This window comes from Rhipicephalus sanguineus, chromosome 9 (genome assembly GCF_013339695.2).
Source record: "Rhipicephalus sanguineus isolate Rsan-2018 chromosome 9, BIME_Rsan_1.4, whole genome shotgun sequence".
In the NCBI taxonomy this organism is placed as follows: Eukaryota; Metazoa; Arthropoda; class Arachnida; order Ixodida; family Ixodidae; genus Rhipicephalus; species Rhipicephalus sanguineus.
The window spans coordinates 89,157,790-89,290,874 of NC_051184.2; the positions used below are offsets into that span (position 1 = coordinate 89,157,790).

At 47.1% G+C, this 133,085-nt stretch overlaps 1 protein-coding gene across 2 annotated transcripts; it reads right to left on the minus strand.

Moving 5' to 3' along the window:
- Positions 1-2,477: 2,477 nt before the first annotated feature.
- Positions 2,478-121,456, minus strand: LOC119405991 (pancreatic lipase-related protein 2). 2 transcript variants are annotated; one of them, XM_037672812.2, is made up of 10 exons: positions 121,038-121,456; positions 61,310-61,593; positions 38,471-38,617; positions 26,321-26,429; positions 25,686-25,805; positions 10,764-10,877; positions 8,504-8,764; positions 6,778-6,910; positions 5,758-5,991; positions 2,478-2,908 (listed from the first exon to the last, which is right to left on the minus strand). In XM_037672812.2, exons 1-10 carry the CDS (start codon positions 121,132-121,134, stop codon positions 2,806-2,808), a joined length of 1,602 nt encoding a protein of 533 aa, XP_037528740.1. In that variant the 5' UTR covers positions 121,135-121,456; the 3' UTR covers positions 2,478-2,805. The 2 variants fall into 2 exon arrangements, with proteins under 2 accessions (XP_037528740.1, XP_037528741.1); XM_037672813.2 differs by having other exon boundaries at positions 10,800-10,877; positions 121,038-121,451.
- Between the last annotated feature and the right edge of the window lie 11,629 nt (positions 121,457-133,085).

Consider the following 133,085-nt stretch of genomic DNA (forward strand, 5'->3'; position numbering starts at 1 on the left):
GACGTTCTCAGTAGATTGCTTTGTTCGCAGTAGATACTTTGTTCCCAATGCTATGTTCAGTAGATTGATTTTCTCGTCATCAGGTAGTTTATGGTCACGGCCGCCATGGGCATGCACGGTATACAACCGTGCAATTATCGCGTCCGCCGCGTGTGTTCCTAAAGTTTGTTCGAATATCACTATATTAGCAAACAAATATTACCGAAAGTAACAAATATATGTTGTGCTGCTCACTAAGCCATGGTCATTACTATCATATCCAAAAGCACAATTCTATTGGTCGTGCGGCAGCGCGCTGCCAGAGTGACAGTCTGTGAGCGAAAGTGCACGCACTCAAAACGACAAGGAATTCGCCCGTGTGACAGTGGCGATGACGTTAACGCTGCGATCGTCGTCGGCAATTTCAGTGCGAATGTGTCGGGACCGAAGAGCAAATGGTTTGACGCCTTTCGTGTTGGAGACATTTCTCTTGTGATGCCACAGCGAACCGGCGCGACCGACGACCCTGTGGCGTAAGTGCATCGATTTAGCATTGTCAGAGAATTCGTCTGCAGTTGTGAGTGCGCCGATCAGTGCATATCATACCGACCATAAGACCATTGTGACCGTCGTTCCTGTGATGTGCGCGTGATGTGCCAGAAGTGAACTACTATGGCGACTGTGGTGCACGTGCAAAAATGTGTGGTGTAGAGGAATAATAGTAATAATATTTGGGGTTTAACGTCCCAAAACTACGATATGATTATGAGAGACGCCGTAGTGCAGGGCTCCGGAAATTTCGGCCACCTGGGGTTCTTTAACGTGCACCTAAATCTAAGTACACGGGCCTCAAACATTTTCGCCTCCATCGAAAATGCAGCCGCCGCGGCCGGGATTCGATCCCGCAACCTTCGGGTCAGCAGTCGAGCGCCATAACCACTAGACCACCGTGGCGGGGCGTGTTGTAGAGGAAGCAAACAGACGGCAGACGGTGTTCGGGGTTAGACATGACCGGGCCGAGCATCGAACCTCTGCGACGCGATTCACGAGTTGAAGCTAAGGGCTTCAACTAGCCGTGCGCACTCTCCGCCTCCAACGCATTGCATCAAGGCTCAGTTGTTTCCAACAGCCTTCACAAGCCAGCGCCGACCTCTTCAAAGCCGTCGCTCCATTTGTCGGCGTGCATCATCTGGCGTCGCTCAAGTAGCTTGATCAACCAGTCGGTGAGCTTGCATCGGACCATCTGACTGTCCTATTAAGCGGAGACGCTCATTAGCCCGTTCCTGTTTCCTTTGCGTTCGCGTCGTGTGCTCTTTGTGTCTGTGCCTGTTTTTCCATGTGTGTTAAAGTGCATTCAATACCTGCAAACGGCCTCGTCCATTGGTGGGACTCCCAGCGTTCCCATCCGTATCTTAAGAACCCCACCGTCCTCATTACAGTTACTAAGTGACCATGAGTGGTACAAGAAAGTCTTTACCACAAGTGTTCTCATCGCGATATTTACAGCTCCGCTGGTCATCCACCTTCAGAGAGAGGAATGGCCTTTCTTTAAGGCGAAAGCCTTAGATGCCTCATCAAACGCCAAAAGTGACCGGCGTCCCGCGTCGGTGTCCCACATCGGCGGCGTCAACACGAGTGATGCAAAATAGTCATCACGTGATGATGTCATCGTGACGTCACGTAGCCCGACGTCATCACATGACATCGTTGTTTGGTCAAAGGTGGGCCGATCCCGAAGGCAGTGCAAAACACGTTGAGGTGCAGAAAGCTTACAATGCGTCCGATCTTGGAGGCATTACAAAACCACGTTAGCTGCAGAAAGCTTTCGGAGGGGGACGCGGGAGGTTAATACATCGACTTAGAAGAAGAAAAAAAGAAGGAAATGGCTTTCGCCTGTGAGCCAACTCAGTCGGAGGCATAAGGGACCATGTGAGTTTTTCTTTTGTTTTTTTGTAACAATAACCACTCCGCCGGATTTCTATAACAGTGCTTGATGGTGATTATTTACCCATTTCATCATGTCTCCAGTAGAGGCCTTCTTTAGCTACCTACTGTATCTACTAGCTTACTACCACCAGTGCTTGATGTTCATTAATTGCATGTTGTTTTATGGTGGCGTGAAATGGATGAGGGCGGCTAGTATAGGTTATCCACTTTTGTGACAGCTACGATGTCTCCATTCAATCTACACTTTAAGAAAAAATTGTTCTTTGGCTCTTTTCGGTGAGTTATGACTTGCCACGTATATGACTCACTGTAAAGAGGCACGTGATCTCTCTTATTATATTATATTCTCGTTGGAGAGTTGAGAGACTCAAAGGAGAGAGAGTCTTGGACGTGGCCACCGAAAAGAGTCAAATAACTCTTTTTAGAGCGTAGGTCCAATAACTTGAGCTTTCTAATATTTACTTTTTATTCCCTCTGAAATGAAAACGGCTTCAAACCGTCTTTCGAATCCCGCCGGAGGAAACGGTGTCAAGACCATACGAGAGACAACGTGATTTCGTAACAGTCGTTGTTGTTTTCTTTAATTGGCGCGACGTTTCAACATATTATGAGGCGTAACAATTAATGAGAAAGGGGGGCTGGGCAGTTTTCGCGAGGCCCATTGTTGTTGTTTCCCCTTCCCTACATCGCTGATGTCACCCCCCCACAACCCACCCACCCCCTTTCCCCCTCTACCCCCCGTATAGCCAAGGGTGGGCCTCGTCCCCGAAGAATGGCGAGGTCGTGTATGGCACGGCCGACTACTACTCTGGTTGACCGTCTCCTCCTTTTTCGTGCGGATGATGGAATGGCGAGGAGACGCGCCGGCACATCCTCGCCTCAAGGGCTCGAGGAGCCGACCTCGAACTCGCAGCTGCCTCCTGTGAACAGTGTCTTGGCCACGTTGGGCTGCAGGAAGGTGCCTTCTCCGCAGAACACGAACCTGCGGCGGGAACGCGCCAAGAGAAATGTAGCTCAGGCGATATTTTATTTTTTTCTTTCATACACTCTAATAAGCTCTCACAGAGGGCATTACATCAAAACAGCGGTCATTTTCAACACGTCGTAACATATAATCAGGGCAATAAATGGTAATAATATGAATCATAGAGCAGGTAGCGCAAAAAAATACGTCGACACAAGCCAGGAACATAAACACGCGCTCGTCACGTGTTTATGTTCCTGGCTTGTGTCGACGTATTTTTTTGGCGCTACCTCCTCTATGATGCATTCTTACAAACTCGCCCACATATCCGTTCTCATCCGAGCAGGTAATAATATGGGCCACACGTGAATGGTTAAAGCGCCATATGTTCCCCAAAAACCACAGTATAGGCAAATTTTAGACTATTCTAATACTTCTATACAATTACGAGCTTCTTGCAACAATATCAGCAAGGCAATTGCGTCTGTTAACTTGTCCATATATGTTTATTTCGCCTGCCGATAATCATTATTGCTCACGCCACTCCAGTTCACAGGTTCTGCATAGTCAACCAACGCACACCTAAAAACTGCCTTTACAACGTGTAATCATTTATTTGCTGCCGCAGAAGGCTTGTTCCCTTCCATGGTGTAATCACTTGGAATCAATTCCCACTTACAACAATAAACTGCCAGAGACTACAAGTCATCTTCCGAGCTATTTATGTTTGATCGTGAAAGGAAATCTGAGTTACTTACCAGAATTCATGAATGAAACAGCATTATTTTTGTCCTCAATATCACATCACCAATTGGTAATTGACTTGTAAATGAGGGAATCTGTAAATGTATTAGGTTACCTTTGGTTTTGTTTACAGTTTCGTAAGTTCGTTCCTCTGACTTCTTGGACGATGCAATTGATCGTGAACCTGCAACAAGCCTTTTGGCCACCGGTTGAAATATTATATATGCATTTTTTATCCCAAATTAATGAAGCTCATGAATAATAAAGCTCATTCATCGATTGTGTATCTAATGATTCCTGTAAAGAAGATTGTTTTAGCAATTAACACATGTGAAAGAAAACAAACACCAAAATTGTACTCGGAAACTTCTGTGTCAGCGATGCTATTACAAATTTCTGTATTGGTATACCACACGTAAAACCTGGTTGTTCTTGAAATTTCCCATGAAAGTGAATTTATGTGCTGCCTACTGCTCATACCATATCATGGGCGACACAAATTTGATCTTCATTTTATCTATGATTGAGCTGCAAATCATTGTCCTCCAAATATCTCTCGTGTAATATGTTGCACACTGTCCTCAATTCCTATGACATCGAACTAGAAAGCGCTTTCTGAACTTAGTTGTCAAAGATGTGAAGTGAGATACACGTGAACTGCGTGGACACGGTTTAATCCTCTTGTTTACGTGGTCTTCCCAAAAAGTTTAATCACGTGTCATTCACATATTGTTTGTGTTCTTGAAGAGGGCCAACCCACACGTAATGTCGCTTTCAGGTTTTACGTGTGACCTTGTTAACTTAGAATTCGCGTCGATTTGTCTTAATGTGTATTATTGTATTGGTTTCTGTATTATTGTTGCATTTCATGCTTTTGAATTCTTTCCTGTTCTTTTTTTTTGCTTTCTTTTTTTGTTGTGTTTTTTTTTTTTTCGCTTTCGTGTTTCCAATATGCTTTTCTTTCGCTCGCCACTTGCCTGCCCTGTATTCAATCAATACAATATAGCTAGCAGGTCCCCCTGACAGTCTTTACTTCGGGACCTCCTTCTGTAATACTTATGAACTATGTCACTTGTATTTTCATGATGTTTCAATAAACTTCAAACTTTGGGAAGCCCGTCAAGAATAACAGATACGTGTCATCGACGTCACCAGCTGATCATATTCATACGACGTCCCGTTTTCATTTAAGCGTTCATGTAAATTAAAATCATCGTTACCTTAAGAGACATCAGAAGAGGTCAATTCAGTCCATGTATATATACATAGATGATGCTTCCAGTGCCGAGCCGTGCTATCTAAAAATATGCATTGCTTCCGTTTCTGTTTCCTAGAAGTTGAAACGCCAAGTTGAAATTCTGAACATGCCTCGGGATGTTACGGTCGTGAATTAAAAATCTGAACAAAAGCATGCTGGTAGCAGCACATGATTTGTTGGCAGGTGACGAGAAAGAACTTTAATTAATTGCCCAAACACCCTGGACCAAACCTTTGCTGTATTTTCCTTCTATTTGGTCGCTGAACGCTTCTTCATGCGCATGCTTTTGTGCAAAGTAGGGATCCACGGTCTTGTCTTCACCTTTCGGTACCTTTTTCCATTCTCCCCATCCCTTGCAGGGTAGCCAACCCGCCTTTTTCATTTTCTTGTGCTGCCGTCTGCCGTTTTTGTAGGCGCGGGACAACCGGTATTGCCAGAACAAAAGCCTTCCAGATCAAGAGGCCTTTCGCGACTTTTCCTTCAGGGTAAGGGTGCATGCGCCGTGTCATGATGAAAACGACGCACAATGGGCTTAGCCTGGTAGGCATCTCGGCCTTTCGCTTATGCTATTCCCGTGCTGCCTCTCTCTCGCTCTCACTAAAATGCTTCTTTGAAGCATTTTGAATTAGCAGCGGTTCCTGTGGATACGGGCGTACATCCACAAACACGCAGCTTCGAAAACCCCTCCATACCCAATCGAAAATTCTCATATGACACATATGCCTCGTATCCAATAATATCGTACGAACACATATGAATCATACGTGTTCTCGTATGATCATACGAGATTATTGAATATGTGTCATAAGTGTCATATCAGAATTTTCGATAGGGTAGCCTCAGGGTGTCCACATGGCACGCTTACTTCTCTCCGGTGGCGAGGTTGCGCACTTGGATGTAGTCGATCCACAGCCGGGGCGAGTCATATCCTGGCGTGGCAGCACCGGGTTGCTGCTGCTGCTGAGTGTACACCTGGTTCTGGTCCGGGTAGAACACCTGGTCCGGCCTCCACTCCAGGTCCAGCCGGATGATGCGGCCCAGGTCTCCGGCGGTCACCAGGAACTCGGACTTCTTTCCCGAGCTGAAGTCGTCGTACTTCCTGCAAAACCGTTTCGTCGGTGCACGGGACCAAGCTTCAGTTTGAGCGCATTTCTTGCTATCGCTGTACTCTGCCCGTGCACTCATAAATCCATGTATTTTTTACGTATTTCAAAAATAAGAACTCGCGGTGTTCTTTACACATTCGGCTAAGCCGAGTCGGAGGTGTACGCTATCATCATCATCATTTTCTTCATCGTAGCTTGAGACGTCACGCGAATATTTGTGGCGCACGCCGCATTTTCAAGGCCAGCGCGCACAGCGTCCGGCAAGACGCCGTCTCGCCGCTAATTAAGGACAGGCTCGTAAATCGACTAGACCCTTGACCAGGCACGGCGAGCCGCAATTGCCAGCGGCGCTCCGAACGAGGGGCTCCACCCACAGTAACCAGGTAGCCTTATGCTTATTAATTAAAGCTGTTTCTCTCTGTCTCTCTTTCAGAGCCAGCGTCTTTGTTGACGCTATGGCTGATGATTATTATGAATTATAGTGTGCCCTTTGTTATGGGTCGGCAGCTATGAACCACCTACTGGTTATGCAATTCACACACAAGCCAGCTGGAAGAGGCCATCCTGGCCTTCCTCCTGCGAGAGACAAATCCAGCCAATGATGATAGTAAAAAAGAAGCACAGAAGGAAAAGTAACAGGAAGAGGTGGAGTTTAAGTATATGATAATGATGATGATGTAAATGCATCGCACGTAGGTTCATGCTTGTGTGTGGTGTATAGCTTTGACAGCAGTACTATCTGCGGTGTGAGGAACAAGTGTGGGCAGCACTGCTCGCACCTGATAACAACGTTGGCGAGTGACGCCTCAGGTCTAGATCCCTGCAGGTGGACGTAGAGGTTGCCCCTGTTCCCGTGCTGCTTGCGAGTCTCCTCCGTGCTGGAGACGCCGATCTGCACGTGGTACTGGTTACCTGCGTCATGAGTCGTGGCAGAGAAAAAGCATTAAAGGGATGCTAAAGGCAAATAAGATTTTATGTCAAAGCGAACGCTGAATGCTTGAGAACGTCTAAAACGTCATATTGTACACAACAGCGACTTAGTAACCGAGAAATTAAGGCAATCGTGGGACACTGTTCGCGCCACCAGTGGAACATTCTAGAACACCGATCCTGATCACCTAGTGAGGCCTCAGTACAAATAATCACAAATACTTAAACTACCCATGACATGAAATTGCAGTGCATTTAAGACGGAACAAAATGCAACTTGAGCATTTGAGTATTTTTATGTAGAATATTAATGAGAATATTATTATAATGAGAATATTATGTAGAATATTATTAAAGAGTGTTCCACACTCGCTGCCATGGCTGCGATCGGCGCTAACTAACACTCCTAAGTTGAAATGCGCATATATACCCCATAAAGTGGACGAGAGGATGACCGCCGCCGTAGCTCAGCGGTAGAGCATCGGACGCGTTATTCGAAGGTCGCAGGTTCGGTCCCTGCAGGCGGCAAGTTATGTTTTCTTCCGCTTTGATTTACATTTATATTCTAATTGCTGGAAATAACACCCCCTATACTGTCTTTGGCATTATTGTCTGTTAGTTCTCATTAATATCGTGTCTAACAAAGAAAAACGAGCCATTAAAAGTCATCTTCTTTCCTTCATTTTTATGCAGAAAAGAACCTCTTGACGCTACCCTTCAGAACGACACAAGTTCCGTTTTTGCCGGGATGTACTCCGCTAACGCATGTCGCACCGATGCACTGAAGCGGCAACTTTCGGGCAATGAGGGCATGACGAATGCTATGTTAGAAGGCCGTTCTTGGAGGCGAGCGGTTTGAAATGCGTTAACGGTGTGCGGACAAATAAAACGTGATTTTCCTTCAAACTGAGCATTTACTTGGCATGAAACAGGCACTACAAAGTCTATCCGAATGTTATTTCAGCAATCCATGTCGACGTAACATTTGCCTTTAGTGCCCCTTTAAGACAATCTTTTGTGCAGTAGGGTTTCTAGAATTATTGTTTCACTTTTCATCGTTATATGGAGCTTTCACGTTGGAAGCATATTATGCATGTTTATATTATGTGTAAGTCTTTGTTCAAAACCGAAGCTGGAATCGCTGTCGGTAATAGTCTTACGCTGCCACGTCGACCCGTTGAGCGATATCCGATATGGGCTTGAGCGAATTCGCAGCGTGGAAAGAAATACGAAGATATTTGATTTGTGCACGAACGAAAGAAGGGTAATGACTCGAAGGCTCGTTTACTTGTTAGACACAAGGTCACGAAAACTAACAGACAATGAAATCAAGGCAAATACAGGGGACATTATTTGTAGTATTTAACTACAGTGTAGTAATTATGACATAATAATTATAACATGTGGACGCTACAGAGGCATTCCATTTCCGGGCACAGTGGCTACCTTTTCGTTTGATCTTAATATGGAAATCATTTGGTGTTGGTGACGCTTAGGTCAGCGTGGTGTAAGCATGCCCGATCGCCCCTAGTGAGGCCACATAGCACGCGCACCTCGCACGGCAAGTATACTCACGGCAGTATGGCGTGCCGGAGGACGTCGTGAGGAACATGCGCACACTTCGGCTCTCGTCGGCGAAGCGACGCCAGTCGACGGCCCGGTAGCCCATGGGCGCACACTGCATGCCGTCGGCGCCGCAGCCAGAGCCGCAAGCACCGATCGTGAAGTTCTCGTAGTTGTCGCAGGCGAAACCGTAGAAGGGACAGTCGCTGTTCACGGACTCTGTGAAGTACTGCTGCGAGCGCTGGTCGTTGCACGTCACGTAGCGCCTCACACCTGTCGGTCACACGGGGTGGGTAAGGAAGGTGTGTTGGAAGGGGCAGGTAAAGCGGTTTGTTTTTCGCCAAGGAGGGGCGGGACGGGAATTTGGTGCATTGGGGGTGGGTGTAGGTGGGACGTCACAATAGGACACGCGGTAGGACACACGGGTAGGCAAACATCGGTGCGTGGGCGGGTTGGGTTGTGTGGGCGTGGCGTGGTGCACAGTGGTGAAACAGAAGAGGTGCGGGAGGGGGGAAACGGGAGAAAGAGGGAGGTGAACAGGTGGTACAAGACAACAGGGAGTGACAACAGAGTGACACAGGGCACGTAGATAGGTGTTAAGCGATCGAAAGCGTTAATTGTGGAAAGGCCATAAGTTCGGAAGTGTTGAGAGGAACGTCCCAAGAGTCGGAGCGCGTTGGAAGGACATGGTAAAAGTGGGGAATCGGATGTCGGAAACGACATGAAAGTGTGGTTGCGACAGAACGGACGTGGTCAACAGAAGATGTGGCAGGCAAACGAAAGAAGAAATAAACAAAAGTAACGCGGTTTATGGTGAGGCAGATTGAGAAGGTCGATGGGGACAAGAGGGCCGTCAAGGACCCGTGAACATATGGTGAAGACGAAGGTGACAGAACAGGGAAAACGGGTTTTACGACAGTGTGGAAGGCGGCGCGAAGATTGCGTGGATGCATGCAGAGCGTGCGATGCAGGTAGGAGAGCAAACATGGCGCAGGACATGTGCAAGAGCGTGCGCAGTCAGGGCAGTGCAATGCATGTGGAGTGTAACAAAGGACATGGTTAGGGAGACGTAATGGAAGTGAGATGGGAGCCGTGGGAAGAGTAGGGAGGAGAGAGAAAGAGAAATACAACACCGGGTGCTCCATATTATATGGCTTCGCTGTGTGCATAGTGGCATTGTTAGGTACTCAATAAGCAAGAACGGATGAACTTCTCACGGCACAGATGCTTCCGGTTGTGGCTTCATGTGAGGCGAACCGTTCGTTGATCCTTCGGAGAACTTGCGTCATGGGCGAATGAGAGCATTGCAAGTAAACCAGTCACGTTAGTTGGTATTACAACCGAGCTCTCCCTTAGAAAGCTGACTGACAGGCCTAGCGATGTCGTGCTGGTGTCGCGACCAACGCGACAGCGTTCTACATCCGTCCTATAATGCGAGGTATACAGTACGAAGCTTCGTAGTAGCCGAAGCGAAATCATTCTTGTGTGACTTTTGTTGAAAACCCTGCTAGACACGCCCATTAGTGCCTGTCGGAATGGAGGTCTTCCTTATGACATGTACTTCCATTGGTTTCTAACTTTGACAATATTCTTTAAACTATCTCTATACAACTCCAAAATGCTGTCTATTGAATGTTTTGAAAATTTTGTCGAAGTTACAGCTCTTATAGAGCTTTTACGTCTGGGTGATGCCCTTATGTTCTTGAGCATTACTTGAGGTCAAAGCTATTCCATGCTCATCGCATCTATGACATCATTGCTTTTCCTCTGTTCACTTCACCTATGCTTAGCTCTCGACGACTCCAATTTAAACTGCTCGTCATATTTCAAAGTTAAAAGAAAGATAGACTATTTTGGCAAAGGAGGAATGCCCCATCATGTGCCGCGAACATTTCACTGGATCCTGATTCAGAAAACAGATGAGTACTTCATTTTCCTTCTTGCAGTGTTGTGGCTGTGAGGGTTAAACAAGTTCATCATTCACTCCACACAATAAAACATCAGGTTCCGCGTCACGTCTAACTCAGAGTGCACCCCGTCCGTGCCTTCTACCGAGTACGAGTTATCAGCTTTGATTGCCAGCAAACCAGTTCAAAGATTTACCGAAAAAAAGCAATGGAGGCTTCCGGGCAACCAAAAGGTAACGTCGATACGACCGTTTGGAACAGTGAACCATTGTCTCGTCCGTGCACAGACGAGAGGACCGTGCATTCTGAGCGTGAGTGCGTGCGTGAGTAGAGAGCAGGCGTAAGCAGAAGCAGTGGCAGCCTACCGTAGACCCAACCGTCGTGCCTGAGGAACTCCTGACCTGGTTCTTGGCAGTCCAGGGGAAGGCCGCCGTTCGGGTAGAAGTCCAGGTGGCCGTAGTCCTGAACCGTCGGCCGGCCTGCGAAAACGAAAAGAAATATTGACAGTGTTTGAATACGTGCGCAGTGTGATTGCTGCTCGCATTACGGTTGGAGAAAAAAAAAGTCAAAGCTTTCGCCGCAAGGGCACCGCAATGAATGTGATTGCAAAAAGTTGGAATGGTATAGACTCTTTCACGTATGGGTTTCAGTGCCACTATATTGCCGTCGTCACTGGCACATACGTACTTCGGATGAAGCCATACTTGCAGTGACTAACTGCGCAGTTTTTTTTTTTACCTTGCTTTCTGGACGTCTAACATCGGGGCGATGTTTCTTTTTAAAGGGGGAATAATACCGCGCGTATGTGCCAGTGACGACGGCAACGAAGCAGCGCGAGTGTTTTTGGCCCATCGCGGGGACGAAGAAGACGTTGCAGTTTTCTATGAATGATAAAGCGTGTTTGCCTGTCGTTCTCCGTGTCCTCGTTGATCCCACGTCGTCACAATATTGAGCTGTGAACCTTGCCATTTTGTATCTTTGCCCCGCCACGGTGGTCTAGTGGTTATGGCGCTCGACTGCTGACCCGAAGGTCGCGGGATCATATCCCGGCCACGGCGGCTGCATTTTCGATGGAGGCGAAAATGTTTGAGGCTTGTGTACTTAGATTTAGGTGCACGTTAAAGAACCCCAGGTGGTCGAAATTTCCGGAGCCCTCTACTACGGCGTCTCTCATAATCATATCGTGGTTTTGGGACGTTAAGCCCCATATATTATTATTATATTACATTTTGTATCTTTGACAACTAACTATACTGCAGCCGGTAGACGCATACGCATGAAAACGGTTCGATTCGTGCTATCGACGTTTCATGATCTTATCAATTCACATCGCGGTATACAACAATAAGAAAGCATTCTTTTAACAGCCCAAGGTGGCGGCGGCCATATGTCTCACGTAAAATGGATCTTAAGCTGGCAGCTCACTCTTTTAAGACCCACGGCGGTGGTCTAGGGGTTATACGACCAGCGGGACTGCGACCAACGTCGCGGTGGCTTCGGCACTTCTGGAACGGTAGAGCCCCTCGCCTATTCTTTACTCGAGTGCGCCGCACGTCTTTGATAGAGTCACATATGCCATGGCTCGCGCGCGGTGACGCCTGCTAAAACCGAATTGGGCAAGGTGCGCTGTGTTTTGCGATAAAATCTTTCCGTCGACGATTGGAGACTCGCATGTTAGATATACGTACTTCGCCAGCGCTTATTCCTGTGAGTAGTACATTACATTGTCTACTAGCGTGCTAGATGCCCCGCATTTTTCTACCATTCACAAGTCTTCAGGCAAGAATAGCGTGGTGACTTTTCTGTCGTATGCAAAAAAAAACGTTATAAAGAGCAAGCAGCAAGTAATCCTTATTTCTGCATCGCTTCAACTAATTACAGTAAAACCTCGGTGATACGATCACGGCTCGCACGAATTTCGTGGTGATACGAATTGTTCTGTGGTCCCGGACAGGGCCCCTTAGCCTGCAATGTAGTGGATTACGGTTGTTTCGAATCGATTTTTACCCGGTGACGTTTGATACGAATGTACGCTAGCGTCCAGGTACGAAGAGGGGCTGCCCGCGCTGTCGCGAAAGACGCGGCAGTCGCGGTCGGTGCGGGCATGTGCGCTGCGCAACCGTCAACGGTACGTCGTTGCCTCAGAGATTGTGCGCGCGAACCTTGGAGGCCTTTATGCGCCTTCGCGTTTAGATTACAGGTGGCCTTGACGTCGCGTTTGTTGCTGATGCTGATGATGTTGTCTTAGTTGCGAACAGTCAAGATGATATACAGCGACTGGCAGATATATGCGGAAGGGAATGTGAGGCTCTAGGACTAGGATTTAGTGCATCAAAATGTGGATTGATGGTATTCAATGATCACGAAGACCATGCGGTCTTCATACACGGCCAAAAAATGCCGAGGGTAAGCGAGTACAAGTACATCGGAGTATGGGTAAATGAGGGGGATAGATATATGGAGGTACAAGAGAAAGCATCGGTAGCAAAGGGAAAGAGGAATGCTGCAATTATGAAGCACGGAGCTTTATGGGGATACAATAGGTACGAGGTGCTTCGAGGGCTGTGGAAGGGTGTGATGGTCCCGGGGCTTACATTTGGGAACTCAGTGGTGTGCACGAAGTCAGAGGTGCAATCGGGAATGGATGTAAATCAAAGGACGGTGGGCCGCCTCGCGTTGGGCGCTCACGGGAAGACGACAAATGAGGCTGTAAAGGCTGATATGGGATGGACAGGTTTTGAAGAGAGGGAAGCTCAGAGCAAAATGAGATTCGAAGAGAAGCTGAGGAAAAAGAAGAAGAGTAGATGGGCAGAGAAGGTTTTCAGCTATTTGTATAGAAAAAGCGTTGACACGAAAGGGAGAAACAGAACTAGGAGGCTAACCAGTAAATATACGGCTAGCACTGTGGGCGATATGGCAACAAGGAGCATTAAGCGGAAGGTCAGAGAGGCGGAGAGGACTTATTAGAGGCGAAGCTCTTTAAGGCGGCACCCGTTCGTCCCTCGTAGTAGTGCGTAACCAGTCGTAACGCTAGTACCAGATCTTCACCTCCAAGGTGGTGCCGGTGGGAGATTTTTCCTGTGCGTTGTTGAACAATAAAAAATTCGCAGCGTGCGCGTTAACTAAAAGCCGAATTCTTCTGTCTCTCATTCCCCATTAGCAGCCATTGGCATGTTCCAGTAGGAAACGTTAATAATAATAATATATCTAGGGTTTAACGTCCCAAAACCACGATATGATTATGAGAGACGCCGTAGTGGAGGGCTCCGGAAATTTCGACCACCTGGGGTTCTTTAACGTGCACCTAAATCTAAGTACACGGGCCTCAAACATTATCGCCTCCATCGAAAATGCAGCCGCCGCGGCCGGGATTCGATCCCGCGACCTTCGGGCAGTAGGAAACGTTAGTAGAAGTAGAAGTGTAAGTGTTAGCTAAAAGCCGACTTCTTCTGTCTCTCATTCCCATTAGCAGCCATTGTTTACCTCCAAGGTAGTGTCTGGTGAGATTTCTCCTGTGCGTGATTAAACAATAAAAATTTTGTTCAAAACGCCGTTGATTGATGAAATAAACCAACGAAAGACGCCAGATGTTTTCTAAAAGCAAAACGAAAGAACGCCAGATGTTTCTAAAGCAATACGAAAAAAAAACCCCAGGCCTGCGCTGAAACAGCAGCGCAGTCACAGCGAAAGCTGGAAGAGCGGCGTTTCTAAAGCACCGTTGTAAGCTCTCCTGGGGCTACTAATACAAGTACACTAGCAAGGTACCCACTACGCCATAAATCACAATTTTTGTGAAGTTAGGAAGCACCTACTAAGCCATTATCCGTCATTCTGCGGAGAAGCGAGGCACCAGCTACACGTTTGTAAGCATTATGTGCACTTTGTTGACGCGACGACTGATGACGATGAAGAATTATGGCTCAAACCTTTGTAATGGGTAGGAAGCTTTAAACGGCCCACCAGTTATGTAGTTTGCATTAGGTGACGCCCGGTCGCTATGTCCCTCTCCCGCCATACTGTATAACATACGTTGACGTGGGAGAGAGAGAGGGGGGGGGGCGAAGAAATTTACTGAGACCCCGAGAAAATGGATCATGCGCTTATGGGCTTCACTGGCAACTAATACAAGTGCACTTGCGAGGAACCCACTATGCTATAAATCATTGCAATTTTTGAGAAGTAGGAAAGCAGGCATTATGCCATTTTTCTTCATTCTACGGAGAGCCGTGGTACCTGCTAAATTCATGTAAGGCATTATGCGCACTTTGTTAATGCTGTGCCTGATGACGATGAAGAATTATGGCGGAGCCCTTTGTAATGGGTTGGAAGCATTCAACAACCTTCTCGTTGCGCAATTCGCATTGTGTGACGCCTCATTACAGAATTCGCGTTGTGCGACGCTTGGTGCTTATTTTACTCTTCTACCACGCTATATTGCATATGCTAATGTGGTTCCTTCCCGACATGAAGCCTGTATAGGACCTTTTTGCAAAACAGTTTCAAGCACTGGCATGGCTCATAGGTTGAATACTGGGCTCCCACGCAGAGGGTCCAGGTTCGAACCTCGTTCCATCCTGGAATCTTTTCTTATTTCGTTTTTTTTTTCTTATTTCGAGTGATAGTGGTTACGGACACCAGCGGCGGCGGCGGCGGCGGCGGCGGACAACTACGGCGCCAAAAACGGCCGGTGAAATGATCTCATAACAGCTTTCGCTGTAAAACGAAATAAGGAGGGAAAGGTTTTATGATAATTCAAGGGGAAGCGCTTTACTGTTTGAAGCAAGGTCGGGCTGCCTTAGAACGCGTAGTTATAAAGCGAGATTCAGTAACGAAGAAGAACAATGTACATGCTGCGGAGGAACTAAGTAAACGATGGAACATGTACTGATTGAATGTGGCGATATTCACCCAGGTATACGTGTGGGCACGAGTCTACAGGAAGCCTTGGGTTTTAGGGAAAACAATGGAAAGCTGAACACGTCCGCGATAGAAATAAGAGACGGTTAGAGTATTGGTGGCAGAAAAGTAGAAATAAAGTAAAAAAATAAATATTGGGGAAAATAAGGTCATTCTGCCTTAAGAGGCAGAGAGATGGACCGTGATTTTATATTTTTTTTGGCATAATAACATAGATTTAATCAATGTAGATAAGGTATTAGGCCAACATGAAACAAGGAAGTTTTTCTTGTTTTTTTTTTCGTTTTCCTTCGAGCCTGGTGGCAGACATGTCACCGCACCGTTATAAAGGGGACGCACATAGCATCCATCCATCCATTTTCTTTTATTTCCATCGCGCTGACGCGTGCTGCCGTGCTCGAGGCAGCAGCGTCTTTGTACTGTGTTAACAAGTGACTGTCGCGTCGATGCAAGCCATGTCCTCGCAATCAGACGTTCTATGAAACAAGACTGAAACTTGGGCTGCGGGTTCATCGTGAAGTCCCAAGAAAGGTGGACGAAGGCCCCAAGAGACGAAGCGGACGGTCATGCCGAAGAAGCTAGGCCTCGCAGCTAGGCTAGGCCTCGCAGCTAGGCTAGGCCCTCGCAGCAAACCTCCCGATTGTGTGGGCACGGCTGTAAATCTCCCAAAAAACACCCTCAACACCATCGCGATAAGAAGGTAACAGCAACAAAGGACAGCGGTTCTAAACTTTTCTGACCTTCATCTATCGCGTGCAAAGCGCTTCTTAAGGTCAGTTTTGCCGCAATACTATAATGTTATGCAGAAAAGCGTAGTAAAATTAGGAAGGGGCTAATAGCGGTCACGGGTCACAACACATCTGGTTCATTGATTACACACGCACGCACGCACCGTACATTTACGAGAACAAGTATGATCGTTGACGTCAAGAAACTTTCCTGGCAATCATTTAGAGCTGTTCATGACATCGGTGCGGCCCTGCGAAACACTAAATCAAAACGTATGCCAACTTTCTTTTGTCGCATACTAATTTTCCACGTTTTCTGGTGATACGAATTTTGTATGATACTAATATTTGTGGTAACCCGTGATATTCGTGTCACCGCGGTTTTACTGTAGGAGACCTTATCTAGTAGGTGAAGGCTCGTCTCGTGTAACTTAGTTTTCCTCGCAATTAACCACCCATCACCCTTGTGGCGAGCTTTAGCAAGAAGTAATGACACGTTGACGCGCGAAATTTTAGAAGTCATGGCCATCGATCAGTGTGGACAATCATGCACCGGTACACCATCCATACTACTAACGGAAAAAGAAAAAAAGATTCATGCGCAGAAATAAACAGTCTTATAATCATTGAGCAACGCATTCGCTAAGAACTGGCCTATATATGAATGAAAGTTTTCGATAAACGTTCAGTTGCTAGTCCAGCGGTGTGTCGTACGTCTTTGTCCTCGTAGTTGACTGGAACCTCCTTTCTACGTGTCACCAACGAGCTCCGGCAAACACAATTCTCAGTTACCCTTGTGATCTGAGCCAAGTAGTCCGCTTTAAAACACAGTTTCGCCGCAAGGGCGAAGCAACGATGAACGCGATTGTTGCAAATTAGAATGTTATACGAAGTGAGGCAAGTAGCTAACCCCCTTTAGTATCCAACCTAGCGTAAGGAAACGCGGCCGCTGCAGCGAGCGAAGCGACCTTCGTGCCGTATATCGCTCTATCACAAACAGAGCAATCAGAAAAGCACGCACAAAGGTATGAGCCGTCTGCTGCTCTCTGTCAAGATAGGCGGATGGATAGCACGGTTTCATTTGACGCACTTTCTCATGTAGCAATCGTCTTCGAGCATCGAAATCAGATGCACTTGGAGGGACAGGAACAGAAATAACGATTCGAATGCAACATAACTGATGAAGGAAAGATAGCCAAACATGTACAGCGGATCAATACCAACTCGCCCCAAACGTAATCGCACATAAAATGGCTAAAAATGGCTTTCCAGCGTTGTTAACACGATAATAAGCATCGACTGCACGCTGTAATGCCTTACTGGAAGATGTAAATATTCAGTGTTCTGTAAATTCAACCTTCATCTCTCAGCTCCTCAGTTGCGAGCGATACTCGACGATGGAGACGCGTGATTCGCTTATAACTTCCTGTAAACACCTCGACAGTGCATGCCGCGCGATGTTTGGAGATGCTCCTGTAGTGTGGGAAAGCGAGCCATCAGGGTGACGCCTCGCTCTTGACCACTGCTAGCTCCCACCGGAATCTATTATTATAACTTTGTTAACCTTATCTTATAATCTCGTATAATATAGCATAATCTTATAATGCTTTCTATAAATGGCGCAATTCAGACGAAAGTCTTCAAGGCTCACTAAGGATTCATGCCGGGATGTGCAAGCGGAAAGCGAAAATACATGGTCATGATCATGATCATGCATTTCTACGTCACACCTTAGCAGTCTGCGCATGCGCGGAAGGGGCCTTCCATGTCCTGTCTCTGAGCCTGTCGTTAAAGAGATGGTAGTTTGGCGTTTCACTGTCTTCTCTTTTGTCTCCCCTTTTCACGATATCGGCATGTAAAGTGTACCTAAGAAACCTAAGCAGTAATATGTTCAAGAAGTTATTTTAGCATGACGATAGCGTTCGCGATGATACGTCATCGTTGTGACGTCACGTTAGCTCCTTTGAGGACGGTTACCGGACGCTACATGCAGAGCAAACACTTTTCCACACCTTCACGAGGGCCTCTAATTACTTTCGCGAAGAAAAAAAATACAAAGCAACTAAGAAGCAAGTCGAGCGTGGAGAGCGGATGCGAGAAAAATGAAACGAGGTGAGAACTGGAAGCCGAGGCGCTTGCGCAGCACGCGTCGAGCGCTTGCCGAACGACCCTGACACACCTCTGCGTTAGCGAAAAGAATACAAGGAAAGAAACAAACGGCGAACAATGAGGGATCACAAACGAGTAAATGAGCAACCGGCTGCAGAACTATATGCGACTGATGTATGCAATGCAATGGGACACGATCACGTGAGGCATAGGCATGAACGTATATGCAAGGGTTCCGTTTACAGCCCTTCCAACGCCGTGGAAGGAATGGTGTGTAACCGAAATGCACGGGAGAGTAAACGTACGCCAGTGATGTTTTGATATCGCCGTGTGCACACTCTTGCGTGTTCGTACGTGCTATGTTCCTATCACACAAACGCGCACGCAGGTTAATCAGTGACGTACATCCAGAAGCATCACAAGGAGGTCCAACACAGTTAACCTCCTTGAAGGGGGGGGGACACTTGCAAGGGGTGTCCCTCCCCCGAGTCTGAACACACGGGAGTTGAGGACCAACCTGATTAAAGAAGGGTTCCTTGAGAACTGAAAGAAGGGTTCCTTCATATCAGTCGAAAAGTTGCAGGAAGTCTCAAATACGCAACGCTTAACCTTACGTACACGGAAGTGAAGCCGAGACTTCCGCAACGAATTCCGTATACGCTTCTGAATACGCTGCTGCTTAGCATTATCAACGAAAAGCTTGGGCCGCGCAGCATGGGAGCGTTTCTGCGTTATCGTCATCGCGACCGGCATTTTTTGCTCCTCGTTCCGCGGGGCGCTTTGTTCAAGCCATTGAATAAACACGACAGGCATGCATTATACGGTAAGGCCGAAACGGAGTATATATAGCTTGTTTGGGCCGCTCTTTCTGAGTAAACATTTGAGATTCACAAAGGAGTTGCCGGTCCTGAATGGTAAGCGAGCCCTCTAGGAACTCTAGAGATACTCTTTTGACGTGCGTCACTGCGCATGAACGCCTTTCTGGAAGATGTCTTCACACCTAAAGGACTTTAGAGTGCCCGTGTGTCAGGGCTATTAGAAAGCTTCAATTTGCCGCATCCCCAAAGGCGTTCCAAGGACTAAGCACATGCGTCGATAACGCGTGCCGCCTCTATTCTTGTAGATGGTTTTTCCACTTGAATGACTCGCCTCTGTTCCGCAGTTTGTTTAGCGCACTCGTGCTCTGGCCGAACGCTGTGTGTTTGCGAGCCGATGCCAACGTCGTTCTCATGGTGAGGGATTTCTTTTGTTTCAACCGGGCCGTGAGCTACAGAGAGGACTACCTACGTTCGGGTCTAATGAAGACATTGTCTCACTCCCTTGCGGAGACTCGTGGCGGAAGTGAGCGGTGGTGGTGACGCGGTGTTTTCGCGCCCCGTTTGCCGCGACTTTTCCGTTCTCCTGCGTCTTCAAAGGAGACTGCGTATCGGCACGACTGGGACGACAAAGGAAATGGGATAGTGGTAGCCCGAGCTTTTGTTTTCCGTTTCCCGCGTCGTAGACGACTTCCGCGACCTAACTAGCTTTCGTATACGTCAGGGCCACGCCGCTAGCTCAACCGCCCGCGCCGCTCATCTTTGCGGCAAGCAGCACGCGAGGTGGAGAACACGTGGCGTTGGCCCCAGTGAATCTCGTGGAGTGCTGTCAGTTCCGTGCCGGCCGAACGGAGTGGCTGTCTGCCTACTTGTTTTTCTTTAGTTTGCTTGAACAACTAGACAGTTTTAGTATGTGAGCACCTTGCCCTTTGCGTTTCAACTGGTTACCGGGAACAATACGGCAGCAGCGACGCCGACATTTCATAATGCAGTTTCACCAGAAGAACGCAAGGCTAGTTTTACGATAGTTAGCGTGGGCTCGCTAACCTCTGTTGCGATGAACCTCAGTTAACCGGAATGAACTACAGTTACCGCCAACTGCAGTTGGCACCTGTTGCACGGGAAAAGCTGTCCTCGGTTACGGGCTGCGAAGCGGGTCACGTGATACTCAACTTCACGAATAAATATATAAATGTTCAGCTGCTTTTCTAAGTCTACAGGAAAATAAATGTATAAGACGATATCATGGTGACCCCCTGCCATTCCTCCAAAGGGGCGCCAAGTCTAGCTGTCGCATACCTTTACTCAGTCAGATAAAGCTGTGCCGCCATTGTCTAAGTGCAGGGTTATGGCCGTGCAGACTTTTGACGATAGCGGCAGAGGAGGACCTCTGATGTTGCATTCCACTTCCCCCCTTTAACCCCAAAAAGTCGCGGACCAAAGGCAGGCCGTTTTGAGTAGCACGTCATAGTTTCACTTCCACTTTTGTATCTGTTGCAAAGTTTTCTTTCGGACTCGGCCATTGAGGGTGGGGTGGGAGCGTTTCAGTAAAACTTAACCCCACCCACCCTCCCTAGTCGAGAACTACTGCGCACGCCTATGCATACACCCGAAAAAGGGACTCCCTCAAGCTCTCCAATTTCGCGATCGCTATGGCAACACTCGCAAAACGTGACTGACGTGAAAAGTCACGAAATACGAAGAAACCAGGAACAAAGCGAGGCACGCTAATTGTCAGCGCTTACTTCAGAGGGGACCTGACCGAGCCCGTACCGGCCATGACCGCCGCAGGGGCTACTTCACCGTACACGGCCGCTCCGTCTCTCAACTGGCTAAACACCCCCTCGCACGCACAAATGGACACACGAAGCCTGAAGACAATGAACGGCCGCTACGCGATGCTATCGGCACTGGGCGGCTCGCCGCGGGCGCTCATGGCGACCACGCTAGAAGCAGCGTGACGCGGTGCTATGCCCACGTGCTGCTACTGTTTTCTACACTATGTGTAGTAGCGTTTCCTGCCGCATGTAGTTTCGTACAAAAGTTACGTGAACGCATTCTGGCACTACAGGCTGTTGGCCGATAAGTGGTTCAGAAGGAAGGCAGCGGTGACGTCCATCAGCAATCTGTTTCGAAGGGGAAGCTCATAAATTCCGCACATGGCAAATTAGATCTTTTGGAACAAAACTACCTTGCTTACCAGCTGGTTCATATTGAACTAGTGACGTGCGGCGCACGCATAAATACAAACAAGGAAGGCAGTACAGAACGCTCTGCGACGTACTGCGCTTTGCAACTGTCTTCGTTTTCTGTCGTTCTGCTTGCGCAGCACTATATTAGCTCGGCAGTTCTTTGGAAGCCTTCAAGTTGGCGAAAGGTTCATAATAAGTACATAGTGCCATCCACCTGTTTCTAGCACGATTATCCAAAGGCGTTCCTTTGCAAGTTACAAGTGTATGGATGATACTTTCTGAAATGGTTTGCAGCTTCGTGCTACAGACTAGTTGATGGTATTACCCTTTCACAACATCCATCCATCCATCCATCTATTCATTGCACTGTATACTTTAGAGTGTGCTACAATTCTAGTAGAGTCTACAACACACCTACAGGGAAGTTTGTGCTCAGACATCTATGCGTGCTAGCTTTTCTGGACATTGTATAATTGTGCCATACTCTCGTATTATCTAATAACGACGTCTCGAGCCTATTGGGATTGTCGTAGTGTGCCTACTGAAACGATCCTTATGACATTCCACTAACTCCATATGTTTCCCTACGGAATCTATATGTTTTGCATGTATTTGTCATATATTTGCCACATATTTCTGTACGAATCTTACGGAAACATGAGGAATTACGGGAATGACATACGGAACGTTTCAGTAGTGCATTCTAGGCTGACAAGACGACGGATTAGGTAACACAATAGAACTTGACTATGCGCCGAACAGAAACCCATGGGAACGGTGGTAGAACGTATACTTGGAGCATAGATCTTACAAAAAAAATATTTTGTGTGTGTGATTTAGAAAGAAAAAGTCGTAGTTAACGCCCCAGACACAACGCCCGAAGGAACAAATGCAAGAGTATTAGTAATAATAATATCTGCGATTTTACGTCCCAATGCCACAATACGATTGTGAGGGGCGCCGTACTGGAGGGCTCCGGAAATTTTGGCCACCTCGATTCTTTAAAGTGCACCTATAGATCTAAGTGCACGGGCTTCAAGCATTTCACCTCCATCGAAATGCAGCCGCCGCGGCCGGTATTCGATCCCGTGACCTTCGGGTCAGCAGTCGAGCATCATAACCACTAGACCAACGTGGCGGGTGCAAGCATATTAGGCGAACGAGCGTTGTCATCGATCCACCAATACCATGGACGATCGCAAATACAGGAATCGCTTGACGCAATTATTTTATGTGATAACCTCGTGACTGATGCCGCTTAATTCCACGGCGCTTCAGACGATTCGCAGGCACTTTCAGCCGGACAGCAGTTTCCGGCACGTTTGCCACGCCTGGCCTAATCGCCCTCTGCAGGCTTCTGTTCCATCTCCGCCTAACCGCACTCGCAGGACGCGCCTATGCTCCACGGGTGTGGGAACCGAGCCAAATGTAATCGCTCGCCAAGGCGGCCCACGTCACCAACAGAGGCCCGGTTGGCAATCGTCACAAACACTCCGTCTGTTACTCACGTCGCTTCCTCGCTGATAAGAGCGTACAGCTGCAGTCTTTAACAACTAAATAAGAACAAAAGAAGCGAATATGAAGCCGGCATAGAGCAACGGCTGCCTCCAACGAAGTCCATAGAGCGCTCTTGTGTATTCGCGGTTTCTGCATGGGCAGCCCGCGCGATGAATACAAAGCAGGCGGCGTACGATACCTCTCACATTGTAAAACGTTGCCTTGAGGGCACCACGACCTGTCGACGCGCAGAAGCGGGTGCGGTGTATCGTCGCCGCCTTCGCGTCTTTATCGCCGACAAAAACGCCCGAAACGCGAGCTCTGCATGTTTAAGCTGCGTAGGCTCGACTTTGCCCGCGGAGACGGCCAGCACTGCCAAGTGTATCGCGTCACACGCGCGTTCGTTCGTGCGACGCGGTTCACGGCGAAGCTCCGCGACATTTCCTGCCGCGAGAGCGTCGAGCCGTCAGGGTGATTCGTAACCGTCGGCATTCGGTTCAAAACGAATGCCAACTCAATTCGCAGCGCAAGGGCCCACAGGGGCGTGGGCACGAAAAAAGCGCGGCCACGCGGTTTGCTGCGGCGTCGACGTTCGAGAAGCCCTGATATGCTGTAGTTAGGCCTTGAGACATTTGTATAGCTATACGGGACGTTGCACTTGCGTCATGACTCTCCCTATTTGCCTATTAATGCCGCTGCTTCCGTAATTAAAGAAAAGAAAAATAAGTGCAAGGCAGCAGCCCAGACGCGAGCCCTTTGGTCATAAGATGCGGGGACGTGGCTTCTAGGACCTTGGTCGTGGCCCTCATAAAATGCACCGCACTACATAGAGCCTTCTTCATCGAAGTAGCGTTAACTCTGACAGATTGGAGTTTCAAATTGGACAATCACAGCTCTCGCGCTACGACTTGCACAGCTCTCTTAGCAGGCAGTGAGAGACGTACCCATATAAGGTACGTACCTTGTATGGGTACCTTGTATAGGAATGCATATATGGGTACCTTACATGGGTACCCATGTGGGTACTCATATGGGCACCCATTATGCAGTAAATCTGCTCCGTACGGAGCAGAGGTACTGTAATAATGTCTCTCATATCGAACCATATACAGTAACTGAATATTTACGATAGACCCACACACTGCACGTCTGGCATGCATGTCGTCCATGTGTTGCATTGACGCCATTCGTGCAATTACATTTCATGCATTTAGCTGCCTCGATGTAGGCAGCCGCTGCGATCTTATCGCACAGTACTGGATTACAATACTGGACGGTATAAGTTTGCGCAACTCCAGCTCTCTTTGAGGGTCATATACAGGGACTGTAGTGCGCATGCCAGGCCCACACGGCAGGAACTAGCGCACGCTTTCTTGCCAGTGCCAGGCGTCTGTTGCGTCGACGCACTCGCTTAACTCTGAGCGCTCCTGTCTGATGCATGCGAAATGAGTGATACGCGTGGGTTTTTTTTCTCTTATCCGAAGCTGAGGATGCACAGAATATAGATTTGCCACAAATCTTCACAACTGGATATACCCGATGCGTGCAGTTTACGCAAGGTGAAGGTGACCCCTGTATACAGATTAGCATTCTCTCCAGCATGCTGCAAATTTTCGGATGTGATGTAGATCTGGTGTGAGATGGAGAGCGGTCTACGGGAATATTTTATCGGAACTAGCTTCGCATTACGTCAAACTCTGAATAAAATTTCGAGGCCTGTATACTAGCGCCCGAATGAATTAAGCTCCTCTTCCTTTATCTGCGAAGTTGGTTTCCCGGATGATATAGCGTTATAACTCGAAGAACGGGCAGGCAAGATTCACTGTACAAACATCCAGGCACCCAAGCAATGGAGAAAGCTCGCAGGAAGGTTTAGGCTTGAAGCGATTACCAGAGATAATATACCGGAATATCTTTGCGTAGCGAACGCTTCTCTTGTCCGGCCTACAGGAACGATTATTCATTATCGCGTCATTCCTCGTTTAACCGTTGCTGGTGACTTCAATCTACTTTCACTGTTATTCACCAACTCCGTGGTTGAGGAAACACACAGGGACGATCGATGTGAGCGAAAAGCGTGCCCGGATGTTCTGTGCAGAGCAATGCGTCTTGTGGTACTTGTTATCTGAACTCGGGACAGCCCGGTGGATCGTTCGATCCAGCGGTGGTGGATGAACCTCTAGGAGCAAGCAGGAATCACTGCGTTCATTCCATGAAGAGACAATATTTAAATGATTCCCCGCGATGAGACGCAGTCACCAATATACAGTTGCCAGTAAGCGGCACACCCTTATACATGTGTCTTGGACATATTTATTTATTTATTTATTTATTTATTTATTTATTTATTTATTTATATTAGCATTCCGGACATCGACGTTCTTAGTGACCCGTCACGATGGTCTAGTGGCCATGGTGCTCGACTGCGGACCCGAAGGTCGCGGGATCGTATCCCGGCCGCAGCGGCCGCCTTTTCGATGGAGGCGAAAATACTCGAGGCCCGTGTACTTAGATTTAGGTGCACGTTAAAGAACCCCAGGTGGTCGAAATTTCCGGAGCCCTCCACTACGGCGTCCCCTCATATTCATATCCTGGTTTTGGGACGTTAAACCCCAACAATTATTACGTTCTTAGTGTTCTAGTATCTCATGCAATGTGTCCACACGAAACACGACAGAGTGTTTTATGGAACCATAAGCGCCTGTGCAATGTCGATGAAGGACTGGCAACACGGTTGCATGCACTGTGCGAATCATCACATAGGAGGTGACTGGGCTCACAGAAACTACCCTCTCTGCAAACAACGTCCCGCTTTCGAGCTTCCGAGAGCTCCGTGCACGCTTCGCTCGCCTCAAATAGGAGACCTTGTGCAAAAGTGGTCTCCAAACCGCTGGACCCAATAAAGTTATTTCTCTCTCTCTCTCTAGGCACAGTGCAGCTGCGTGTCGCAGCTTTTCGCCTGGAGGACCCCCAACAAATGCGTTGGAAAAAAAATACGTTCTTATTCCGAGTAGATGTGTACAGCTTACTTGGACTGGCGTCGAAGCTGGATCCTCCAGTGTGGATGACGTCGACAAAGTCGGCGTCCGACGGGTCCAGTCGCACCACCTTGTCAGTGTTGGCAAAGTACGGGTCAGCCGGATCCAGGCCTGCAATAAAGGAGGCGCGCGGAGCGCTTTTTGTGTCAGCGCGGGCGTACATCACGTACACACTGGGTCTACTTGCCAAGTGCGTAGTTTACGTTTGCATGCTAGGCCTTGTGTTGTTCATAAGGTCAAGTCATTTGTACCTCGAAAATAAACTAATCAGGCAAAGTACGTACGCACCAGTGCATCACGTACGATTGTTTAAACGTACACGAGGGGCAGTATAGCGCGTTCTTCTACAACTTTCTGCCCTCGTAAAAAAGAAAAAAAGGAAGATCTGATCCATCCCGATTGAAATCATGATTTCCACTACACCACTAGTGTGTACACTATACCCACGATAATATCCAGCATCCATTCTAGTAGTTTCTATATTGGCTCGTGTCAAGCAGTCCCTATGAAGAATGGCTTTTTACCCCCAGCTCCTCCATCAATGTGACAAAAATTAAGCCTTGTTATTATTATAAACGACTCCGTCTTAAAGCGAAAAGGGAGTTCACGTCCTCTGTTCGACTCACCGGTGATGCGTCCGATTCCCTTGACCCTTTCGCCGGCGTAACCAGCGATGTGAGCGCCCACGTTGTAGCCAATCAGGTGGAAGTCACTGCCGGCCACGCTGTAACGGTCCTGCGAGAAGAGCCACACTCTCAACAAAGTGCGGAACATAGAAGCTCCACGCTGGGCTAAGCTGGCTCGTGCCGCCATCGTACTGCAGAAAACAAAGTACAAAAAGCGCACAGGGTACGAGATGAATGCAGGAAAATGCGCTAACTTCGAAAAAATGAAAGTTAGTACTAAAAACTCACAGGGTCCCTTATGCATTCACCTAAGACTACTCTAGCCGAAAGCCATGTTCTTGTTTTCTTCTCGGTCTATGTAGTGATCCTGTCCTGCCACCCTACGAAAGCTTTCTGCGCATAACGTGGTTTTGCACTGCCTCCAGGATCGGAGGCACCTCACCTGGTTTTGCATTGCCTCCGTGATCGGCCCTCTTTTGGCCAAATTACGATACCATGTGATGACGACACCATGTGACGTTACGTCACGTGGCACCAAAGTGACGTCATGATGACGACACCATGTAACGTTACGCCACGTGACGCCACAGTGACGTCATGATGACGTACGTCACACATTTTGGCGGTCTGTGCCGTCATGATGACGTCCTATGGTGACACCATCACGTGTTGATGCTTTTTTGTATCACTCGTGTTGCCCACGACTCCGACGGTCAATTTTCGCGTTTGATGAAGCATCTAGGCGTTCGCCTTAATGAGTTATCGATTGTCCTGTCTTCATCGCGTCCGCTGTTCGCTTTTCGCGCAATGGTTTCTGCAGTAGTATGAACAGGCAATACTCCCAGACCTCCTTCCTTCGGTCGTGTCATCATCGTATATTTGTGTGGTGCTGCGCATCACGGAAAATGTCTCGTGGAGCCGACTACTTCCAAGTATTCTCTACCGACCTGCTTAAACAGAAGCCATATTATAGCTGTGGACTTGCCAATCCCGTAACTGCGCCAACTCCTTGCTGCCCACAACATACCTCAGCACAATGCTGTGCCTGGTAAGACGACGAGTGAAGGCAAATCGTGGCACGGTACACTCCGTTGGAAAGTAATGCTTCAGTCTGTGACAGACAGACAGACAGACAGAGAGAGATACAGGGAGGAAATAGAAGTTTTTCTGCCCTTAAATCTTACTATTTCAGTGCTTACGATAACTTAGAGGGCTCTGTCTGAGAAAATAAAGTTAGACATAAATTTGAGCCCTACATAGCAAACGCTTCTACTTGTCTAATGAAATGTTAAAATATTTTTTTTAATTTTCATGAGTGTTCAATTAAGCATATTTGTTGTTGTGCGCATGTGATTTGCTGTCCTATAGGTAATTGTTTTTGACCGGGCACTGGTCACATATTCTATTGGTTTAAGTAGTTCGTGCGCATTTACAGAAATATAAATAACAGAGAGCTGAGCTAGTTGGTAAGTATTCATTCTAAAAGAAAAAAAAGATAGGGCGTGCAAACACGGACACAAGAGAGAAGTCAGGACACCACAAACGCCGGCGTTTGTGGTGTCCTGATTTCTCTCTTGTGTCCGTGTTTGCACGCCCTATCTTTATTTTAGAAATATAAAGGTTGCTTTGGTTTTACATTTTAGTTAAAACTAAAGTGAAACAATGAATTAATTGCGACTGATACACAACGCTCTGGAAACACTATTTTCGTTAATTTAACCACCATTAATTTATTAAGGTAAGAGAAAATCAAGGTCAAAGTTTCATTTTCATATTTCGCGCTGAAATCTTCGCGCATGACGTCAGGGATTTAAAACAGCTTTTTTTCGTACTTTTGGTATCATTTGTTCAACGAAATATTCTTGGTATGGTACATCTCTGCCTCTCGCAGAGGATAATGCGCTACATATTCACTAGTTAGGAATTACGTAGGCCCTAGTAGACGCCGTCAGAATCTATGACGTCACGGCGATTGGTGCTGGAACTTCAAGGTGGCGTCGCCACCGGCACTTTGTTTTTGCGCGTTTTCTCGCTTATCAAGCGTCTTCTCCCGGCCAGCGTGGTTATTTTGAGTGTGATAGAGTAATTTACTAATACGAGAAAAATCGTTTTTCCATTTAGGCGTACAAAAAGTATTTAGGTGACAGGCCCAGCTGACAATGTGGGGTATAACATGGCCTGGAAGATATGGTATAACTTTGACTATCTTGGCTTTCTGAACACGCACGCGAACGCAATAAAGTGGCCGTGTCGGATTTCTGCTCTCGTAGAGATGCAACGACACTGTCAGGAGTCGAGCCCGTGACATCGTGCTCAGGAACGGAGCGACACAGCCACCGATCCACCATGGTGTTTTTTTTATAAAATTTCGAGGCCTTGTGTGTAGGCAACGCTCCGATGGGCGTAGGTGTATGCAGAATGCAGTTTCAACGATTCTAGTCTAAAAAACGCTCCAAAGAAATTGTAAAAAGAAAGTCAGTCGCACTAAACTCATTCGGCCTAACCACCGCGAGTAGAGCCAGCGCTTCCGTTTTTGCTCGCAAACTGAATCGAATTCCGGTGCGATGCTTCAACCGATCCTATGCGCAGTCGCGACGCTCAGCTCTTAATTAATCATTCCCTTCACTAACCGTTTGAATCATTACACGTCCATATTAACCAGCAGGGTGATAATACATCACGAATGCATGCCGACGCTCCGACATTGACTAACGAGCTCACTGATAGCTACAGCTACGTTTTTAGCATTCATAATTAGCTGGATTTTCATCACCGTATGTGCAAAAGCTACGCGTATAACGGGTCAAACTGCCGCTAGCTTGCTCCCAGGATGAACTTCCATATCGTTATTCAGTTTCTGACTTGTTGCTTTTTTTCTCTCAATTTTCTTCCTCGTGGTTTTTCCTGCCTTATCGCCGGGAGGACAGCTATGAACGCATAAAGAAGAGCTGGCAGCTTGTCAAACACTTCAAAGAAGACCGAGTGGAGTGAATCAAATGAGAAGAGAAAATGGATAAGATGCAAAGGGCAATTCTATTATTGAGGGAGTTTAACGTAGTGCGAGGAAGCAATCCGTCCGCGGAGTTATTAACCATTTTCTGCGATTGAGCAAACCTCCAGTCGCCGTCGATGCCTGTTGGAATATTGATTTAACGTCTAGTCTTTCCTTTTCCCTCGATATTGTCGCTGTGAATGATATTACAACGGAATGGCAACGATGATGAGGTTGAGTGTGTCGTATAGGTCTCTGCGAATTCCATCTCATTTCATTTATTTACGTAATACTGCGATCATCTTCCAGGACCTTCGCGAGGTGGTTACGCAATTCAAAGTGCGAAATACAGAAAGAAACTACTGGCACATATTTGCTTAGTGTGCAAGGTTTCGAAAAAAAAGTTCAGAAGGGATTCGAATAACAATGTCCTTGGGTTTACAACATCAGTAATGTCATTTACTTCTTAACGGTTGTAGGGTGACATTATTTTCCGCAACTACCTATTTAAAAGAATTGTGTTAGAGGCTATCATTGTCGTTGCCCTGTGGTATAACCCGCAGAAAATGCTAGTACACGTGATGTGTCTTTGTAATAATGACGAGTGATTAATTGAAATATTTTAAGTAAGCAGCTCGATTTGTTTGTGCCAGAGACAGCAAACTACTCCGCCTAGAAGTTCTGAGACATGCGTACGAGTTGTAAACTTTGCTCTTGCAGGAAACTGAAGCTTCCTCATTTTTCTTCGGTATTATTCTTTGTAAACAGATCTCATATTATTACAGCATATCCAAACAAAGTTTGGACTATGATATTATATACAAGGAGTAGGACTTCAGGCATCGCTAGTTTTAACGAGCGCCTTAAGAAGGTTTGTTTCCGATGACAGTTTCACGTGGTGGTGTCCACGTGCTTATTCCAAGAAAGATGGAATGTCATTGATCCGTATATTGAGATGTCTGTACGGAGTAACTTCCGGGAGAATCATGCTGATCATGGTCACTGTAATTATGTTATCTTCATCGTCTTCCTAAAGAAAGGCCTGGGCCCGATACAGAGAGGTTTACCTTAATAAGAAAAAGGTGAAGATAGCAGTAAAACAGCGCCGGCGAAAACAACAGACCAGACGAGGAGAAGGACACGTAACACAAAGCGCCTTGTGTTACGTGTCCTTCTCGTCTGGTCTCTTGTTTTCGCCGGCGCTGTTTTACTGCGATTATGAACCAACTAGCCCTAAAGTACATCTTGGTGAAGATAGCTTCCCATTCAATTGGTATAGTGAGAAAAGCCAGCAATAATCCATGGGACACGCGCAGATACACACCGTGGTACAGGTGCACGAGCCCCACACTGATTTATTGCATGCGTGCACATACATAGACAAGTGAAATACGAACAATTTAGGGCTAAGTTACGGCCCAAATTGCTCATTGCGTTTTCAGAAACAGGCGTTATCATGATTCAAGTACCAGAATATTAACGAAATGCTACGTTAATTCCGTCCCGCAAGAGGACAGCAAGCACACCAGAGGACGTGCCGAGGCGAACAAGCCTCTCGTTGTACAGAGTAGACATTACGGGGGTAATTAGAGAGGAAAGTCCGGCTAATTGATGTGTCATTATCGTGTACATACTTGTGGGTGTCGTCAGAAACGTCAAGGTGCGTGTGGCGAGCTTCGGAAACCCGCAAATAATTAATAAAGTTGCAATTAACTTTGTGAGGAACAGCTGGCGCCGCGCCAGACGGCGATGTACCTTCACGCACTGTGTTTAGTGGTCTTCGTTACCGCCTCTGTCGGCTTCACCTATCTCTGTAAACATAGTAACACCAGTAAAACGGACAGTGAGGTTGGTTGACAAATAAGGATTTTATTCCTTATAAGACAAGTGTACCGACAACAATTAAAGGTTTACGGACAACAATTTTCGAAGATGAGTTTATGCCGCTGTACAAATCTCCCGCGTGCAAAGACGGCTCTGAGCAAGTGTGAAGCTCATTAGATGTTGATAAGGTATTCTATTTTGACATTTTTCAATTTCCGCAAGTCATTTCTCGCATGGCGCACCTACTGACATAGACATCAGCGTGACGTCAGGCTGCAGTATTAATTCGGGTGCCTTCACGTAAGACTACAGCTATAGTTGTGATCACGTCAGGTACCAAAACATTCAAAATGGCTGCTTGTGCATCCCCAATGATGCCACGGATCGGAGCGGCCGTGGAAACGTCACGATATCCGGTGCAAGCACGTGACGGGCAGCTCATACCGCGTCGTGACGTCAGTGTACGGTAGAAGCCGAAACTAGCATTGTTTTTAGAAGCATGTTGTAATTAAGTTTCTGAGGCGCAGTCACGCTTACCTGAACATTTTCTGGGATTTTGTGGGCTCGACGTTTCATTTGACGGAAAAAAATTTTTTTCTTGTCTGTACTCCTCCAAGGCTGCTGCTTACTGCTACGTAAATCTGCCTACTGTGCTCCTGACACCTGAACATGCGTCGGCATTACGGGAAAGAGAGAAGGCTAGAGGGAAGGGGGAAAAATGGCAAAGATATTCGTAAATTCTGGCGGGCAATGACGGGATGTAGACGAACGCAGCTGACGATGTTCTTTAACGTACGCCTGCGAGCCATTGGCAGAGGCCTATCCTTTCTTTTCTTTGGTTTTTGCTTTGTCGCTACAACGCAGTTCACCTTGGGACGTTCGGCCAACGGTCGTTAATTGTCCTGCGTTATGTTAATTCGAAGGCACCCCGCCGTGGCCGATGCGTTCCGAACGTCGTCTTTCGAGATAATCACTGTTGCTCGCCCGGACTCAGCTAAGTTCACGCGACACTGGAAGGCAATTGGCACCGACGCCTCGGGCACACATTGCTTCTCATTTGCTTCGAGCCGTAAAGTACGAAAACTACGGGACGGAAGACTAAACGGAACACAAACGAAAATGGAAAGTGAAAATGAACGACGGATGAGGAAACGGAGGGTATCCGCAAAGCTCAAAGACGACCGCCGGCTCGCAACAAAAAAAAAAGATCGAAAAGGAAAGTACGCGTGCCCGTTTACGTCTTCATGTCGCCGCGAAATTGGCAGTCCGCGCACGAACCCACGACCAACGTCCGGCGTGCAGGGCGTGACTGTACAGCGTGTAGCGGGACACCAGCAGCGATGATGACGCGCTTGCACCCGCCGCGAGGCAGGGCGCGGGTACGATCCCCTCATCTGTTATTTCGGACGGCTGCCTCACTCCTACACTTACCCCCTCCCCCCTCAAGGTCTCGCATTATTAGCACCCCTACTCCCCTCCCCCTTTCTCTCCCCCCCCCCCTCTTCCCATACTTTTTCACAACTGGGTGCGTCTCGCATGTCGGTGAAGAACGCGGTCTTGGTTTTCAGAGGCGTAAGGAGAGAAAAGTGAGAGTTTGTCGCAACCGCCGCGCGACTGAAACAAAGAAACGAGGACGACAGCGAACGCAGAATGGTACGTGGAAACAATATAAAGAAAATACAACTCTGCGGACTTCAGTGCCACAAGGAGACCGCGACCTGGCGAGCCTGGACGCTGCTTAAATGTTTAAATATACGGCGTTCAACAAGCAGCGTGCTTACGCGCCTCTTTGCCACCGCACTTGCGTGCCTTCAATGCACACGACCTCATTACGACTTTGCGGCGTCTGTGTGTAAACGGCGAAAACCAGACATATTGTTCCCATACGTACACGTGTTTCCTTGGTACCTTCGTCTACTCTTTTTTTAAAGTTTGATTGTGCAGCGCGTGGTGGAGTTTTTATTGCAGAGCACTGTATGACCGCTTTTAGCGCTGTTGTTACACAAATTCGCTAATGTTCTGCTATGTCCATGGGTACCTCGGGAACAGTATCAATTTCTAAATGAATCCAGCAGTACAAGTAAAAAAATAATCACCGTCCAAGCTCTCCGTACAGTTAACCAGCGAAGCTTCAACATGCGACCCCGCGGTTTATTACTGGGTTAATCCCGAAGGTTCACTAAAGTATTTCTCAGTTATTGGTTACGTCTGTCCAGAAATCTTAGGTGTTTGCCGCCCGTGTGTTCGCTTCTTCTTTTTCGGTGGACCAGTGATGAGTCGTCGGTCTTGTTTTTAGGACACATATACGAGCTAGGCAGAAGCGTAGCCAGAAATTATTTTCGGGGGGTGGGGTGGGGGGGGAGGCTTCAGCCATCCTTTCAGTATGTTCGTGCGTGCGTTTGTATGTTTATGTGTATATATACGCATGCAACATCCAAAATTTTCGGGAGGGTGGGGAGAGTTTAACCCCCTCCCCTCCTCACCCCCCCCCCCTCTCGCTACGCCCCTGGCGCTAGGAGTTGTTGCGTATATAGGACGGACTAACTTAGGTTTCGCCGACCACAATTATCTTCGCTGTAAAAGAGGACAAGATCTTGCGTGTCCTCGCATAGCATCCACTACCACATTTCCAGAGAAACTAGGAGAGCGAACACATAGTTTGTTTTCTGTGTCATCGGTGTTTCTAGACAGGTTATTCTAAGACAAAAGCATTTAGCAACCTGGTATGGGCACTCACCTTTGTCAGTGCCTACGTCATATGCTTACGGCGCAAAAGACTATGGAAAGTGGTGGTCTGACTCACGGTCTTGTTTGTTATTCACTTCACTCAGCTAAAGCATACCGAGGTCTCTCGCTTTTGTCCTCGAAGAAACCTCATTAAACGTGACTCACAATTAGCGGCTCACTCGTCCTTATTTGAATAGCGTGCGTGCCTCTTCGCGTGTTCTGCCTATATAGATATACAAGTAGAGAAGGAGGTGAGCGAAAGGACCGCGTGCCATACCTTCTTGTCTAGTCACCTCGTTCGTCCATCTTGTGCCGAATCAACGAATGAAGCGGATTTTTTTTTTTTTTCGAGGGGCTCGTTTTTTTGTTAGATACAACAAAATGAATCTAACAGACCAAGGAAATCATAGGGGACATTAATAGTTGTCTTTTAACTGTGGTATAGTAATCATGACGTAAATTGAAATGAATTAAAGTGGATGAAAAAGAACCCTTTCTGTCGGTGGGATCCCAGCCCACAACCTTCGAATTAGGCGTCCGATGCTCTACCATTTGAGCTACAACGGAAGGGGCTTCCCCATCCATTTCGTTTCCTGTGCGTTTAATTCCTGGGAGCCGGCGCCACTTGTAGCCAAGGTGGCGAGTGTGGAACACAATTTTTTTAAAGAGCGAAGCTGTTTAGCAAATCGTTCCTTGTCCGACGAACCAAAAAACCATCATCATCATAAACGGGTATGTGCCACAGAAATTGTGCAAATCCCAGTGCTCACCAGTGGTCCACTAAAAATGAAGAAAGCAACGGTTAGCCCAACAACAAATGGCTGCGAAGCGACGGCGGCGGGCCGAAGACCCCGAATACGTACAACGAGGGAATACTGGGGGACGGGAAATGCGATGGTGGCTGCGAGAAGACCCCGAAGCGATGGAATGCCTACGCCAACGACGACGGGCCCGTAGATCTATGAGGGATGTGAACGCTTGGTTTCAGCGCGAGTTTCTCCCCTGGAGTTTGGACTTCTGTGTCGTGTATGTGACTGTCTGCTGTTTAACTCGAAACTCTCTGCGCTGAGAATCAACGTACAGACAACCTAGCATCACCTAGCTAAAGCCTAGCAACGACCTAGAAGCGACCTAGAAACAAACTGAATCACCTAGCTAAGGCCTAGCAACAACCACGAAGCAACCATGATTGGTCTTCAGAATCGTCCAGTTTCGCTGTTTCGAGCCGTGCGCTGCTTGGTGCAAGCTTCGTCAATCTTTTTTTCCAGAGGCTGCCTTCTGGAAAAAAGAGTGTTTCCCCACTCGCCACCTCACGCAACATTCGACTCTCACTACATCTTTACTCCCTACGCATGATAAAAGGAGCATCTCGGGCGGAGTAACTGTCCGCATATCTTCGCAAGGCCAGATTGTATGCTAAACACTCTCGTGTCCTGTTCTCGTTGGTTGAAAGTGCTCTTAATACATTCTGCCGGACGCACGTAAACCCCAGCGTTTAGGCATGCGACGCGATTCACAAGTTCCGCTTCTTTTATTAAAAAAGAAGAGATAACACGAGAAACAATGAGCATAGAGAAACCTAGGTCCCCGTGACGCATCACAAATGAGGCTGCACGGCGTTCTTTTTGGCACCAGTTCGACGACGCAGCTGAGAAACAACACAGGCACGGCCTTCTCGACGGTTTGAAAGGATGCGGACGAAGGCAAACATTGCAACATCGAAGACTGCAGACCAGCAACGAAAAGGCATGTGCCTCCTTCGGGCTGCGGTCCTTATGTTCTTAGCGCGCCACTGTAGGAGCACCGAACACTCCACACCCCTCGTGTTTGTCCTTCAAACAGGTGCTCCTTCGCTCCGGACGACAGGATAGCCGTCGAAGTTGCGATGGACGCTATACATTCAGCGCAGTGCAAGCGGGACTGTATACGCATGCGCAGTGATTTTTTTTTTCCTTCGAACTCGCCTTCTTAGAGGACCTTGAACACGTGCGCGCCCGCCTGTGTACTCGGTCGTGAACGTTCGTGTTTACACTCCCGAGAAGCCCTGTAATTCGACAGCCGAGAAAGACAAACAGACGTAGAGCTGATTGAAAGTGGCCTGACTTGAGTGCTTGGCTTTTGTAGCTTATTGTTTTTGCTTTCGTCTCGCATCTCAGTCTCTCAAGGTCACTGCCAAGGGCCCCCTCAGCAGGTCGCAAGAGAAATGCGCTATGCAGTAGACGTCGACTAAGAGGTGTCGTTGGCCGTGACGCTGAAATCCAGAAAACATGTCACAGAAGCGGTATCTACGACGTTTGTCTCAATACCGTAGATTACCTGCACACTGAGGTAAATTAGATAAGAGGTGGGGGGGGGGGGGGGGGGCGGGGGAGATGGAGGGGAAGGTAAATTTTAGGGAGAGACACCTGAATCATGCTTGAAGTCAATTAGTGACAAGCTTGGGATTGACGTTAACTCACGCAGCTGCGTCGAAGGAAAAACTGAGATGAGAACAACCGATAAGAACCAACAAAAAGACCACTGGCGTAGCAAGGGGAGGAGAGGTGTTGCGAGCGTTCAATCTCCACCTCCTTCCCCCCCCCCCCCCACCGCCCCCCCAAAAAATATTTCTGGCTACGCCCTTGACCTGGAAGATATATATGCATCGTTGCAAAAGGAGTTTGTTCTCAGTAGACCTTCGTAACATATACCACGCTGCCTTATTCCAACATACCGGACCAACCAGCGCCTAATATCCCTGCACCAGCGTTTTTTCATTCAACTTTCGCCACGATAGCGCCAGAATGGGCCCGGTATGCATTATGTCGCTTAAGAAAACGCAATAGGAAAACTTGTAAATCTACCAGGGCTATATGCGCTGATCAGACACATTTCTATGCAAAACAAATCAGTTCTGGGGGTAGGATACAGCACAACTCACAAATAAACTGAATTCATATATTCATGGCGTGAAGCTGCAAACAAAACTAAAAATGTAGTTTAACAGTTCTTCGTGATCAGTGATCGAGACGGGGAACAACACCATTCTACGGTGGTCGCTCTTGGATAGACGCGACCGTCTGCAGTTCGGCGCCCCTGTATATAGGATTTTGGATCAATTCAGCCTCGATCTGTGATCTGCTACCCTTCTGTGATGAGTGGAGTGCGCGTTTGAATTGTGCGCCTGTGGAAAGTGCGCGTGATAAAGAGAGACGACAATTGGAGTGCGCGCGCGGAGGTGGGCAGAGTGCCGAATGGACGAGACGACGACGATACCTCATGAAGGGCCGAGGAAAAGTCGAAGAAGAGGCGGGGAGTCAGAAACCAACACGGATCGAAGGGAACCAGACAAGCCGAAGGTTGGCAGGGGCCACCGGGCGCTGAAGACAGGCCGTCTTCGGACCCAATGAGGAGTCCAGGAGTTTACCCGAGACCGAGGAAAAGCCCGAAGAAGAGCCTCCTGCCGTCGAGTTCGAAGGGAACCAGACAAGCCGACACCATGGCACCGGACCGGGCGCGAGACGGGTTTCGGACCCGGCCTCCAACAGCAGCCTCCTGCCCAGTTCCGAGCGAGGACACCTACGGGCCCGAGCTACGCGGACTTGCCTGGCCGGTGCCGGCGCTAACAGCAGCAGCAGTTGGCTACGGGCCCGAGCTGCGCATCCACGCGACTGGCGTCTCATCGTGCGGCCAGCAGCACCGTTTCCTCTTTCACCAGCCAGCCCGCGTCAACCCATACGTCAAGCCCGGCGATTTGTGAATGAACTGGTTTTATTCCACGCTTCCTGCTCAGCCGCGTCAGAAGTAGACTGCACAGTTTAAGTCTTTGAACATGCCTTTTGTTTGTTATTAAGAGTGGTTTAACGTGTGCAGTGAACTTTTTGTTAAGCGTTTGCCTATGTAGAGTTATTTCTCCTTCAGTGTATAATTAAAAGTTGTGTGTGTTTGGTGAATCAACGGCTTTGTCCTCAATAAAGCTCTCCGACGCTCAAGTCATAGAGAGCTGTTGTGAAGAGAAAAACAACCTGCATCACACCTTCTCATTATCTCACGCATTAAGGAATGACCGTCTGGGAAGGAAAGAAGGAACAGGAGTGAAAAGAAAGGCTGGAATGTTAACCAGTCTAGAATAACTGGTATGCCGCCCTACACTGGGGAGAGGGATGGGGGAGTACAGTAAGAGAGCGAGAGAGATAAAGAGATAGGAGGAGCACACACACACGAATTCATAGCCCTCACAGTCACGACATCCCTATTGGTCTATCTATAACCGCTTGTGCAAGTCTAGCGTCTTCAAAAATTTTAGCAATGCCTTCGTTGCCTTCATCCGCGATGACTTAGCAGAACGACATTCCAAAACAGTTGCTCCCGTCATCGGTCTGTGGTCAAGGCGAGCTAAAATGTTTTTGAGGGATTTTCTCTGCACATTTTAGCGAGCACAGTCGCAGATGATGTGTTGCAATGTCCCGTCGCTGCCTAGGTTGTCACAAAGAGGGTTACCGTCCGGCAACGGCTACAAAGAGTTAGGCGCCTCTGTCGTTCGTTTCTGTTCAGCTGCGGCCATGTCTGCGTGCCTGAATTATTTTCCTACTATGAACAAAGAATTCCATATGCACGCGCATTCTCACCTGGATGTGCATGATCATGTCGGCAACGAGGGCGCCCACCATTCGTGCGTTGGCCACCGCCTGAGTGTAAGGGGGCTGCGCGGCCTGTGACCAGTCGACCACGATCACGTTGTAGTTGTCCTTGGTCAGCAGCTCCGTGGACATGTCCTGTAAATCACGATAAAGGACATCGTCAACACAGAAAGTGTGAAAAACGGAAATGGAAATGCAGGGAGGTTAACCAACAACGTACCCGCTCGGCTACCCTCGTAGCGTCTACAAGTGCACTCATGAGTAATAATACAACAATACTAATTGCTGGGGTTTTACGTCCCAAAACCACGATATGATTATGAGGAACATCGTAGTGGATGACTCCGGAAATTTCGACTGCCTGAATTCTATAACGTGCACCTAAATCTAAGGCCTCTAGCATTTCGCCTTCATAGAAATGCTAGAGGCCTAAGACTCAGAGAAATGCGGCCGCCGCAGCCGGGATTCTATCCCGCGACCTTCGGGTCAGCAATTAAGAATCATGAGTCGGCTCACTCATTCAGGTTTAGCCGTGAACTTGAGTCACAGCGAGTCTGACTAAGCGGAAATTTGGTGAGTTTGACTCCGAATGAGCCCAGATGAGGAATATCGGTCAGATTGAGAATGAGCAGCCCGACTAAGTATAGGAAGGTAGTTCTGGTGATCTTGAGTTCGGGTGAGCCCGGGTGGGTCTAATTAGGTGAGTCCAAGTAGAAGTTTGTGCAGCTGAGCATCATATTAGCGAGTGAGTACAAGTGAGACCAACTGAGTATAATTTTAGCGAGGTCGAGTCCGAGCGAGCAGAATAATTAGTGTTGGTGATTTTTCAGACCGAGTGAGCCATGCTGAGTACATTTTGCTGAGTCAGAGTTGCAGCGAGCCCAAAATAAATCACATAGTTTGATTAATTTTATGAATTAGTCTCGCAGAGCACTAAAGCTCCAACTTGGGCTGGTTGCTACAACATTCTATAATGCAGTTACGCTGAGCGAAAGTTGCGAAAGACTAACAAGGAGAACAGGACATAATTGTCCTGTTCCCTTTGTTAGTCCTCCTTGTCCCTCGTTAATCCTAATTGTCTTCTTTGTTAGTCTTTCGCAGCTTTCGCTCAGCGCAACAACATTATAATCTCAGTGAGCACCATTTACTTGTTCCTGCTTACCCGACATATAACAATAAGAGAAATGAAAAAAAAAGGTAGATGACAAAAGAGCCAAGCACGCAGTAAAGGCAGTACACACGATAGGGCAATACAGTGATGTAAGACAAACTTTTGAAAGTCCTAACAACATTTTTTATTGGCTTCGCCCGCCTGCAATGTAGCCTGGATGGCGCTATATGTAATTTCCCTTTATTTAATTTTACATAAATGTGTAATAAAAGCTGCCGATGGTTGCGGTGTTCAGAGCCTGCGCTTATATATTTTCAATCAATCAATCACTTTTATTTTATTTGTCATTGAAAAAGAGGAGACAGGACTAAAAGCTAAAGGAGCTTGACAGGGGTCCCGCCCCCTTTTGCAAATGACAACAACACACTGCAGAAATGTAATGAATAAATAGAACACTTGAAACAAAATAATACGCGAGACAAAGATACTATTTCAGTCAGAAAGAGAAAGTATGTATACATACATATTTATGCATACACAAATAAAAATATGTACCTACAAAAAAAAGTGTACACTACGCATACACACATTTCCTTACCCCGTACACAAGTATGCTATGTACACAGGTCTATATACACGCGTGTACACGTTCTTTGCTAACACGGAGCACGCGATTTTAACACAAGTGACAAACAAATTTCATATAGAACATCAGTCATCTCTCTGGTACGACTGACAGGATATTCTTATCGCATGATTAGAATTACGCAGAGAATCAAACTCTTCCTTTGCGAAGTTCATTAGTAAGATGGGCACAGTGCGTGTTAATGATTGTTTGTCATATTTACCTCGAGGTGTAGGGACATGAAATTTTTCCTTATGCCTAGCTATAACGAATGCTACGGTTTACATTCAGATCAGCCAGCGGAAATACAATAGAATTCTAGGACTTTAAGTGTGACTTCTAGGTTAAAATTTAAGCGATAATCGTATAAAAAAATACAGGTAGAATATCAAACTTTACTGAACAGATCCTTCGTATAAAATGAGCTAGGAACATTGGCAATGTATCGAACAGCTCTTTTCTTGTTTGAGCAAATACAATTTCGTAAGATTTGTCTTGTTAATGGTTCCCCCAAACAAGGTTGCAGTATTGCAGAATTGAAAACCCCAGAGTATTGTAAAGCAAAGTTTTAACTTTAATTGGAAGAAAATATTTCAAGCGAGCTATGGTTCCCCACAGCAGAGAGCTTTTTACTGAGCTGTTCGACGTGATCGTTCCAGCTTAGGTCTTTAGAAAATGTTACACCTAATGTGGAGACTGTGTTTACAATTTCTAAATCATCCGTACCAATTTTCACCTGTATTGAACTTCATAATTGTTTGCCTTTTTGCGTGTAGACCGTAACTTTTGTTTTGCTGGAATATATTCGCAAACAGTTTGCATCAGCCCACTGTTTAAATTCTCTTAGCATTCTGTGCCCTTGTAGCACAACTTCCGTTTCTGATGTAGCTGTGTGAACATCGTGGTGTCATCCGCATAGGAAATAAATTTTGCCTGATTTGAACTGCTTGGCATGTCATTTACGTAAATTATGAACAGGAGTGGCCCAAGGATACTCCCCTGCGGAACTCCGAATCTTACAGCCTGAAAACTGGACTTTTCGTTTCCTAGCTCCACATATTGTGATCGATGCGATAAGTAAGATTCAAAGAGCTCTAAAGCTGTATACCACGTATACCGTAAGCTGGCAGCTTAGTGAGTAAAATTTTGTGATTTACAAGATCAAATGCTTTGGAAAAATCAATATGGATTGCCAAATTTAATTTATGTATCATTGAAAGCTTGTAGGATTGCTTCTATTTGAGCTAAAAGAGCAGTATCTGTGGAACGTTGCTTTCTAAAGCCGTGTTGATGATCAGCTAGTAAGTTATTTCTTTTTTTTTCGAGATAGAGATATGATAATGTCTTAGCGTGAATAATCTTTTCAATGCCTTTCGAGAATGCTGGTAGTATTCAAATTGGACGATAGTTATTTAGCACAGTTTCAATCGCCTGTTTTGAACACCGTCTGTACTCGAGCTATTTGCATGTCTTTCGGAAATTGACTAGCCGATATAATCACGTTATAAATATGAGTAAGAACAGGACAAATGATGTCAAGTACATGCTTTATAGGTCCTCTTTGAAAACCACCAGTATCCTGGCACTTTTTCTGACTGAATTTTCGAAGCCGCAATGATATTTCTTTATTCATGAACGTTTGCGTTGCCCAGGTCGGACTTTATAAATACCTGTGGCGTCGACTAGAAGCTGATGGATAGAATTATAATGAGGCCCAAGCGTCTATATATGTGAGGGCCACTATTTGACAGGCATTTTATTTATGGACCACCTTTACTGTAGTTGGTGTGCCGTCAGAACCACAGACGGAGCGCGCAAGAAAAATGGACTGGCATAGTAATTGAATCGCTGCATTATTCATGGTCATATTTCATCATGAGGTCTCTCGGTGGCTTCCGAACAACAAATTTCTGGCTACCGATCTAGCTTAACCGACCGCACGTGTTCAATATCTTGTAACACCTGTCGTGGTAGCTTGAGCGTTTCGATGTCGATATCAAGGCCGTGGGTTCGACATTAGCAGCGGCAACCGCATTTCGGCGGCTGGTGACAAGTAGAAGAAGAGAAGAAATAATTAGAGAAGGAAAGGCAGGGAGGTTAACCAGTATAGGGACAACCGGTTTGCTATCCTACACATGGGGACAGGGTGGGGGAGATTAAAGATGGAGAGAAAAGAGAGAGAGGAAGATAGACAGATAGCACATGACACAGCACACACAGGATCAGTCGGTCACTCTTGCGTGGTACGCGACATTTCTGTTACAGCCGTTTGTCCGAGTTCGTCTCCTCTAAAAACCTCAGCAGTGTCTTCGTCGCCTTCAGCTGTGATGTCTTCTGTTGACGGCATGCAAGAACTCTTTCAACAGACATTTGTCTACTGTCAATGCGCTCTAGAACGGACGCCAGTGAATGTCTCTGAACATTATATGCCGGACAGTCGCACAGGACGTGGTGTAGCGTCTCCTCGCAACTTCCAATCCGAAAGGAATAGGACTTCGTAAATGCCACGCCTAGCCATAAGCGATAAAACAGTGTGGCCTCTCTTCGGCGCAGTCCAGTTGGCATACAGAGATGCATCAAAGAGGACAGGTGGCGTTGACGATTGGTCCGGTTGGTTCGGCTGCTTGGTAGGCACCATAGAGCGAGCGTTATCTCATGTGCAAGCCCCCGAAGACCGCTGGCAGCGTGAGACCTCGATAATGCCGCTCGGGCAGCTCATGAAAGCACACAGGAAGATACCATCCCACTTTCAAGGCTGGTGACAAAAATAGTAAAAGCGCCTTAGTGTTCAGGGTTAGGTACACCTATACGCCAAAGAAACCCCATGTTGCTGAGATAACTCTCGTGTCCCGGTCTACGGCGTGCCTCGTAATTTCTACCCAATCCGTGGTCATTTAACGTGCATGCAACGTGCAATACAGAATCCCATTTGTAGTCCTATTACGGGCATGTGGAAACGCTGCTTGTGGGTGCTGCCGCGGGAATCGAGCTTGCGACATCGCGCTGCGCAGTGGAATGCGTATTGGTGGCAGAAAATTAGAGAGAAATGACAAAAATAAATACTGGAAAAAAATAAGGACATTCTGCCCGAAAGGGCAGAGAACTGGGCTGAGAATTTACGTTTTTTTTTTTTTTCCTGTAGTAAGATAGATTTCATTGAAGCAGAGACATTAGGCCAACATTAAAAAATAAAAGAAAGAGGAACCAGTGTTTCTTCTTTTTTTTTTTTGTCTAGCCTGGTGGCACACTTGTCAACGCCCCGTTATCAAGGGCACGCTCACAGCATCCATCATCCATCCATCCAGGTATTAAGGGTTGCACTTACTTGAAAATTTACTGTGTGTTCGCCATAGTTAGTACGCGCTTGAGGGACCTGGACAGTGTGTTTACGGAAGTTGTACGTATAAGACACGCGATTGTTTGAGTGTATAATTTATTAGGTTTTATATGTTGCAGCAAAGGAAGATGGTAGACATGATGTGCCTTAAACAAAACATGACTTCGCAACAACGGCACCGCGGAAAAATATTTAGGTTTGTGATAGTGGCAGTAGTAGTTCCCCGCTCTAGAATACAGTAAGTTAACTTTGAGTGCAGAAGTGCGTAACAGAGCTCCAGACTTAACCATATTGGTGCTATATTGACTGCCTTGTAGAGACAATCAACACTACGAAGTTGCATAAAGCAACGAATGCGCTGCTCTAGTTTCAGCCACGGGACTGACTCACCGCCTATGATGTCAAGCGCAGAACTGCCGTTACGTGGACGGCAACAGTGAATTTTCTCTCCTCCTCTATCTAACTTTCCTTTCCCCTCCCATGCCCCTTTCCCAGTGCACGGTAGTCTACCGGGCTTAGCCCTGGTTAACCTCCCTGCCTTTCTTTCATCCTTATTCTCTCTCTCTCTGTTGCTTACTTCATATGTTAATTGGCAAGTAAAACCCCAGAAATTCAATTAATTCATTCTGACAAAGCTTAAAATGAGCTGCATAAAAAGTACGCTCAGAAAAATCTCCTATGTCATTCGGTATTCCGACTTTGCGAAAGGTAAAACGTGTCATTTCGACCGGAAGGAGCGTGAGCGGCATCTCTACATTCTTTCACACTCTTTTTTTTTTATTCAGAGAAGGTTTCAAAGTTTGTGAAGACCTATAGCTGGAACTACACTGGCGCAGTAGGCAAGATACGAGCTTTAATGTGTACTCGGTACGCATTCGGAAACGTATACGTGAAACGTTACGCGATAGCGGATGGCCAAACTGTCCCCTTCAACTGTCGAGTGCTATTGGAAATGTGGTCGATTGCCACGCAACGCATGGGTGCGGCGATGCACCACTGTACAGGTCGACAAGACACAGATTTAGAGGGCTTACGTTAGCCCGGCATACATCTGCAATCTGTATGCAAAAGTCGTACTTTGCACAAACTCTACAGCTATCGCTGCCGTTATTCATCTTTTTTTTTTTGTCTACCTTAAGGCGTTAAAATAGCGCAGTTTCAGCACGTTCACTGTAGCCTCCGGTCCTGTTATCTACGCGGAAACGGTTGGGCATTGAGCCAGTACGGTGCTACGTGTGTAGAAATAAAGATGATTATGGACGTGGAGTCGACATGCAGATTTCGTTTCTAAAGAAAGCTTGACTTATTCTTCACTACCGTGACAAGATAAAACAAACAGTTACTATACGTCGGCCGCAGATACCTGTCTGCTTTAAAGGGGTACTGACACGAATATTCTCATGTCTCGTTTTTTTTGCGTCGTATGAAAGGTCAAGCCCTCAAGGGCCTAGAAAATGTAGTGCTAAGCGCGAGTGTGCCCTGAAAAATTAGTTACAGTACTGTTTCTAAAAGCTAGTTTCGGTTCCTACTGTACCCTGACGTCAAAACACGGTATGAGCTTCTCGTCACGTGCTCGCGCAATATGTAGTGACGTTTCCACGGCCGCATGGCACCGTGGCTCCGTTGGTGACGCACAAGCGGCCATCTTGGATGTTTTGGTACCTAACGTCATTACAATTAGCCAGACTGCTGCGTGAAGTCACCAGAATTTCTACTGTAGCCTGACGTCAAGCTATTGCTCGATGTCAGTAGGTGCGCCATGGAAAAATTGACTTTAATATCAAAATAAAATAATCTTATCACCATTTGCTGAGCTTCACGCTTGCTCAGAGCCGTCTCTGCACACAGGAGAATTGTATGGCAGAGTAAACTCGCCTTCGAAGAAAGGTGTCAGTACCCCTTTAAGTTTATACTATAGCAATGACTTAGTTGGCTTCTGCGCCATCGACGCACATGGTCCAAGTATCAAGTCTGTTACTTTTAGATAGAAGACCATTCACTCTGCAGAAAATTCCTAGTCCATGGCTAACAGTAGGCCTTCTGAAAAGAGCGCTTGTCGTCTTGAAGAAGTTTCTTGAAGAAAGGAACATTATATGGGGATATTAAGGTAGACTTTATTCTGAAAGCAATATGCGTAACATTGATCTTATGTGCTCAGAATTGTATAATGCTGTGATAGTGTTTTCTTGTGTTATGTGTAGTTATTTGTCGTCTGTGTGTTTTCCTGTGTATAATAATAATAATATCTGGGGTTTAACGTCCCAAAACCACGATATGATTATGAGAGACGCCGTAGTGGAGGGCTCCGGAAATTTCGACCACCTGGGGTTCTTTAACGTGCACCTAAATCTAAGTACACGGGCCTCAAACATTTTCGCCTCCATCGAAAATGCAGCCGCCGCGGCCGGGATTCGATCCCGCGACCTTCGGGTCAGCAGCCGAGCGCCATAACCACTAGACCACCGTGGCGGGGCTGTTTTCCTGTGTATGTCAAGCCACACAGAACATCTGACTTTGTACGTGTGCATGTGAACTTATTTCATACTTAGGGCTGTGCAGCGCTCACAAAAAGGGACAAGGAACAGAAGTATACAGGACAAGCGCTGACTCTCAACTGAATTTTTATTCCGGAAAACACAAAAAAGTAAACAAGAAAAATCGAGTCACGTGAACCTATTTTATTCACCTGAACTCGTGCTCAGATATTTATGACCATAGGCCAGCAAAAAAGTGGAGCTCACTCAGGCTCGCTCAAGAAGTATATTTTAATATGCGCTCAGGGCTCACTCACACTCAGACTCACTAAAATCTTTCTCAACCAGATTCACCCAGACTCAATCTCACCAAAATTTTCCTCAACCAGATTCATTCGGACACAGACTCACTAAAATATTTCTCAACGGGACTCACTGGTACTCAAGCTCGCCAATATATTACCCACCAGGACTCACTCAGACTCACGGCCCGATCTGAGTGCGAGTGCATATGAGAGAGTCAACTCATGAGCGAGTTTGCTGACCTATGTCTGTGACTCATGTGTTGGATTGTACTGTTCGCATATGTTTGGTTCTACTATGTGACACGGTTTGTGTCCTTTTTTATTTATTTCCTTTTAGTATTGCATATTTCGTTTGCTAAGCGAAAAGGAGTAGCTGGTGCCGCCATGGAGGCACCAACCTCTCCTATATACATCATTTAAAAAAACAAGCTGGCCGTTAGAAACGGTCCCGAATCGAGTTGGTTTAGTATCATCGTGAGCGTGGATCCCTGGCTTTCACAACGAGCGCAAATGCACTGGACGTGCATTTCAATGATATGTTCGGTCCCGCAAGAGTGTCATCGTGGCCTCCGCGATTAGCTCCCGCAGAACGCCTTTACGCGCTGGCGGAACTGACCGCGGAGGCCACGGTCTCATTTCAAATGTGTCAGCCAAACCTATGCGAAGCGATGCCTTCACGAACGCATTGCAGTGGCTATATTTGGCGGACGCAACCCCCATGTAGAGGCGGCATAATAACAGTTGCGTTGAAGCGAGAAAAAAATTTGATGGCAAAGGTTCGCAGTTGTTGACTTAATCAGGGGTTACTGCCGGCGCCAGTTACACACGAACGATTGCAGCCCTCGAAATTCTGAAATTCCCCATTGCTTTCAGGAACCACGTTCGTCCATACGTTCATCCAGCTTGAGTAAAATTCAATTATATCGGTCTCGTTGTAGGATTCGTATCCCGTACTGTACCAATCATAACAATTCTCCTAGAAAAATAACACCCTTGTTCAGTTACGCTTGAAATTTATGCGCGACAATGTGATCTTTATGAAGCTGATCGATTAGTCCAGGGCAGTATTATCAAAGGCAGAGAAGTAGAGTACTCTCCACCGCACTGTTTTTCATGTTTGCGCTAATCAAGACGACAATAAACGATATGGTTGGCTAGAGATATACGTGTAGGAGACACCCCTTTATAGTTTGTCGGGGATTTTCCTCAGATAGATCTGTGTTCCGTGTTTCTTCTTTTAACCAGTTGATCGAGTGTGTGCACAACGTAACGCCAGACGCTGCCCACCGCTGAGCCATATTGACGCGTTCGTCGTCAATGTGCTTTCCGAGTTTGATTCGCTTGCTCTTGGCTCGCCTTAACTCTGTACCGTTTATGCCCATCGTTTTCGTGACACGATTGTTGCGAAGTCATGCCTCGCCTCCCTCTCGCGTACGTTCGTACGTTTCGTCCATTATGCACCCGCGGGCATACACAATTTTCCTGTCCACGCGTGCGAATCGTGTCAGTGTCGTGTCGTCTGCTCTGTCGTCTGCTGGCGTGTACCGCGGTTGACGTCACGGGCCGCTGCCTCGCTGCGACGCCGCTAGGGGGTGGCGAGCAAGTGGACGCACGCAAGGGCGCGCCGTGGAAAAAGCCTTTTCGGAGCGTCCCACCCGAGACGAAAGCGCGCTGTTGGCACGTTGCTCCGGCGTTTTCGCTTTCGAAACGTAGAAACAACAGAACAGGCCGGCCGGGTAATTATACTCGGCCGGCGCGCGCGCACAGCTGAGTTTAAGCGGCGCATTTGTTTGGCTCGGGAGTCCGCGAAATTCCGCGCGGGAGGCACGCACGTACTAGCATCTTGGGCGGTGCTGCTAGTAACGCACGCTTGCGCAAGCGCAGTTCAACGCGTGCTTGTTACAAACCGCGGGTTTTTTTTTTTTCCTGGAGAGCCGCAGCTGGGTACAGAAGCCGGGAGCGTTGGGTTTTTTCGCAAGAAGGCTTGCAATGTCGCGCCGTTATTCTTATGTTTTTCTTTTAAATATGTTAACATTGGGAAAGAAAAGTGTCCGGGTTTTAAGTGCACGTAGCACTTTAGTGGCCCGGATTGTCGTCCATCCACTGTCTTATTCCGCATGGTCACGCAGTGCTCAATACAGGCACAAAACAAGACTAACAATTCTCGAAACAAGTGCAAAATGAACTTACAAGGTCTAAAGTAATATATACCATAGAAATAACCGAGAATAAATGGCAATAATTTACATAAAATCGTGACAATGCTTCTGAATCATCCGGCTGATACCAGCGCTGCGCAAAAGAGGGCGCCACTGCCTCGGCAAGCGCACGATTGCCAAGGAAGTCGCTGGGTTGCCCGTGCTACGCACTTTCTCGGGTTTCACGGCAGGGGAGCCGCATTAAACGCAGAATGTAGAACTACACTAAGACCTACACAAGAACGACACTAGCGCTACATTAAGCGCAGAATTAGCGCTGGATGTTTGTGAAGCCGCCCTGCTGTTTGTGGCTTTGTGGCCGGCCTGCCTTTTCTTTTTGTTTTGTTAAGCGGCACGAGCACCAGGTGACACTCCTGTTTCTCTCCCAAGCACTTCCGGACGAGCACTTACTTCCGGTTTTCAGACTATTCACGAAACGTCTTCTAATAAATAGAAATCAATGGTTCTGGCCCAATTTAATAGTTATATTGTGTACAAATGCTATCGGAGCATACCTTGACTTAAGATAATGGTCAGTTAACTATCGGGATGCTTGGTGAAAAATTGATTCAGTTCATGAAGGACTGTGAGCGGCTGGGATCGTTGCGGCACCTCGCGGAGCTGATCTCAACCACTTGCGTCTTCCTTCGTGGCCTCTGAGATTCGCTTCGGCAGACTGGTACAAAACTGATGGATCTAGTGCTGGCGTTGGTGGTGGCAGTACGCAATGAGGGTAGAGAGCAGAGCACGTTTCAGGCTAATTAAGACACAGGGGTCTTGCGCCGCGGTCGCATTGTGCACTGAGTGGCGGAATTATGAAAATTGCGGTTTTTACGCTGCGCTTATGCAAAGCAACAACAGAATGCGCATATTCATGCAGAAAATAAAAGTGCGCGATGTAATAGACATTTGTTTATTGTTTTCTTCATACTCTCGATAATTCGACGTGTGGTGGGTGAGTGCGCCCGAGGATGGCAAAGGGTTAGGGTAAGGCGGGGCAAAATAAGACGCGGGGCAAAACGCGACATTTTGACTTTGCCGCCCTCTATAGCTAATACAAAAAGTAGCTTTTCCTTGTTTCTCTATTTCAGCAATAGGCGCCGGTAGCTTTCGACATTTTACGCGTAAAAGTTTCTGAAAATTTTCTCAAATCGGGCATTCGAGAGGGGCAAAACGCGACAAAAAGGCATTGAATTGCCTTAGAGAGTGTCTTATTAAGCGAAGCACTTATTTACGCTCATTATACATGATATTTTATTGTTAAGGAAGGTGCGGACGTACAAGAGAATATCATCTAGAGTTTCCTGGGAGGAAAACGACATGAAAAAAGCGCTAAATGCTTCTCAAGAGTTTCGGAACAGCACAGCGCCGGGTTCTGTGTGGATTCAATGCGTCGAGTGCAAAGACTGGGCGCATGAAGACTGCGTGGCTGCCCACGGAGTGAATTTGAAGTGCTTCTACTGCAAGAACTGAAAGGATAAAAATTTTTCACGCTGTCTCGTTTTACCTCATGTAGCGTATCCAGTGCTGGGCAGTATCGAAGATACATGTATCTTAGATACTATCTTAGATACTCTATGGGTATCGTGTATCTGTATCGCGATACTTCTCGAAAGACGAGTATCTGTATCTGTATTTCCGATACGTTCGATAATGTATCGTGTATCTTAAGATACAAGATACTGCTATAAAAATACTACCGCGCGAAACAATAATCGCTGGCCAAGCTGCACTTCTCAAGTTGGTACTGGTGCCGCTAAGCCATCTGAATAAGTCTAAGGGCAGTGACGTTATTTTATTTTTACGCCAGAGTCATCCAGTGAGGGCAGAATATGAGGAAGACAAGCATGCGGACGTCTACGCCCAGCCCACGTACCTTTTGTTTTCTCGATTTCTTTTCTTTTTAGTTGCGCCAATGCCGCGACACTTGCTCTTAGCCACTGTCCTGCGCCGCGTACTCCACTGCGTGCGGCGTCTATCGCGCAAATTCTGATGTTGTTACAGTGTCGTTATTGAAGATTCTCTTGCGTATTGCTCCGTAACGAAATGTGATGCGTTCAAGAATGGGGTAGCTTTGCGTCGAGTGCACAGTAAACCACTTTACACCCTTAAGGGGTTTTGCCGTGTCTCCAACACCCTTACACCCTAGGTAAAGGGTGTTTTCACGTATCAAAACACCCATACCACAGGGTGTTGCCACTGGCCTAACACCCTTATCATGGGGTGTTTCCAATGGCCCAAACACCCTTATCACTGAAAAATGTGAAAAATAAAATCTACCAGTCAGGGAACATGCAATTACAGATGACATCAGCATAGAAGGTGCACGCACGCGCTAAACCGCACATACAACAGAGCGTATTGTAGAATACCACATGGATGGAGCGCTCGTGCTACACAGCCTTACAGGCTTACACTGACCATCTGGTATATATAGCCATAGTATCTTAAGCTGCCGTTCAGTGCCAGTGGAGATATTCTTGTTCCCTATAAATGAACATTAAACATTAAGGGTATAGGCGTAAATTTATGGTACGCTTGTAGATGGTCCTAAAAGAGACATATCTTTTAATCTAAACTCGCCTAAGATCCAAGGACACTTTAACCAGCGAGTCCCAGTTATCATCTGGCACGATGTGGTATGGGCCATGGTTGTTTCGATAACCGATGACACCCTTAACTCCTAAAGGGTGTTTAGTTAGAGCGTCACCCCTTAAAGGCTATTTTGGAGAAGGAAAACACCCTTACACCCTAATTTTCACAAATTTTGCTTGGGCAAAGGGTGCTTTGCTTGGTTGAAACCCCCTTAAGGGTGGAAAGTGGTTTACGGTGTGGATTATAGACATCAGCGATTTGAAGGATCTCGTGGATGTAAGTTTGACTTGCATGCAATGAATTAACTTATATGCAAATAAGATTCTAACAACTTTAGCACCACTGGTACTGATGCTAGATCTAATAGAGCAAGCGTTTACCTAACAGAAACTATCTTGGCGAACTGTATTTTTCACTTCCATCTACATTTATTCAAAGAATTTATGAAATCATAATTTGATTATTAGCACAAGTGCTTTCTTTGCTGTCATTTTGCATCACATACATTACCACGTCTCTGCACTGTTTTTCCGGTCTGGTCACTGCAGTATGTCTTTTGTAACGCGCTCCCCCCCCCCAAGAAAAAATATTGCTGCTTTATTCTTCTAACTATCTGCTTTATTTCTACTACTGTTTACACATTCACACGTTGCCAAGGCGATTTTTGAAAACAAATATATTATTATGTGGGCGTGCCTTGAGTATAGAGAACAAAATCTTCTGCTTACCACTTAAGAAGATAGCGAAATTGAGTTTGCATTATAATAACGGAAAGTATTAGCAGCCATCTTAAAGATGTAAGGAAGGGGATTCGAGAAATGTTGTTTTACTGAATGCTGCGTTTACTCATGAGCGTCCCAGCGAGCCGTTTCAGGCAATTTTCCATAAGCACTGAATTTTCTATTGTCTCAACAGGTAAGTTGACGATACTTCATGCTCATAGCTGTTAAGTGCGCCGTCTGTATCGTGTTTCTGTACTCATTCAATGTGAATGTTTGATACACAACCACCTCTCTATTTTACTTATATTTGTTTTCATGTTTTAGGCCTTCTTAAATATTTTTCTTATTACTAATCGCCACGTAATGGGAGCTATAAGCGGCAATAGCGCGAATAGCAGGGGTGTCCTGCGACGCTTTGTGCGACTATACAATACGTCTGAGACATTTCTGTGTTGAACATGTTCTCTCGTTGAAGAAAAATTGCTAAAAGATTGCACGTTAGTGGGTATATCAACAAAGAATCCCTTACGCCAGCAGCTAAGTAGAACATGGAAATTCATTGCAGTTTTACGTCATATACGTACACACCAGGGGTCTCAAACTCAGCTTATAGCCGGCGGGCCGCAGTCGCGAAATTTAGCTCCAAGGGCCGAGACAGTGAAAATGGTGGGGTCGGAGAGAGTCTGAACAAAATGACGTTGCCATTTGAAAGGAAGCCTTTCCCTTATCTCATATATAGGTGATTTCTGAATTGGATTTGGAGTCAGGATTCGAGAAACCGTCGATACCGATGTACATAACGAGTGAAATCTGGACGCGGATTGAAATATAGAGTTTTTGTTCCACGGTTATCTTTCAGCACATGGTGACCACATGTTCCTCACGAAAGAAATGCTTGAGACCAGTCATGTCTGTGTAGCTGACGAACATACTTATCTAGAAAATAAAAACGAATGGGACAGAGACGGTCATGTGTGCCGGCCGGGCCGCTAGCGAACGGTCGCAAGCCCCGTAAACACCATGCGTCCCCCGGCCCCCCTCCCCAAAAAAAAGAAGTCGCTACCTGCGTTGTTGGTGCTGTACACCTGTCCCGATATGCGGTATTGTGCAAACTGTCTTTTACGGACAAGCTAAAATTCCACACCGGTATTTGCGCCGTCGTGCGAAGGCTTCCTATTGACGTTATTGTGATTATACGGAAACCCGCCAGCTGGTCGGCAAGCTGAGCAGTGACTCCCATGAATTGCAAAAATGACAAGCAAGAACCGCTGTCAGCGAAGTGTATGAAGAGTTGTCCTGTAAAGAAGCTAAAACAAGCCCCAATAAGTTGTTTTGGAAGAAAACTAATTCACTTTTGAGCAAGAAGGGCAAAACTTTTGAGATACTAACAGACATTTCATTCAAGTGAAACAAAATAGGCCACAGTTAAGAAATTTTCAAGGAGACATTTTCGTGTATAGGCGTTTGCTGCTACATTGTATGGATCTATAACAACATATTTGAGAATGTATTGAAGTATCTTAAGATACAATTGCCAAGTATCGTATCGGATGCAATTATTGCGGCAGTATCTTGTATCTGTATCTCCAATACTTCTTGCTTGAGTATCTTGTATCGTATCGCGATACAATTTCAAAGTATCTTTGCCCAGCCCTGAGCGTATTGTTTTGCCCCGCAGGTTGGGGCAAAATGAGACATGTGGTGCATTTTTTGTTTCTATTTTAAATAATATTTTGAACCGTCGCAGCTTGGCCATATTTATGTAGCACATACCTTGTACCCAACAGAAAGTTCCTGTGTTGACATTTTATGGTAACGAATGAAATAAAAAAAGATATTCACTATTTTCACATTTTTGTCGCGTTTTGCCCCGCCTTACTAAGTGGAGCGAGGGAATTTAACAAATTTGCAGGCACAAAATAGAATGAGCTCGCGCAGGACACGGTGGATTGAAGATTATTTGGAGAGGCCTTCGTCCTACAGTGGACGAAATATAGCATGACGGTAATTACAATCATATTAGTTTCTGTACAGCGATTCGTCTTGCATTACGGACGGGCTTTATTCCTCGTTGGTTATGAGCGTGAAAATGCTTCCGCACGTAAAACGTCACAGTTTCGCCGCAAGGGCGAAGCAATGAATGAGATAGCGAGAAATTGAAATGTCACACGAAGAACCAGAAGCAGCTCGATACTGGCAGCCTACCGCTGAAGCACAAAGAAGGACGTCCTAAATGAACGCACATGCATACACAGGGCAAGCGTGAAGTGTCACAGTTGTTGCGCCTGCGCGCTTGAGCAACACGCTGCAAGTGTCGACAATGGAGAATCAGACGCTTGCTTGCTTGCTTGCTTTCTTGACCCTTAAATCTTGGCTCTTACCCACTACGGGCGATTGGCCATGAAACCGGCGGGTTAATATAAGTGGGGAAATTTAGAATATAGACGCCCTTAGATGTTTCTTCTTTTAAAGACGATAGTCTTTCTTGGGGAACTTAAACGCAGAAATTTTGGTCTGTCTTTCTGTCCGTCTGTCTGTCTGCCTTTCTGTTTGTCGGCACGTCCCTCGTTTCAGCCAATCGGCCAAAGTTGAACCACTTGCACAAGGGCCAGCCATCGTGAACGGCTCACTAGGTTCATACTTGTGTACATGGTTGATCAAAAGCAAACATTACACATATCTGAGGCGCAACATCACTAGGTAAGTATTAGGTAGTGTGTTCCTTTAATAGAAAATGCATACATACGTAATTCTAAAGACCCTAGTTTCTTAAGCTGCGCTGAAAATGCGACTGCGCTGATACTTGCCTTCCTCCGTGCCCTCTGCACGAGCTCATTGTTGTGTTTCGGTTTCGGTTCTGTATTGCACTGTGTGAATGCCATGGGGCGGCGCTTTGGCATTCCTGCTTTACGCAGGCGATGTGTAAATAAAAGAGTGTGTGGAGAGTACTCGTTGAGTGCGGACGTTTCTTCTGCTTCGGCGCTTCGCGCCAAACCGCGTGTTCGGGCTGGCTGGCGTCCCCGCCGGTCGCGTTGGTCACCGCTTGTCTTGCCTGCTGCTGCGCCGGGACTACCAGCCCGCAACACAGCATTCACGTTTCCCGACGTATTGCCAGATGGCGTTCATATCTCACGCAGCGCCTCTTCTATCGTCTTTAGACGACGTTTGCAGCGAAGCACGCAGATACGCGGCCAATTTTTTTTTTTAAACAGAGGCGCGTGGAATGACCCCCTGCGTCTCCTACCACAGGGGGCGTCTGATGCAAGGTGTGCCCGGTGTTCTTTGTCTTTTTTTTTTCCTTCCACATCTCGAGTGGGTACAGAAAATGGCCACTTCGTCATGCGCGTCTCAAGGGCAGTATTCGAAATGAAAAAAAAAATTAGGAGCGCTGCGTCTGCAAGTGTCGACAACGGAGAATCAGACTCTCTTAGATATTTCTTTTTCTTTTAAAACTGTGGCGCGTGGAGTTACCCCTGCGTCTCCAGCCAGCCGGGGGCGTCTGATGCAAAGTGATCCCGGTGTTTTCTTTTTTTCCCTTCCACATCACGACTGGGTCCAAAAATGGCCATTTGTTTATTTTTTCGTTTATTGTATAATGTACCGGGGCACAAATATAGCTCTGCTTGCAACGAGGGAGGTGTTTATGCTAACTCTATGCCTATTTCGGTATCATGAATATTTTTGGAAGTGAGCCGAGAATTTAAGGCGAAAGAGTTAGATGTCTTTGTTAAAATCACGTGAGGTCCATAAGATTTCGTCCGAAAAAAGAAGTCAGAGCACCAGCCGCACGTGTACTTCGTCCACTTCCTATTTTCAGCGACTCTAAGGCGGCACTGCAATCCATACTATCAGTCTTACGCCGCGGATTGCGCGAAGAGCTGGTACTGGAGAGTGCAGAGGTAATACACCACCTGACTGAGAAAGCACATCAAATCGCTGCGGTATCATCGGCAATGAACAGGCCGATCAAGCTTCCCGCTCAGCCCATACAGAAGACCACGAACTTACGCCTACCACTTTCGCGGACCGACTCTGCGCGTAAACTGCGCTTGCTTGCTCGCCAACGCACCACGTCACAATGGAATGAGCCGCACTTCAAGCATGCCCGATCGAACTCATTTGACCCAACCTTAAGTCTTCAAGCCGCATCGAGGCTTCGCCTTGTAGATGCTACCCTCTTGTGTAAGCTACGGTTGGGCGTTGCGTTTATGAACGCCTATGCGTTCCGCCATGGGATGGCCGACACCGCAGCCTGTGACCACTCCGGCAATGAAAAAACAATTGGACATATCGTTTGCGGCTTCCCACAGTACAGAGCACAGCGACTATCCCTTTGCAACGCGCCCAACAAGTTGGATGACCGATCTTTGTCGGAAGAACTGATTTTACGCCATCTACAGGATGCAACGTCGCAGGAAAAGGCCCTGCAAGCGCTGCCGCGCTTCTTGCGATCGACAGGCCTTTCTGAACGACTGTAACAAGAACGCCCTTCCTGTGCGTGTTCTTTTCTTTTTACCCTGTGTTTATGCGCTTTTTTTCGTTTCTCTTTTCTCTCTCTCTTCAGCTTCTTTCTTGCCCCTATTTCCCAACCCCAGTGCTGGGTAGCAAACCGAATGCTAACACCCGGACGAAAAACCTTTCGACAAAAATTTCACATTCTCTCCGCATTCTTGGAGGCTTCTCCGAACCGCTTACCGTGGAATCATCACCGGGCTGCTTGGGAGCCATCCGACTAAATCGACTACTGCAACGAGACGTCTGACGAAGGAGCGTTGCCACGCGCGCCGCTGTGTCATCACGTGATTGCTGAGAAAGTGTGAGGGGCACGGACGGATGCCGCCGCTGGACACCGCCGCCGCATTGCGCAACGCGCGTTGGCAGGAGCAACGCGCGATTGTTGCTATGCGCCGCTGTGCCATCACGTGATTGCTTAGAGAGTGTGGGCGGGGGGGGGGGGGGAGGCCACAGCTGGCACCGTACCAGGGCACGGACGGACGGACGCCGCGAGTATGAGACACTAGAGGCTTTCGCCATAATATACATTCAGCTCAGCACATAGAGGTTTACAAGAAATGCTGGACGATTTAGGGTACAATGTACTCGACCATGGGAGAGCAGTAAGCTGTCCCGGGATCAACTGTCCTGAAGCAGAAGTGTTTAGAAAAATTTATTGTATCACAAACGGTTAACATCAATAACAATTGAACATGACGTTTTCTTGCTATAAATACGTTCACGAGAAAGACAAAACATAATTGCATACAGGGTACGGAGGATTACTGCTGATGGAGCCGAACGAAGTACGCACCAGCGTGTGGCTCATATGTTTTGCGACCGCATCATATGACCTGGTTTATGCATTGGAACCCGCCTAATTTTTCTCGGGTTTTCTTTGCAGACGAGATTTTTTTTCGGATGTGGACAACAAGCGTTGTTGGTTGACCATACCTTTAAAGCTATTATTGCACAGCACACGCAATAGCCAAGGAATATTTGTGTCCGGAGGTTTTTCTGGAAAATATAGTTTTTTTACAGCAGAGCCGTTAAGGCCGCCATTTGTCCGTTTCGCGATGTAGACAACAATCGTCACCACGCTGTTGCGCGCGCCTTCGTCATTTTTAACGACGATAGTCTTTCTTGGGATACTTAAACGGAGAAATTTTGGTCTGTCTGTCTGTCTGTCTGTCTGTCTGTCTGTCTTTCTGTTTGTCGGCACGTCACTCGATTCAGCCACTCGGCCAAAGTTGAACCACTTGCCCAAGGGCCAGCCACCTTGAACGGCTGACTAGGTTCATACTTGTGTACGTTGTCGATCAAAAAGCAAACATTACGCATATCTGAGGCGCAACATCACTAGGTAAGTATTAGGTGGTGTGTTCCTTTATTAGAAAATGCATACATACGTAATTCTAAAGACCCTAGTTTCTTAAGCTGCGCTGAAACTTGCCTTCCTCCGTGCCCTATGCACGAGCTCATTGTTGTGTTTCGGTTTCGGTTCTGTATTGCACTGTACGAATGCCATGGGGCGCCGCTCTGGCATTCCTGTTTTACCCAGGCCACGTGCAAATAAAAGAGTGTGTGGAGAGTACTCGTTGAGTGCGGACGTTTCTTCTGCTTCAGCGCTTCGCGCCAAACCGTGTGTTCGGGCTGGCTGGCGTCCCCGACGATCGCGTTGGTCACCGCCGGTCTTCGCCTGCTGCTGCGCCGGGACTACCAGCCCGCAACACAGCACTCATGTTTCCCGACGTATTGCCAGATGGCGTCCATATCTCACACAGCGCCTCTTCTATCGTCTTTACACGACATTTGCAGCGAAGCACGCAGATACGCGGCCATTTTTTTTTTTTTCATGTTCTGCTTCGCTCCCCGAACACGTGCTCCCGGCGCGCGCTCTCCCGCTGCGCCGATATGTTAGGCGTGGAATGCAATAACTCGGATGGGCGAGAAAACGAGTGCACAGAGAGAGAAAGAAATAGGTAGAAAGAAAGATAGGGAAGAAATAGAAAAAAGATAGACAGAGAGGGAAAGAGATAGACAGACAGAGAAAGAGATAGAGAGAAAAAGGCACAAAAAAAGACATATAATACAGGTCAAGACAAAGAGAAAGGGAGAAAGAGAGAAAAACAGTGAAAGAGATAGAAAGAAAGAGGACGCGAGAAATAGAGAGAGGGGGGGAATAAATATAATAAACTAGAACGAACGAAGAGGAAGGACACAAAAATAGATAGGGAGAGAACGAAAGAAATGTAAAGAAACAAAGACAAAAAATAGATTTTCATTAATTAAGCTACTTGGTGCTGTGACTGCCAAGCGATACGCAATCGAACTCGATCAATACCTAGCCGATACTCGTGATTTACAGCTCGATCATGTGAACACTTCGTGCATCGGCATGTGAATGCACTTGTGCCTATAGTCAAGCCAGGACCAGCCGAGTGCCGACCAGCTCTTCTGTGCCCCGGCCGTGCGCGACTCAATTAAAGCTGCGCAATTTTTTTCATTATATTGAAGGATGTGCCTGGAACAAATACTGCTTTGCGTGTAGCGTAAGAGAGAGAGCGAAAAGATTTATTTTTCAAAGCCCATGTCCGGGTCCACGCTCTAGTGCGAGGCCTCAGTGAACTCCCTCGTGATGGTGAGTATTTGATGAAGCAGAATTGTCCACGACGAGCTTGTTTTGCCTAGGTTCTAAACCAAAGGCCTCCCATGTAGGTATGTTAGAATAAAGTGAACGGCTTTGTGGTGTGTTGGCTCTCGGGCAGTGCCAGTATGGGTGGTGTAGAGTCGGTGTAGAGCCGCACACTTAGCAATGAGGCGTATTTGGAGCTTGTATTTTGTGTGGTGTAAGGTCGATCGGCTGAGTCATCTCAACGCTCTATTTCCTGTTGTCTTCACCGATAATTACTGCAGCGGCTTGCCGAGTATGCGGGGTCACACTATATGCCTCAGTGAATGGCGGCACTAAGCTGTTGCTACAGATTCTTTCTTTGTTACATACTGGAAGAAAAAGTGGTGGAGCCTATGAACAAGAGTTCATAGGCTCAGTCATCTCAGCGCTCTATTTGTAATTATCTACACCAACCATTTAATGATGGAGGTGGTCATCTGAGCCTCTGCACCAACAGACAGCAGCTTCAGAATGTTTGCTCAACATGAAATAAAGGGCGATGTTGACGTGCGAACTGCGGTTTCGTTGATGCTGCGGCCCACTGTTCTTGTTCCCGGGCTGAGTAATCTCAACGCTGTATTTCTAATTGTCTACGGCAATACTTCATGTGGGACTACGCAGCGTTATTGGAATGGATAGTTATCGGCTTAAAACTAAGAGATCGGAATTCAGCATAATGCATAAAAGAACAAACCGTGGTAGCCGCTATTCTTGCTAGCATTAAACGAAAGAAGTGTAGCTCGGCCGGCTACCTAATACGTGGGACAGACAGCCGGCGGTCAATTAGAGCCGCGAAAGAGATACCAAAGGATGAAAAAAATCACAGCATATCCACGGAGTGAATGATGATGAGTGGGCGAAGCTGCGGAGGTTCATCGGTAAACCGTGAATCTTCCGTGAATCATCACCCAGTACATCATCACCGACGTGAGATCGGGCGCGTTTATACTAAAGGTTCGATGAGTTATGACGACTTGCAGCTCACTTTAATTTTACATGTACGCTGTGAATTTTCATTGTTTAGAAAACCATTGCTTTAGAAAAATCTGGCGTCTTTCGTTAAGCAGCTGGCGTCTTTTCGTTTTGCTTTAGAAACATCTGGCGTTCTTTCGTTTTGCTTTTACAAAACATCTGGCGTCTTTCGTTGGTTTATTTCATCAATCAACGGCGTTTTGAACAAAAATTTTATTGTTTAATCACGCACAGAAGAAATCTCACCAGGCACTACCTTGGAGGTAAACAATGGCTGCTAATGGGAATGAGAGAGAGGAGAAGTCGGCTTTTAGCTAACACTTACACTTCTACTTCTCCTAACGTTTCCTACTGGAACATGCCAATGGCTGCTAATGGGGAATGAGAGACAGAAGAATTCGGCTTTTAGTTAACACGCACGCTGCGAATTTTTTATTGTTCAACAACGCACAGGTAAAATCTCCCACCGGCACCACCTTGGAGGTCAAAGCGTAAGACTTGTTACGGACTACGACTACTACTACTACTACTACGAGAACGATTACGAGGGACGAACGGGTGCCGCCTTGAGGAGCTTCGCCCCTAAAACGCAGCCGAGGACGGCAGTGAATTCAACGGAGCGACGAAATCAGGGCGTTCGCCGGGAAAAGTCTCGCGGACCCTTCCGCTTTGCCAAAGACGAAAGCCATCTTCTTCTTTTTCTTCTAAGTCAACTGTATTGATCCCCCCCTCCCCCGAAAGCTTTCTGCACCCAACCTGGTTTTGCACGGCCTCCGGGATCGGCCCACCATTGACCAAGCGACGGTATCATATCATGACGTCATCACGTGATTATGATTTTTGCGTCACTCGTGTTGACGCCGACGGTCACTTAACTTTCGCGTTTGATGAGTCATCTAAGGCTTCCGCCTTAAAAAAGTGTAATCAGCTAGCACGAGATACAGAAAATTGTAGATCATTGGGAAGGGCCTTCGTTCTGTTGTGAACATAACATAGGCTCATGATTACGAATATTAACAGTTCACTTTGCTGAAAACGCACGGCAAGCAAGCGGCCCTCCCTTCTCCTACAATAATAATTGTTGGGGTTTAACGTCCCAGAACCACGATATGATTATGAGGGACACCGTAGTGGAGGGCTCCGGAAATTTCGACCACCTAGGGATCTTTAACGTGCACCGAAATCTAAGTACACGGGCCTCAATCATTTTCGCTTCCATCGAAAATGCGGCCGGGAATTGATCCCGCCACCTTCAGGTCGGCAGTCGAGCACCCTAACCACTATACCACCGTGACTGGTCCTCCCTTCTCCCGAACTCACCAGTATCCACCTGAGGTATCCGTGCTCCAGGTATCCGTGAATGATGAACATGGTGGGCCGCGTGCTGTCGAACTTCGAGTCGGCGAAGCTGTCGGCGTCTCCCGACTTGAGGCGCTGGTAGTACTCGTTGTTACGGCGCGTGCGCAGGAAGAACTGCACGTTCAGCGACTCCGGCGGCAGTGGGAACAGGTTGAGCGGCCTCTGGATGGACAGGAAGGGTTCGCCCACCGAGAAGCAGCCGTACTTGCCGTAGCACCGGGTCAGGCTGTTGCTGCTCGGAGGCGCTGCGGGAGAGAACGTGGACGGTAAATTGTGTGCGAAGAAGGGAGAAGGACCATGCCGATGTTCAAAATGCGGCTATAAACGGTATCAGGCGGGGAAACAGGAAAAAACTATCCAACACTAGGCTATATTGTATCCGACAGTAGCCACCAATTTGTTCACATTTCTGAACGTTGGTTGGTTGGTTGAGCCTTAGTAAACTGGATATTCATGCTGGCTAGCTCAATAAAGGAGGAAGGAAACAAGAGGGAGAAGGCAGGGAGGTTAACCAGGCATATGTCCGGTTGGCTACCCTACGCTGGTGGAGCGGGAAGGGAAAGTGGAAAGAGAGAGAGGAGGGAATGGAAAGAATGAAATGATCAATAATTGCGCTGACGCGTTTGTGGGGTGGCACTATAGACTATAGTCAAAGGCGCTCACACGAGCCCGTAGCCCTCAAAATGCACGAAAGTGCTTTAAGGGCCTTGTGAGCCGACGATGGGAATAAAAAACACAACGATCAAAATAGACAAATGCTGACGCGAATCCTAACAGCAACCAACTATAGTCGAACTTATTACCCTTAACAGTTCTGAATGTTGGTAGTATGGTCATTAAGGGAAAGCTTGAAATGCGTTCGGACTTACTTTACACGCAGTTCATTGCGTGCATTCTGCTATAGTTCGTAGAGTCGACATACACCTATGAGGTAGTACATACACACTCGCTACACCAATTGCTTAAATATCTATAACCTGCGGTACGCAGCACACCATTGCTCCACAGTGGTTGCCTTCTCAATGCGGAGTAGCAGGCAACATCTTCAGACTACGCTGCATGTTTGTGGCGCATCAAACTTCACAGATCTACTATGACGCATTTCACCAAGGGTGACGGACGCACCATGTGTCTTTTGTTGCGTCGCGCGTGCAGCATCGAACATTGACTAAATCAGAACCAACGTTTCTTGAACCAATCTCGGAACAGTAGCATGGACCAAGAAAACACTACCCCCGCTATGCCTCTCATTGTTCTAAATCTCGCGGACATTGAGCACATCCATTTCAAATCAAACCAATAAGCTCGCCACGGTGCCCTGCGTGCAAGCACGGGAGGACACATACTTAATCAGTCCTTGCAGGCATTTCTAACCTAGAAAGGACAGTCCACTCTGAACATTCACCCCAGTGAGTCATCTCTCGAGCTAAGACAGGTCTTTTGGCTAATGAAGTAACGCTCCGTGTGTATCTCGTGGTTAGGCAAAAAACTACATGGTTTTGATAGACGGCCTCTATCAATAGCAAACATTTAGGGCCCATATGGCCAACAGAAAATTTTCAAAACATTGCTGCGCGCTCTTTAGTTCAATTTTTGGAGGAATCAGAAATATCGCAAGGATACTAAATCCGATAAAAAATACTGTTCCCCTTGTTACTACCAACCGGCATTACTTGCTACATCTTTCCTGCGTTTTCGTATTTGTGCAGAATTTGTTTGTGCAAACACAACTGTTGCAGCTATAGACTGCGGCACTTAAGAGACAACTTGCGAGTGCCTATAATGAACGGCTGTGACAACATCTTGGCGAACTTTTATGTTATGTGTGGACATTTCGTTTGCGTGAATATTTGTGTTTTGTGAACTTTTCTGTTGAATGGACATTTTCTTGCACTGAAAAACTGGGACTAAGGGCATGAGTGTGCTTCTGTGTGCCTATTCGTGTAGTTTTGTGCTTGTTCACTACTTTGCGACGACAACTATTGTGCAAGAGGAGTAGCCGGCGCCACACATCGGCACCAACCTCTCCCTATACACATTTAATAAAGGCAGTGTTGCACTTTCTGTCTCAGACACTTCTCTAATTGAAACGCTTTCGTCGAATGTTGCGGTGCGCTTTCTGCATGTTCTGTATGTTTCGCGCACTGTGCATATTATTTCATGCATTTCGTCATACCGATATTAAGTAGCATGACATGGCAAATTACTCCAGCATGTAACAAAGCCTTTCTCTCTCTTTCCCTGTAACAAAACACTTTACCCAAATATTGTTGTTCCGAAATATTTGTTTGCTCATAATTTTATAGTGCATGAATGCATAATTTCTCAGCGCACTACGATTTTCTTTCCTCTCCCGCCTCCACCGCGAGAAAATCAGTGCCCGTCTGTTACCTCCAGTCCGTCACTGATAATTCTCAGAGCAACATCGAGGGCGGACGCTGAACTCCTTCGCATCATTTATTACTAACTTGTTGCATAACGCTTTCCAATTGTTTTCGACCTTACATACGCAGCGAATTAACATGAGGAAACAAACAAAAGAAACAAACACCACAACAAAGATTGTTACACACAGTCTGAGAACGTTTCATCGCCGCTCCAAATCTCTGTGCCTTCGCTTTCATAGCTACACTTTAGCTTTCGCTGGCAATAATTGCTTCCCTTCGCCGAACTGCGCGAGTGATGATCGCTTCTTCGTGATTTTTCGCTTCCGTGATATTCGCCAATCGTGCCCTCCTCTTGCGAGCACTTTCTACCACTTCTACTCTCTCAGCAGCACGATCGGTGCTTGAGCACAGGAGACGTCAAGCGTCATCATTTTGCAAACGAAAAAAAAAAAAAAAAAGAGGTCACACGTCCGCGCGTAATGAGCGTCCCTTACGTACTGTAATCCTCCGACGGTTAGGCTTACGCGTCCACGCCCCCGACTCCCCACGTCTCTCTCGCCGGGCAGCACGTGGTGTCCTTGAATTTCGCTCCTGGCGCGGCCATCTTATCTCTACAGCGATCTCCTGGAAGTCCGATCTACTGCGCGGCACGTTCCTTCCTATGTGTCCGGTATACGGAAATTTTCTGCCAGTCTGGCGATAACGAGCGTCGGCGCATGCACTCACGTCTGCCCTAGTTCGTCGGTGACGTCATCCAGTCGATCGAGAGGGTAGCAGCATGGAGAAATGACGGCACGGTGTCTTGCTTGCTCGCACGACTGGGTGCCTTTTAATGCTCTCGTAACAAGACGAGATGGAGTCGCCCGGGAGTACGGACGAAGACGGTCGAGCTGCCCCGGAAACGTATTGGTCGGGTTCTGCATGACTCCTATGAAGGAGTGCTTGTCATATTGAAGGCACCATCTTCTTAGGCCACTTCTACTCGCTTCTGTTGTAATGGGGTGCGGTATTGGCCAAGATGACCAAGGCGATTTCTGACGGGGTGCTCCGACCGTATTTTACTAACACACTGCAAATACTGTTTGACATGATGGCTATCTGTTCGGCAGGGTTGTCTCCCCTGTTCGCTAATGATGGTAAGTGTTCGTCAAATTTCGGTCACGGTTGACCAACATTGGCTATCCACTCTTATAACAGCAATGTTGCTCTCGTGTTCCGTTTTAAATAGCGATTTAGCTCTGCTACAGCTCGGCGCTTGCCTCAACTGTAAATTTTCCTTGAATATGCAAACAAGGCAGTAGTTAAGGAGAAGACGGTAGCTTGAAGAGGTGAAAAATGCTTAAACAAGAGGTGTAGCCAGAGCCAGCGCTTCGACAAGTGGTCTTGTTTTCTTCAAAGCAGCAACTGCTTTGAAGCGACACCCCCGGTTCAAGCATTTTTCGTCCCTTGAAATATGCAGTTTCACAGGCTCGTTTCGGTGTTTCACATTTTCAAGGCGGTTGTATAGCATTGCGCAACATGAAGAGATGGTGCAGCTTGCGAGATGACGAGTTCACGTTTGACAACGTGCGCACGTCACCACCGGCGGCACGGGCTCCACCTAAAGGGAGTGCGCAGCAGCTTGTGGTTGTTGCAACTGTCGAGCCGGCGACCTTCAACATTCGGATCTGCCCGCTAGGAAGTGTCTGGCGTTCGCTTCGCGCGCGCCAGCCTTAGCTTTCCTTGTCTGTAAGCAGCACAAGCGCGGGACTTCCAGCTTAAAATTTGTGGGAAATATCATCGGCCCATACACTCCACGAAGGTGGTCGGAAATCGAAGCTGTCTCAGTTATACCGACCGAGTGTTAATTACACCGAGTGTAATCAGCATGCTCCTCGGTGGTGTGGACTACGTACACGAGGTCTACACATCTCGAATCAGGCGAAGTCTTACGCGCAAGTCTATACGATTGGCTAACGACATCATGTGTGGTTAGAAAAGCGCGCGAGTCTATGTGATTGGCTAGTGAGATCACGCATATAGTGAATCCGCCACTAGGTTTGAAATGCGCTTACACCTGATGGGTCAAAGCGAGATCACGTGACCTGCCGGCTCAGCCAATGCAGCTTCAGCAGGCTCTTTACTACCACTACTACTACTACTACTACTACTACTACTACTACTACTACTGCTGCTGCTACTACTACTGCTACTACTACTACTACTACTGCACATGTTAGGCGTATGAGACCACTTCTCTGTAAAAGGAAGCGGCCCCCCATCGAAGCAAAAGCGGATGAATCTTCAGCAATTTGGCCCTGAACAATGCAGACAAACAAGCAAAGCAAGGCAATAAACAGATCCCTAATCCAGTTCTCCTTGTCTGTCGTGGAGAATAGCGTACATTAATTAGTCAACGTTAGCCAACGATGGCCAGCGCTTGCAATCATTTACCCACCACTACCCGGGAATATTAGTTAGGCAGTGCTACCCACTAATGGTAGTATGCGAAAAAGTACGGTAGGTTGGTACACGACCACCGCTCCCCGTTAACAAATCGTGGAGGGTTACATTTGGGTATCCTCTTGCATCTGAAGATTTGCTGCATTTTGAGCAAATCACCATTTTTCCCTCTCTTCTCAAAGCATGGTCCTTGCGAATGCATTTGTACTTCATTCTTTTTCGTCCATTACGTCTGCGCTGTGATTTCATCACGATCTTACATCTGACTGACCCAGAAACGCTCGATTCCATATACTCTCCAAAGCCTCCCACGTCTGAGCTTACAGATAACGCCACCGACTGCACACGATTTTGCAAACGCGGAAAGGTATTCATTTTCGTTCGCCTCCGCCGTTTGAGTTTAAACCGGCGCACGATTTACTACACCCCCTATAACGTGTTCAAGCCGATCACTACCGGGAAGCTCTTCGGAGGCGACTGCGGTCTCGACTGCACGTTTTTCCACCAATTGCCAACTGAAGCGTATATAGGCGGCCGTAGTTTAACATATCCCCGATAACGACTCGCGATAGCCACGTCGACGTGATCCCGAGCTCCTTGCTTCGTCCTTCGCGAACGCTCACTTATATATCGGAGCCTGTATTGTAAGCGGCGGGCGTTATGAGACGACGCCTCGCGGAAAGTGTATGCCGTTGATGGCCGAAGGCCGGGTTTTTACGACTGATAATGAATGCGTCCCGCTTATCGGGAGCAGCCGCTAATGCGTGCGGCACACCCGCCAATATATAGCGCGTAATATATACGCGTGCGCGTAACCCGTTAGTATAATAGCGCGTGAGGTCAAAAACGGCGCACGCGTGCGGGTCAGGACGAGTGTGGCCTGCGAGGAAAAAACCCGCCAAGTGGTCAAGAAATCCGGAACCCTGTCTCGTTTCCCATTCGTTGTTGCATTTACATACCGGTCGAGGTATAGAGATGTGCCCTGCAGTGATGCGGTCCTCAGCACCATACGCATATATGTCTCGATTTGGTGGACGGATCCTCATAGAATTTTGTAGTAAAAAAATGGCGGTGCATCGGGTGCACGCCCGACAATCGAATTGTGGTCGATGTTAACAATGTGTATTAATTATTAATTTGTGGGATTTTATGTCAGAACCACGATATGATTGTGAGGCATGCTGTAGTGGAGGACTCCAGAAATTTCGACCACCTGGGGTTCTTTAACGTGCACTTAAATCTAAGTACACGGGCGTCTAGCATTTTCGCCTCCGTCAAAATGCGACCGCCGCGTCGGGGATCGAACCGCGACCTTCGGGTAAGCAGCCAAGCACCGTAACATGCTAACAGTGAAGTCATGATTAGGATTTAGGGACATCTGCACGTAGCGCCATCTCCCGTCGGGGAATGCGGTGGCCTACCGTAACTGAATAGGAAATAGGCGAAAAAAATCATCTAAAAGCTAATTACCAAACAGGACTCTCGATTCTATACAGCAGAGTCTTATTTGAACATTGTGGTAAAATTACAGTGTCGCACAAGAAACCGCGGGGTTTCTAGTGCCGCCTAAAGATGGCGCCACGTACAGATGTCCCCAAATTCTGGGAATGCGTATTGTTATGACGCACCTGACAATCATGAAGTTGGCATTTTCGAGGAGTTAAGCCCAATAGTAAAATTTCAATTTTTTTACACATCGGTGTACTGCGCAAATGAAGTTAGATTAAGTTAGAATGGATTGGATTAGAAGGATGGATGGATGGATGGATGGATGGATAGATGGATGGATGGATGGATGGATGGATGGATGGATGGATGGATGGATGGATGGATGGATGGATGGATGGATGGATGGATGGATGGATACAAAAGTGGGTTGCTGGGTGAGTGAATAGATGGATGGGTTGGTGGTCAACTTGTTTACAGAGTGGCTGAGAGGTCGGCCTACTCTACATGAACAGAGGAAAGGACCCAGGGAAGTAAAGGGACTATGATAAAAATGACGCCGCTTCCATCAATGACCCCTTAATCTTGCCTCACTGTGAAAGGATAAGAAGGTGCAAAAACTAAAGCGGTTTCACGGAGCGCGCATGCGTCCTTGTTGCAGTCAACAGTGTGTTTGGCAAACGGCATCTTCGTAAAACCTCCGACAAAACGAGTGTTGAAAGAGTTCGCGTTCGTGAGATAACCTAGAAAGATACGCTACCCAATATGAAAAATCGGTCTGCTCGACTCGAACTGCTACAGCCTTGCTGTTCACATTGGTGCTTTCCTACTAAAGTTACCAAAGTGAACTCCGGCGCCGCGATCCTTCGAGATACCGCGAGAATTATGGGTATATAGTACACGAATCAGACAAATCTTCGTACTCTTTACAGCTTTGTTGACTATGATGTATATTTGCTTTTATTGGCTTCCTCATAAAACTTTTCTTTTCTCTTTTATGAACGCAGAAGGCGGGAAAACACCTGCGTATACGCGCGCAGACAATGTGAATTGCTGCTCGAGGACGCGGGTTCGATACCCGGAGTCGGAGGCCGCATTTGGGTGGTGGCGAAATGCAAACACCCGAGTCCTTAGATTTACGTGCACTTTATAGAACCCCAGATGGTCGAAATTGATGCGAAGCCCTCCACTACGGCATGCACCATTGTGGTTTTGGCCCGTAAGACCCCAAAAGTTTTTAATAGTGTGAATTGTTGCGCTAGTAACGCGATGCCTCGTTCAAAAACGATAAACTTAGAGAGTCGCAAATCTATCGAGTCATATTTGTTAGAAACTCATTTGACTATTCAGAATTCTTACAACCCTCCAAAGCTTTGTGGCAGCTGAGTGAAACAGCGACACCACGTATAGATGGTGTCTTGGAGAGTGTATTTCACTTCTAATGAAATGACAGAACCTGAAATGACGTTCTCAATCAGCCGATATCAAAATGCACACCTATGCTATACTGTGCGGAGAGACGAAAAATCCTCGAACAGGAGGCGTTGCTTGGAGCCAACGGTTAGACAAGCGGTCTTATCTTCAAGGCAGCGACTGCCTTCCTTATTGCGTGCATGTGTATACTTCGGACATTGTCCCCCAACACAGACACTGTGTTGTGTGAACACACTTTGTGCGTTCAACACAGAAAAGTGAACACAGAAAGTCTGTTCCCTTTTATCCACGCAAGACGATGGCCCCTGAAAACTACCTGAAACTGCCCCTGTCCTGCGTGACTTGATTCTCTTTTAATGCCTGCAAATTTCCTACAGTTTCATCACGCTACCGAATTATCTGCGATGATCCACTGTGCTTCCCATTCCGTGGTTCGCACTCCATCACTATAATATATATACCAGCGGTTACCCGGCCGGTTATGTATCGGTTTTTCCAAGCGGTGCAGGCGTTATATACGCTTTGACCAACTTGTTTGCGAAGTTCTTATTTGAAGCAGCCGGCATCGGTTTCTACATACTGCCTCATTGTAGGCGTTGCGTTCAAGGGCACGCTTGTTGGCTACAATCCGCATGCGTCAGCAGAGGCACGTGTCCTTGAAGCCACCCGGGGAAATACTCCGCGCGAACATGGTGGCAGTGATGCCCGCTTGCGAGCTTACGTTATTAAATAAATGATTAGGCATTCGTCTATTGGGCTCTTCCCGACTAAGGCTAAAGAGAGTGAGAGTGCGTATCCGCATTTTGAAATCGATCTGTACTGCTGGCGCTGCCAGAACATTTGGCACGAGAAGCTCAATCGCCGATAGTCTTCGAAGAACGGATACATCCATTGTTTGAAAAACCGTACAGATCTACAGCACTCTGTACAGATCGTCAACCAGCGAAGCCAAAACTTGCGGTTCCGGTGCTGATCACTGTGCTGATTCCGACGGTTCACTACTTATTTCCCAATCACCGGTTACGCCTTTTCAGAAATCTTAATTGGTGTTTGACGCCGTTGTGTCCCTTCTTCATTTTTAGTGCGCCAGTGGTGAGTAGTGGGGCTTGCCCAATTTCTGCGCACATAGGACGGAGGAGTCTGCGCACATAGGACGGAGAAATTTTGGTTTCGCCTCGCTATATACTGCTTCACTGCAAAAAAAAAAGAAAAAAATGAGAATTATGTGACTCTTCTTGTCGTCCGCTTGATCATTTGCCAGGCGATGTGCGCCTTAGCGTCGTCTACCGAAACCTATTTTACGTCACATTATTATAATTTCAAGTTTATTATCAAGCCCGCCTGCGGAAAGTAAAGTGGAGCTCTCAATCAGCTTTCGAGTTCTCCTAAAGGACCACCATATTAAGAACTAAAAGTAGGGGAAGAAACCAATAGTGAAGCAAATTAGCATGCATAAATTACTGTATAAAAACTGCCATTGCCCCGAAATGTGCAATCGGTGATTAATTATTTTTTTAAAAGAACTTCAATAGGATGCCGTTGTTGACATTACATGAGGAATAAGAGGCCGCCGGACATTCAGTACCGGGACTTGCTAATACTGACGCAAGGTGTGAGTAGGGGCTAGTTAGTATTCCATTTCAAATTGCGGTTACAGCGCAGGAGAAGACACGAGACAGGGACCGACGAAGACGAGCGCTGACTTCCAACTAAAATTTATGTGAAAAACAAGCACATTTATGAAAAACAACACATGCGATAAAAACCACGCTTACACTGCCTATCTATCCATTGTTAGTGTCGCGCAGTGCTGGATAGTTTTGGCTAATGCACTGTTATTGCTAAGTGCTGTTGCTCAACGTTGGTTAGAGTTGACTACTGTTGGTTTATCATTATCATCACCATCGATCAGAGTGCGCCCCACGGCAGAGCAAACATGTAACAAGGGAAAAAACTAGGAGGGCGCGTTACGTGATTCCCCTAGCCTGGACAAGCCAACCTCATCTGACCCCTCCCCTCCCGACTAGTGCGCAGTGCCTCCAGGGTATGATTAGGCCACCGCAGCAGGCGTAATCAACGCGAGACGACCAATAGTAGCGCTTGCCTATCACCTGACCAGAGCCTATTTCTTCCTTGTACATTTTTACGACTAGGCTTCAAGATTGCCACCTGACGCTCCCACCTATTTTTTTTTTTTAAGGAAAAGGCCTCTCCCATGCTTCTCCAATTAACCCGGTCCTGCTGTTGGTTATCTAATGACTGATCTTGACTTTTTGTAGTATTAATGTTCGACTAGTGTTGGCTAACTAACAAGTGGTTAGTTAGTGTTGCACTAATGTTATCCAGCGCTGCCAGCGCCCGAAGTGAGCGCCTAATGCTCCCCACACAGACGACAGTTTCCTTTAGATACATTCACTACATTTTTATTTTTGTTTTTCTTATAATGAAAGGAAACCTGCGTCGGGAGTGGTATGCAGCCTCGTAGAAGCGCCCCGGAGACGCAAAACACCCATCTAGGTTCAACAGCGTTAACCTTCGCGCATGCGTGCAAAGACCCGATCCAGAAGGAGGGGCCCACACCTTTAAACAGCAGCCGCCGCCTCGCTCTATTTGACGATGCCCTCAGACATTTTCCTTCGGGAGGTTACGCAGGGTGCGCCGTCATATCGGCGGCGCAAATCGCGTGCGCAACTATCAACTAAACGGCACTTGCCGGCTGGATCAGTTTAACAATGCGTTTGCCGTGAGGCCGAGGTCAAAGGATAACGCCACTGCCGATGTTACGCCGCGAATGCCCGTATGTGAGACAGGCTGATTCGGCCGTCGCGGCGCTCCCGGTGGGATCGTCGTTACGCATTCACTGTCTGATCAACGCGAAAAATCGAGACCTTCAGGCGGTAATTGATGGGATGACGTATTCAGGTCAGTCTGCTATATAGGTGTGTGTATATATTCTGAACCAGGTGAGGCTGCCACGTGGCGAAATAATGGCTGGCCTCGTTGATTCCACGCAGTCTTCCAAGGGAGTGTATGAATCTTCTGTGGTCGTAAAAAAAGCGTTTAGTTCGACGCGACAGTTAACAGCTGAAAGTTCAGTTTACTTCGCCCGTATTTTCAATACTACGGCAACAACGGCCATGGTCTGACGTTATCGTATAGTTAAGACGGCCCTATGCTCGCCACAAGGGCAAAGAAAAGCCACTCTTTGCCATGAACGAAAACATACGGAAATATCCCAGTGTTGCGCTTCCCCATAGAGAACGGTTTTTTTTTTTTTTTTCTAGAGGCTACAGGTCTTTTAAACAAAATGTAAACGAAAACTTGTTTTTATGCTCTTCACTTGAACTTCTCATTAAAAATCACCTAGTGTCGGGCGCATCGGAGCCATTGCTGCTTTTGCGCCATCAACCCAACCTTAACTAACTAACTAACTAACTAACTAACTAACTAACTAACTAACTAACCATGTGTTGTCCCTCGTTTTTTTCTCGATCCATGTCATACGTGGCAGCGTATTACAAGATGAAGACCTATCACTAGCCCCTGTTGCAGCCTTATTAACATACGACAAGAAAGAAAGAAAATTTTTTATTTTGTTATTTCCAGAATAAGATTTTAAAAATGCCCCCACCTCCCCGAAGGGAATCGTGAGGAAATGCGAATGCATTTCTTGCGCCGAGAGTACACGGCGTAGTAATTTTAATGGCGTAAAGCTGGACACATCGACGCGCTCAAGTGTCTCCCTTTTGGGTGCCTCTTTCAACGAACGCTTCCTACGTGCGTTCGTAATCACCTCAGGGATGTTGCCACCGCCTTCAATGCAGCACAAACGCGTTTTGAACGCGCTGTTTTCAGGCTGTGCCAAGGCAGCACAAACGCTACAAACGCGTTTCAAACGCACTGCATTGAGGCGGTGGCGCAGGGAGGAGAGAGAGCGAACGGCGAGAGAAGGAGCGGCGAAGCACTGCACCTACCCTCTCCTACACTCTCTCGACACACTCGGGAGCTCCGCCGAGCTCTCGCGATGCGAGCGCCCCCACACACGCCGGAGCGCGCTCCTCCTCTCCACTCTCCGCTACTCTGCCCGCACCACCTGCTCCGGTTGCTAGGGACGAGGATAAGCGCACGCGCCCGCAGTTGTTGCTATGGGAGAGTGAGTGAGAGCGGAGAGGCGCGCGGACAACGCCGGATGCCTTACATAGACCGCCCGACTAAGAAATGCATTCGCGTTTAAAAAAAGGTATGCAAAATAAGAGAGCTGCGAATCCAACGCGTATATTCGAATATACTGGAGGCGAAGCTTAATTCAAGCGATGTTCACTTAGTCCTTCACACTTAACATATCAATATCTACCATTCGTTCCCATTTTTTTTTCTCCATGCAGAAAGCAACGTCATGAAGCCTTTATGTTTATGTGTTACACCGCTCGCAAGAGATATACAGAAATGCGAACACCGAATCATGCGAATGCCACGTCTTAGACGTCTGTGCCTTTCTTTACTGCGATGCAGACTCGCCTGAAGGCATAATGAGTGGTATGTACATGAGTATTATGCGTGTGCTGCTAGGCATCTGTTCTGTGTGAGTTGAAGCAACATTAGAGGAATGGGGCGCTGTGTTAAAAAAACGGCCATCTTTTGTCTCAGTATTTTTTTAATCATGTGTTGTTTAGGAGATGTTAGCACTTTTATATAACTCTTGTTGATAGATAATAGCATTAGTGAAAATCGCAGCAATGAAAAAAATACGTAAAAGAACACGTAGGGTCAGTTCACGTAAGACAGTCCGGTAATTAAAAAGTCCATTCGCATAGCGACACGAAAAACAACCCAACATACAGTTTTTACATTGCTTCATGGTACCTCGAATAGCTATACACCAATCCGCCCAACATAGCACTGTTATTTCCTTTATGTATCTCGGTTTGCTTTTCTTGCTTATTTATTACTATTTTGTGTGTGCGTGTATGTTTACGTGTGTGCGTGTGCTTCAGAACGCGGAGACGGGGAGGAGCCGAGCTGTGCTACCTATCTCAATATCTCCACAGCAAGCAAGTTAGAACAGCACCGCACTGTCAAGGTGAGACGTCTACCGAGCTATTTATTATACGAGGACGAACGTGGTATGTGATGTTTGTCGATGCTAAGAACAGTGACGGCGGGTGTTTGCAGAGACAGGTTCGCAGCGTATACGTGTCACTCGTATCTCCGGTGCCGGCGGGGACATACATATGGATGTGTTTGTCGAAAGGGCGTGGCTGTGTTACCGGGCATCGCATTCTGGCATTTCTCGGGAAACGTTATGTGTTATAGATGTTTCACGCATCACTGGATGTCGCAGACGTTCTCGCGGTTTCGTTTTTTCTGTTATTATTACTTTTTGCTGAAGACGAATCTACACGATGTGAAGTTCAAGGTGAACTCGGGCGAAGCGTGGCTATAGTCACATCGCCGGCTGTACCCAGTGATGGTCTAGTGAATTGATCAAGAAAAGCAAAACCTATGGAAGAGAAATGCGTTGGACTTACGTCGCGGGATAACGCACCAGCGGGATCGAGCAACTCTAAGTTATAATCGATCAACAGCGCCTCCAATGGTCTGAAGCAAGGCTTCGGTACGGGCTAGTTGGTATCTTAATGGTGCTATGGACCTGGTATCCTAATGGCGCTGAACCTCACCCGTTCTTGCACTAACTCCGGGATTGGCCTACCTGTGACGTCATGTAATGACGTCATCATTACCGTGACGTCAGGATGACGTCAGAAATTTCGGCGATCTGTGTTGTCACATGACATGAAATTTCGGCGATCATCTTGTCACATGACATGACATCATTGATGAAATCATAAGACATTTTTCCCAGGTATCGCGATGTACCGCCGTGTCTGACCAAATCTCGCAATGCCTCACTCAGCAGATCCCTCGCAGTGTGTCAAATCTCACCAAAAATCTCGCAATATCTGCCGACCCATGAGACATATGAGGCTTTCCCCTTAATAACGATCGGTTCTGATGCGCTTTGTTAGGTTTCTGACCGGCTAACGGTAGCTTACAAATATGAGTGAAAAAAATTTGTGTAAGGATTGAGTTCTATCGACAATTAGTGCTGATATTAAACATTTTGTCGCACACTTTATGAATACTAATATGAGAGATCAAAAGAATGTAAGGGGGCACGTATGACATTCAAAGAACGAGAGCATAATGCAGTCAGAGACGAAACCCGAGTAGAAATTTTAGTTCATATTAACAAACAAGAAATAGGAGTAAGCAGGCGCTGTGCTTTTCTCGATGGCTGTTGCGAGGTCTGCTTCCTTCTTATTTCTTTTTCTTCCTTTGAATAATGTGCTTATATATGTTTGCATATCGTTTAAGCCAACTTCCGCCAGCCGGAATGCGATCATCTCTGACCAGGCGGCCTTGCCTGCTTGTCCGTCAACGCGTGATCCAACAATAACCGTGACCCGCGCCGTTTCTTTTTTTTTTTTCATGCGTTCCCGCCCCCTTTCGGAAAGTCGTTGAGTACGACTGACAGGTCGTTGACGGCGCCCTGTGTCGGAGCGGCCTTTCCATCACACTCGCCAACTGCGCACGCGGACAGGCTGTCATTTACGGTGGGCCCGTTTGACGTCGACGTCTGTGCTGCCCTCTGGCGGCCACTCTTCACAAGTCTGGCTCGTTTGCCTCTGAGTATTAATAACGTCGATCGGCGTTCAGAATTTGTGAAACAATTTCGTTGTAAATAGTCAGCGATAATTTTCACTTTACACTTTTTGAATTAGATGAATGTCTACGAGAGTTTGGCATCATCATAGGCAATACCCACTACTCATTCTCAGGCAAGCAATATGAGCAGCAAACTAGACCCCTTTAAAACTAAGAAACATTCATACAAACGAAGAAAGAAGGCAGAAATGGTATACGCAGCCAATATTCCCTGCTCAAAGAAAATAAGATTCAACAAATCGAAGCGCGCTGAACGAGGTTCACATAATATTGAAATTATTTTTACCTTAGAGAGAAGAGAAATATGAAATGAGCAATAAATTAAGAGCTAATTATTTGGGCAAGTTGGTGGTTCATGTTAAAGGCTTACGGCGCGAAAAAAACACGGACAAAAGAAGCAAATGCAACGTAATATAAACGAGACGTGACGCCATAAAAACAAAAATAAAAGAAAAAGAAGAAAAGGAAAAATCTCAAACGAAAGTTAATATTTTACGTGTTATTGTAAATATGTGTAACACAAAGTGAGCCTGGCGTGAGTTCGCTGGTTGTGTATGCTGTGTGCTGCATCAAAAGAGGAGAGAAAAAGAACGAGAGAACACGGAAAAAGAGAGAAAGCATAAGAAATGGGAAATGGTGGTAAACGAGGCGAGGGCGGTGACTGTTTCTGACTCACTTCAGACGCCAGTGTATATAGCCTTAGGTGCCTCGTTCCATTACGTATGACGACTAAAGTGACGCGTCGACGGTGACGTCATTTCCGTTACACTTGTTTCCCTGGACGCTTGAGTACCGCCATACAGCCCCGCTCGGAAGGTAAAGAGAACAAAGACAAAAAAGCCGATCTTCGGGGCGTGGGGCAAGCGGTGGCCATCTGGCGGGGTGGCGCTGTTCTTCCTAGCGGTGCTGCCGGGAGCGTGACCTCCCCATTAAGACGTCGCCTGTCGATTGGGGTCGGGCGCGGCGACTACGTGGCCTCCTAGCTGCCACGTACGAAATGGCGTCCCTATTAAGGGGGACACCCTCTGGCGGAACGATTACGCGCTTCTATTATGGACCGGAGAGTCGACCCTCGGGCAACTCCGTGAAGCCGAGAAGCGTCACTCTCGCTTGTTTATAGCGACGAGGGCGCTTTTAACGCACTTTGGTCACCGGAAGTAAGGTGACGACACTTGCCTTGCGCCTGCAGTGTGTACAGTGCTTTAGCAGTGCCGGTTTACCGTACGGTAAGTACGGAAATACCGTAACGTCCTGGTCAGCATGCAGCTTTTCTTTTTAACTTTTCCTTAGCCGCGCGAGTTGCTCACTGCGTACGGTAACATGGTGGGATGACCAAAGTGGCTAATAGAGGTCTCGCAGACTAAGAAGGCTGCGTTGCAACCACGACCGTCGTGCTCGGCACGTCACGACGGCCGTCCCACGGCACGTGGTCGACAGTCCACGACGGTCGTGGTAGAGTACCGTGTGTTTCAGTAAATAGCGTAATATTTCCCGCTATTAGCAGCGCTACCCGCCACGATGATTTAGTGGTCATGGTGCTCGACTTCTGACCCGAAGGTCGCGGGACCGAATCTCGGCCGCGGCGACCGCATTTCGATGTAGGCGAAGTGATAGAGGCCCGTCCACTTAGATTTAGGTGCACATTAAAAAACACCAATCGGCCAAAATTTTCGGAGTCATTCACTACGACGTCCGTGACAATCACATCGCGGTTTTTGGACGTAAGATCTCGACAATTATTATTATTAGGAATAAAAATTTTATGGTTGTAGTAATAACAATGCTATAGTTGAACTTGTCTACCTGCCTGAGTAGATAGGGTCTTGGCGTCAATGACATCCGTGCAAGTGTTTGGTTTATATCATTACTATATTGGGGAAGGATACAGGAAAGCGTCCAGTTTTATTCGGATCTCTGTTACACTTTCTTGCATTTTTTTTTATTCTTGCTTGTTCATTGTGGTTTTTATAGGCGATGCCTCTCGTACACCTTGCCTCTAATCTCCATGGCGTCCTGCCCTATATAACGCTCCGGCAGCTAATATCATCGCCTTGCTTAGCAACCTTGACAGGAGTCATTATGTTCGCAATCACGAAGCGAAGGTGAGATTGTGAGCGAAGCCGCCGACAGAAATCACGCGTCTGGGTAAACGAATATAAGAAACAACACGGAGAACTTAATAACTCAGTGTCTAGTTTTTTTCTTGTAGTCGGTTTTACACGCTCTAGATTTTGCGGCCATGACGGCCTTGGTATTGCCTGCTTCTTAGAGTTCTGGGATCTAAGTGTAGCAATTTATGGAGTTCGTGAACAATTTAAACAAAGAAAGAAAGAAAAAGAACTAAAAGAAGCTGTAGACCCCGAGTAAGGGGCGTTTTCTTTTAAGAAGGAACAGAGGAGAGATCGCGATATTGCAGTAGATTTGTGGGTAATGGTTGCTATCAGGTGGATATAACTTTTGCCGATTAAAATACGTCGGTATGACTATAAGTCAATGTTATTCATTAGCGTGAAACATGCGAAGGCTCGTAATATTTTTATTCGCTCATTCAAGCATGCATGAACCAACTAAGCGTTATCATAAGAATCGGAAGAATTGTCTGGCGCCTTATCGCAATTTGATAGATTTTTTATCGTTAATGAACTAATAAGCTCACTGCTTGGTTCAGTCTTGCTGAATAAAAACAGGGGGCTTTGAAAGATACCGAAAAGCAGGGCGCTAGGTAATCTTGATCATATTAGACTTCATACCTATGCGACTAAGACTTATTTCACGATCGTCTCTTTTTCTTTTTTTTTACTCCGTCGCAATCCGTATGGTGCGGCCATGAACTGGAGTCCAACTTGCGATCTTTGCTTAGCAACAGAAATAATAGTCGATGGTACACTTATATTCGAGAGAATAAATTAACTGACGGACACAAAGCAGACAGCCTTCGTTCACGAACGAGAAACGCCTTCGCCGCTAGCTGCCGCCCAAATCTCCAATTCTAACCATGATCTGTTGATCTCATTTGCTAAACTTCTGTCACTACCGCCGCCTCGTATTAATTAGATTTATACAGCGAGAGCTCTCTGCACGTCCCCACCAAGCTCTTTGCAGCAGAGCATGCGTTACTCAGAAGAGGCAAGTTCAGTCATTTAGCCGGTCCACCCAACCAGTCCTCTCCATCAGCCCATTCCAGACCAGACCAGACGAGTCCAGTCAGTCACTCAGCCCAGTCTACTGAATCGGTCGCGTTTATCGTGTCGTCCATCCAGGCAGCCAATCACTTCCAGTCAATCCAGTCCGTCTAGTCCGCCTTGTCCGTCGATGCAATCTCTTCAGACAGTCCAGTCACTCTCAGCCGGTCCAGTTAATTCAGTCAGCCCTGTTTGTCCTTTACGTTCATCCAGTCAGTCAGTCAGTCAGTCAGTCAGTCAGTCAGTCAGTCAGTCAGTCAGTCAGTCAGTCAGTCAGTCAGTCAGTCAGTCAGTCAGTCAGTCAGTCAGTCAGTCAGTCAGTCAGTCAGTCACTGTCAATCAATCCAATCCATGTAGTTCGTCTTGTCGGTCACTCACAGTCAGTAAGTCCAGTTCGTCTAGTCGGTCAGCCCTGTCGAGACCAGACCATACGAGCATCAGTCACTAAGCCCAGTCTACTACGTCGGTTAAGTTTGTCGTGTCCGTCCACTCAATCAGCCAGTCATTGTCAGTCAATCCAGTCCGTCTACTTCGTCTTGTCAGTCAATGCATTCTGTTCAGACAGTTCAGTCACTGCCAGTCCTTCGATCAGTTAGGACAGTAATTGAGTCAGCCCTACGTCCATCCAGTCACTCAGTCACTGTCAGTCAATACAGTCTGTCTAGTTCTTCCCGTCAGTCACTCACAGTCAATCAGTCCAGTCCGTCTAGTCAATCAATCAACAAGTCAGTCATGGTCAGCCATAGCAAGTTAGGCAATGTCACTTTTCATTCTAATACAAGGCTAAAATCTGTGCATCGGCTTAACTATGCTCCGATCACCTGTTACTTTGCAATTTGGTGGCGTGAAAATACGATGCACTCGTCTAGCACAGTCACGTAGAATGATCAAGATACCTTTAGTAAAATTACTAATTATAATGGGGAGCCTTAATTTACAAAGATGGGGAATGTATGTTCATCGCGGTATGCTGATCATTCGGTATGATATTTCCTGTACATTCATGCTTGTTGTGGCATCTGTGGCCAACCAGAAATAAAGTACACTCATAGATGTAGAGGGAGTACTGCAACAGGATATATTACTCTAGCCAGAACTGTTTAACTCCAGGGGGGAGTAGGGCAGTTAGCCACGAAACTTTGTCATTGAAGACAGAGTAAAACAGACTGCGAGCTCTGTGCGACTCAGATGGGGTTCCCAGTACATGCAACTCTCCCGCCGACGTAGCGTGAACGGGGTCTGGCTCTCAGTACTTGGCAGAGGGAGTACGGTCTAGCACCAGCAGCTGGCCGCCGCCGCACAGCGATACAGCTGTCTCGTAACCATGTAAGCCTCCGAGTGTAGACGCCACAGATGCCACATTAATGCGCCAGGTTAATAAGGTAACGTACAGTGATAACAAACGTAAGTTTTTATTATTGTCAACGTTTGGTTTCTGAAACGCCAAGAGCGGCCACTTCGAAGCCTGAAGAGGACAGGCTTACTGGCGCCATCTGTTTCAGCATGGCTCAAGAGTTCAAAAGCGAGTTAGATCATTACATTATATAAAACTACGTGAATGACAGAATGAAACAATGGAACGTTATTAATAAACAACATACTCTTAACTCTTAGGCTGATAAGATTAGGCGGGAAATCACGCTCTTCCCTTAGTTATCAAGAGAGCAAACAAATAAGTGACGTAATTTACTACAAGTGCATTGGCCTGAGAAGTGTACGCGCTAAATCAGTCAAGCTCTATACTGATTCAGAATGTGCACCATTCGCATCTCATCCTGCTGAATCAAATGTAACAGATCACTTAGGCTCTGTAGCTCTCGAGAAAAATGTCTGAGTGGCCTTCGATTAGGCGCCTTTTCTTAATCGATTGGGCCGGGACCGAAATTAGGAGCGGCTGCGTGGAATGCGGGCGTTCAGGAAAGAACAAAGACGAAAGACGTCCCTGAATGATGCTTGATATCGGGCAATAAAAGACACAAAACATAATGAAAGCGCGAAAGCGTTTCTCGCTGTCAAGCATGTGCGCACACCATCTCCAACGAGCTTCCGGTTTTGTTTCGTCTTGTTTGTCTTTTCTTAGCTGCGTTTTCTTCCGCTATCGGACGTTTCGCCGTCGTACACACCCGGGACTTTCCTCCCGGTTTCTTGTATATTTTTTTTCTCTCATCTTAGTATGTATGTATACTTTGAAACTTCACTCTCTCTCATCTCGATTTCTCAGCCCACACGCGAGCGCGGTCTCCCAAAAGGACGGCGATATTCCGTGACGCGGCGCAACCAGCCTTTCCGCTTCGTCCGCAACGCGTATGTACTACTAGAGCCCGACGGTTTCGCCCTCGATATAATAAAGCTACGGGCCACCGCGGTATCGCATCATCGATTAACTTTCGCTTTGAAATGCGTACACAGAGTGGCTTGGCGGGCGAGGCAGCTAGCTATAGTGGCCGCGAAGCGGTTTGTTTTGCTGAAACCGCGCAACAGTGGGTGGTGGGAGGGAGGGGAGATGATTTGTTCTAGCCCTAAGCCACAGGCGGGGGGCACGTCATTCAGCCGCACCTTTCCACTGCCTTCACTCTGTTGCCTGCCTGATACTACTGAGCGTGACGAAGACAAGGCAAGTGCAGTCTTGCCTCCGCGCTGCTACCGAGCGCTCAGTAGCGGGCGGCCGACCCATTTTGCCGCCCGGCGACAGCTGAAAAGGGCGAGCGAGCTGGGGGGGAGTTTGTTTGATCTGTGCGGTTTTGTTCTGCCTGCCCCGCAGCGACTTTTGATTTAGTTTTCCCGCTGTCCGACGGGCGCTCGCGCGTGTACCGTATTTTGCGCCTTATAATGGTTTTAGTATAGACGATTTTACGTAAGACGCATGGGTGCCGCCACCTTGCGCTGTTAGGCTAATGTTTTCTTAGTTTTGTATATCGCGACGTGAATTATTGAGGTCACGAAACGTTGAATGCACCTACCCAACCATTTACGTGTGTATGCGTATACCGTAGCACTCGTTCGGTTATGTGTTAAAGACACCAGGGGCGTAGCCAAAGGGAGGTTGGGGTTTCGCACCTCCCCCCCCGAAAATTTTCTATTTTGCTTGCGTATATATGCACGCACACATACAAACGCACGCACGAGCATACATACGGTATGGTTGAACCCCCCCCTCCCCCCCCCCCCCCCCCCCCCGCCGCCGAAAAAATTTTCTGTCCAACCTAGGGTTGATCTTCAGGACCCGAAGAAAGTTCATCATACCATACCATACGCCCCCTGAAACATACAGTACGGCACGGTCACAGCCCAATATGGCGGCACCGAAACCCACGCGTAAAATAGTCTATACGTAGCAATGGACATGACGTCTTTCGCGATATCGGTATTTTACAGACAAATTTTACGCTCGCGTTCGTCTCGTTGCGTTTCAAACATGTGTGTTATAACCGAGAGTCAATCAATTCAGCTTCCTTGTTTTTTTTTTGTTTTTTTGTGTGTGATTATGCATGGATACAGCATACTGCGATTTTCCTGCTACCAATCTGATCCTTCCGTCATAAAAAGTCCGTGTGGTTGCGTGAGCGGCCCTTTCCTTTAAGAAGTAACAGTAGCTGCCGAGACTCCCTTCTTAACAGTGTCCTAAATATGGGACACTGTTACGAATTAGGACCTGTAATTTTTTACACATTCGTCTGCTCACATTCTCCAATGGCCATTTTTCACTATCCATTCCGCTCCCTTCACTCTAAGAAAACAAGGTGTCCTTTGACTCTGTTATAGATGTAAGAGTCGCATGTAAGAGTCGCATGTAAGAGTCGCATGTAGTACATGTAATACATATTTATACATGTAAGAGTCACATACGTAGCACTCTCCTTAGAGAGCTAAGTTGAAGCTCTTTAGGAGAGTCGTGCGTTGACTCTGTTTTGGAAATCCGTGCGTTCCACGACTCTCCTAAAGAGGGTCAACGTGCGTCTCTAAAGGAAGTGCTAGACATGTCACTCTCACATGTATAAAAAGAGAGTCGCAGTCCTTAGAGTGTTCAGGGTGGCGTGTACGCAAATTACTTCACCTCCTTTTCCATGAACTGCTCTCTCTCTCTCCCTTCCTACGTCTTGTGTCTTTAACTTTGTATTTCTCAGCGTGGTCTCGCCTATATATACGGCTATCGAACTATCTGACCCTGTAGCCGGTAAAAAGATTAGAACTATGCAGTTGTAAGTCACATTTATGACAATGAATTTTAAATTTTGAAAAGCGAATGCCCCCGTTAGCACCGAACTGCGTGACATGGAGCGTGTTTGCAAGCGTTTTATTCTGCCCTGCTTCCTTCTTTGTTTTCTTTGTCATTTTTAACTTTACCGCAGTGAGCACGTAGGGTGTCGCGCTGCTAAGCTCGAGGGCGCGGGTTCGATTCACAGTTACGGCGGTCGCATTTCGATAGTGGTGAAACGCCAAAAACACCCGTGCGCTTAATTTTAGGTGCACATTAAGGAACCCCAAGCGGTCAAATTTAATACGGAGTCCCACACTATAGGGCGTGCCTCATAATGATATCGTGGTTTTGGCCCGTAATACCGCATCAACTATTGTGGAAGGACCGGTCGATTATTCCATGCAAAAAAAAAAGAAAAAGAGAAAAAAGCAGCATACTTCTTCAGGGCATTATGTAATTTTCTCACAACTCAATTGAACATAGTTATTCGTACAAAGCGTCGCCTCGATCAGCGTTCGCTTGGATGTCGACAATGTGCGAGTATAAATCGGGAGAAAAAACAATGTCGCGATGAATTTCTGCAAGAGAAGCAGTGGTAAGTTCGAAGCATTAACTGCCCAGGCTACGTGCCGGCAACCGTAGCCAACACAAGACAACATTACTTAATATTAAACAAATGGTAGCCAACATTTTCCCTATACAGGTCCTGAGGTTTCAGGAGCGTTTACTCCTCATTCAAGAAACTGGCGGCTTCCTAATAGACTTTAGGAATGCTGCCGTTCTGCGGTTTTCCTTGCTTAGAACAACTCCTAATAGACATTTCTTTAAAAATATATTGTTTGTTTTTTTTAAGCGCAGTTGGTGTTCTTTTTCTATTCGATTATAATTTTATATCATAGCTTTGAACAACTCCTAATAGACATTTCTTTAAAAATATGTTGTTTGTTTTTTTAAGCACAGTTGGTGTTCTTTTTCTATTCGATTATAATTTTATATCATAGCTTTTGCCTCCAACTTTATTTTCTCAATAGTCGTCTTTCTCCAAATTTTAGCCCCGAATGTAATGTTCTTTAGTTAAGCCAGAAACAGCGTTTCAAACGCCAGTTCACTTCGCATAGATTTTTTTTTCTCACTATATCTATTCGTACCCAACTTCGATCATCGTGAAACCGGTTGCGCGCGAGACAATTTCGTCAACAAAAAAAGATGCAGGCGTGCTCTCGGGCACAGTTTTCGAATGCCTGCCTACGATCTTCCATAAAGTGAACCTGCTAATTAGTCACGCTGATACGTTTTAAATGGGCCTTTTATGAACCTATCAGCTAGGCTTTCAGGAAATCTTACGTGTACTTGTGTGAAAAAAATCAAATTCAATTCCTCTCAAAGCCATATACTATATGTGCTAGTACGGCACTAACTGAGTGAAACGCGACATCGTTTTTATAAAGTATAACGAATGCTATAAGCAATTGGTCGTGACAACGCGTCATGTGGCTGCAAATCCGACCGCTAAGCGTAATCTTGGCCCAGATGTAAGGGTTCAGAGAAAATTACGCCGATACGACACGAGCTGTAGACGCTGGAAACCAGGGCCAGCCGGGGGTGGGGGGGTAGGGGTCAAGCTTTTCCCATCCCCCCCCAAATTTGTCGATTTATTATGTGTATATATACACGCACACACACAAGCGCACGCACGAGCATACATAAAGTATGATTGAACCCCCCCCCCCCCCCCGAAAACTATTTCTGGCTGCGTTACTGCACGAAACTGAACTACGTGCGTTGCTCAGCCATGAAATTTCGCGTTTCAATCCCTGAGTACTGTACATGTGCCGTAGACAAATATAGGCGCCATATTATTTCGCGGACTCTATTCTAGGAAATACGGCACTCTTGTAAGTGTGGTCCTCGGCGCATCTGATTGGCGCCCGGCAGGTATACGTATTCGTCCGCCGAACATGCGCTCTCGCCGCCTTGAGCTTTTCAGGCTGTCATTCGCAGATATATCGCCATGGTTATATTCGTATCCGTGACCCGCATCTCGTCGTTTATTGCCCAGAGTGACGCATTTCGCAACGGAACGCACAGAAAGTTTTCGGGTTCGACACCTGCTGGCGATGCTGACGTTATCGATGGCGCAAGTTACATATAGAAAAGACACTGCGAACGAATGCCTGCGCGCTCAAGTTCCTTTTCAATTAAAGGCGGCGAACGAAATTAAATGGGGACTTTTTAATACGGCGTCTACCGTTCGATGTTATCGCGTCGCACATTAAAGGTCCAGCAATGTCGCTCATTATCTGTACGCTGCTGTTTTTGTCTCCACAAACGCGTCTACGAAGGAATGCGAAGGAAAGTTTCCGAGTTTCTATAAATTAAGGCAGCTTTGCGCTAGTGGTGGCAAGCCTGAAGGAAGCGTAGAGCTGGGCGGCCTTCCTTGTTTAAATTTTTTCTCTTTCTTTTTTCATCTCTTTTTTCTCTGTTTATTGCCACTTCTTTATTTCTCTCTCTTTCTATCTTTCTCTCTCTCCCTCTCTTTATTTCTCGCTTCCTCTTTCTTTCTATCTCTTTTTCTCTCTCTCTCTTTATTTGTTTCTCTCTCTTTCTTTGACAATTTCTCCTTCTGTTTTTGTCCTGCTCTCTGTTCTTTCTATCTCTTTTTTGCGTCTATTTCTTTCTCTGCATTTACCTTTTTCTGTCTTTTTTTTTACTTTCTTTCTCTCTATTTCTCTCGCTGTCTTTCTCTCTCTGTGTGTGCTCTTTCTCTCACCCGTCAGAGCTATTACATCCCACGCCGCACAAATCGGCGCACGTGTTCTGGGAGCGAAGCAGAAGACGAAGAAAAGGAAGACGAAGACGAAGAGGAAGAAAAGGACGAAGACAGCGCGTGCCGGTTCATGACGATGATGAGTTTTCTGTTCGCGACTAGCGGGGCTTCTCCGAGCTTGAACAGATCCGCTGTTAAAAGCAAACCGATAGAAAATGTGCATGACCTGCGCTTTGAAATCGTTCGGTAGTTCCTTTCAGTGCGGCTGTGTGCGCATGCGCGTGTGTTCTAATATACATATATGCCGTTTGAATCACGCTCGGCGGTCGAGCGCACGGCTGTGGACGATGGTGCCGACCGCAGCTGTTACCTCACTTTAGCTACAAGTTCTCGTTCATATGCTTTAGAAAAATTCGCCGTAGATATTTCAACGGCAAAATAAATGGCGGTTTTCACGAAAAGAAAAAAGGAAACCGCAATTAAGTTCATCAACGTTTAGAAGTTCTCTCCCGGTAATTGTTAAGCGTTCCAGATGTGGATAAACGCTTATGACGGATAATTGCAACGACCGCACGCAACGGTATACGTGGCCGACAGATTGACCAAGAAGCGCTCCCAAAAAGAAGAGGAGTCTCCCCATCTTATCTCTTCTAATTTGACGTTCCAGTTACGCTCCCTGGCACTGATAAACGACCACCCGCCACACTGTAGCGCAGGTTCATTTCCGGGGCGCCCAGACGCGCTCGCGATGGTTAACGCTTAGCGATGCAGATGCGGCCGGCAACACGTGTAACGCGGCGCCTCTCTCTCTCTTCAAGGTAGGTCAATAGCGCGAGCCTGCATGCAAACGACGACGACGACGTAGTCGCGGAAGCGCGGTCCCACGACGTATAGCTGCATTACGCTTCATACAACGCCCGGTCCACGCTGAGGAAGGCGTCGCGGTCACTAGAGCGAGCGGACGTTGACGCTACACGGCGCGAGTGTTATACCCCGATGCTCTTAACGCACACTGGGGGGTGTGGGAGCCTTTCGGAAGCGCGAGCACGGTCATATTGTTTGCTCCGTATAAACCAAAGAAGACGACGGGGGCAGCCGGAAGGGAAGGGGGGGGGGTGTATTCCACTTTTGCTGGACAGCCCCCCCCCCCCTCCAGTCGGACGAGATGTGGTGTTCCTGGTCAACCCTCTAGGCTCTCTCTCTCTCTCTCTCCATCACTGGTCTATATAGCATGCATAAACCGATGAAACACGCGATTGCGCTCACTGGGTCGTCCCGTTGAGAGAGGAGGAAAATGGACGACGTGAAGAGCAACATACATTGCAGCGGAAGAGTTCCATCCCCCCCTACTTGTGGCGGCGCCTCTTTCGTTGGCGATCGCATGCGGCGGTTCTCGAACCGCACTGGCGACCGAACGCTCTGCAATGCCCTTCGTTACGCAGCGTTTTTTTAACCCTATTATTATACTCTTGGACATAACGGATGACGTTCACCTCTAACATACCCAGGAAGGTGCATCCTGAATTCGACAGGGAGCGCAGACAGCAACTCATACACTACGTCAGACATTAGCACACAAGCACAACACAGAAGACGCTGTCACACCCTTGGTGGTATTTAACATTGGTCGATATGGCATTGTGAATTCGACGCCGAGCGTAAAATATGAATACGTAGACTACAGCTCAAGATTGGCTTACATTCAAGTTCAAGTGACGTATTGGTCCTGGGAGGACATCCCTAGCGTTGTCCCTATCATAACACGTTACAAGACGTTCATTATCAACACAAGCTTGCAAGAATGCTGCAGATGATGCGATGGACTCATAATTTAATAATCAGCCATTCAGCACTTAAACTGCTAAGAAGCAGAGGTATCATCGGGACACCAGGAAATACGTTCCTGGTGGCAAACCGAGCGGTGCACTCCGCATTCCGAGATCACGTATACGTCGGGCAATCCCGCATGGACTACGCGTCCTCCTGATGATATCCGAATAAAGAATTCCTATCATGTACACGGACATCCTACAACTCTACAAGGGTGTACGGCAATACTAACTAGGGCCACGCAGAAGCAGGACAAGAGATGAATCAGCAACATGGAGAAGCCAACAGCCGGGAACATGCATACCTGCATGGAACTTTGTTACATACAGTGTGCCCGAGGCCGAGGCACACACATCCAGCGCCTTTTGCCACATAATACGGATGTACACTAACAGCCCGCAGACACGAAATATGCAGTAACCATCTGAAGACCAGTGGTAAGCTGGCCTATTGACAATCAAGAACTGTGGGGGCCTGTTTCGGCCTCGTGTATGGGGCCAGGCTGTCCCGCACAAAGCCATAGTTTCCGGCAATGATGCGATCACCAAACTACAGGTGTACGGCAACGCACGTTCCCGCCATAAAATTTATTACTTCTCACCTGTTCGCTTTAGGCGACTGTGTAATGTTATCTCCCAGTTGCGGGTTCGAATACTATGCTGCGCACGACGCTGCACTTTAGATAGCACTGATATTAATGTACACTGTGTGGTCGAGATTTAAATCACCTTAGGGAACCATCATCTCGCCGGGATTAATCCGCTGGTGTATATTTTTACATTATAAAGCCCTGCAATCGTTTACTTCTGAGCGCATTTCTTTTCAGCATAGCCTTATCGCATTTTGTTCTCTTTTTTTATGATTACATTCTTTTGCACTAAACCTAGATAATTATCACTCCGCGCTCGCAGCGAAGCCTCGTTGCCGCGGGCATTTCGCCGCTCGTAGCGATTCGAGGCATGATAAGGAAAGAATGCAATCGAATGATCGAAACAATCGTTACATGGTGCGGTACGGGGCATTCGGTGTATGGCTATATGCTTTCGCGTGTACTGATGAAATCAGTATTGCGTAACGTCTTCCGCTGGCTGTTTGATAATGCCTTATCGATGCTATCCTGTATACGTGACGGCTTGTTCAGGACCAGAAAAAGCCACAAGGTCCCTTATTCTTTCTCCTCAGACGAATCGGACAACGACAGCCATCTTCTTGTTTTCCTTCGCAGTCGATTCCCCCGATACATAAACGTCAGAATCAGGGTCTGATTTTATTCTCCCGAGGTCTTCGAGGGACCATAGACAAAATTATGCTGTATATATACCTCGACGGGCTCTGGGGCCCCTGGTGACGTGGCGTATTACATTAGAAGCAAGAAATATAGAAATATAGCAGTCATGTAAAATAGCATAGACACAAGTGAAATGTGGCATTAGTGTTTTCAATTGGACAAGTAAAAATAACGGTTAAACGAATTTCGAACACGCATTACCAAGAGAAAAATAGAAATATCATAAGTACATTAAACCAGCTTATACGTCTCACCACAGCACCAGCTGTACATGAAGTCAACAGGTCCGTACACGACCGTCTATATGGACTTGCTGTGCCCCCTTCACATGTTCGCGTGCACCTATCACTGGGAAGCTCTGAGAGAAGCAGTGTCTCGTTTCAGTTTAGTTCTTCTTTCATTCGTGACACTAGTCGTTGGATACATTTTATATAAAACTCTTGTTCGTCTGAAGCTACGAGTATGCAAGCTCTGTGTGGGATTTCGGCACGAACGCTCTCGTTCAGACCTTGGAATCCGTCCAAAATTGCAGTGCACGTTTCGCCCCCTCAGTCTCTGCGCGCCCATATAGTGTATCATCCATGGAAACAGATTTAGGCCTCCCACTTCTTCGGTCAAAAACAAGGTGTTTCGCCTTCTTCTTTGTCATAAAATTTATCGCAACCCACAAGTGAAACAAGGTCTTCTTTCCCAACCATCCTACATATCAAACAGGTTTGACCATGAACACCAAGTGCACATTCCTCTTTCACATATGAAATTCGAATGACTGCGACCAGCTGCCCACCTCGGTTGCCCAACTGACCGACATCACTGCATTTAATGCTGCTGTTGAATGCTATGTATACCCTAATAGCCTTTTTTTTCCCTGTTCCTGTGTACACTGTTACCCCATTTCATCCTGTGACGCCGAAGGCGTCACAGAAGGTAATAGGTAAATAAATAAATAAATAAATAAATAAATAAATAAATAAATAAATAAATAAATAAATAGAAACTCACAGAGTCCCTTATACATTGATCAAGGGCGACTCGAAGGCAAAAGCCATCTTCTTTTTCTTCTCAGTCGCTGTATTGATCCTGCCCCGCCACCCTCCGAAAGCTTTAAGCACCTAGCGCGGTTTTGCACTGCCTCCGTTAGATGGTCAAAGATGTGCCGCCGGCACATCTTTAACCAAGATACGATGTCATGGGGTGACAGCATTGTGTGACATTACGTCACGTGATGTCCCGCCAAAATTTGTGACGTCATAATCACGTCATATGGTGACGTCACCACGTGACGACTTTTTGCATCACTGGTGCTGTGCCCTACGCCGCGGTACGCCGACGGTCAATTTGCGCGTTTGATGAAGCATCGACGGCTTTCGCCTTAAAGCGACACTAAAGAGAAACAATGAATCGGCCTAGATCGATAAATTGTGCTCTGAGAACTCTAATGTCGTTAATTTCGCCATCATAGGTTTATTAATAGAAAAAGTTCAAAGTTTCATTTTCAAATTTCGCGCCGAAATCTCCCCGCATGACGTCATGGATTTCAAAGTGTATTTATCGTATTTTGGCGCCATTGGCTCAACAAAATTACCCCAAACTTGGTACGTTAAGTCTATGGCCCCCTCAGGGGGCAATGTACTTCATTTTTACCTATTAGGAACTACGTAGTCCCTAGTAAGCGCCGTCAAAACGTGTGACGTCACGGCGAATGGTGCGCAAACTTCAAGTTGGCTTCGCCACCCACATTTTGTTTTTGCGCGTTTTCTCGGTTACTAAGCATCTTCTCGCAGCAAGCGAGGTGTTTTTTGGTATCGTGAAAGAGTACTTTACTAATGTGAGAAAAATCTTTTGCTCTTTAGTGTCCCTTTAATTATTTATTAACTAATTAATTAATTATAATTAATTAATAATTACAGATCAATGTACAGGCAAGGTTTCCAGAGTCAATGAATGCACCGGGACGATTGCTCGTCTTTGCTGAACTTTTGCAGAGTAGTAGTTGCGCTGAACTTTGACAAACAAACTGCCATCTCAGAACAGTGGGAGTCAAGTCGCACTACAGTCGAACGGTGTGACTCACACACAAAGTAGTTCAACTGACAGCACAGACCGCCCCTTTTTATCGGTGTGGGCGAGCAATCGTTTCCCGTGGCCCCTCCCTCTCTCTCTCTCTCAGTCGAGTCGGTTAATTGGCGCGACTTGGCTTTCCAGGGGAGTTGTCCGCATTCCGAAAGCGGTCGCACCCGTGTGAGACCGCGATGGCTTTCGGCGGCGTGTACGACGCACCGGTGCGTTTCGCGCACACCGCAGCACTATTACACAGAGGGCTGGAATGGCGAAAAAGAAGCGGCAGTAGTTGGGGAGGACGAAGCTCGCAATGAAGTGCAATTAAGTCAAAGTTAAGTGCAATGGACCCTTTTCATAATTTGCAAGTGCGCTTCCCTGCGCTGCACATTCGCCCAACTAATGGCGGCACCTGTTGTGCTTCAAGTGTAGATGAGGTCCTAGTTGCACGTGATGGGGCTTGTCTATCATGCGTGTTTATATCAAGAGATCTGAGCCTACGTTTTCCGCGTCACAGCGCAAGAAACGGCACTTGAACACGCTGTTTGCAGGAGTGACCAGACGCCATTAGTTGGGCTGACTGCATTGCAGGAAAGCTAGCTTCACAATTATTTAAAGGGTCTATTAATTCGCAGTCAAGTGCAAGATGACAATAAGGTAACGTGGTTCGAAGGACAAAAGGTAATTATAAAGCGTTATCATGCTACGTTCCTGGGAAGGCTGTCTGTCTGTCTGTCTGTCTGTCTGTCTGTCTGTCTGTCTGTCTGTCTGTCTGTCTGTCTGTCTGTCTGTCTGTCTGTCTGTCTGTCTGTCTGTCTGTCTGTCTGTCTGTAACGCCTTTCTAAGAATACGAGGGGCTCCATATGAGCATGTAAAGTGTCGAGCCCTTGACCTCCGAAGTAGGCACGAACTCGAACCCCGAATGCACCAAGTGTGTAGGGTGTTGAACCCTCTACCTAATCCCGAATCTTCCCACTGTGTTGGGTATCGAACACTCGACCTCCAAAGTACACTCTAAGAAAAAAAAAGAGTATGTGTGACTCTTTTCGGAGAGTTCTGACTTTCCACGTATACGACTCTCTTTAAATAGTCACGGTGACTCTCTTGGTGGGTCAGGGTCGGCTCGCTCTAGGAGAGTCCCCTGATCCTCTAGAAAGAGTGCAAAGACTCTCATCGGGAGGATCACGTTACCACTTACAGGGAGTCAGACGACTCTTGCCGGTAACGCTCCTAGGGGGGTCAAGGGACCCACACCGAAGCATCAAGCGACTCCACAAGTATTTTAAGCTATTCATTTGATCCTTGCTCTACTTTTGCGCGACTACTGTTGAAAATAGTGGAGTATTCATTTTAAGCAAGTCCAATAATACTTGCCATTCTGCCCAGCGACTGTAAAAAAAGAATAGTTCAGTTTTAGCATTATTTTAATAAAACTCGTCAAAACAACACATATTTTCCAGCAAAGTTATATAGAAAGCGCGAAAAGATGGTCTGTGATTTCCAATTAAGAAGTTTGGGCATTCCTCATTTACATGCTTCTATGAGTATAGCCAACTAAAATGTGTGACTGTGATGTGTACAGTGTCATATGGTGCTAAATGAACAGCAGAAATCGTCATCGTGTTTCCATATTTATTCCTTGTGATTAAGAATAAATCAAAAAGTGGTGACGGCTTGAGGCATCAGACTTGTGGCTTGCTAGGTTGTCGCTCCTGTCCAGCGTGAGTACCATGAAAAACGGTATCTGAAAAGCAGAACGTGATATTATGATGAGAAAATGAAATTGCAGTAAAGGTTTGCAAAACCTACACAATAAGTGGTTCACACAGACTTAATAAAGGCTAACAACAAAACAACAGAGCACATCCTCCGGCAGCCAGGGGCATGCCGTGAGCGGTTATTGACCGCATGTTTTACAAACGTAAACCATCCTTAAATACTCAGATAAACAGATGCGAGTACTAGGGCCCGAACGACACCCAGCACGTGCGTACGCCGTCTACGTCGAGATCAGACATGTCATATGCTAGAATTAGCGCACATAACTCCCCGAATCACGTACACTCACTCGATTCCGTTATAGCGCCCAACGTCATCGCAGTGTATGCAAACCACGAAAACAGCAAACAGAAACGAGGGAAAAGAGTGCACGCCGGCGGCCGCAACAACGCGCGCCGTCGAAAGTCTAGAGCTTTTTCACTTTACCGGCGAGGCGTGTCCAACTTGAATGACTACCGCGTACTATATCTGCACCTCAAACTACCGTCTTTAAGCCAACAAAAACCATTACATATAGTGCGTCTGAGCGTTCTGTACACAGGCTTTCTTTTTTTTTCCACGTTCCCACGCGTGGAAGCACGCTGCACACTCAAGGTCGATGGAAATGTTATAATGAAGTAGACTAAAGTGCATCTCAAAACGACATCTTGCACCTTCAGTAGTGCAGACACGACGTGCGATCATCAAGAAATTTGACCCTCGATTATTGTTTCCATCGCTCACTTTATGGGAGCTTGTACAGCAACGCGCATAACGGTGGCAACTCGTTAACTGACAGCTTTAGTTGGGCATCCGCAACAGCCCCGCGGATACAGGCTACCGTTAGTAATGGCTGGCAGGTTCCGCAGAGCTGCTGCAGACGCCCAGCTAAAGCTGTATAATTAGTACCTACGAAAGCAGTACACTCACCGTTAACTGGCGCCCGTTGTCGGTGTCCGCAGCTCCATGAATATTCCGCCCTCCAAGCGTCACTTCGTGCACGGCTAGAGCCGGCGTCAACACCACCGAAGACGCGCAACCTACGCAACCACGCAACGCATTGCAATAGACCAGGAGACTAAGACGACTGAGAGAGGAGAGCGGCGCGCCACCCCGGCGCCAACCCCGTCTACGTTGCCGAGCAAGGCGCCACAACGGCGCCAAAGGGCGAGCGTGCGATATGTATGGCGTATACGGCGGCTCTTCCGTATACCGAAGCCAATCGAAACGCGCTTCAGGAGGGTCCAGTGACTCCTTCCCAAATGCGAACTCTTTTTCTCTGCCTGTACCTTCCAAAAGGGGTCAGATGGACACCCGAAGAGAGTCACGGTTCCATGACCCTCTTTTGACTCTCTTTTTTCTTAGAGTGTAGATGGGGACTTAAACCCCGTACCTTCCCAGCGTGCAGCGTATCAAATACGGCGGAGGCCCAATGCTTACGCATACTTTGCCAACTGTAGCATTGTTTGCGCATCCATCTTTATTAAAGATATGAATACTGATATCATTTTGCTTGATCACACTGGGTAATATTCGGCAAGGTTTTCCACAACAGAACATACGCACGCTATCACTGCTGCCTACTGCAGAGGACGGTGCTTGCAAGTGCTATAAAGTTGTTCGTGCAGCCATGCTGTTCCAAAAACCTGGAGTAATTCATTGCCATAGCCCTCTGTCTCTCTCTCTCTCTCTCTGCCCATCTGTTTTCTTATATTTCTAATCCCCTATCCCGCTGTCTAGTACAAGCCAGCAAACTGAATGTTCGCTCTCACCAACGTCCCTACCCCTTTCCTTCAGTCATCCTTTTCTCTTTCTTGTTACCAGCTTTTTCAATGCATTAGAATTTCTAATGAAGATACAGAAATGCATAAAGGGGTGGGAAAATACCATGCGCACGTACATATTCACAATATCCTAACAACTAAGCGGAAAGGGGTAGCTGTCACCAAGCAGTGATGACAACAACTCCTTCGTTTATATTTATTTCAATAGAAAAAATGGCAAGCACTTGGCGCTAGCATGCTTCAATTGATAAGCAGCGTAGTAGGTGCGACAAGTCATAGAGGTTAGGTGGGCAACGTCGGCGGTATGAGTCAAATGAAAGAAGCAATTGAAGAAAACGTCGAACCTCAGAAATGAGGACGTGTGCGCAGAAAAGGCTGCACATATTTTGTAATGATATTTCTTTTTGATTTCGCAATTTTTCACTTCAAACCACATTGTTTCCAAGGGCACATCGTGTAGCTACACATGTCCCCTGGCAAGAGACAGCAGTGGGGGACAGATCTGATTTGCAAAGCTACACAATGCTTAATAATAATAATAATAATAATAACCACGATATGACCGTGAGGGACGCCGTAGCGGAGGGCTCCGGAAATTTTGACCGCCTGGTGTTATTTAATGTGCACCTAAATCTAAGTACACCGTCCTCAATCATTTTCGATTCCGCAGTTTATACATGCTGCTCAAACCAGTCCTTGACTCATGCACATTATGACCGTTTCATATGTGGACTCCGTGTACCTTCTGACCACAGTGTCTTTCTGGTACTCCATTACCTGCTTTCGGTAAAGGAGTGTGATTAGCACGATGATGTTGCCCGCAATATCTGACGGAATTCAACTTCTGTTGAGTCGGCACCTACATTAGCTTATCTGCTCCCACTCTACCGGCACCGACGGACATTTACTAGCACTGGTCAATATTGGCTAACTATTACGTAATGTCGGCTGAATGGTGGATGATGCTGGTTAGTGTTGGCTATCCGCCGTTGGCTATCAGCTGGCTTGGATTTGGTTATCCGCTATTAGAACGTGTTGTGCCAGATTCTTTATTTTCAAACTCTTGAGGGTTCATCAGTGGCCGGCTTTGTAAGCCACAAAGCCTAACCCCAGCTACGTCGGCCTGTTCACACGTACGACTCCGATCGTCGGACGAAACTCTTTAGACTTCGCAATCGTCGTAGCAGCAGTTGGATGCCTACTGTGCGACATTACAAATGTGGTGGCAGAATTAGGACATACTACACCCCCTCCCTCCCCCGCATATTACAAGAGTGTTGTCAACGGTTCGAACCCCACCCTCCAACATTGCAACAAACACCCAATATTGCTTTCCTTCAATCTCAACCAATCGACAGTGTTGTGTACCATCATGACGTCTTTTATTTCGCTTTTTATTTTGCAGCCCTACTTATGCATCAGGCCTGACATCATGAACTTTCATTTTTCACTCCCTGCCGCTGGCTTCAAGAAAAATAAAAGGAAAAGAAATACATTTTTTTCTCACTGTGTACACAGACCGAAGCGAGCAATGGTGCTCGACAACTTACGTATGCAGCCATCTGGTAGAGGTCTCTGGGTCGAGACAATTTGCCTCACATATAGCGAGCGTGTATCCCGTCATATTATTGACAGGCCGCCATCATGTCCTTTGCGCGGCAGCAAATACGCCCCGTTTCTCCAGCAATCGGCCACGGGCCAGACGCCATGATGGACTCCACACAAAGGTTCACGATTGCTGAGGTGACCACTTGATTGAAGGTAGCCACGAAATTCCACTCGCAGAGCGGAACAACCACAAGCAGTGGCTGCTTGTCCATCTGGCAGCCGCATTCCTTGTAGATAATTTGCCCTGACCTGTAGGGGTCAACAGTAGATCTCGACCTTTCAAACGAGGTCTCCTTGGGTGTCGCCACAATGTCTTCTGATTTGCTGTTAGCCCTGCACGTGAACTTGCTCAAAGCACGAAGGATGACGACACACGAAGGATGACGTCGGCAAAACTTGGCACCCCCTAATGCAGAACCCTACGCATGCCTATGACCCTCTTCCTTCTGTCGCAAACCGTAGGTTGAGGACTGACTATTTGGTAGTAGTGAGAATGTTTTTAAAACAAGAACAAAATTATTGTGACTCGGTGAACCATGATTAAAATTTGCCGGCCGGCCATCCGTTTGTCCTTGCCTCTCTACGACACTTTATTAAGTTGGCGTACTCTGAACTGTAATATAAGATATCCAAACACATAGAGGTGCTCGTAGGCTCGCCAGTATCTGTTAAAAAGAAAAAAGAAATCATAACCATAACGGCAGAGCTGTTTTAGGGTCACGGGTTTTCCTTTTTGGACTTAAATCATTCACGTTGTTAATCCATTCCTGTTAATTCATATATTAGGTGCTCAACTTCGAAAATACTTACGCAGTTTCTGAGTCACGGACACGCCTGAGAATCCTTTAAGTTCAGACTATGAACCAGATACGACAGGGTTGAGGATAGTCGAATTATTTTGATTCAGCTCGCATTGTTCAATGAGCAACCAATGTGGGGAGAGCTGCGCTAGAGTTTATGAGCCCGCTGCTTCGATCTGAACGCAGCCGCCGCGGCAGGGAGCACGTACGTCACGTGACCTCGCCGTGCTCGGGCAGCATAACGCCATGACCACGCACCGTGACTGTTCTCCGCTGTCGAGGAAAGTGAATGGCGCGTTAATTACACGTAGTTTACGGCCTCGCGCAACCCGTGCTCCCTCGCATTGTAGACTTAACGCGAATGCGGATTTCACCCCGGCCTCTTAACGCGAGAGCGACACAGCGTCGTGAATGCAAAGCAGGTGTCAACACCTCTGTCAGGTCGGCCATCTATGTCGGGTTCGTTCTGCGGCTGTGCAGCTCACGCAAAAGATCCTTCGTTCGTGGCGACAGGTTGCGCCGCGTACACGTAACTATCGAAGCGCAATCTTGCACAGCCTTGCAGCCTGAACTGACTTGACCCTTTGTAGTCATCGTGTGCCCTTGTAGTCATCATGTGCCTTCAACAAAACCGCCTGACACACATTTCGTTTCTTCTTCGTCTAACCCTTCCCCATGTCCGTCATCAATTCCTTTCATTCTCGCTTCGATAGTGAACCATGAGTACTAGCAACAGAACAACGCACGCTGTTGCGTACTGGTACGTGAGACGGAGACCTGCAATCGGGACGTCGATTCGCCACGTTTGTCACTTGCTCCACTTTTGCCGGCCGCGTCTGCGTGCTCGCGTACGTGCGATTAGCGTCGCTGACCGTGCACAGCCTGTTCGTCAACACCTTTCGTGACAAAAGCTAACAAAGATGGCGACGTGCCGGTGCAACGCGGGTGGGGGTAGGGTCCTAGTGGGGGTGTTTACATAATGCGGGGAACGAAAGCCAAGATGTCCTCGCTCCTTCCCCCTCTCCTACACCTAGGAGAAGACGGAAGAGCCGCCTTATCGAATGAAGTCTAGGCGATTAACCCTAACTTTGCTAGCAGACGATACACATCGTTCACGGCGTATGTATCATACATCAGGCCAGCCTCCCCGCACGCAAGGTCCGTGTCCCAGCGCCCTGCATATTGAGTGAAACATGTATTCAGGCCACCCTGCTCAGCGGTGTGTCATCGCCAGCGAGTATTCGACACCCTTTACCATCCACCACTAACCTAACCATGAGAGAACTGGCAAGACTGGATAGACGGATGGGAGAGAAAGAAAGAGAGCTCAAAAGTGTCTGGCTGTAATTGGAAAACGGAAGGAGTACGACGGCGTGGCACCGCTGATTTGTTGTCCGCCGTGGTACGTGGTACAGTGCCTACGGCGCTGGGCTGCTGGCTCGAAGGTCGCGGGTTCGACCCCGGCCGCGGTGGTCGCATTTCAATGGAGGCGAAATGCTAGAGGCTTCTGTGCAGTGCTATGTTAATGCACGTTAAAGAACCCCAGGTGGTCGAATTATTCGGAGTCCTCTGCTATACGGCGACCCTCATAATCATATCGTCGTTTTGGCACGTAAAACCCCAGATATTATAATTATTAACGTTGATTTGTTGTGCGTAATGCTGCCATCTATGCATACATGAGCGGGATCACTTTTGTGTTTTATCCCAACCAATGCAATACAGCTCAGTGTAAATATGACCGGACATGTTAATTCTAAACCCATACGGGATATAGTTAGCAGTGCACGTGTGTTTTGAGACAGGACGATTTGTTCGGGGGCTGCGAATCAGACGAGGCGCACAGTTTATTGGAAGGTTAGGAAAACTACGGCAAGAACGCAATGCTTGGATTTGGATATGCCAAGAACACGATATCGGAGCCGGTGGTGTCCGCTTCTCTTCTATTTTGTTCAATTGGCCAGTTCTCTTCCCTTTCTTTGAGGATAAATCCCTGCTCAACTTAACGTCATTCCAACACATGGAGCTCAGAAAGCGACCTCTACTGACTTCAGTGACTACCTGCGGTGTCACCCGCCACGGTGGCCTAGTGGTTACAGTAAGACATTGATCTGAGTGAGTTGGTTCATAGCGATGGGTAGGCACAGCGCAGCTCAGACAATGGACAAGAACACGCAACACACATGAGTGGTTACGCCTCTCGACTGCTAACCCGCATGTCGAGGGATCGAATCCCGGCCGCGGCTGCCGCATTTCGATGGAGGCGAAATGCTAGAGGCCCGTGTACTTAGGTTTAGGTGCGCGTTAAAGAACCCCAGGTGGTCGAAATTTTCGGAGCTCTCCACTACCGCGTCCCTCATAATCATAGCGTGATTTTGGGACGTGAAATTCCAGCAGTTGTTACTATTTGCTTGCGGTCTCGATATATTGCCCCATTAGGATGAAGCGCAACTTTTCGTGTACTGTCCTTTCTTCCTTTTTATTCCTTAGCCTCTTTTTTAGTGTGCAGGGTAGCAAACCGAACGCGTGCATGTGCTATAATATTTGGCTCACATGTTCACATGAGCCCCGACTTCTCAATGGCAGCGTTTTCAGGCTAAGTTCAATACGTGCGGCTGGTCCCCTTCGAGTTGCTGAAATTCAATCCTGCTTCCCTGGCGAGATGTTTGCGCGGTTCAACGCCTGCAACAACATCCATCGCGGCAAACACAGAAGCAGCGGCCTTTGCCGCACGCGGTGGTCAATCACGGCGCGCTCTCATTCGCCGAGCGCAATAGAATCCGTGACGACAGAGGATCGAAGCTTCAGCGCGAAGTCTAGGGCGAGAGAAATTGAGGAAGAAATATTTACTACTTAGTCTTTTGGTTACGAATACATGCACTAATAAGTAATCTTTTTGCACTGAACAAAAACTGCCCGCATTCCTGAAGGCCCGTATTTCAATCCAGCTCAGCTAACGAAGCAGTGCCACTCCGAGAAAGAGAGAAAGCTATCATATATATATATATTATATATATATATATATATATATATATATATATATATATATATATATATATATATATAGTGAGCACTTTAGTATAGTATATACGTGCGTAACAAAGTTAGGTTCCCATTACGAGGCATTCATAGTGTGGATAGGTCTATATATATACGAAGGGTTTCCTCTTTAAAAAAAGTGATTTGACACAGAACTTGCTCGCGAGCGAAAAAAAAAATGTGTAAGCTTAACATGATAGAACGGTAGCTTGGGCTAGTTGGTGATTTAGTATAGGCATATTTGCGCAGCGCAAAATGAACAAGGACAGATTAGAGGACGCAACACGGGTGCTGTGTTGTGCCCTCTGATCTGTCCTCGTTCATTTCGTGCTTTGCAAATACGCAAACCGTACAGATATGACAATAATAGTACCACGTTTGCCGACACATATGCCTGTCTCGCATTATTAGTACTTGCTATGAAAACGCATTTGCTGGATAAATCTCGCGCATAGTTAGTCTTTTTATTTTTATTTTCCTTCCTTCCGTTACGCCTTTTCTAATCTTTTATTTCTTTGTTATGAATTTCGTTCCTTTTTTTTTCTTTTTCTCTATTTTTGTTCACGTTTCCCATATTTATATGGGAAAGAACATAGGCTATCAATACTATGTAGTACTGATACCCTATGTTCTTTCTTTTTGAACAGCCTGACGCTGCAGTACAATGCTTCCGCCGCAGCACACTTCTCTCCCCTCCACGCTGAGACACACTTCTTCCCTCTCTCCTTCGCTAGTAACGTGCGCTGTTACCCAACGGCACCACAGCAAAATGTGATAGCGTACAGACGAATCTTTACATGCATCTGTCACTAAAACACACCTCAAGGTATTAAATCGTCTCGAAGGAAATAAAATGAAATTAAAGAAAGGATACTACTAGACTTGATGGCGCAAACTTCAACAGCCGTCTGTCGAAAAGCCGGAAACGTGCAGAAAGAACACAGTTCTTTTTCTTTTTCCTTTTTTTTCCGCACACACGTAGAAGCAGAGCTCGTCGTATAGCTGACGCGTCGCCATTTGCATGTTTGAAAGCTTTGGAGGCGCGTGCGTTCGTAATCCGGTTAATCTGCTGGCCATAGATAATCCCCAAAGGCGGCACATTTGAGCAACCGGACTGAATCATTTGCACGCGACGCGTCGTCCTTGTCACAACTTGTTACATCATGCACCTCTGCGCGTGTACCCTAACCTATCAGGAAACGTGCTCCATCGTGATGCCTCGCCGTCGAAGACGCCAGCGTCTGGTTCTTTATTTTTTTTCCCTTATGTTTGCGTATCACTAACCTTACACCGACTCGGTGGCTCAGCGGTTACGGTGCTCGGCTTCTGGCCCGAATGACGCGGGTGCGATCCCGGCCGCGGCGGTCGCACTTATGATAGGGCGAAATGCTAGGTACCCGTGTACCGATCGATGCTAGTGCACGGTAAATAACGCAAGGTGGTAGAAATTATCCGGAGCATTTTAATTGGCGTCTCTTGAGCATGAGTTGCTTTGGGACCTTAAACACCGTAAAGCAACCAACCTCCCTAACCTTAATGGTCTCTCTAAATTACCGTGATCGAAATTGAGTTTAGCCTTGCTTGTTCCGTCCTTTCTTTGCGTCCATTCAGTTACCCTGGTAACCAGGGGTGGGCGAATATTCGAAAATTTTCAATATCGAATCGTAGTGTCTTATTGAACTCGTTCTTGGAATCGAATAGCCCCTTTTCGTAAATGCGAATATCCTTCCGAAAGTTTACGCATGTTTCAAGATTACAAGCGCACCCGAAATAAACGCAATATATGGACAAAATCACGACGCACTTAATTACTTGCAAATGAGTTCTGCGTAATCCCTCAAGGTGGCAAAAGGGTTAAGAAAGGGGAAAAGAGACAACCACCCGTTTGTAGCACGAAGCCACAAGAAAATTGGATTTCCTTGTGGCTTCGTGCGACGAACGGGTGGTTGTTTATGTTCCCCTTTCTCACTTCATTACTTCATTCGCCCTGTCATAGTATAGGCACAAAACATGACAGCTTAGGTAGTGATGCAAAGATGAGGCGAACTTTTGCGTTGTATTTTGACTATGTTTGCTCTTCGGAGGGGGTGGGGATGATATTTGCCATCCTCTCCAGCACCCGTGTCCTCCTCACGCTGCACCACCCCTGGCTGCTATGTGTGCATCTACGTCTTTTCATCGAGAACCTTTCCGCGAGATTTCCGGCTTGTCTTACGCCATTTCGGGTAGCCAAAAGACCCCCACCCCCCACACCCTTCTCGTTGCGCCCTTTCCGAAGGCATCCAATTGCATCGCCACGGGAGCGTTGCCTCCATTCGCGGCCGTATTAATGAGAGCAAGGATACGTGAGGCTGCCCGGCAGCTGTCCGCCGCTGCGCCGACCCGAAATGCTGCGCACTCGAGACGCTAGATAGAGGGAAAAGAAGAGGCGGAGTGGTTGCTCGAAACTTGGCCGGAAAGAAATTTATCCGGCGTTTCACGACTTGAAACAAGAACGCTTGCTCAAGTGGCCAGCGATAACGTTCGGAGGCCTTCCGACATGTGTACGATTCCCGTTTTCTCAAACGATCCTCAACTCAAAGCTACGGCCGGGTACAACATAAAAACAAAAAACAGGGGGGAAAGAAACGCCAAGCCTGCACGGAACACCCAGCACAGTCACAGAGAAAGCTGGTGGAACGGCATTTCTAGAGTATAGAGTAGAGTAGAGTACAGCCTTGTATCCGTTGCACACACGATGGGGGAACAGCCAAGAACCAGGCAGTTTTCAAAAAAATTCTTAAATTCTAATTTAAGAATTAGAAGTGTTCAGAACAACTGGTAAGCGATTTAGGATTGTGTGTGTTTAGAAAAAGGTAGAGATGGTTTAGAGCACTGCATGCTCTACTATGGAGGAGTGCTAAGCCATCTTTCAAACCAGTATGATGAGCTGTTTAGAACAAATGGTTGACGATTTAGGGTACTATACAAATCCTACTATGGGACAGCATATGCTGCCCCGGTTGTCTGCTTTGACGCTGGCGGTGTTTAGGAAAAGCTTATTTCATCATAGGACGCTACGAACACTTGGCTACAGTTTCTATGAAACAAGGACAGTAGCATATATGAATGACTAAGCACTACGTATATGAAACATTTTTACAGAAATGTCCAAGTCCTCGGGATGTCCCTAAAACATGTTACTAGGGGCTAACATGCACACATTTATCACAAACATATTTTCACACAATATTCATGACTTAGCGAAAATGCAAGCATATATGTACAGCAAATGTTATGGTGCATGTAATTTACGTAATTTGACAGTGTCAGCATGAAATGCATATATACAAGAACCTACACGCATACGGGGAGATACACATATTATTCATTAATCAATCACTGGCTCCAGAAATTATGTTGAGGCGTAAAGAAAAACATAAAATACATGCCTCAGCCAGCGTCACCGCGGTATAACAGGCTTAATTCACTTAAAATAAAGTGAGCAGGGCCATGGCAGGCTGGTACCGTGGCTGGGGTAGCAGTTCTGTGTTTACGGTTAAAATCAATAACAATTCAACGTAACATTTGCTTGCTAGACAAACGTTTACGAGAATGACAAAAGAAACTTCAGAAACAAAACATGAAATGACGCGGAGGCAGCACATACAATCGATGTGTTTTGAACAAATCATTAACGATTTAGGGTGCTATATGCACCCCACTATAAAAACGCAATGGCCCAAGTGTTTGTTTCTGTGTGTTTAGGAAAATTTATTTCATCACAGACGGTTAACATCAATAACAATTTAACATGACGCTTTCTTGCTAGAAATACGTTCACGAGAAAGGACAAAACATAATTCGGTAAGGTGGACATAAATAAACACATCAAGTGACGCGGAGGTAGCACTTACAATTGATGTTTAGCACATTTAAACACACATACAAATAATATGTCACAAAAAGCTACGTACATGTATGCACATTACAGGGCAAAACAGAGAGCACAAATAAAACGTCAATATGTACATTTTGCGTATTTGCATGGCGCTTCTGCCGATACCAACCGAGATATCAGCTTACCAAAACCAGGCAGGCCTAAAAACTTGCTTCACGCGTCTGTCACAGACCAACACAAAGGTTGGCAAGACCAGTGCCGAATGAATTCCTCCTCACCGAGGAAGAAGAGCTCCTCCGACCGGACAAATAGAAGCTCCGTGTACAGTCGCTCTAGGATTGGGAAGAGAGCGCGACGGCGACGGCCTGCTGCAACAGCCTCGCAGCGGTTGCGCCAAAGACAGAAAGCGCCGAAAACAATCAGAAGGCAAGCGAAGAGACCTCGACTAAAGTTACATTCACTGATTTCGTGATGCGTGTTCAAGGATAGTTGATTTTACCATACAGACAAACATTTGTGTCGCTGGTTCTAAGTCCGAAAGTTGAACGGCCCGGCATATTTTCCGTGAGATCTTGCTGTCAGTTCTTAGCCAAACGAAATATCTTTCACAGAAACGCCGAAATATTAGTTTGAAGCATGTATTCTGTTCACGTCATCAGAGCAAAACTGCATAATTTAAATGTGAAAGCCTTATGCCTTGTCAAACGCGAAAATTGACCGGCGTCCCCCGTCGGCGGTGTCAATACGAGTGTTGCAAAAAGATCATTATCACGTGATGACGTCACCATATGGCGTCATCATGACGTCAGAGATCGCCAAAATTTGTGATGTCATTGTGACGTCGTCATGACGTAATACCGTACCACATAATGACGTCAGACGTCACCACACGACATCGTAGCTTGGTCAACGGTGGGCATATCACGGAGGCAGCGCAAAACCAGGTTAGGTGCACAAAGCTTTCGAAGGGTAGCGGGACAGGACGAATGCATCGACTGAGAAGAAGAAGATGGCTTTCGCCCTCCAGCCGTCTTAGGTGAGTGCATAGGGGGCCCTGTGAGTTCTTCACAGTGGAGCTTTAAATGGAACAATCTCTTGAATTCTGGCGTCCGTCCGCGTCCGCCCACTCATAGAAAAACCACGTGACCTCCTCCGAGAAAGCGATGGTGTCATGTGACGCTGTTAAATGACGTCACACGATGTCGTCGTCGATTGAGACCGTCGATCGGTCGAAGATGGGCCGGGCCCGATGGCATATTGTAATTCTTTTTATAAAATGTGAATGCATTTCTTAGTCGGGCTATGTCAGGCGTCCGGCGTTGTCCGCGCGCCTCTCCGCTCTCACTCGCTCTCCCATAGCAACAGCTGCGGGCGCGCGCGCTTATCCTCGCCCCTAGCAACCGGAGCAGGTGGTGCGGGCGGCAGGGCCGAATGAAGTGTTCCACGTCACCAGGTACACCTCTCATCTTGTGTTTAGCGGATAGTTATACCTCGTCCAGTATTGAATGCCTTCGCTGGGATGCCTAGGCCGCTCCTGTTCTTGGTATTAGCTGTTCCTCCGGACGTGACCGTCACGTTGATACCTCCAACACTCACTCCGTGATGCGATGTTCACGTGACTTCATCTCTTTAAAAAAAAGCAACCACAAGTGCTGCCCCCCTGTGGCCGTAATACGGAGTATAATACCGTACTTGCAGGATTCTAACGCGCCCTTTTTTTTTCGGGAAATCTAGCCCTCAAATTTGTGCGCACGTTACGATCGGACTAAAGAGTAAAACCGGCATAAGGTTTTTTTTTCTTTTTTTTAATTTCCCAATGTGAAAATTACATGCGCGTTGCAGTCGGGTGCGCGCTAGAACCGTGAAAATACGGTATGCTCCGTAAGAGAAGAGGGGCACGAGAGCAAAGCTAAAGTAGAACTGTTCGGTGCGGAAATTTTAGTTGGTATTTGCCGCCCGTGTACCCCCTTCTTGATTTTTAGTGAACCAGTGGTGGGATTGGCCGAATTTCTGTGGCGCTAAGGGCTGACGAATCTTGGCTTCCCCTTGCCATATACATCTTCGTTGCAATTATTATCAGGAAGGAACATCACAGATTCCAGACTGTGCGGGAGGACTTTATACGCAACCTTGTATAAACTCCTCGATTTCATATCAACATTAGCCTAAAGGGACACTAAAGAGAAAAACGATTTTTTTTTCTTAATAATAAATTACTCTCTCACGACACGAAAAACAACGCGCTTGCTGCGAGAAGACGCCTGGTAAGCGAGGAAACGCGCAGGAAGAAAATGCGGGTGGCGACACCACCTTGAAGTACCCGCACCAATCGCCGTGACGTCACAGATTTAGACGACATCTGCTAGAGCCCACGAAGTTCCTCAGCGGTAAAAATGAGGTACATTATTTTCTGATGGGGTCAGAGACGTAGCATACCAACTTTCAGGAAAATTCGTCAAGGCGATGCGGCCAAATACAAAAAAAAGAACATTTGAAATCCGTGACGTCACCTTCGGAGATTTCGGCGGAAAATTTTAATGCGAAACTTTCGACATTGATTTTCTTATCTATTTAATAAACCTATGGTGGTGAAATTAACGATGCTAGAAGTTTCAGTGTATGATTTATCAGTCTAAACAAACTTATTGTTTCTCTTGAGTATCCCTTTAGTATCTCGCAGAGTAACCACGCGCCTTGTGTTACGTAGCGTGCGAGCCGGACGCGGTTCAGTGAGTGCTTTTAATATTATTCACGGGAGAAGAACGATATAAAGGCGCCGCCGCTCCACTTTTTTCTCCTTCTTCTTCTTCTTCATCGTGCTGTCTCCCGCGCTTCGTCCAGGCGGCGGCGGCTGCGACCTCGTATCGCGTCCCTGTTTACTCACGCATCGGCGGCCGCCGGAAGCTTTTGTGGAAGGAGGAAGGAATGCGAGATGCTTCCGGTTTCTCCTACCCTCTTAGTTCCTCCCCTCCCCCCGCTCTCCACCCTGCATTACATTATTATACACCAGATACTCGTAATTGCCCGAATCTGTGGCTTTCGCAGACAGAAACAACTTCGTCGGAATAAACGCTGTGCTTGGTTACCGATGAGATCCATTTGGAGGAGGAGGAAATGATAATGATAACGATGACGAATATGATCATAACGGTGATGATAATGAAGCTTGACTGCTTACCCGAAGGTTGCGGGATCGAATCCCGGCCGCGGCGGCCGCATTTTGATGGAGGCAAAACGCGGGAGGCCCGTGGGCTTAGACTTAGGTTCGCGTTAAAGAATCCCAGGCGGTCGAAATTTCCGCAGCCCTCCACTGCGGCGTCCCTCGTAATCACATCGTAGTTTGGGGACGTAAAATTTCAATATTTATTATACGCGGCTCCGCTTCTATAAATACCTTTCTGGGTCCTATTTTTTTCACCGATACTCGAAGCCTAGCCTCCTTACACCAGCTTCTGACCTGTTAGCATTACCGTGCGCCTTGAGTACCGGCAAACAGAAAGCTGGACCCCTTCTACTGATCTTGCCGTGTGAACCTGCTGGCATTTCGTTGCGCTCTGCTGAGTAAGGTTCCCGGACTTTTTGTTGCAGCAGATGCGTGCCAGATATGTCGCCAGTATAAGCCCATTGTATGCGACGTAAGTGGAATCTGTACGCCACGAACTGGAATAAAGCGTGCTGTTCTCTATACGAAACACGCGAAACTCACTGGCCGATACCCACGTAAAAATAACTCTGTGAGACCGGAGTGGGCATCGAATATATTGAACTCTGAGAGCTCACCTACCAGTCGTAAAAAGCGCTGGCATGTCACGAACGGTGAACGTTCCGGAACTGAAGTGGAAATTGCTGTTTCATACAAAACCTCGCGTCATTGGCAGTATCGTTTTTTTACGTGACGCCCTGAAATGACTCAAAGACACTTCGCATTTTACTGTCGATATGTCTACGTACGCAACGTTTCGTTTGCAATAAATGGATTCATTTCTTGCTCTTTTTCTCTGTAACAAATTCGTATTGCTAAATTCACATATGAGGAACACATCAAGAGAGTTTGTTAGGGGCGTGTTCGGGTATATCGAATTTTTCAACATATCCATCTACCTTGAGCTCCCAATTATCTCTATTAGACACAAATGAATCCAAACAGACAATTAGGCCAAGGAATGCATAGCGGACATTAATTGTTGCCTTTAACTGCAGTGTAGTAATCACACGACAGTTAAAGACAACAGTTGACGTCCGCTATGCTTTCCTTGGCCTAAATCTATGTTAGATTCATTTGTTTGTGTCTAACAAAAGAAGCGTGCCTCTCCAAAAAAAAAAAAAAATCCCCTTCTAAGTACCTCTGTTGCAACCGAGTCGACTCTTCTTCAAAGTTCGCAAGTACAGATGGATAAACAAAAAATGAAAGGAGGAGAAAAAATTAAAGAAGAAAGAAAGAATACGGAAGGCAATAAAGAAGTTACAGAGTGAAACATTGCGATTTAGTTAGGTTAGCAACGCAACGCACACTCGACGCCACGTTACGTAAGAACGAGTGGCACGGCACCCTATGGGCCCGTTGCACAATGTCGGCAAGATCTACAGCAAGGACTCCCGCAGTCCCATCGCCGCGAAGATCCCATGGCGTGCACGTATATCGCGGCACGCACTCGCAATGCTCGTTGCGCTGTATACCCAGTCCATTACTGGTGGAATTCCGATGCTTCAATTGCTTGGAAGAGCGAAGAGACGACATTGCGATTGCGCTCTGGGGGCGTGCGCGAAACGAATTCGCGGATAATTTAGAACCCGCTCGAGTCGGCTGGTTTATATATTGCCGCCCATTGAATAAGGGGGCAGCAACGACCCTTCCGCGGGAGCATTCATGTGATGACTTCTGACATCCCTACTTCCGCTGCTGCTCACTGGTTTCAATAGATCTGTCTCAGGCACCATCTTCAAGTTGTTGGTTTGTTCGTTCCTTTTTTTTGTTTATTTTGGTATTCTGCATCTTGATACCTTTCTGTAAGCGCACACAAGTTTGCAACGGCAAGTCAGTAATCTTTTGAATGAATCACGACGTCCATAAGTTCTTTTTTTTTGTTGTTGGCTGGGCCTAGGCCCCCCCCCCCCCCCCGTGGGAGGCCTAGGCCCAGGCCACTGAGCGGCTAGTTTCAATAAAAGTTTATTCCTCCTCGTTCTTTGGAGGTCGAACCGATTGGTGCTTGTTTGCCAAGCGCTCAGTGGAACAAAGAACTATTAGCTAGGATATGTTACACGTGCATTACGTATCATCACAACCTCTTGACCTGCCGTGTATGTATCGTCTTTCGTTTCGGCTACTACGTGGTGCGAGTTGTGCGAGTTAATTTCATTACTTCGCAATTATTTCAGAGGTGGCTTTGTCGAAATCTCAAAGCTGCAATAAGTTCATCGCGTGAAGGACTTCAATTCTCCCATTTGACATAACCTCCTAACTCCACTAATTAAAAAGTTATTTAACTTCCTAATTACTGTCCCAAATGATGTCTTTAGCCGTCTTAAGATGCCTGCGGCTACAGAAGAAGTAATTGAAAAGGCACCGAACAAATATCGCATTTCCCTGATTTTTTAGAATTTTGGACATATTTCTTGAAACACCCGCCATACTACCTAACCACATTTTGTAATACGTTTATGATGCATTGAATGCTTGTTCTTTGATCTACTGCTTGATGTACCGACTCCTGCTATGTCGCGATTATCGAGACAGCAGCATCTGTAAACAAATAGAATAAACAAAAACATACTCAAACTCCCTCCAACTACACAACATAACGGTAACATGGTGGCGTCTCACAGTAGCCACTGCACACAAAGGTGCTTGAGCACTCGCCCTGGTAGCTTAGCGGCAAAGGTATCGGACTACTAAGCTTGAGAACGCTGGTGATCTTTCCGGTAACGGTGGGCGTGTTTCGACGGGGGCGAACTCCAAAAACGCCGGTTCGCTTAGAGGCGCACGTTAAGAGTTCAATGGGCTCTTAACGCGCCCAAATATGGGCCGTGCATTAATATGAACCGTGCACTAATATGGAACGCGCATTAATATGCACCTCCTGCAGGTGGCCCATGGTTATACGGAGCCCCCGAACTCCACCCCCCCCACATGGGCGTACCTCGAAACCGTATTGTGATTTTGGCAGGCAAAACGCCAGACACTAACTGAAGGCACTTGAGCAAGTGTGGCTGAGGGCACGGAAGTCTCTGACGCTAATTGTGCGCTGTGCACAGTACAACCACTTGAAGCCATCTCCTTAGCGGTACACCGGAAACGCGTACACCGGTATTGGCGGGTCCGTGAGAACGCATACGCGTCACGAATCGTTCGCGCTATCGCTCGTTGCCCAAGGCATTATTATCGTCACCTCACCCACGACCTTTGCTCGCGCCGGGCGAATGGAGTTTGTCTAAATGCCCTGCTACAAAGTACTAACACTATCTTTCTTCGATGGTTGCTCAAGACAGCAGCACCTCAACATGATCCTCTAATGGCTCTGCCCGGCAACCCGACGGCCGGTGTATTGCAGACATACGCGGAGGCCACATCCAACCACGTCCTTGAAGGGACGGTAGACGATAAAGAAAGCAGAAAAATTGCCGCGTAGATTTGGAACGACAGCATGAGCGGTTAATGAAAGTGCGGTTTTTTTTTGTGTGGTTTTTATTTTTCGCATGTGTACACGCCCCGAGGCGCGGTCCACCCTTGTCTGCCGGCGTGACTGATCCTGAAATGGGGACGTCTCTCAGTCACGCGTGCCTTCGTTGAAAAGGCGATCGAACCGCGGTGCATCGAGGTGGCGGTCTTTTATTGCACCCATGCGCCGCCGCGCCTTTCCCGCGCCTTTCTCCGTGTCCAATGGGCGCGGGACTTGCAAGCGCTAGACACTACAGCGCCACTTGGGCACGACAGCGCCACCTGTGCGTTTTATCCTGCCCGCTTTGCTATCGTCGATGCCGTTCACTCGATCGAACTGAGCATTACAATACAAAGGCACCTTTTTGCCTCTCTTTCCTATTCCCTCTCAATAATGGAGAGAGTAGAGGGAGATGGGTGGGTAGTGTAGACAAGTACTGTCGCAAGAGGCGTGGACATGTCGTAGTCGTGGAACTGTTGAATGTCCGAGTGCGTGTGGGTGAACAGTTTCTCAACCTGGCTTACGGTGTGCAGTTGGTGGTCTCGGTAAAATTGCGGAAGGTTTCAGCATTTCAAAACAGCTGCCTGCATTTGCTTTGGCTGTGACTGGCTCTTCAAAAACAGTTGTCAAATCAAAGTGGCATTTCCTATGCCCCTTTGTTAAAGCCGATGTCAAAATGAAGTGGTTCACCGCTATCTGAAAATGCCCATTGTCCTCTAGGAACAGCCTCGGGGTTTGCTAACTGAGACAAACTTTGGTCGGCTCGCTGCGCACTATTTCCGGCCTAAATACCCCGTTCGCAAAGGTCATCGTACAAGCTGTACTCGAAGTCTTCGCGCCACCTTCAGTAGTTCTGTGACGTGAACAGCTTATTCGTAGTTACAAGAGCGGCTGTGGTCATTCTAGAAACACCCTCCATAGGAGGTCAGTGGCTAAGGTGCCGCGTTGCTAAGGTCGATGACGCGGGTTTGACTGCCGGCCACGGAGGTCGCATCTGGATGGATACGAAATGCTAGAGGCCTGTGTACTGTGCGATGTCATTGCACGTTCAAGAACACCAGGTGGTCGAAATTATTCGAAGCCTTCCACTATCCATCACGGCGTCTCTCATAGACTGAGTCGTTTTGGGACCTTAAACCCACAAACCAACCAACCAATCAACATGTCTTTCTCAAAGACGTCTTTGACAAAAATAGACCCACAATGTGCGAGGCACCTTGTTTAAGTTTAAGCATCCTCTATACAGCGCACTTGTGCTACCATACGTGGGCTTCCACCTTTATCTTGGATTCCCTTTCTATATGGACATTCTCTTTGCCCTTGTTCCAGAGACCGTGGCCGTTCCCAATAGGTTTACACAGCTCTAGTGCACCGTAGGCTGTGTCTTAAAGTGTATTCCTGTCGAGTGTCCTTTGTTGCTTTTTTTTTTCTTGATCCGAGGAAAAAGGCGCGGAGACGACCACTGACAAGAGAGAGAGACACACACAGGGCGCTGTTTGCTTAACACTTTGGTGCCTAGGAAGTGTGGGCTGCTCTTCAAATGTACTCCGAAGGCTCCCTATCAGCCGCTTCGAGGTGCGACGCCTGGGGCCGCCGCGGCTGCGAAGGACGCCGTCCCGTCGACTTCGCGGCGCGCTGTCGGCCGGTTCCCGCTGTAGCGCAGGACTGGCCACGCAGAGCGTAGGTACAGTCAGTCTACGCTGCGGCTCTCGGGTCGCCGTAATCGTGACGAAGGTCGCTGACGATTATTTTGCCTCAGTTTCGCGCTAATAGGGAGAAACAAACCGCTGGGCGTCGGCCTTCGCACTGCGATATCGTCACCGCTTGCGGAGTGAACAGAACACCTGTATTTTTTGCAGGATTTTTTTTTTCTTGTGTGGCTCGGTAATCAGCATTACTCAGTGCCTTCTGGCTGTTTACTTCTTTCCACAGGTTGTTGTATTCGCGTTTTCTTTTTCATTGCTCCAACGACCTTAAATGTCACGAAAATAAGGAATCGTGGGAAAGCGGGCCACTAAAACGTAATCGAGTGGGTCACGTCACTGAAGGGTGTCAAGGTAGCTGGCTTGAAGGATACAAACTTGCTGGCAAATTTACGCGGAACATGAAGAAACGAGCTCAGAAACACCGCCGTGACATTAGAAGTCACCAAGAATCGGGCATTGATGATGTGCTTAAGATGTTGATGACGCGGTGATGATGAGCTTGAGGGCACCTTGACATGTACTACGTGACTGGTTACGCAAGAATCTGCGCATATTCGGAGGGACTTTGAGTACTGCGGTTAGAAAACAAGACCATCCACGCAGTAGATCCTTTGGTGGTATCCTGGAGGCTACACTGAAACGACCGGAAGGTCTTAAAGAACTTGTATAAATGGGACTTACTGACGGTCATATATTCAGAGTGTCGCCAGAAATTTCTAGCGATTCGACTTAAGCTTCAGAAATGAAATGAATGGACCTTTACACATTCGAATTGGCAGCGCTGTAGGTTATTACTGCTCCGTGTTTTCGGAGTTAATTTTTCTTGAAATTCGGAGGGTGTTTCTCGGAGTTTATTTTTTGGGGGGAAATTCGGTGTTTATCGGAGTTTACTTCACGTAAATCTCCAATTGTCCGAAATTCGGTGTTTAATTTTGCATTATAAGTTGTTGCAATGTGTTCTTATTAATTTTATTTGGAACGATACTGCGTTGCATTGTTGCTGACAATCCTGTTTCTCCATCCTTTTCATTTTTTCTCACTTCCTGTTCATTTACCCTGTTAATAAGACTTGATGTGCACTGCTGTAAAACTCGCCAAAGTGTACTTTTGGAGGCAGCAGGTGCTAGTCAAGCTGCTTCTCAGCTTTTCCTCCCAGCCTCCCTCATCTTCTTGGTGAAAAATAAACGACCAATTATTATTATTATTCTCAATACTCCGAAATCTTAGATGACATGATATCTGAACATGAAAGCATGCGAACACACTAAGTGTGTTTTAGATGTCTGGAAGGTTTGAGCGCATAAACACGTATACATACTATCACAAATAGTTGAATACAAAACACCTACGTTTCTTCGTATTACAACCTTCAAGCTTGTTGTAATAGACGCAAGCATATTTTACGAGGTTCCTGCATCTGATGGAGGTGCGCTCATTTCGATTGATCCTCAGCTTTGAAAATACCCTTCGAACGTTGAAAATGCCCTTTTAAAATCGAAGTTTATCGGATAAATCCGAATTGTCAGAAATTTTACCGGTGAGTGTTTATCGCATTTTTTTCAAATTTATCCGAAAACACGGAGTCCTAGTTATAACCTACAAATGCCGACTTGAAGCTCTGGCAGGCATTCCAGTGAACGATTCACTGGGGCAGGTGAACGATTCACTATTTCATCTTGTTGCAAGCATAATGGCAAAATGAGCGGACGTGCGAGGATTGGCTGTATTTAAGGAAGTACGTTCAAATATAGGAAAATGATAGGTGTAACCTTAAGAGACAGGAAGAGAGCAGAGGGTGTCAGGGAACAAACGGGGGTTAAAGATATCATAGTTGAAATCAAGAAGAAGAAATGGATATGGGTCGGGCACGTAGCACGTCGGCAGGATAACCGGTGGTCATTAAGGGTAACTGACTGGATTCCAAGAGATGGCAAACGCGTGAGGGGGAGACAGAAAATTAGGTGGGTAGATGAGATTAAGAAGTTTGTAGGTATAACGTGGCAGAAGAAAGCACAGGACCGGGTTGATTGGCGGAGCATGGGAGAGGCCTCTGCCCTGCAGCGGGCGCAGAGAGGCTGATGTTGATGTTGTTGTTGATGTTGACGTTCAAATAAAAGAGCTCGTATGGGATGTCGTCTCTAAAGAAAACAGGGACACTGACGTCGCTAGTATAACGCCGTGGCCACATGGACAGTGAGGATAGAACAAATTAGTGTTACGTCAACGCAGTGCGACGTCGTTGACAATGACCTCGCTGACAGTACTGCTGTCGGTCCACACACGACTACACTCTCGTCCCTGTCTCGAACGAACGTTACGAGTAAGTTCGAAACACTGCAGGTCACAAGGTCCTTCTTGCTGGCTCGGCCTCCCACCGTTTCTCGAAAGGCCACCTACATCCACGAAGCCCCTGACATCGCAAGGCATCACCTGCTGCGACGTATTGTTGTTGCCTCACTTGTGACTGGATGTGACCGCGTGTGGATGTGACACTAAGCGAACATCGTCAATGCCGTCGTCATATTGACCACTGCGCAGGACGAAGGACCCGAGATTCCTCAATGAGGCGTTTATCTCGTTTCTCCAGGATTCTGGTTTCGGAGAGCGGGCAAGTTCTAATGTAATGCCGTTGCCTTCTGCCATACTGATGTTCGGCCCTATGCCTATGCCGTCGACAAATGATCAAAATCGTTTGCTGCAACGCAGTTCCTAGCACTATTGAACAGGACCGTACCGCTTGCAAACCATAGGTTGCCAAGTTATTCACCGTTTGTCGTCACTCCAAGGCCTTCCAAGTCTAATAGCCAGAGTTCATTTGAGCATGCAAAGAGTAGCATTGGAGAAATTGTCTCTGTATTCCTGACCACTTTCTCGATCAAGATTTTTCCACGTGTCTTTTTTCTTTTTTTTTAGAGATGCAAAGCAGTTGCGGAGTGTAGATATTTGCTAAGATATTCACGTATGTTTCGTGTATTTCTTCACTACGTAATGTCTCCGTCAGGGGTGTGAGCAGAAATTTTTTTTTCGTGGGGGCACCTCCTTGATTCGAAGTTGGGGGCCGGGCAGGCAGATGTGGTCGAGTTTCATTTTGTGCCTTGTATGCCATGGCAAAAAAAAAAAAAATCGGGGGTGGGGGAGGGGGGCATGTTCCCGGTGTGTCATACCCTGGCTACGCCACTTGTCTCCGTGATTACTGGTATCTCTACTTAATCTAGTCACTGCCCTTTGGTAATCTGTCAAATTCTTATAAATGATTTGGTTGTTCGCAAAACATTTCGCAGTTACGAAATTAAAAGCAAGAATGGGATTCATTATGAAATAACCCTTTCTGAAGCGAGCCTGTTGCCTAGGTTTGATGAAATCAAGTGTTGCTTTGATACTACTAGAAACTGCCATAACGAATACTATGTTGCACAACATTGAAAAGAAGCTAACGTGGTTGTCACTCTTCAATTTTTAGCGCATCTCTGGATAAGTATGGTGTTGGTCTTCCTGCGAGCTTTGCGAAGAGGATGTGTAAATAAACAGTCGCAAACCTTCCAAGTATATCTCGTTCATCTTCGATCAAATCAAGCGTTCTTCGATATATCTTCCCCAGCCGTTCCACCCCGGGGACATGTCTCGCAAAGCTCTTCTAAACTCGTCGTCGCCAGTTAAATGTGGAACTTCCGCATCCTGTTAGTCGCTATTTACAGTCGAGATTGCGCAGCTTTTTTGGGTAAAGGACTGTTGCCGTCTTCGCTGTATCATCGAGATCGCTGATAATATTGCCGCGTTCACCTTTCACGTCGTGCGTCTTTTCTCTTTCACGTTGCAGGTTTCCTTTTTTTACCGAGTTCACCGCTGTTCCAATTCGTACGGCTTCCTGAATCTTTCGCACGTTATAATTTCGAATATGGCTTACTTTCTTCTCATTTTTATCAGGCAGCCCTATCCGATCCATGATAAAGAAAGGTAGGAGTGCAGACACGGACACACCATAACAATAATTTTCCGAGTTTTACACGCCAGAACTACGATATGATTATGAGAGACGCCTTAGCGGAGGGCTCTGGAAATTTTTACCATCTGGTGTTCTTTAACGTGCACCTGTAACTATGTACACGGGCCTCAAGCATCTTCGCCTCCATCGAAATGCGGCCGCCGCAGCCGGGATTCGATCCCGCGACCATCGGCTCAACACTCGAGCACCATAACCACTAGACCACCACGGCGAGTACTTCGCTCATCATGAATCTGTACAAATTATCTCACCTTTTCATTCATCCATTGCATAATTTCCATTGGTGTGATCATTTTGGGCTAGACATTTTTATGCTTTGTCACTTTCAAAGACGTATGGTACTCCTTCAGCCACTCTGGCCCGTTTAAGTGCGACCGACCCGCGATCTAGCGTCGATTGAAGTCAGTGCCGTACATTGAACGACGAATGCCATCGGCGGTTTCGATGGTCTCTGTAACCTGTAGTGACGTCACACACACGCTAACGTTGGCTACCTGCTGACTGCCATTGACTGGTGTTGGCTATGCACTCTGATAACATTGTGATTAAATAATTATAATTGTTGGGGTTTTACGTGTCAAAAGCCACGGTATAATGCACGTCCTAGTGGATGGTTCCGGATTATTTTCGACCTCTCGGGGCTCTATAACGTGTCCCTAAATCTTAAGCACAAGGGTGTTCTTTGCATTTCGCCCTCATCTAAATGCGGCCACCATGGCCGGGAATCGAGCCCGGGCCCTCGAGCATAGCAGCGCGACGCCTTACATGCGTGTGTGGTACTGCGCACCTACCTGCCTTCATTAACAGCTTTATGAAGTGAGACAGTTACCCTTAGGACAATTCGCCATATATTTCCAATTGATGCTAGTCAGCTGCTAGTCCAGCATCGTGTCGTCTTTCTTCCTGTATCCTTGTTGGTGCGTTTGGCTGGAAAGCCTTCTAAAAGTTTCTTAAACTTATTTTCCCATCATCAACCAGAATATTTCCCTGAGAGGGGTAGTAAACATACTAGCAGGCTTCCCTGCCTTTCCTTCGCAGTTTTTTTATTTCTGCTTTGGTTGCCATGACAAGAAAAGGTAGGGGAGAACGAGGCACCCTATCCATAGGAAATAAAATTGATTGATTGATTGATTGATTGATTGATTGATTGATTGATTGATTGATTGATTGATTGATTGATTGATTGATTGATTGATTGATTGATTGATTGATTGATTGATTGATTATTTGGTAAATCCTAGGCGACGAAGAAGCCGCGCCTGCCAACTGAAGAGAGATGAACTGTAAATGACACTTCACCTCAAGACAGCGTTTTCAGGAAGTTAACTTTTTTTATGCCGGAGGGGGGGGGGGGTGTTGTAAAGGAGGAGGTACCTAGAAGATTGTTATATTTCTTTTGCAGCACGTTGTAATTTTCGAGAGCAAACAGCATAAAGTGACATGTTCGCCGTCGGGCTAATCACAGATTGATTCAGAAAAAAAAAAAGGAAAAGAAAAGCGTGGTGTCCTTCTAAAGTCGCGCAGTGGCCCATGGTAGCTTTCCTATTGCGGATGAATGCGTATTAGTCTGGGACAATCAGTGTTCTGTAAAACGCCCTGAAAGGGCAGTGCACCAAAGGGTCTTCGCATTGCCAGTTTCAATCTGAAATTTGGTGGTCGGGGACGGAGATCGAGTCCGCGACCTTCCGGTGCCCAGCAGCCGAACGGAGTGACCAGAGAGTCACCACGTGTAAGTCGGGTTAGTGCGACTTAGTCGCGTATCTACTAATTAATATGTTTAACTAGTTTAGTATGTATACTCGTGTAATGGCCGCACCCATGATGTAATAGCCGCACCAGCCAGAACTTTGTTAAAGAATACCCAAAAAATATATATTTAGAAATTTCCTGTGTATTCGCCGTACCTTTATGAGAAGGGTACCAGTATTATACGGCGTGCGGTGCTAGAACTCCAAAGCCTTTTTTTTTTTTTCGGAGGCAAAACAAGGCAGCTGTGTCAAGCATTCGGCACCTATAAGTAGCAAAAGCACAGACTCCGAAAGCTGCCTCCGAGGCTCTGCCGTCCACCAAACTAAACCGACTGGATGGCTGAGGAGGGCATCCCTTGCGGATGTGTGCCACTGGATTTTCGAAGCGTCGGGTGGCGTTTTCTTCAAGACGCTGGAGAAAAGCTTCAAGGTGACGGGAGTCTCGAATAAATTCGATGGAACAGAGGACAACCTCATCTGCGACTGAGGCGAGCTTGAGGATGCGACGAGTAAACAGGAGGAGGGTGACGAGGGCTAGGAATAATATTCTTTCAACCGCTTGAAAGTGACAAATGTTCTTGTTCGGTTCTCTCAGCACAAGCGAGCACATCAGTTCAATAAATGCAAGTAGCGCTGAAAGCAGGTACGAAAAAAAAATTGTGTCCTTTCCTCCGTGCAGTGGCCGCACCCGCGATTTTCACCCCGAATCTCGGGAAAAAACACCAGCGACCATTACAAGAGCATACACGGTTCAAGTCCCTTTAGGAATTGCGTAGCCAAACGAAGCAAGTTCGATGTTAAATTCGAGCTGGCGTGTTGAACGTTCGGGATGAGACGGCAACTCGGTTGGACCGAATCTCGCTAATATATTGTTACGTAAAATGGCGCGAGGAGTCCCTATTTACAATTGCATTCACACACTTAGGTGCACAGCATCGACCAAGATGTAGGACAGCAGGCACAACCATATAGTTAGTACAGACTCTGTACTAACTCTATGGGCACACCGGACAGGCCAGTCCTCTTTTTCGTCTTCTCTAGGCGGAATGTCTCACTCTTGGATTTTGCTAGCTACGCAGCAATATTGTCACGTCGTCGGGGAAATACCGCTGGAGTGCCCTCACAAACACGACCCTGGATTTCCGGGACCGGCATACGCGTCTATAAGTAGAAACAGGCAATAAAAGCGCCGCCTAACTATTACAAGTGCCAAGAGTCCGTGGCATCGATAGCTAGTGTACATCTGTCTCGTTTTGCCAGCTAGCTCGCGCGTTCACTCGCCAAAACTGCTGGAGGCATAGTTCGCGCGAAAAACACCCGAGGGCACTAGTGACACTTTCTACACAGAGTCCCTGTGTATGCTATCTTTAGGTAACGGAGCGCGTCCGTTTTCCAAACGCCGCTAGCAACCGTGTATTGCGAAGAAACTAACGATCGGGCCAATTTCTGTAATTTTTCGATGCCGCTGCTGTGGCTAAGTCATCGCCAGTCCACTTCACCCCCAGTCGGCGACACGCTAGGCATGTCGCCAGCTAAAACGGAGTGCGTCTTCGCCGCATAGCTGTGGTGGTTATCCAGGCGAGGTGACAGACCCATGCGCAACACTGCTATCCAAAGTTAGCCTACAGTAATTATATTTCTACATGCAGCAAAAACGTTGTCAAGGCGCGAGCCTAGTACAAGTACAGTCTGGGCGGGCGTTTGGCGATTCAACAGGTAGCGAGTAAAACTCTAGAGAAACACTGGAAGGAGGTTTTCCCGCGCTATCGAGTCGCACTGCTCAAGATGGCTAGCTCTCCGCTCACGGCACCCCTGAGGCGAGTTCGGGTTTGCAAACGTCGGGAATGTCTTAAAGAGGAGATAACGGCATGAACGGAGACACCAACTCGTGCGCTGCCGGTTTACTTGCAACTTCTAATGCGCAATCGCCCATCATGTGCAGTCACACCGATATATGCGTGGGGAAGCGAGCTTGCAGGATTTGCGCGCGTCCTCCGTTGATTGTGACTCGCGAAATGCTAGAGCACTCCGTTGGTAAAGGGTGTTTCAATAGATTCTTTGTTTTGTCAAGTGCCATGGTGATTCGAATGCATAGAAGGGACATGAATGTAGCATACTGTTTAAAAAAATAATAATTCTACAGAAGTTAAAAGCAGCTCCCGGCATCAGTCGCTTTGGAAATACGGAGGCTGTTGTACAGTATAAATCATACTTGTCCAGGGCGGTGTAGCTCGCTGCTCTGGACGCTGGCGCCATCCGCAGCTGCTACATTGATTTAGCTAAAAGCTTGCGTTCATGCTTGAATTATAGCACAAGGACCTAGCGTGTGGTATCACTTTACCACCCCTGTAAGACACTTGCGATACGAAGAAGCTGGATTCTTAAGAAATACGTTTTTACTTTAATTATTACTGTTTGTTACTGTCCAAGTGAGTCCCCAGTAACGTATGCCCATGAGTAATCGCGGTTGTGGCTTAACATACGTGTGAAAGACTCTTGTCCCTATACTCTTATACTCTTGTAATATACTGCTGTGACATACCCTTGTCACATACATGTGACAAGAAATAAAATGTGCCCTTCTAGGAACACTCAACGTGCCAGGGGAAAAAAGAAACGCCAACAGTGTGCAAATGGCCGTTGGGCAGTTAATTCACACGCAGGCTTTACAAAGCTCTTAGCATGTGCTCATTGAGCCCTTTTATGACAGTGGAGAGACGTGCTCATCCTAGGAACTGTCATGCGCAAAAAAAAAAATGTACCGCGGAAGGTGGCAGATGTTTTCAAAGCTTGCCTCGTGGTATTCCATAGGCGCAATGCTTACAGAACACGGACAGCCTTGCGTAACGCAACAAACTTTACGCTGACGGCAGACGGCTCTAAGGACCTACAATATTCATCTACCGGAGTTCCAGGACACCGAAGTGAGAAAAAAAATTTTCAACTCACTTTCAGTCGAGTCCACTTGCTTCTCAAGCTGGCCATTCTGCCCAGTGACAGCGGTGACGGCGATGACCATCCAGACTAAACTCCTAAGGCACGACATGGCGGTTCCCTCTTATGATATATGCCGAAAATAGTTTTTTTTTTTTGCCTGGATTAGACGTTCCTCGGACTGATCACTTAAAGCCCGTGCGTGCGCTCAAATTCAAACAAGCAAGTTCCGTTCTCTCGAAGACGGTGTCACTCCGGACGAAAGGGGGGACCACCAACAGTACACCTCCTGTCCCCGAAAACTCCCTAAACGTGGAGAGCCACTGCGCGTCGCGCTGCGCCAGCCGAAACGATCGGAGGAAAGAACTGTCACTCCCTCCTCCTAGACGGTGTCTCTGGGTCAGTCCTGGACCGGAGGGCCCCGCGGACGAAGTCTAGCAGGCGTGACCGCGTAGCGCCCGAGAAGAAGACGACGTGGTACTGGGAGCAGGAACGGACTCAGTCGAGCATCACCAGGCTCGAAAGTTGGCGGGACTGGCGAGCGGGCGTCCGGCGGAAGGAGTGGAGCGGTTCGACGCGTCGCTGCTTGGCGCGAAAGCGAATCTGAACGGCGGCGTGGTGGTGGTTCGGTCAGGTGTGCGACGGGCGACCGGTCCGGTAGCGGAGAAAGACTTCTCTCTTTCTCTCTCTCAACTAGCGGGCCACCGCCACTCTACCACCACGTCCTGCGAGAGACTTTCTCCGCAACGCTCTCGCCTCTCTCCTTGGTGTCGGCCTCGGCTACCTGTGCTACCGGGGAAAGGGGGAGAGACGCCGCCGAGGCCGGCAGAGGATTAGATGGCACGATCAGATTGGGAAATTGGCAGTGTGCGCTAAGGGTGCGGTCGGCTTTAACGCGAGATGGAGGGTGAGTGGTGGGAGATCGGCTGGGGAGAGAGGAGGCCTCGCACTGGACTTGGGCAAGCTGGTGAACGCGCTGCTCTTTTGCCACTTCTGATCGCAATATCGCCATCATTATTTCTTGCTGCGATTCGCTTATATTGTTATCGTGTCGCGTACATTTTACTGCGATTCCAAGTGTATAGAAAACCAAGTGTATAAAACCAAATGTATAACCAAGTGTATATTCCAAGTGTATATTTGTGGAGGTATTTGTGGAATGAAGTAACACGATGGAGGAGGCGAGTGTGGCAGTGTGATGAAGGTCTGAGACGGAAGGTTATTCATTAGTCCGAAAAGAAAATAATAGAATGCCTGTGCTGCGTCAAATGCCACCTCCGGTCCCATGCCGCATGCGCACGGGGCGGCCGCTTTTTCTTCGAAGATTCTTTAAACTTTCCTTTGAACTGTATGTCCCTACGAGTGTGCTCATTAAATCTTGTTCCAATCAATGTGTTGTCTGTCAATTTTGTTTTCTTCATTGTACCTGTCTGAAGTGGCATGGTATATGCGTGCATGATGGCACGCCCACAGCATGCTCGCTATTACTTACATAACCCTCTATCTCTCTCCTTCTCTCTCTACTTCTGGCACAGATATTTACCGGCTAATGGGATCATTACGGCCTCGGAGATCCTTGGTCACTTTCGCGCGTACGGCGCACCGCAACGAGGCTTGTACGGGGTCGTGTCCGTGCGCGAGGCACTTCCGAAGCGGGGTGTTGTTCTTTCCGCTGCACCCTCGTGACTCACGCGGCACGTGACTCACGGAGAGGAGGTCGTCTCGAGCGGCCACCGTGGAGTCCACGCGCGGCAGAAAAACAGCGTCACTAACGAGCCGGCCACTTTGCAGCTAACGTGTGCGACGGCGCTCGCCGCCGGTCACGAAGTCGGTGCACTGCTCGTCGTGTATTGCTCGCGCCTCAATTACAACCTGCGATGCTTGTATTGTGTCCGTTTACAGCTGTCGGGAGCGGAACGAAAAGGCCAGCGCCGCCTCTTTAACGTGCGACATGGGAGAACCATAACGGAGCGAGCGCTTAACAGGCGCCCACCTCTGCCGCTTCGATGGAGGAAGGGGTGGGTGAGGGGAATAACCTACCCCCCCCTTCCATAGCAGCATAGGTCAACTGACCCAGCCCCTTGCCCTTTTCCGGAAGTTTCTTTCCTGGCTGGAGCCACGCAAAAAGCGCACAAAACGCCCATATGGCACCTTTATTCACACGTACGAAGATTGCCGAGAATTGTCTAGAGTTCTGGAGGTACAGAGACGATTTCCGCAAAAAAGACTATGAACTGTGAAGTGCGGCGGACGTTCATAAATGCTAGAATCACGGTAATTATTAGTTCATTACGTAATTACATTATTCGAATAATTCATGACACGTTTTACAATTGACTAATTGTAGCTAGCAAGTGCGCAAGGTGATACCCACTTTGAAGAAATTTTCAGATTGATACCACTTTCGAGATATGTTCATTCTCCATGTGACAAAAAAGTCAGTTTCACCGCAAGGACGAAGCAACGAATGCGATAGCGACAAATTCGAACGTTATACGAAGTAAGGCTAGCAGCTAACGCCTTTAGAATCCGATCTAGCGAAACTCAACAAAACTCTTGGCGTAAGGAACCGCGGCCGCTGAAGCGAGCGAAGCGACCGTCGGGCTGTCTATCGCTTCGACGCAAGCTGCGCGGTAAGAACACAGCACGTACAAAGGTATGAGCTCTTCTCTGATCCCTGTCAAGATAGGGTGTGGGCGACCACTCCCGAAGTACGCAGTTCTGCCGGAGCCACTGACCAGGAGGTAAATGAGAGAGCGCTTTTTTAGAGAGAATGCATTGTCACTATCTTGTGAAAAACAAGGGACTAAGTACAACTGAGGCAGCAGTGCAGGGGTGGTGTATTACCAACAGCAGGTATACATGCCTTGTTTTCCAACGAAATTTTGTAGTTCTGCAGCTGCGCGGAAGAAGGAATTTGCTATATGGCGAGTGGTCAGTTCAGTGGGAGGATAGAGTGCTAACTTCCAACAACTTTTATTCTTGGGAACAGTGGCTAATGCACCTTTTAACAACAGCAGGAGTCACGCTGTCGTCGGTAGGTATATTAGCCGGTACCTCCATGACTAAGAGTTTGTTGGAGGTTAGCGCTGTGTGTTTTCCTCACTTATTTCTGCTATCCAAAACATTCTTACTTACAGTGGCATACCAGCCGCCGAGGTATAGCTTACCGGCTAAGGTGTCACGCAGCTAAGTTCGAGGACACGAGTTTAATGGACGGTCACGGCGATGCATTTCGATGAGGGTCAATAGACCATATTCAGAATCCGCAAGTTCGCTTCCCTGCGCTGAATATTCACCCTCCGAATGGCGGAGACGAAGTCCTAGTGGAGACGAAGTCCTAGTTGCCCGTGCTAAGGCTTATCTATTATGCGTGTTTATATCAAGAGGGCGGAGCCTACATTTTCCACATCATAACGCAAGCAAACTTCGCTTGAATACGCTGTTTGTATAAAGTGGCTAGCCGCCATTAGTAGGGCAAACTGCATAGCAGGAAAGCTACCTTTACAATTATGAAAAAGGTCATACATTTAGTGGCACGTTGAAGAACCCCAGGCGGTCAAAATCAATCTAAAGTATCCCGTCTAGGGTGTTTTCACAATCATATCGTAGTTACGACTAATAAAGCTTCATAATATATATTTTTTTAGAGCTGAGTATCACCACGACCACAGGGACACCAACGGAATGAACGCCGCTAGAAAAGCGCTGACTGCCAACCGAAACATTATTTCAAGAAAAACTGGTCTTTTATGCGATATCACAGTAGACATGCGTACATCATTCACAATCACTAAGCAGTCACAACACTTCCTTCAAAAAGTCTGTATTTCTGATAACAGAGGAGAGGGAACAGTGACAAAATTGTAGCCCTCGTTTTGTATACATCATGTATACGCATGCCTACTCTGCAAGGATGTGCGTATAGAGATGGCAGGAAACGAGCTTCCACTGTGGGGCTTGTTTTCTTCGCAGTGGAGGCTCGACCAATATAGAGATGGAGAGGGAGGGCAGAGGGTCGCTGCTATACTTAGCCGCCCCTGGTGGAGAATCGTGCGCACGGTTATGCTACTCTCAGATTGTACAAAGGGTCCGTTTTCTTCAAATAAACTAGCGATTGCCCGGCAGTATTCGCTCCGTTGTTGTCCTTGTTCTAGTCGCGCTGTTCCTTGCTCTACTTTAAATATGAACCAACTAGCCCTCACGAACCTGTTACTAATATCTTTTTTTCTAACGATGGCTTACGAACAAGGCCTAAATCTCAGAATTGAAAACTTTATTCATCGGGCCATTTACACAGCTTATTAATGCACCTTTCCAACAAAGGCTTCTTGTGGATTGCCATGTTCTCCTATGGGTTGTTGTAAAGAAGCGTGAACCCCAAAAATGCACTACCGAGGTAGCGACGTCAGCCTTTGTACTCGCGTGCAAGAATGCTGAAACGAGGTGCTCCCTCTCCTCATTGGAAATGTCTATAGCATACGGTGTCCGACACGCCGGGAGGTTAATATCTATTAATAATTTCGAGGAACAGCACGAGGTTTGGCGACATGGCATATTCGTTGCCGGACGTTGGGTGTACACAGCCACGTCGCTCGGCCCACCATGTTGGTTCGTTCCTCGGAAAGAGATAGCCATCTAATAGGGCCACGCGCCGGATCGGCCTTGCTTCGGAGGGAGAGAGGTGGCGTCCCCTTTCACGCGGCGGCTACTCCCTTTCCGCTGCGGGAGTATAGCCGCAGCCTGGGACGGCCACTGTGCCGTCGCGAGCACGCAAACACAATGCCGGCTTTGGGTCGGCACCGCGAAGCGGTGGCTGGACGACCGGGGAGGCGGAGGAGGACCAGAACGACGACAAAACAGAGGTCAACTTCTGCAGCCGCCGCTGGCGTAATTGCCGTTGCCGCCACATGCCGTCCGGTCCCTCCGGCCGTTGTCACCCAGTCACCTCACCTCTCTGCACTCTATACTGCAACCTTGTTCGAGAGCTGCAATGCCCGAACAGAAATAACTCGAGAACTTCGACACCTGCGTCAGGTGATATGAATTCGCGATAGGCTCGACGTAAGGTATGCTGCCTCCTTGCCCTCTAGTCAGAGGCGTGGTGATTCATCTGGAAGACGTTGGCGTCGATCGACCGGGAACCATGTTTTTATAAGGATTCTTGTCCTGGTATTTTATTTCTCGTTATCAATACAGCTTCTGTAGATAGTGGACGATCGAAGGGTGATGGTGGAGGAGGCACCGTTTCGTACGCGGACCGAACGTGAAGGAGCATGCCGGTAGCTTGTGATAGCGCGGATAAAAAAACAACAAAAAATGCACAAGGACGAAACGGACACATAAAGAAAGACAAAGGCGTAAGCGCTTACGTCTTTGTCTATCTTGATGTGTTCGTTCCGACCTTGCTTTTTTGATGCGTGAATCCACAAGCTATTATGAACCAACCGGCCCACCAGTACCTCTTAAGTAAGAATGCCGGGAAACGAAAATAAACGCAACGAAATATTCGGCCCGTATGTTTGACCCGTGATCGCCTGAGCGATAGTCATTGTGGACTCATTTCTTATGAGTAATGAAGTTGTTTTCGCCTCCTTTCCTTTTCTTGGAAGAGTTATGCGGTAACAAGGCACGCAGCGTTTTCAGAGAGTTGTTTGTGGCTTGTCCCGGCGCCGTCAGATTACGATGGTGTCACGTCATTAAGGACGTAAACATGTGTATTTAACAAAAGATAATAAACTGAGATATCGTCTAGCTTACGTGACTACCATAAGGTCTCAACATAGGATCCTCAGACTGATATATGATTCCGTAGTAGTTCTACTGTGCTAGCGGACAACGCAACATATTTACAGAGACTGGCAGATACGTGTAGCAGCGAAGATATTTATCTAGGCCCCAATATTATCGCCAGTAAATTACGTGTTATCGTTTAAACGAATAGATCAGTACTAATGTCGTCCCCATTAAACAGCAAGTTATTCCCATAGTCAAACAAGGTGTGTGTGTGTGTGTGGTAATGTTATGCTTTACTGTGGCTGTACGTTAATGTGTATAATGTACAACAAATTATGCAATGCCAGCAGATGCATACCATTTTGTTTTTGTACACGAGAGGAACATCTGTTCAAACAACCACCAAGAATATGTGATGATAAAGACGAAGTTAAAAGCAGTAATGATAACATTAAGATCACGTCGGAGCTATACATGCAGTAAATATGAGGTGGCGCGAGGAATTATCATGGTGTTACGTAATGGTACAAGATCTAACGTTCGCAAATGCATTTTCGGGTTTTCAATCGGAGTTCTTGTCTGTGTTAAGTGTCAAACAGAGGCCAGTGGGTCCATTGGTACTGAATGCTGAAGAAGACAAATCACAAATGAGGCCGTGCACGGAGAGTGGGTTGGGTATCTGGGTATCTATGGAAGTGTAAGATACGGCGAGAAAGCTAGCAGCATGCACGTAACAGACGGGAACATGGACAAAAATCTTGGCGGCTAAAATGCAGAAATATCTGTGCCTCAGAAGCCTGGACACGCAATAGGCAAAAAAGTCATCAATCTTGGCAACATGAAAGTTGTCAACAAAGAAGAGTATGTAGACAGTGAGGATTCATTAAAATAAAAGAGAGAGAAACAGGGATGGTAGAGCAAACGAGAAAGCTCGAAGCAAATAAAGAAAATTCATGACCCCTTCCCCTGACGGGAAAGTGGGGGAAAGCAAAAGCTTGGCATGTGCGTGCCTGAACTACTACTTTTCTTTCGTTCGTTCGTTCTACGGCATTGCGCATGCTCCCTCCTAGCTTTTCCCTTCCTCTATGCGGAGAATCAAGTATTCATCCACGTGTTTAGCAGCGCAACGCTTCAGTTGTTACAGGCAACAACGACGGCGATGCGTTCGTGTACAGGCAACAATCAAATGTGGCAACGTGAAATGACAAATGATCTCGATAAAAAAAGATACAGTTTCGCCGCAACGGCGAAGCAATCACTGCGATAGCAATACATTAGAATGCCACACGAAGAACGGCAAGCAGCTCGATATTTGCAACACGCGGCTCAAACGCAAAGGACTGGAGGAAAGAACACACACAGGACGACCGCGAACTAACAACGGTCACAGCTCGACACTTGCAGCGCACTGCTCAAGCAGCGGGCTGCAAGTCTGTTAAAGCAGCGTGCTGCGGAGCGAGGGGTCGAAAGTTCGAATCCCGATGGTGCGCTTCGGAAATTTGTTTCTTCTGATTTATTTTTGTGGCTTTTATTTATATATACATACATATACATATCCGGGACATGACGGCGACGGCAAAAACCAGCCGAGAGTGTCCGTATAATTGCTATTGCAATAAATTAAGATGCCATAGAAAAAGCGGCTGATCACTGACACGCTCACGATCGAGATAGCCTCAGTTATTGAGAAACGGCACATACAAATACACGTGTGACTGGCGCACCTTCTAGGGCCGCATTTCTGTACGCTGCCACGAAGCTCCGAATTTTTTCGCGTACAACGCCGCCACCGCCGACGCCGCCGACATCTGTAATTCATAACAAGCATCGCTTTTAAAAAAACGCAAAAGAAGACCAAGACCTGCATTTCAAAATGCGGCAAAATATAAATCCGAACCTAGAAATCTCTATGACAACACAAAGAGTAGCGCTTTGCTAGTTGAAGCCTGAACTGCATGGCTACTTCAGAAGTAAAACAAACTCCTCACGTAGCCGGAGTAAATACTCACAACAGGAGTAAATATAAACTCCAGAGTAAATAGTCACTACAGGAGGAGGCATGTGTCTGTCACAATAAACGTTTTCAAACTACTCAGCATGTTGCGATGGAATGCCAGGATCAGACTTGGCAGTGAGGAATTACAGTAATTAAATTACTTTGTTTTTGTAATGAGTGACGCTATGAATTGCTTTTGTGTGCTGGAACTTTAGTAGCGTAATGAATTTCTCCAAGCGAGTAATTTCGGGAACACTACTGATTACTTTTTCCCATTACTTCCGACTAAAATGTAGGATGTCCGGTTCCCTGATGGCATAAAAGATTGACCAATAAAGAAAAGAAATATGACAAGGACAGGTTAATCCGAGTTCAAACCTCAAGCATGGGAAGTTGACCAAATATCTCTGAAATTTCAATGTAACTGCACTGTAACTAAATTATACTTAAGTTAGTGCATGAATGATGAACTTTCTAAAAAGTAATTTCAAAGTAATTTACTTTTCAAAATTGATAGTATATATAATGTAATGTTACTTTCGGTTAGCTGTAAGTTGTATTGTTATTTAGGTACAGTTACAAATATTCTAGAAAAGTAATTAGTAATGTGATTTACTGTTAAGAGTAATTATCCCATTTGGCCAGGACGCTCGCCCAGCAAGCCCCCGAAGGGGTCCACCTTTGGAATTCAGTGAGGACGGAAGTATTACGACTAAGTAATCAGCAGTCGACATTAGGGGGGGAGACTTTCGGAGAATTGTCGGAAAAGGCGCGGATGAAATTGATAGAACGGGAACCGTTACAGGCGTATTGGCATATGTATCAGAATGAACAACTATAGCCGGATACAACTTAAGCAGTCCGTAGAAGTCCCGCCAAGATGACCGAAGCGCGGCAGCCGATCGCTTCCGCGACTAAAAAAAAAAAAATGTCCCGCTCATGCTCTCGGCACTGCTTTCCAAAGGCCGGTTCACCGACCGTCCGGCTCATGACGTCAGTATGGAGAGCGCGCCCATTGGTGCAGGCTTGTGTACATCCGCCTTTGCGTAGGAAATACCGCGGACTTCTAAAGTTGTATTCGACTATAGGTTAAGTTGGCTGACTTGCATCATGGAAACTATAAAAGCGCACAATAGACAAAAACGCCGAGAAGTGACGGGGAAGGAGTTTACACACATTGGCAACATTGTATATATTATAATAGCATTTATACCATATTGGAAATCGATGTTTTAATAAAGCAGGAAAGTACGAGAAAGAGATAGTCGAAACAATGGATGAAATAAAACTTGACTTAAGCAAGCTGCCAAGGTGGCAATTTGTCAGCGCCCTGTTTTTAGAGCAAACACTAATAACGATAGTCATCATGACTGTGGAGCATAGGTCGGCAAAAAATGTGGAGCTCCCTCAGACTAACTCATGAAATATGTTTTGCCCTTAGGGCTCACTCGGACTCAGCCTCGCCAAAATTTTCCTCAAGCGGACTCACTCGCACTCAGACTCACTATTTTTTTTCAACCGGACTCACTCGGACTCAAAGTCACCATAATATTACTCACCGCGACTCACACAGACTCAGACTCAGGGATCGATCTGAGTATGAGTGAGTCGACTCGTGAGTCCATTAGCGTATCATTAGCTCTTTCGGCCATGGTGACAATGCTCTTTAACGCCAATATATCGCATAATCGCTGCTCTACTTGGCACCTTTTGATCTTGTACCTTTAAATAGTGATTACAATCCAGTAGACACATTTTCATGATGCGAAGCATCTTATGGCGGAGTTCAATCTGGGGGTGGTGTGCGGCCTGACAACCCTTACTGCGCATGCGCAAGCCCTCTCCACACACCTCCTCTCCACTCCTCTTCTCTCCCTATCCACTCCCACTCCCCCTCTGAAACGCGGGCTCGACATGTCGAAACGCTGCTTCGCATCGCCTCATGGTCCCCGCATCGCCTCCCTTTAGCGGGAGATGGTGATTTTTTTTATTAAAAGAGATGACTCACGAGATATTTTTATGAAGAACTGTCCGCGAAAATGTTTTCGGGTGGGGGGAGGGGGGCAACTTGCCTCCCTCCCCTCCCCCGTACCTCACGCCTCTGATCAATAAATATTGAACAGGCGTATCAACGCTAGTGCGTTGAAGTATGTGAGTAGACGCAAGCCGGCATCTGAAGTTGAGTAGCTATCAGTGTGGAGCCTATCGCACGCACGCTGAAGCTGCATTTAAAGAAGAAAGGACGTTAGATGCGTTAATAGCGTTCAACAATGCCACTGCCTCTAACAAGAAAAAGACATAATGACTTCGAGGCACCGCTGGTAATTGAGGACCACGAACGAGAAAGTTAACTTCGCTCGCCGGTCTGACGTGATGGCAAAGTCGTGAAGGAATGCCGCGAAAACATCTTCCGAAACAGACGTGTGTAGTGTCGTAACGCGTGGTCACGCTTCTTGACTGCGGCGTTTCGAGGTACTTTACTATTGCTAACCGTTTGTTGCAGTTGAGCCTGCCCTCGATGAGTGCGTTTCGGTGACATAGAAGTGCAAAAAAAAAAATGCCCCCACCTCCCCGAAGGGAATCGTGAGGAAATGCGAATGCATTTCTTGCGCCGAGAGTACACGGCGTAGTAATTTTAATGGCGTAAAGCTGGACAAATCGACGCGCTCAAGTGTCTCCCTTTTGGGCGCCTCTTTCAACGAACGCTTCCTACGTGCGTTCGTAATCACCTCAGGGATGTTGCCACCGCCTTCAATGCAGCACAAACGCGTTTAGAACGCGCTGTTTTCAGGCTGTGACAAGGCAGCACAAACGCTACAAACGCGTTTCAAACGCACTGCATTGAGGCGGTGGCGCAGGGAGGAGAGAGAACGAACGGCGAGAGAAGGAGCAGCGAAGCACTGCACCTGCCCTCTCCTACACACTCTCCACACACGCGGGAGCTCGGATGCGAGCGCCCTCACACGCCAGAGCGCGCTCCTCCTCTCCACTCACTCTCCGCTACTCCGCCCGCACTACCTGCTCCGGTTGCTAGGGGCGAGGATAAGCGCTCGCGACCGCGGCTGTTGCTATGGAAGAGGGAGTGAGAGCGGAGAGGCGCGCGGACAACGCCGGATGCCTCACATAGCCCTACTAAGAAATGCATTCGCATTTAAAAACGCAGGCGTACTGCTTTGCCGCACGGTATGCGCTTTATAGACACCCGCCGCGGTGGTTTAGCGGTTATGGCATTTGACTGCTGACCCGAAGTGCGCGGGATCGAATCGCGGCAACGGTGGCGGCATTTCGATGGAGGCTGAATGCTAGAGGCCCGTGTGCTTAGATTTAGATGCACGTTAAATAACCCCAGGTGGTCGAAATTTCCGGAGCTCTCCAGAGACTACGGCGTCTCTCATAATCGTATTGTAGTTTTCGGGTGTAAAACCCAGCCAAGTAATAATTAAAGAGAAACCCCCACAGGGCCACAATGAAAGCCGGGCGAAGGAGCACGAAGGGGTGTCGGTGGGAGACGAGGGGGAGGAGATGCGTTGTTCAGACAGCAACTGCGAAAAAAGGTGCGGTCGCGCGTGCTGTCTCGACAGACATCAGTAGACGACTCCTACCCTTGCACGTGCTGTGATCTCACCCCGATGTGTGTGGGTAGAGGAGGGGCGGTCGCTACGTAGCTCGGGCAGCAACTGCGAGCTTCGATCAAAAAGGTGCGGTCGCACTCGCTGGCGCACGCTGCGATGGCATCGCGTTTCTTGCTGCCAACGGCTCCTACCTTTGTACGTGCTGTCATCTCACCGCTTACTTCACGTTGAGGCGACAGACAGCACGAAAACCACTTCGCTCTCTGGAGCGACCACATTCCCCTACGACATCGCAATTTAGTGTTACGCGGGATCGGATCGCAAAGGAGTTAGCTGCTATAGCTTAGTATAACATTCCAATTTCTTGCTATGGCCATCATTGCTTCGTCCTTGCAGCGAAACTGTGGGCTTTTTTTTAGAACATTGGATACCGCTGTTTAAAAGCATGTTCTAAAACAACTGCATTTTAGTTCACGATTTTTTTTTTTTGGCAGCGATGCCGGCGATGCTATTAGGAAAAATTGGCCGCGTATCTGCGTGCTTCGCTGCAAATGTCGTCTAAAGACATAGAAGAGGCCGCGTGAGATATGACGCCATCTGGCAACTAACGTCGGGAAACACGAGTGCTGTGTTGCGGGCTGGTTAGTCCGGCGCAGCGGCAGGCGAAGACCGACGCGGTGCCCAACGCGACCGGTGGTGACGCCGCCACCCGAACACGCTGTTTGGCGCGATGCGCCGAAGGAGAAAAACGTCCGCACT

Bases quoted from the DNA above. Each gene is read 5' to 3' on its own strand.
- LOC119405991 (XM_037672812.2), bottom strand. From the start codon at position 121,134: ATGTCGTGCCTTAGGAGTTTAGTCTGGATGGTCATCGCCGTCACCGCT. The intron at 6,911-8,503 runs GTGAGTATACTT...CTCATGACGCAG, and splicing joins CTCCGGCACGCCATACTGCC to GTAACCAGTACCACGTGCAG. The intron at 2,909-5,757 runs GTAAGCGTGCCA...TTCCCGCCGCAG, and splicing joins AACCTCGCCACCGGAGAGAA to GTTCGTGTTCTGCGGAGAAG.